Below are 144,179 nucleotides of genomic sequence, written 5' to 3'. Positions count from 1 at the left end.
ATGTACACAAAATACCTATTTCTCTCAAATATTGTCCACAAATCTGTCTTAATCTGTGTTAGTGAGCACTTCTCTTTCTATTTTCTGAGATAATCCATCCTCCTCACAGGTGTGGCATATCAAGATGCTGATTTGACAGCGTGATTAGCCTTTAGCCCATTTAACACTGTGATTCCGGCAAATACACAGGTAATGTGTCCCGGCAATTGTTTCCGGGTTGCTAGATTTTGCACTTTCACACTACCAGTGATTACCTGGAATATGTGCATGCGTTCACACACAACCCCTAATGGTCCCGTAAAGACATGTGACATCAGGGTGTGACGTGTAATGTACGAGTCGAAAACGCTAGGCAGGTTAACTTTCACTTAAGATGGCGAACGATCTCAGCTTCAGCGCACAAAGTGAGGAACTAACTGATCTCTGCTTCATTACAATTTGCAAATTTTTTTAGTAGCGAACATGGATCTGCCTTCAAAACACCCGGTAAAAGAGTTACGTGATATCATGCGTCATCACTACGACACACCCTTTACGGCATTAGTTCTGACTTTTGTTCAAACAGAGCTCGTTCCGGGACTGAACCCGTCAATGTTACTAGGTCCCTAACCCTGGATCAATCCCGGGACGTGTTTGCATTCACACAGAAGCATTCACACACTACACATCTCCATCTGATAACTTTCCGCGATCCCGTCATCTTTATTTCAGAAGGTGACCCAGCTGACTTCACCAGCAAAAAAAAACTCAACCCTAGCATCTAGTTGATTGCGAAGAAATTGATTTTATAATTCTACCAAATAGTATACTAAAAGATCTGTATTGCTGCGGAAAACATTGCGATACTATAACGTATGGTTATAACCCCTAGTTATAAGTATATATCTCTTTTAGGGTAAAGTCAAAACAATTTCTTGAACTTTTTTTTCTTTAAAAACTGCAGTCCATTGCAGTACAATGCTGTTTTATTAGATTTACATGGGTTTTATGTAAAAATATCTCTTTTCAGCAAAACAAGCTGTTTAGTTAGCTACAGAAGAAGCACATCATGCTATTATAAAACACATTGTTCCATAGTTATTTCTACTCCAATATGCAGTTTAACTTCTACAACTTCTGCTATAAAGGAGATGTACTCTTGCATAACCTCAATGGATAAATTATTAACCTCCAAATTCTCCACCTCAAGACACTCATCCAGATAATAGAGCAGCACGTTTAAATATATAACTCATTGCCATTAATGATATAAGCCTATTATTCATTTACATATTTTATTAAGTTTTATTTGAATCAATTTGAATCAATACAATTCTAATATATATGCAGTGTATTGGTATACATTTATTTTTTGTATTTAATGAATGTATTACATGTATCTAACTCTGTGATTTAAATTATTTCTCTTTAGGCTAAATGATTGTGGCTTAACAGACAAAAGCTGTCCAGCTCTGGCTTCAGTTCTTGGATCAGATACCAATCTGAAAGAGCTGAACATGAACAATAATAATCTGCAGGATTCAGGAGTGAAGCTACTCTGCACTGGCCTGGAGAATATAAACTGCAAACTAGAGATACTGAGGTAAATTTTGTAGTGTTTTGTTAATTTAAATTTAGAAAATTTGCAGGCTTTAATTCCAGCATAAACTCTACATTCCAGGGCCCTCATTTATCAACAGTGCATATTCACAGATGTGTGTGTAATGAGTGCGTAAGAATAGTTTCATGCAAAGTGTGGGATCTTCCAACTTGTACTTTAACATAGGAATTGGTGTAAATATAAGCTCAACTCTGAGCATGCTTCAGCAGAGAATCTAGTGCTAGAATGGCTATACTACAAAAAGAAAGTGCTGCTGCGTCTTTCCTGTGTCCTTTAATTGCAAATACTACATTTATAAATTAATAGTTCAAGTTAGATAAGATATTTAGTCTTGTTTATCCCCCCAGGAAACAAGATTAAATATATTTTTGCTTGTATAGTAAATGCATCTTGATTATTTAAACTAAAACAAGAGAAAAATAATAAGGTATGCCTTTTTTTGCGTGCATCTGGGAAGTCATTTGAAATGTAGCTTTAGTGTCATGACTGATCTTGCTTTGCTGCAGGATTCTGCAAACCATGCTCTGTGCAGAAAACATGTTTAAAAAGAGCGCACTGATATGTTTAGTGAGTGCACAGAATGTCTTCTCAGTTGGTACTGCTTTCTTTTTCCACTATTTCGGGTGAGGACATTATACATTCACATGATTTATAATGGGAGGTCTTGTCACTATATTGGAGGCATTTCTGAATGCAAATGTTTAAGTGTTTAAATGACTTTTTTTAAAAGTCTAGATCTAGGCAAGATGAGTAGACAGATTACTGGATCTCAATATTCTGCACGAGTGAATCAGATCGCTGCTCTACTGCAGCATAAACACTGTAAACTCAACAAATTGACATATTTTTTCAGTGTTACAAGGACATTTTTTAATTCTTGCCACTGGATGTTTTTTGTGTGTTTTGTATAAGAGATTGCTGATTGAAAACATTTCTTTTATTTTTGACTTTGGTAACATCATCACCATCACCAGTATTTGTCAACTGTCAGCTAAAACATCCTGGTCAATATTCAGATTGAAACTGAAGTGTTTTCTTTTTATGCAGTCTGAAGAACAACTGTATCACAGAAGGAGGTTGTCATGTTCTGGCTGCAGCTCTAAATTCAAACCCTTCAAATCTGACAGAGCTGGATCTGAGTGAGAATAAACTAGGAAACCCAGGAATGAAGATCATCTTGACTCTGTTTGAAAATGTACAGTGTAGACTGGAAAAGCTGAAGTAAGTATTTTAAGTTTATCCCATTATTTACCCAGACTCTAGTGACCCACCACAGTTTCATAGATTTGAAAATATTTTACACTTATCAGGACTGCACAATTAATCTAAATATGCTTGACATTGTGATACGAGTTATTGTGGTCACAAAAGGCTGCATTTTAATTAAAAACACATGCTTAAGAGCGAAGTGCATTTACATGTGAGCAGATCATGAGTTAGTTTTAATAAATCTGGTTCTTCAACCACTAACCTCCAACATTAAGCATCAGCACACTGAAGAAGCACCATGACTTTAAAATTCATATCTATTGTTTTCTGTGTGCGTTCAAACACTGGTGGCATCACTCAAAATCTGTCAGTGGCTATTAACTACAACACAACTCGCAAAGTTTCCCATTAAAAAATGTACTGGGGGTAGTCATGGCCTAACGGTTAGAGAGTTGGACTTGTAACCCAAAAGTTGCGGGTTCGAGTCTCAGATCTGGTAGGAATTGTCTGTAGGGTGAGTGAATAACCAGCGCTCTCTTTCACCCTCAATACCATGACTGAGATGAGACACTTGAACAAGATCTGAACCCCCAACTGCTCCTTGGGCACCGCTGCATATGCTGCCCAATCCCTGGTTGTCCCCTCTAAAAATATGATTAAACAGCATGATGTGTATTGTAAATAACAGTTTTCTGCTTTAACCTTGTAAGTAGTAAAACAATGCAAACTGGGCAAAAATGTGTTATAAGTTTATAAATGTTTTGAGTCCCCCCCCCCACCTTTGCCTCACAGTGCTTTGATCCAAATGCCTGCTTTCCTCTTTTAAATCCCCTCAGTGTTGCTCAGTTTGTGATTTTCATGAGGAACTGGGCTACCTATCACTGTTTCTCTGTGTTGAAGCGACCCCAATAACATGTTATGAATGTAAATTTTACCGGAGAAGCCCCACAGGAAAATGTGTATTTTACCCCCAGAATGACATTTTTACTGGGGAACCCCCCTTGAAACCTAATTGTGCTAGTATTGAGTAGCAATTGGGTGGGTTTTGTTGCAAAAACCCAGCAACCCAGCAATCCTGCATCACCTACACACACACACACACACACACACACACACCCACACCAGTGAGAGAGAATAAAGTCAACAGTTGTGGAAATCGACTGTCAAGGCTATTTTATTCACTTAAACAGCATATGAAGTAATTAATTTCTCTTTAATACAGATGATGCCAATGTATTTTTCGATTAGTTTGCTATAGGGTTGACCCCAAACAGGTAGGGTTCAAGTGATTTTCAAAACATTTCAGCCAGTGTATATATATCCTGGATATATTATTTACCTGATATAAGATGCATGTGGTTTTGATTCAAGCACTTCATTGTAGCCTAGTACTATGGTGATATCTCTTCAGCACACAGCGCGAGCAGGTCAAACTACAATGCAGATTATTAATAACTATGACTGGACTGTCACACCCATACCATTATAATGAGAACACCATTATACTAAAACGCTGTGAATTTTTAGAGTTTAGCTGCTGTGTTTCTGCACATTGTTGCATGAAGAACGCGTCCACAAAAAGAGTTCATTAAGAGCCGCGCAGACACGTTCATTTGCATCCGGGCTCTTTTTGCAGATAGCCTATAAGTCCTAATATTAACGTTATGTTGTATAAGTAACGAAGCGTATTCTACATGAAATTATGAGTTTAATCCCATTGATTAAAAACTTGCTATCAAATACTCACTCTACTGGTCATCTTCAGCACACAGCTCTAAACAGAAATGCAGAACATTAGGGTTTCACTGACGTTTAGTGTTAACTATCTTTTGATCAAAACATAAAAACATTATTTACCCCATTTGTATCTGTGAGGCATCTGTTACACATTTTCCCTGTGTGTTAACATCAGTAATTATGGCTGTCGGATGTCTGACATGACTCATTGTATTTTGCCCCGCCCCCAAACATATGATTAGACTATTAGTCGAATGTCAGCAAGATTCAAAAATTCAGATTCGACTATGAAAATCCTTAGTCGGGGACACCCCTAGTCTGCTATGTTAGCAATAATAATGTTAATTGCTTGATGGATGGTAATGTCTACAACGGACACTGGACAGCTTGAAGTTGTCTAATGTTGCACGGTCTCCCTGATAACACTAATAGTAGCAAGGCTGTGTATACTTGTTCTTAACGGGTAAACGGAATAAGATAAAAAATGTGTTGTTGTGTTTCTGGATGTCAGAATGGAAATAATATTTATAGAATAATGTATAATCTGGGCCGCATTAATGCACGGGCTTACCTGGGCTTAAGCCCAGGGCCCTGGGCTGGGGGAGGGCCCCGATGATGCCGGAAAATATTGTAATCAGATTTTCTAATTCGTTGGCTGTCCCTTTAAAATTACGCTTTATCGCTTTGCTTTGAATGCACGTGCGCGTTGCAAGTCCTGCTCGAGAAGAGTCAGTCAAACCCTCTCACTCAATGAACCCTGCAATCATCAGTCACAGTGGGCATTATTTAATTGTCTGAAATCCAATAAAATTCATCATTGTCTGAAAGCATTCAGTTATTGGCCTGTATCAAACTCACGTGACATACTTACGTTGAATTCTTTGTAAGATAATTGCCGCCTATTCTAATGATGACAATAACTAATAGCTAATCTAATGTGACGTGCCATAAATACGAAAGTGGTTCGCAAAAAAGAAAAACAGCACAAGATAAAGTAGAACGTCAGAACAGTTTGTTAAAAAAAATCCAGAAACTAACATCATATTTTAACGCCATTTACAGGTTGGTTGTGATTTACTATCAGGCTGGCAGCAGTAGCTAGATATGATAGTCTATCAAAATAATTAACTCCTTGATAGTGATACCCAAGTGAAAAAGTACACTTCCATAATGTACTTAAAGTTCTATTTTTTGTGCACCTTATACTCTTAACTTTCTTTACTTTATATACTAAAATTCTTCTTTAGTACTTCCTACGATAATCTTAAGAACATCTAAGTATACTCAACTGCTATTTTGAGACACCTTGAATATGAACTAAAATGTGCTTTTAATATACTGTCTCTGTATTTAAAAAAAAGTATATTAAAAGCACATTTTAGTTCCTATTCATGGTGTCTTTAAGTACATTATGGAAGTGTATACTATAGATTTGGATGTTTTTAATACCATTTATTCACGTAAAATAAAAGGGTTTGTGATTAAGAAGAGTGAGTTAAATTGAAAATGATTCCATGACAAATGCATTTTTAACAGTCACTTGTTGCCACCTGGTTGGGATAACGTGTAATAGATACAAACGGCCTAACAGTTAAAGGGGTGGAACCATAACCTTTAACGATTAATTATGCAGTTTCAGTGGATGAAGGCAGGGCTCAACCCCGGTCGGGCCAGTGATTCAAATTTTTACTTGCCCCAACAAAATTTTCACTGGCCCCACAACAAAAAATTAATAAAAGTAAAAGACAAGAAAATGGGCCTATAAAATAAGCATAGATATTGTTTTCATTGTCTTTGTTACATTTAACCTCAATAATATAATAGGTTAATGACAGCAAAAGCTACTAGATTAATTTATATTTTAAATATTATTAGACAAATAAACAGTAAGTAATAAAATAGTTACAAATAATCAAATTACGAGTAATAGCATAAATAAATACAACAGAAAAAACAAATGAAATAAATGGTGCTTTTCAAGTTTTTCATGTAGGTTTAAATGAGAGATTTTCAGGTACAGAAGTTGTAATCTAATGTATAACTACAGAATAGATTAAACTTTATTAAAAATTTATCAGTCAAGAGCAGTTACAGATGCATAAAAATGTTTTTAATGTTGAAAATACAAAACGTTAAATACTGTGAAATTATAAAAAAAAATGAAGACACTTTAAACCTGAAATTAAACCCGCTAGTAGGTGGCAGGGAATCACTGTTAATGAGCAAATCATTGAGATTCAACCGATTCATTCAAGCGGCTGATTCACTGAGGAAGTGTTGCTCAGAGACGCAAAACAATTCTGTGGACTTTGGAACCATTTTCGTTGGCGAAATACAGCGAAACAGACGATTTAGTGTCTAAAATGTAAGTCACTTGATATTAAGTTCTTGTTTATTAAACTGTACGCTGAATAAAACCATCACATTTGTAGTCATGCTAATATTTGGAGAAAACCAGCATTCTATGTGTAATATTGGTTAACATGAATATTAAATTATATAAATACGAAATATATACAGGGGCATATTTGAATTCTGAGGCATTAAGACTAAAGCACATGCACAAATCTAACCTAATAGACTACGTCATGTAGTGCATGCGTGCACAGAAGGGGTGTGTTTTTGCATACTCGATAATATCAGATCGTTAAATCAACTATTACGATATCATAGACTACATATAACGCACACCCTACAGCACTGGCCCGATCGGGCAAGTGACCGTTCCGTTTACTGTCCCGAGCGTCATTCACACTAGCCTCGGCCAATCGGGCAGTCCTTATTGTCGAGCCCTGGAAGGGCCCCTCAAGAGGTAAAGCCCAGGGGCCCCTTAGAGTCTTAATGCGGCCCTGTGTATAATAATAATGTAATAATCAAAGATGCCATTTGAAGCTAAATGCAGACGTTTAAATGGACTTACTATGGATGAAACCTGCTGTAATTACCCTACTTTTAAAGCATAAGTTGCATTTTTAACAATAGGTCTATATAATATTCACACAGGGGACATTGTATTAGACTTACAGTTAAAGAATGAAATACTATTTAAACCAATAACACTTTACATTACATTTAGCCTACCTATTTTATCTCACAGTTCTTCTTGTAAATCCAAGTTTATATCTCCTAAGTTCAGACTTTATAGCTTGGTTTACCTAAACAACTGTGAGTTTGGTAATTCTGAGAAAGAAAAAAAAAAAGCCAGGGGCCTCATGTATAAAACTTTCTTTAGATTTCATCCTAAAAATGTACTTACGCACAAAAGCTAGATTTGGCATACACACAAAAGTTTTCAGATTTATAAAACCATGCGTATGAACATGTTTAACACCGTCAAAGGTACAAGACTTTATAGGAAAATATGACATGCTTACTAAAGGTGCTATTTGTATAGTACTTTACATTGCTAAAAATCATTCACTGTCTTGGCCTTGTTTTCAAATAAATGTATCAAAATTAATGTAAAAACAAAATTGTATAAAATACTTCTCGGAAAATCTTTTTAGAATAGAGTGGATCTCTTTTCCACTGGCCAAAGCAGTCTATTGTTTTAAACAAATCAAACGTTTTAGGGTATTTAAATATTTTATAGTAGAATCAGAAATACGGTGTGTATAAATAAGTGTACCTAATTCTCTGACGTGGCATTACTGACAAAATAAAGAAGAAAAAAAACTTGCATATCTTATCATTGGCTTCAGATTCTGTCCTTCAGTCACAATGCTATTTTCATAATGTTCTGAAGATCACTGAAGAAGTCAGCCTTCATGTTCTGATGACACATCCGGTGTGTAACGTCTGTGAGATGTCTGAGTCACAGTGCTTGTCTCTGGAGCTCCCGGAGACAAGACCTTGATTTGGCTTTTTTTAAAGGATAACAGTGAGTTCAGTACACAGATGTTTGGGAGGAAACAGCTGATCACTTTATCAACTGACAGCCTCTCTGTTAATCTTTAACATGTTTACCACTAAACATTCATTTTGGACTGAGCTATATTTGGAAATAAAAACTAAATAAATGCTGTTTTATAAGAAAGTAATTAGGGCCCGAGCACCGAGGTGCGAGGACCCTCTTGTTAAGAATTGTTTTTATTCTGTTTATTTGTATCTCCAAACAAAAAGTCGTAAAACTGAAAGCATTCAATAATTCAGAATAATATTTAATATGAAATGTATTTTAATCTAAGATGTGTTTTTGGTAATTTTATGTCTTAAATCTCTTGATCTATTTCTGATATTTTTGTTGTGGCTAGTAGAAGTTCTGAATTGCAGTTCATTTAAAAGAAATGCTGGTGAGCAAGTTATTTTTCGGTCATAACGTGAATTAGGAAGGTTCACTAAATTGTACGCTCCTGTAATTTCCATATTTTTTGGCAGATGATGTTAACAGATTTCATCAGATTTGTACAACAAAGTGTTTATACACCTGTTGTGAACTAAACACAAACATAAGTTCACTGTTCAGTTTTCCACTAAAATAAAAGCCTTACATTTTAATGTAAAGAAATTAGGACAGCATTGTAAGTATGGTTTAGGCTTAAGTGCTGTACTTTAAAATGCAAAATATTGTAATAATCAAATTAAAATAATAATTTCACAGTGTGATTATCATGCAAATCTCATATTGGTGGATAAAAGTGACATGACATACACCCAAGTATGGTGACCCATACTCAGAATCCATGTTCTGCATTTAACCCATCCAAAGTGCGCACACACACACACACACACAAACACACACACTGTAAACACACACCCGGAGCAGTGAGCATCATTTATGCTGCGGTGCCCGAGGAGCAGTTTGGGGTTCAGTGCCTTGCTCAAGACTCCTCGGTCATGGCATTGCCGGCTTGAGACTCAAACCCACAACCCTAGGGTTAGGAAACAAACCCTCTAACCACTAGGCCACGACTTCCCCACAAAGTATGTGTCAGAAATGGGATTAGTAGCTAAAATTAGTAGCTAAAGCAGCTATTTGTGTAATTGTATGTATATATCTTAATTAGTTGTGTTCTGTCTTCTACAGGTTAAACTGCATCAGTATTACAGATGAAGGTTGTGCTGCTCTGGCATCAGCGTTTAAATCAAACCTCAGAGAGCTGGATCTGAGCAGGAATCAAATAGGAGACTCTGGAGTGACAGAAATCTCCAGTCTGCTGAGAAATTCACAGACACTACAGATACTCAGGTCTGAATTTGGTTAATCTAAACATGAATCAATGTAAAGCTCCAGCTGGTCTGTAAACTGATCCTGTGTCACAAGGAATGGGTCAGTAATGTGAAATTTTTGTGTTGGTGTAGATGCATTTATAAAATATTGACAAACAGATTGATTTTTGGAGATGATGGGAAATGTTAATATCCTAATGGTGTAATAAATGTTTTTAATGTGATTTATTTATTTAGTCTTTCTGAAGACTTTCAGATTGCAGTATCACTGAAGAAGGTTATAATAAAGTTACATAATTTTGTTATTATAAAATCTTATGACTCAAATGTTACATTATATTGACAATATCTCTTTTTTTAATATGCATCAGCATTTTTTTATTTTATCCTGGATCTTCAGAAAAGCTTGTATTTGTAAAGTACTGCAGTCTCTGAGGGACTGAGTAATTTTTATTGCAACTGTAGGTCATAATTGTAGGAAATTAAAATGCAAGAATTGCAGATTACATTCACCAATATATAACTTTACCCAGCTTTACTGTGAAAAGTCAATTCAGGCAAAAATTTCTGTAGTGCATATTTTTATTTTCTTCATTCTAGAACATGTACTTGTGTGACATTATGTGTGTTAATGAAGAATAACATCTTTTCTAATAGGCTTTCAGACTGCAGTATCAGTGAAGAAGGTTATAAAGCTCTGTCTTCAGCTCTGAGATCAAACCCTTCACACCTGATAGAGCTGGATCTCACAGGAAATGATCCTGGAGAATCAGGAGTGAAGCTGCTCAGTGATTTACTACAGGATCCAAACTGTCAACTCAACACACTGAGGTGAGACCTCATGAAATAATGCTGAATAAATTATACACATTTGAGTTATTTATATTATATTTTTCTAATAATTGAACGGCCTCGAGTCAATTATTTAGCTTATACTGCGGTTGCCACACCTAAAGACATCAATCAGATGATAGATTTAAAGGGATTCATCTGGTTTTTGTACTTAAATCACTGTTGTGAGTAGGATTATTTCTTCCGCATCTCATCCAATGCCTCTTTTGCTGGATCCAAAACATGATTTTAAAGCTGGTAATGGAGGCTTGAGCCTTTGATAGCATTCTAATGCAGTTATTAATGAAGTTATTAAAAAGAGAGGGAGAAAGACAGAGACACACAGAGAGAGAGAGAGATAGAGAGGGAGAGAGAGAGAGAGAGAGAGAGAGAGAGAGAGAGAGCTTGTGTGAATTAGGCTTCCTCTGTGCTTCCCTCAACAGTGTTCTTCAGCAGTGTCTCTAAACAGCTGTTATTACCTCGCTAATGAGAAATGTCATGTGTGTTTACTTTCAGAAAATCATCTGTCATGTTGTTGTTTTTGTTAGTCCTGTAACTTCTGTTATAACAGCTTTACTATATGTGAAGTGATATGAACTGTAATGAGGTTAAGAGAGCTGCCTGGAACTACGTTCACCGTGCGTTTCCCAGAAAATAATGTTTGTCAGCCAATCAGATTCAAGCATTCAGTGGCCCTGTAGTATAAACTATATTATATTATTACACTTATTCAGCCAGGTACACAATTTGTTGTTGAAAATTATCAAACATGAAAGATGAGATGCTGCAGCTGCTGTTGTTTTGATGATAAATGTCAGCACAGTTTAGTTGTGTTAAAAGTTACAGGTTAATCAGACATTTTGTGTCAGTAGATGTGCTGGTGTTTAGTAGTTTGGTGCCTCGATAGTTAAAATTTATGATTGTGTTATTGTGGACATTTCTCATGAAACATATTCAGTGTGATTTATTATCCTGATTGTTTAGATGTTACTGAATGCACAGTACATTAATTTCCATCAAGCTCAGATTCACAACACTGTAGAGCTACTACAGCAGATCTATCACAGACCACAAACATGTGATTTGTGTCAGCGCAGTTTGGCTGTCTAACATCGGAGAGAGAGAGAGAGAGAGAGAGAGAGAGATTGCTTTTTTTTTTGGCTCACACTTTTCTTTTCCTAATTTTACAAGTGGCAAGTTACAAAAAAACAAGCAGTGTCTGATCACAGCCGGGTGTTCCCCGAGTCTGATGATCGCATGGGCATTACACACAATGTTAAACAGACCCGGGACCCGAGGTAATAGATTCGGACCCGACCTGGACCCGGCTGATCATTTAAAATATAGACCCGAACCCGTTCGGGTCGACGGGTCTCGGGTACACTGTGAAGACCTCTAGTCTGAAATAGATGTTGCTCAATCAGGACATTAAAATTATACACACCATAATTTATTCAGAGAATAACTGAATACAGACAGTACATACATGAAATTAAGCTATAATATATATAAAATATAAATTAAGCTTTTCATTTTAGTAAAGAACAATAAAAAAAAAAAAAAAAAAAATAGTGATAGTGAATAGTGATAGTATAATATTTACAGAAGCTATTGTATTATTCATTGTATATTCAAATCAATTTCTGATACTAATAGGTTCATATTTAATAATTCCTGAATAATTACGTAAATAAAGAAATGGGCTATATTTTGTGTTGGATCAAGTTACCTGTGTCATCAGTGCTGAGCACTGATTTTAGGTCAGCGGTTTGCATGTGACTCAATGGTGCTCTCTGCTGGTAGGGAATAGTAAGACGGCTGATCGAACACTTCTGAGGCTTCACTGCCTTTTGGCAGTTTAGAATGTGATGAGTGATCCAGTCATATATAGATCAGTGCTTTAGATCTACTACAGTAGATATATTACAGGCCACAAACATGTGATGTGTGTCAGGAGAGGATCAGTGATACACACACACACACACACACACCTGTCTGACCCCTGCAGAATTACATCAGATAAATAAAACTATCCAGAGATGGTCTGAACCCATGGCACCTAATAACAAAAGAGATGTAACAAAAAAACTCTTGGCCACTAGGGGCAGCCATAATTAGTACACGCCATTACTTAAACCAAATAAAACTTCATGCACATTTAACACAGTGTTTGGTGAATTCTGCTTGATAATAATAGGAAGAGCCGGCATCAAAAGATCAACTTAATATATCTCTATGAATGCTTAGCTGTCACAAGCTAGTTCTCTCTTTGCTAACTTTCCTCATCTCCTGCTTAAAAGCCAGAACGATCTTCAGATTTTTGAGAATCATGATCTAGTGAGCTTCTGCCCCTGAGTTTATTTTAAATTTACTTTTATCTTGCACATTGAATTGATTCCAGCTTCATCTTCTCTTCTGCAGGTTCTTGGGTCCTGCTGCAGATGAAGGCTGTCAGTATGTGACTGGAATTGTGGGTAAAAACCCGTTACTCCTGAGAGAGCTGAATCTGAGTCGATGTAAACTAGGAGACACAGGAGTGAATCAGATCTCTGCTCTACTGCAGGATAAACACTGTACACTCAACACACTGAAGTGAGTATCTTACATCATTTCACATGTTACATGACTAGTAATGTTAGAGTCGTCTGTTTTAATTCTCATTTGAGTCTGACCTCACGTTATAAAGCTTGGAAGAGCCAGGACATTTTTAATATAACTCTGATTATATTTGTCTGAAAGAAGAAAGTCATATACATCTAGGATGTCTTGAGGGTGAGTAAATCATGGAGTAATTTTCATTTTTGTGTGAACTATCCCTTTAAGTGCACAGGGGTTGGAGAAAATAATGTGAAAACATTAGAAATATCCAGTATTTTATTAATGTGTTTACCATCGTTTGCCTTTAATACAGCTTAGAATAGATTCATACAACTTTTGAATAGACTTTCAATTAAATTCTGTCTCTAACTTCTGCTGTCCTTTACCACGTCACAAACTCATCAACACTGATTTTAGTAGATTTTAAACCTGGAAGACAAAAATATTGCACAAATCTCAAAATGAACTAGAATTGTTCAACAATTAAAATGAATGAATGCTAACATTGTCTTCTATGATGTGCAACACAAACACCTCTGATACAATCTCAGAAAAAGTAGTGTGGGGTTTCATGACCCTTTAAAAACTAACTTCTCATTACCATCACTGACTGTTACCTTGTTTATATATGTCAGAGGTCGCACGCCTCTGGAGCAACTAGGGGTTAAGTGTCTTGCTCAGGGACACATTGGTGTCTCACAGTGGATTCAAACCCGGGTCTCTCACACCAAAGGCATGTGTCTTATCCACTGCGCCTTCACCATATGTATTTGTAGATTTTTATATGTTCATATATTTTTGTATAGTTCATCTGTCTATATTCTTTACTAAACATGTTTGTGTAAGAAAGACTTGTAAAGTAAGTTGTTGTGTGATCGAACTTTTGAAAGTTCTGCTAATACAGCAGGTCAAAAACACAACCCAATATCCAATCATTTCAGTTAATAATAGCAAAAATACACAAACATTTCTCTTTTATCCAGTGGGACAGAACTCATTGTGTTTATTAATGGGACACAACAGAATAGTTCTGTGCTGCTGTATCAGAACATATTCATAGTGTTTATTGATGCTTCATATCATCTCTCTGTCATCAAACACCAGATTAATGAATGTGTAACACAACTGAACAGAACCGGTCCAGACTGGGCTTTATTCTGTGCAGGCATTGTGTAATTATTTATTTACACACACACACACACACACACACACACACACACACACACACACACACACACACACACACACACAGTGAACACACACACACACTCACACACTCACACTCACACTCACACACACACACACACTCACACACACACACACTCACACACACACACACTCACACTCACACACACACACACACACCCCTGCGGCGCTGAGGAACATTTGGGGTTCAGTTCTTGCTCGAGGGTCTCATCTCAGTCAATCACCGGAGATCACAGTAATCAGTTCATTAATGGACCAAATTATTCTTTTTTGTATTCACTCAGACATGTACAGTAAAGAATGACAATAGCAAAAAAAAGTTACAAATGTCTTTAGGTAAATTGTAATTCAGAAACAGAATTTTCTTGATTTCTCACATTTAAACTCAATTTTCACATTTAATGTTATTTTAAGTAGTTCTGTAGTTCATCCTGTGTCTACTTTGTTCATCTTTTTTCTTCTGTTTTTGTTTATGGTCATATAATAAGGTTTTTGGCAATGTTTTATTATTTATTGCAGTGTATGGTGTTAACACATGATGAATTACTCACACATGAACATAACGTGTCTGATTCATTGTGTTTTCTCTTTCTGTCTTCAGTCTGAGTTATTGCAGTATTACAGAGAAACAGTGTCTCATCCTGACTTCAGCTCTGAAATCAAACCCATCACACCTGAGAGAACTGAACCTGAGCTGGAATGAACTACTAGGAGACTCTGGAGTGAAACACCTCAGTGATCTACTGATGAACACACAATTCAAGCTGGAGAAACTAGAGTTAGTATCATTATACTCTACAGCAGTTACAGTCAGATTAAAGATTACTGTTTACTTTCAGGAAAAGAGAAAGATGTGACGTGTGGCCAAATATAGTGTCCTATACTCTAAACATGTGCTCTGCATTTAACACACACACACACGCACACACACACACACACAGACATGAGTGACCATCGCAAAAAAAGTTTAAAATGTCTTTAGGTAAATTGTAATTCAGAAACAGTTTTCTTGATTTCTCACATTTAAACTCAGTTTTCACGTTTAATATTATTTTTAAGTATTTCTGTAGTTGATCCGATATCTTAATCTACTTTAATCATTTTCCTTCTGTTTTTGTTTATGGTCATATAATAAGGTTTTTGGCCATGTTTTATTTATTGCAGTGTATGGTGTTAACACATGATGAATTACTCACACATGAACATAACGTGTCTGATTCATTGTGTTTTCTCTTTCTGTCTTCAGTCTGTGTGGATGCAGTATTACAGAGAAACAGTGTCTCATCCTGACTTCAGCTCTGAAATCAAACCCATCACACCTGAGAGAACTGAAGCTGAGCTGGAATCAAATAAAAAACACAGGAGTGAATCACTTATGTGACATACTGAAGGATTCACGCTGTAAACTGGAGAGATTGAGGTCAGTAACATTCACAGACAAGAATCAAAATGATGAAAATCACTTTGTTTAACTCTTTGTGCTGTTCAAGATCTTTTCAGACCCCAAATGATGTTTGCTGAAATAAAAACAAATGTTCCTTTATCTAAATGACATGAGACTTTGTACGGTTGTCAACACTTGGTAGATCTACAAACAGAAAATTAAACTGGATTGAGATCTGGTTGTGTGTTAGTGTGAAAAAAGTCACTCTCTGGAGACCCACATTGAAATGAATGAGGAAATGATCAAATCAATACTTTTTCTTCTTAATTTATCAAATAAAATCAATAAATCCACCACAATTCAGATCACAATATACACAAAAATGAAGTGGCAACCCTTCCACATGTTCACAGTACACACACACACACACACACTAAGAGAGACTAATATATAAAAAAAATAACATAAATACTTAACCTACACGAATGTGTAGTTAAAACATTAATAAATTGAGTAAAATTACATTTCAGACCTCAAACAGTTTCTTTTGTTTTTGTCACAAAATGTCCTTTGGTCCCTGTGTTCTCTGGAGAGCCCAAACAGCACGAGTGTCGTCCCCAAACGAACAGCACATAAGAGTTCAACAAAACACTTTATACTCAATATCTCATGATGAATGTGTTCACATTATATTTGTGAAAGATTCTTCATCTTAATGATTTGTTTGTAAGATGATCTCTCTTCCTCTGTTTGTCTCTTTCTAGACTTTATAACTGTGGCATTACAGATGTTTCTTCTTTAACTCAGTCTTTGACAAACACAAAAGCTCTGCAGTTTCTAAAAGAGCTTGATCTGAGAAATAATCAGATTGGATTCTCAAAGCAGAAGCTCATTGATGTGCTACGAGACTCAAACTGTAAACTGAGGTGAGTAAACTTCACTTTGTGATATTAAAGAGATTCATTTACCTCTGATATGTGAACAAATATATACTTTCAGATATTAGTGAAAAGAGTTGATCAAATGATCATCAAGCTTTATTTCAAAGGGTTTGTGTCTGAATCAAATCGTTTTGAAATCAAATCAAATCAAATCAAACACAAATCATTTTGTGATCAAAATGTTGAACACAAAGGAGGAAAGAGAAGAAAAGCAGACTGTCACAGCTTTCTACAGCAACAGCTGCTTTATTAATGAGATCAGTAATAGTGAATCATTAGAGTTTGAAATAGATTTGTTCAGATTGTAGGAAAACGCTGGTAAAATCAGAGCAGATTCAGCTTCAGCTCACAGTCGTCCAGCATCACATGATCAATGTCTCTGTCTCTTGTGTGTTTTTACTTTGACAAGCAACACGTCACATTACTTTACACTTACTTTCTGTAAGAGATAATGTACCTCCAGCCGCTTGTTATCACAGAATAAACCCGACAGGGTGATCAGGACTTGTGTCCTCCTGAAGAGACTTATTCTGTGATAACATCCGGCTGCATCTGCATTATCACACTTATTATATGCTTTCTTGACACACAAGTGAAGAATTAGACACAATTTAGATTCAGCTAAACACTTCTGCTCAGTTAGCAACAACTTTGATTACAGGATTTTAATGTAACTTTTTACTGTGATTGAAATATAGTAACTAATTAATGCTTTATTCTATTGAACTCTGATTATCTTCTCTTCTGTTCAATCTTAGAGTATAGAAGGAGTTAAATCACCAGAAGCTGATAAATGCTGTGTATCATAAAGTGAAGTGATCTTGAGAGGAGCAGTAAACATCAGCTGAAGATCCACAGAAGAGCTTCACTACTGTGTCTATGAGGAGAAATAAATGTGTGATAAATGTGTAAATGTGATCCATACAGGTGAAGAGACTCAGACTTTACAATCAAATAATGCAGCATGTGTGTTAGAAACATGATATTGAATGATTAATGTTGCTTTAGTATTCAAGCAGATGATCATTGTGTTTAATGTAAAGCTGGAGAATATTATATCATCATGAACTCTGTCTCTGTTAAAATACTTTCTTGGTGTAAAACTGTAAGGTCTCCAAATATCTGTTTCTAGATCAATTTGTTTTAATTAATGAAAAGAGCAGGAATCATTCAGTTTGATCTCTCTTTGTTAATATTTCTTCTGCTTCAGTGTTTTATGGTAAATATGTTTCTCATTTGTGGGGAAGATTGTTGTAAAGTTGTTAGTCATTACTGTATAACAATTCAAACTAGAGTCATTTAAAATATAATATCTTGTGAAAGACACATTAGTGTTTTCAGCTGGATATGGATTACAAATGCTCTTTGTGTAATTGTGAAAGAGTCTGTTTGTGCATTTATTTTCTGAAAATCCTTTTCATTTTTATTTGGGAATGAAATGTCATCATTTCTAAGTGTTTCATTAAACTGCAGTCTAATCATAAATATGTCATCAGTTACTTCATTCAGATGAACGACTTTTCCAAAAGAAGATATATATATATATATATATATATATATATATATATATATATATGATTTGTTGTTGTTGTTAGGAAAATATGATATCCATGAAACTAATTGGAGTAACTCATAACTGTGAAATGTCTATTAACTTTATCTTCAGTTGATAAATTGAATCAACAAATTATAGTGTCTGCTGACTGTATTTCCATTAGGAGATATATATATATATATATATTTGACCCCACAGCTGACTGGGACTGAACACCTGTCTACATCAGTAACTCGTTCACCCGTATTAAGTGTTACGTTAAACTGCAGTCCAGTCTTAAATATGTCATCACTTTTACTTCATTCAAATGAATATGATATTTTTTTATGATCATGCATGTATTGATTTAGGTATTTTGGATATTGAAGTCACTTAAGGAAGCCAGAGTATTGGAAATTAAATACCTCTCTATTACAAAATACTAATTATTGTTTGGGTATAAAATCATTTTCTTTTAAAACATATTCTATTATTCCTTATACTTTAAATTGAGAGTTGTTTAAATACAAGTCATAAATTCTCTATAAAATTCAGTAAAATATTTCTAATATTTAAAATATATTTAAAAGGATTACAGTATGAAACATTAAAAGATATGTATCACACGTCTGATCTCTCCAAATGAAGCAGATAAAGATAAAGTCTATATTTGTTCAGAGAAAAATGTCATTCTTTGACATGTTGTTACTCGGTGTGTCTTTTGTCTTACACCTTTAACCCTGTAATTATTCAGGGAGGGTAAGGATAGTATTATAAAGTATACTATTTTATCATATTTTTGGGCAATGCAGGCAGCATCTGAAGAGTGCTTTACTCCTCAGACCTTTTCTTCTTCTTTTTGGGTAAATCCAGTTCCACATCAATGTCTGTGACCCATGACGGATGTCCTTCCTCTGTCTCTGTTCTGTCTGTGTCTAGTAGTCTTCCTCTTCTTCATCGTCATCTTCATCTGGTTCACCTGCGCTTGATGTATCAACATGTTCTCTTCATCATTGTCAAAATCAGATTCATAACTTAATCTCTCAACAAACAAGTGCTGCAAGTGCAAGCAATAAAACAAACAAATAATATAACAGTGAAAAAGATAAATAGCAATATCATTATCCATATCCAAGATCCATATCCATAGGGTCTCTTGACCCTGTACATTTATAATGTAATATGATCAGCTGTGATTCAGTGTTTTCAGTTCTGCTTCCACTGTTTGATGGATGATGTTCTTTGGTCTTTCTCTCTTGTGTTTTCCTCTGATGTGCAGAAGAAATTGAGTTCTGGTTGAAGTTATCTTGGATGATGTGCCCAGTCCATCTCCAGCAGCTTCTTATGATGATGCTCTCCATACTTTCTTAATTGCGCCGCATGAGTAGTTGTTGGTCAGAGATGTTTTGGAGCAGAAGATCTGCAGGATTCTGGAGGTTCATCATGTGGAAAGTTGATCGTTAGGTAAAGAGCTTCTGTCGTTCTCTAACATTCAGATCTGTAGAGTAAGGTGGAAAGGACACAGCTCTGATACGGAGTCATTCTAGTGCTGGACCTCCACATATTGTTCAGTGTTATAAAGCTGTTTCTGCTCTTGCTGATGCGTCTCTTGATGTCATTGTCTGTCCTCCATCATCAGAATCAGAAGAATCAGAATGAGCTTTATTGCCAGGTATGTTCACACATACGAGGAATTTGTTTTCGTGACAGAGCTCCGCAGTGCAACATAACAGCGACAGAACAAAAAACACAATAAGGAATAAAAAATACAAAAAAATACAAATAGGTGGGTAAGGATTGACAATATACAAATTGACAATGTATGGCAGGTATAATAAAAAGAGCATTTATGTATGTACATGTATATTATGTGGAAAAATTGTAACTGTACGCTAAGTATGTGTGTTTGGATAAATAAGTGTATGTGTATATAAATATAAATATAAGTAGTATAGTGTGTTCCATGTATGTACATGTGTATTATGTGCAAAAGATTTACGTGTACGCTAAGTATGTGTGTTGGATAAAAAGTGTAGTGTATATAAATATAAATAGTGTAGTGTGTCCCACAGTTATTATCAGCTGTTCATAAGATGGATTGCCCGAGGGAAGAAACTGTTCCTGTGTCTGGTCGTTCTGGCGCTCAGTGCTCTGTAGCGTCGACCAGATGGCAACAGTTCAAAGAGGGAGTGTGCTGGATGTGAGGGGTCCAGAGTGATTTTAACAGCCCTTTTGCTCACTCTGGATAAGTACAGTTCTTGAATAGATGGGAGGGTTGTACCGATGATTCGCTCAGCAGTCCGGACTACCCTCTGTAGTCTTCTGAGGTCCGATTTAGAAGCTGAGCTGAACCAGACAGTTACTGAAGTGCAGAGGATGGATTCGATGATGGTGGAGTAGAACTGTTTCAGCAGATCCTGTGGCAGGTTAAACTTCCTCAGCTGGCGAAGGAAGTACAACCTCTGCTGGGCCTTTTTCACAATGGAGTCAATGTGAATGTCCCACTTCAGGTCCTGAGAGATAGTGGTGCCCAGGAACCTGAATGACTCCACTGCAGTCACAGTGCTGTTCATGATGGTGAGTGGGGGGAGTGCAGGGGGGTTTCTCCTGAAGTCCACGATCATCTCCACTGTTTTGAGCGTGTTAAGCTCCAGGTTGTTGAGAGTGCACCAGACAGCCAGCTCTTTAACCTCCTGCCTGTAAGCAGACTCGTCACCGTCCTGAATGAGGCCGATGAGTGTGGTGTCATCTGCAAACTTCAGGAGCTTGACAGAGGGGTCCTTAGATGTGCAGTCATTAGTGTACAGGGAGAAGAGCAGTGGGGAGAGAACACAGCCCTGGGGAGCTCCAGTGCTGATTGTACGGGTGCTGGATGTGTATTTTCCCAGCCTCACTAGCTGCTGCCTGTCTGTCAGGAAGCTGTTGATCCACTGACAGACGGAGGTGGGCACGGAGAGCTGAGTTAGTTTGGGCAGGAGGAGGTTTGGCATGATCGTGTTAAAAGCCGAGCTGAAGTCCACAAACAGGATCCTCACATAGGTCCCCGGTCTGTCTAGGTGTTGCAGAACATAATGCAGTCCGATGTTTACTGCATCGTCCACAGACCTGTTTGCTCTGTAGGCAAACTGAAGAGGATCCAGCAAGGGTCCAGTGATGTCCTTCAGGTGGGCCAGCACCAGTTTTTCAAATGACTTCATGACTACAGACGTTAGAGCCACAGGCCTGTAGTCATTTAGTCCTGTAATTTTGGATTTCTTTGGGATGGGAATGATGGTGGAGCGTTTGAAGCATGAAGGGACTTCGCACAGCTCCAGCGATCTGTTGAAGATCTTTGTGAAGATGGGGGCCAGCTGGTCAGCACAGGATTTCAGACAGGCTGGTGTAACACAATCTGGGCCTGGTGCTTTTTTCCTTTTCTGCTTCCTGAAGACCTGGCGCACCGCATCCTCGCTGATCTGTATTGCAGGTGTGGGGGAGAGGGGGGATGCAGGAGGTGTGAATGGTGAGAGCGCTTCATTGGAGAGGTGTTCAGGGTGGGTTGCAGGAGTTGTGAGTGGTGTGAACAGTTGTTTGGAGAGGCATTCAGGGTTGGTTGCAGGAGTTGTGAATGGTGAGAGCGGTTGATTGGAGAGGTGATCAGGATGGGTTGCAGGAGCTGTTAATGGTGTGAACGGTTGTGTGGAGAGGCATTCAGGGTTGGTTGCAGGAGCTGTGAATGGTGTGAACGTTTGTGTGGAGAGGCATTCAGGGTTGGTTGCAGGAGTTGTTATTGGTGTGAACGGTTGTGTGGAGAGGTGTTCAGGGCAGGTGATGGGTGTTCTATCAAACCTGCAGTAAAACTCGTTCAGATCGTCTGCCAGTCGTTGATTTTCCACAGTGCTGGGGGGTGGTGTCTTGTAATTGGTGATCTTCTTTAGGCTTTTCCACACTGATGCGGAGTCGTTCGAAGTGAACTGAGTCCTTATTTTTTCAGAATAATTCCTCTTTGCCACTTTGATCTCCTTTTCCAGTGTGTATTTAGCCTGTTTATACAAGACATTGTCCCCCTTCACGTAAGCATCTTCTTTGGCCTGACGGAGCTGTCTGAGTTTTGCAGTGAACCACGGTTTGTCATTGTTGTAATTTAGTTGAGTCTTGGTAGGAATACACATATCCTCACAGAAACTGATATATGATGTTACGGTCTCTGTGAGTTCATCCAGATCGGTGGAAGCAGCTTCAAAAACACTCCAATCAGTGAGGTCAAAACAAGATTGTAAATCCTGCTCTGCTTCATTAGTCCATCTTTTTACAGTCCTTAATACAGGTTTAGCTGATTTTAGTTTCTGCCTGTAGGTCGGTATAAGATGAACCAGAAGGTGATCAGAATGTCCCAAAGCTGCTCGTGGAACAGAGTGAAATGCATCCTTTATTGTTGTGTAACAGTGATCCAATATATTACTGTCTCTTGTGGGACAAGTAACATGCTGTCTGTATTTTGGCAGTTCACGGGAGAGATTGGCTTTATTAAAGTCCCCAAGAATGATTAAAACAGAGTCTGGGTGTTGTTGTTCTGTCTCTGTGATCTGCTCAGCGAGTTTCTGTAAAGCTGAGCTCACGTGCGCTTGAGGAGGGATGTAGACACTAACCAGAATGAACGAATGAATCTCCCGCGGCGAATAGAACGGCTTGCAGTTAATGAAGAGCGTTTCGAGATTTGAGCAGCACGTCTTCTTTAACACAGTTACATCTGTACACCACCGTTCATTGATGTAAAAGCATGTCCCGCCGCCGCGCGATTTCCCCGTTGATTCTGCGTCGCGATCCGCTCTAAACAGCTGAAAGTCCGGCAGATGGAGCGCGCTGTCCGGTATGGTGTCATTCAGCCAAGTTTCCGTGAAACACAGAGCAGCAGAGTGAGAGAAATCTTTATTTGTCCGAGAGAGCAGAAGCAGTTCGTCCGTTTTGTTGGGTAGAGAGCGGAGATTTGCCAGATGGATGCTAGGCAACGGCGTTCGAAATCCGCGTTTTCTGAGTCTCACGAGCGCTCCCGCTCGCTTTCCCCGCCTGCGCGTCCTCTTGAAGCGTGTGATCAGGGCAGCCGCTCCGCCGACAAGAATGTCCAGCAAAACATCAGAATAGTCGAAAACCAGTGAAATATCGGGAGATGTGTGTTGCCGAATATCCAGCAATTCGTCCCTGGTGAAACTGATTGCAGGAATATAACTAAAGACAGGACAAACTAACAAAAACACAAAAACAACTGCAGAGCACGTCACTGAGGCAGCCATCCTGTATCGGCGCCACTATATATCTTTACCGGCCAAGACTAGCCATGTCTAATGATGAAGCCCAGGTCTACAAACTCCTCATTTCTACAGAGGTCTGCTCCTGTACTTTAATTGCTGAGGGGTTTGAGGTGTTCAGTGTTATCATCTCTGTTTTCTGCTTGTTGATCTTCGAGTCTAGTTGTCTGAGTCCAGATGTTTTCTCTGGTGAGGGTGTAAGAACAACAGCTAATCATCAGTGAAGTCAAGATCTTCTCTGGATAATGCTCGACTTAAACAGACAAACACTTCATGAGTCAGCTGTCAGCTTTCCTCACAACAGAGCTCAGACTCAGATGATAATAAAATAACTTTATATTATTCATACACCAGACAGGTGAGTATCTAGAGTACAGTCTGCACAGTGTGTAGTGTGTCGTTTAGTATTTCATTTGGATATAAATTAAATTAAATTAAATTTAAGCAATGGCCATTTAGTTTTATTAATAAATCTAAATGAAACCATCAAATTGTCAACAAATGAACTTAATGTTCAGTTTTACAGTGCATAACATTATAATAAGGACACATTATAATAAAACGCTGTGAATGTTTAGAGTTGAGTTGTCGTGTTTCTGCTCGTTGTTGTGTGAAGATCGCTTCCACAAAAGGATTCATTCAGAGACACACAGACACGTTCACTTCTGCGTTCAGGGGATTCTGTGCAGATAGATATAAGTCCAGTTCGAATTGAGGGGGGGCTCAAGGGACCCCCCATAAGACCCAAAAAAATGACTGGGGGGGGGGGGTCACCTGGTTTTTCATTAAAACTAAAATAGAAAACAATATTTGACATAGCCCTATCTTTTTTTATCAAAGTATTGCGCTGCCGCTCCCATAAAAAGCTCCTTCAAATTAGATGTGCGTCTGAAAATACGCTCAATTGCGCCACACGCTGTTTTCTGAAGGAATTTACAGACTGCAGGAGCGACGTCGCTGTGTGATTGGCTGACAGAGTGATCCTTCCTCATTATTTTACCTCACGATGACGGTAAGATAATATTTCTTTGTTTTATGATTGTTTAGTACACCTAATTTACTGCTACTGAATAAGTGTTTATCCTAGAATCGGACAGTCACTTTTATTATAATCTTGGTCTGTCAATAGTTGTTGTTTTTTTATCTAATGATGCTAGCTCACTATCGGATTGTTAGTTGTAATTAGCCATCTAACGTAATTCTGAGAAAAAAGCTAGCGTTGCATCCATTCTAAATTAAACAAATAATTTTAAATCTATAGCCATAACTGCTCATAAACAGTGTTAATTAAATTAAGGACATTATTACTGATGAAAATGTTAATCAGGTGAAGGCTTTTTTTGTATCAAAGATGACAAAGCAGGGTTGCTAATTCTCACAAATTGTGCGTGAGACACACATGCATTGATTATTACACCGAAGACAAACATGCAGATCAACCGTTTTTGTTATGGATTGTATCCTATTTTCCGTTATTATGTATAGCCTAATAAAATTAGTGTAGTATTTAAGGTTAAATGGAGAAAAGGTTTTTAAATTCAATGCAAAGAGGTAAATTAAAGTCATTTTGTGGCATTTGTTTACCCACTCTAATAAATATACATCTATGTACCGTATTTTTCGGACTATGAGTCCAAAAATACATCATGATGAGGAAAAAACATATATGGTTAATCGCACTGGACTATAAATCGCATTTATTTAGAACCAAGAACCAAGAGAAAACATTACCTTCTCCAGCCGCGAGAGGGCGCTCTATGTCTTCAGTGTAGACTACAGGAGCAATGAGCAGCGTAGAGAAGGTAATGCTTTCTCTTAGTTCATTTCTCTTGGTTCATGTCAAATTAATTTTGATAAATAAGTCGCACCTGACTATAAGTGGCAAGACCAGCCGAACTATGAAAAAAAGTGCGACTTATAGTCCGGAAAATACGGTAGTCTAGTTGCTCAAAAGAGTATTGCAGGTCATAACTGCTTACTTATTTTTAGGTTTTGCATTTGAATAAATATGTAGTTTCAAATTATACATTTTAAAAAGATACTAGTATAAGCACACAAGTGAATATTAATGCAATAAAAATACTGAATTTAACCCAAGAAAAGTACAGTAGGCCTATTCATGTGAATTGATAGTGAATCAAGAGATGATTAATGGTCATCAGCATCGTAATCGTATCAAATTCTTTCTATTTTTTCCCTCTTGTAGAAACACTATTGTGACAAAACATATATTTAATGTAGTCTCTCATTCACCACTATAGAAGTTTTCCGAACTATGACAACTTCCGCTTGAGAATATGAAAGGGTTGTGTAACTACATTCAAGATAAATTAGTTAAATGAAATAAAATGCCTACATGTGCACTGTTCAAAGTTTATCACCATAAATAATAACCTTAATAAGTAACATGATTATCATATAGTGCTTTCTTAAATATATTCGCAGTAACGACAACAAATATAATATTACAACTTACATCTTACATTATTTTCAGATATGGACAAGGGTAAGCCTGTTTATTATTATTATTATTATTTTAATTTCAAGATTCTTCTGGATTTTTATTTTAATTTCTGCTCTTTAAAAGTGACTTGGTGTGTCCCAGGCTTAAGACACTTAACCAGAAAAAACTATGTAAGGAAAACACTTTGAAACATCAGATTGGTATGTAATATTTATTTCTTGTAGCATACAGCCTAAGAGGAGCCTCATCGGTAAAACATTCAAACAGCACAGCACTTACATTTATCACCCAGGCTACAAGAAAAACTAACAGACCTGCCCCAATCCAGGACAAACCCTAATACAGACAGACCAGCCCCAATCAGAGCAGACCAGACAGACCAGCTCCAATCCAGGACAACATTAGTCAACACATCCACAACAAACTGTTCACATCCAGCCCAGTCCATGAGCACAGCTTTGTCCCTGCTTACTAGTACAGACAGGGTAATACACTTCAGCAAGCAACAGCTTGAGGCATGGACACAGCAGTACTCCCCTTGGCTATACTTGAATGGAAATAACGTAGGATGCACATTCTGCAAATATGCCAAGCGCCTTTTTGGAGTCCAAAAGGGAGGACAGGTGGCAGAGAAGTGGGCTTCTGGAGAGGTCACAGCAAAAGATGTCAGGGCCATGAGAAAGAAAATCTACAAACACAGAGACAGCTTAACTCACAAGGCATCAACAGATATTCAACAGCAGAAAGAGAAAGAGGTGTTGCCCACCTTGACAGAAACCTTGAATGCTAAAGTTCTGTTGGAGACAGTGCACTCATTTAGAAAAGCACATTTTGTTGCAAAGGAGAAGTTAGCCTTCTCAAAAATGTATGGATTGGTTGAGTTACAAGAAATGAATGGAGTAAAAACCGTCTCTTGTCACAAATCTGATCACTCTTGCATTAATATAATAACACACATTGCCAATAAAATGAGGAAGAAAATTGTCTCAACAATTAAAAGTGCTGGTTCTTGGATCTGTCTTACAGTAGATGAAAGCACTACATTTGGGAGAAGCTACCTCATCCTATACCTCAGAGGAGATGTGACAGGAGAAGGTGAGACAGAAAACATTTTTTTGGATTTGATTGAGCTGGAGGAAGGAACAACTGCTGATGCCATATACAAAGCTCTCAAAAAGAGTCTCCTGGAAGCTGACCTGGATGATGCATACCTCAAGTCTCATGTGATTTGCATTACAACCGATGGGGCATCTGTGATGACTGGAAGACAGAGTGGTCTTATCACAAGGCTGAAAAAAGACTATCCTTTGCTGGAGAGTATCCACTGTCTTGCTCACAGGCTTGAGTTATTAGTAAGTGATGCACTAAAGTCAGTCACAGGTTGCAATCACTTTGAGATATTTATTTCAAAGCTGTATACACTGCACCATCAATCCCCAAAGAATGCCAGATAACTTTCAGAAGCAGCTTCTCAAGTTAACATCTGCCTACTTAAGATTGGTCACATTTTTACCATCCGCTGGGTAGCAAGTAGTTTTGTGACTTTACAAGCTGTTTGGACAGACTTCCCTGCTCTGGTTGCACAAATGAAAAAAGGAGCTGAAGATGGATCTCGCTCTGATATAGAAAGAAAAAAATTCAGTGGCCTTCTGAATGGCCTCACATGCACTGGCTTTGTTAATGACCTGGCAACCATTAAAGATGTGCTACGTGAACTTCACAGTCTGTCCCTAAAACTTCAGGTAGGTACAGTGTTCTTCTTCAGATTAAGTGTGAACAGATGTGGAAATACTCTGATGTTATGAATGCGCTAAATAACATTATAAATGTGTTCAGATTGATAAGGACACATCACAATGTTTGATAAAGATGTGTTTCTATCAGCAAACAGTCAGAATAAAGTGATGATCTGCTGCTGATCCTGAATGTCTTGTTTAATGAGTGTTTCTAGTCTGAGACTCATCAATATTATCAGCTGATCAAAATCCTCTTTATTTCATGATAATAGATCCTGTTTTCACCTCATTCATTACACTGATGACTTCAGATCTGTTCATTGACACATTAAGATCATTTTATTGCTGTGAAGATCAGAAAACAACACGGTTATCAGTTATTGTGACATTACAAGATGAAACTATCACAACAGCATTTATTCATTAGTCTGTGATAAACCATGTTTCATATAAAACACAAAACTAAAACACATTCAGTTCAACTCAATTCATTGGTGATTTATTTGTACTTTGCAAATTTGTAAAATTATATTTCTATATATATATATATATATGTGTGTGTGTGGATGTCATCAGTGGTGGATCACATGTTCACTCCTACTATGATGATTCTGATTTTATTACATTCAGTGTAAACGGTGATTTATAACGGATCAGTAAGAACAAGATCACAGTTGAAGTTCACACAGTCTGTCTGAGAGAGAATCTCCTGGAGAAATAAAACACATGAACACAACTGCACACAGAAGAAACATAAAACTGTAACTTAGTTCTTATATTTATAACATACAGCCCAGTTAAGCAACATGACACGACCAAGAGAGTGAAATTTTCTCTGGAAACCACGATTGAAAATTTGACATTTTAAAGCGTTAAAACGAGTAGTTCATATACATTTTAGTTCAATATTTGATATTACTAATACTAATTTAGACCAACATATGTTTATATTCTAACTGACCCTCTGATGTCACATGGACTACTTTGATGATGTTTTTCTTCCCTTTCTGGACATGGACAGTAGACCGTACACACAGCTTCAATGGACGGACTGAAATCTAAAATATCTTAAACTGTGTTCAGAAGATGAACGGAGATCTCACGGGTTTGGAACGACATGAGGGTGAGTTATTAATTACATAATTTAGATTTTTGGGTGAACTAACCCTTTGAGGAAATGTTGTACAAAGATTAGATTAGATTCAACTTTATTGTCATTATGCAGAGTACAGTACAGAGCTAATGAAATGCAGTTAGCATCTAACCAGAAGTGCTGGAATATAGTGTTGTATATACAGTACGTATAAGTGCAGAGTAAGTGAAGCTGTGATATACAGAATGTACAGTAGAGTTGCTATAAACAGTATTGAGCAGAGTATATACAGAATATTAATATGAATGCAATGTAGGGATTATATATACGTTATGAACAGAGCAATGTAGGATTATATACACATTATGAACAGCAGCAACGTGAGAGCTGTGGTAATAAATACAGTTGGATTGAGTGTGCAAACGTATTGTTAAACAATGTATTCTATGCAAAATAACAGTAATGCAATGATATTTTTATAGAAATAGTTTACTGTGCTTTGTACAGAAGTACTGTGAGCAGTGCAGTAAAAGAGCAGGTGCAGGTTAGATTGGTGTTGTGGAGTTCAGAAGTGTCACAGCCTCGGGGAAGAAGCTCTTCCTGACTCTACTAGTGCGAGAGCGTAGCTCCTGTAACTCCTGCCGGATGGAAGGAGGGTGAAGAGTACATAGTGAAGATGAGACGCATCCTTCATGATGTTTCTTGCCCTGCCCAGACAGCGCTTGTGATAAATGTTCTCAATGGAAGTTAACTGGGTGTCAGTGATCCATCGAGCAGTTTAAGGCTCCGTAAGAAGTAAAGGTGCTGCTGTGCCTTTGTGACCAGGGTGGAGGTGTTTTAGTTTTCTCCACCCGCTGGAGTGCTTTGTGGTCAGATGCAGAGCAACTGCTGTGCCATACTGAGATGCAGTTTGTGAGTCTGCTCTCAATGATACAGCGCTAGATTTCCACAAGTTCTTCAGTAATTCTGTTTGTTATCAGCAGCTGTTCATCACTAATGCTCAATTATCACTCAATTAATCACTTCATTATTTAATTGCAACGTATATCTTCTTTCAGTGAACTCAACTGAATTAAGTTCAGAGTACTCACAACTATTAGTTTTAAAACTTAAATGGTTTAAGGCAATCTGTTGACTCAAATGGTTGCTCGCTCAAAAGGTCTTGAATTAATTAGTTTTAATAATTGTCTTTCTGTGACGAGTGGGGCGGGGCCGAGGGACATGGGAGCGATGCCTGGGGAGTGATTGGAGATGAGCGACACCTGTTCGACCCACCGGTCTCGAGGCCCATGGAGGAGATGGAAGGATATAAAACTGGAGCGACGACAGTGAAGGACGAGAGAGGACCAGGCCTGGGCTTTTAGTTGTGTTTTGGGTTTTATTTGCGCGCACCAGTCGTCCGTGAGGGGCTGGTGTGCTGGTTTTGTGTTTATTTTGCTTTATTAAAATGTTGTTGATTGTCCGCCGGTTCCCGCCTCCTTCTTCCGGATGAATACAAAGGGTAATTCATTACACTTTCCTTTTACCGTTTTTTTTCTTCACATATTGCATTATCTATGTTCTTGATACTTGAAGGTTACACTGTTGTTACAAGTTACTCCTGTTGTATTAGCACTACAAGTGCACTATGTATAAATTAAATAATTGTTTTTCTATTTAATTTTTTACTTATTGTCTTACCTGTGGTCTTGATAGTTGTTTATCTAATTACCTTTTATGTGTTACACTGCCCCTTTACTGGTTTTATATACCTTACTGTAAACTGTACACATTTACCTCAATGTGATGCACAAATAATGAGATACAGAATTGATCAATTTTGCCATTTATTGTTGTAACAGGTGGTATGCAATATGCATTACAATGATAATGCTGTTCATGCATAGGCAACATTTAATGTAAGGCTGTGAAAACCATTAATAGCATCCAAAATAAAAGTAGTTTATTTAACGTACATTTCTGTATATGTATATAAATGCACATACATACACGTGTATATCAGCCTCTTCACATGAACCCTGAGGTGAGCTATCTGCCGTGTTTCCTCCACATCTTTTGCTTCCAGCTGGCTGCGTCCTCTGGTGAATGCAGGTATTTTCTCTTCTGCACACACGAGTCCAACACTGTCTCTGTCACATCCACGATCTGCCAACACCAAGTCTCCAGGTAATAGTTTATTAAGAAGGCCATTATTCTCAGCCACATGTTTGTCACTGACAAGAGAGAGATCCTTGTGGTGTAATGCCAATGAGCAGGCAGACGAGAAGCTGTGTCAGCACACATCAGAAGAGAAGACAAGGAAGCCCAGTGTAGTACTTCACCTTTGCATCATCATCTTTAAAAGACTCCTCATCCGTTCTCTTTTGGCCTTGCTCTTCCTTCAGTCTCCTGTTCTCCTCCAACAAACGGTTAATTTCACCACGCCTGCAGCTACAAAGATGATATTCCTGCTGTTCTGCAAAGTTGTTATCTGAGTCTGCGTCATCCATTTGTGAAGCATCCTCTGTCCAGCTACATGTAGTGGTGCAGGTGCAGCATGATCTCTGTGACAGCTTGCAGTCTCCTCGTACTCCGGTTAAACCACACAGAGTGTGTTGATTTCATTTTTGTGCTCCCAAAATGAAATGATGGCACCCAGTCAGGATCGCATTCCAGCATTTCATAGGCTGGTTTGCCTAAAAATAAAAGATAAAATGATTTCATGGGTAAAGATGAGGCAAGGACTTAAACAGAAAGCAAAGGGCTTTATTGAATAATAATAAAGCAAAGAAAAAAAACATAGGGCAGACATGAGAACACATCCGCTGAAAACACAAGACAAGACAAGAGTGTCTGATGAGAAAATGAAAGTTGAACACACAGACGAGAGCACACACACGTTCACACAATAACAATATACACCAGTGTCAGGAATACTGACATAACCAGGAATAAACCAGACCAAAATGACAGTCCTGACATTAATAAAGTGTGCGGTGTAACAATGACTCCATTGCTAGTGCTAAAAACAACAACAAAAGTTAAACGTGTTTAGTTTATAACTTACCACGTATAACTTAATATTTCACTGGGAATCTGACTCGGGGGGGGGTTTGTCAGTCTCTCAACAGTGGAAAAAAGAGTACGAGTGTTATTTAAGTTACTGTTTATAAGGTTTGAGAATAAATTCTGTCTAGCTGTGACTAGTTTCACATTAAAAGCATGAAGACTGTCTTTATAGATGCTATAGTGAATTTCAAGTTTCGTCTTTTCTGCTTTGTCTTTTCATCGTCTGAACTGCTGTTGATCTTCTCCAAACTGATTTCTGTCTGTTTGTTTTCTTACTGACTATTATTGGAGCAATATCATCAATAACATTCTTAACTTTTGAGTTGAAGGAATCAAGGAGAAGATCAACAGAGTCTGCAGAAATGCTTGGTGTTAAAGATATAGCCTCCATAAATAGTACACTTGTGTTCTCGTTAATGCATCTCCTTCTGACAGAGACAGATCTAGATTCAGTGCTAGCAGAGATCAATATATCAAAGAAGATACAGAAGTGATCAGATAGTGCTACGTCCTTAATAACAATGGATGAAATGTTTAGAGCTCTACTGATGATTAAGTCTAGAGTGTGTCCAGCTTTGTGTGTGTGTCCATGCACATGCTGAATCAGGTCGTATAACACTGATAAATGCATGTAATTCACTAAATCTATCATGATCCAAGAACCTTTTGTGTTGGGATATATTTATATCTAATGTGGTTTGATCTGTTGTCTTGACAAACAGCTTCGACATCAGCATGTATATTATTAGTTGAATGTGGTCCGTGTATCTTTTAGTAGTTTAAAGTCTTATTTTTTTTCTTCTGCTTATATGAACTAAACATTTTTACTTCCACTCCATACAAAATGCCACATGAAAATATGAGAGAGCACACAGTTACAACAAGTGATCTGTTCTGGATCCATAAAGCAGTTAGAGAGTCTCTGAAATCAGTCTGAGAGGAGAAACTATTTGATCAGACACGAAGACTCTCAGGATCTCAGGCTTAAACACTGCTTTAAGACATTTTTAACATGTATATTTGGGTCAGCTTATTTCTGTTGAAAATGCCAGCATTGATCTCCAGGAAGCTCAGAAGAGCTGATGATCTTGTGCATCAATGCTGAATAAATCGAGGGTTATTTAGCTGACAGGAGAGTTTGACTTCACTTTACTACAGAGCAGCCTCACATCAGCTCATCTGTCTCTCATTACTGATCCAGTTTGTCTCTTCATATCTGTGGACTCAAACCGCTGAAGATGTTTGACAGAGTTTGGTTCTGGTTGTGTTTGTGGCATATGCTTGGTGAGTTTGAAATGTGTATTTCTTTTCTCTCAAATATGTGTGTTTGTTTTTCTAAATATCCTTTCTATAAAAACAGTGAAGCTCAAACAGCAGCAGCTTTAGTTTCAGTCGTGACGTGATTCTCATCTGAAGAGTTTTCTGTGGATGAATTCAGCTCAAATCAACTTCAGTTCCTGTGTCGGCAGATGGGTTTTATTCAAAATCACCATGAAGACTTCTTTCGTTTTGTTGGTTGGATATTATTGGTGCAAGATTTACATTTGACACTGTTTACTTCAGTAAACCTTGACCTTAATCTGTGACAAACTCTGTTTGTGTTTGTTCTTCAGGTGTGTTTGCTGATTCAGATGAAGTGAAGTCAGTGTCTGTGATGGAGGGAGATTCAGTCTCTCTACAGACTAACACTGAACTACAGACAAATGATGAGGTTTTCTGGACATGTGGACACTCAGAGACTCGTATAGCTGAAATTGATAAAGACACTGGAAGATTCTCCACATATGATGTTCTTGATGGGAGATTCAGAGACAGACTGGAGCTGGATCATCAGACTGGATCTCTGATCATCACAAACACCAGAAACACAGACTCTGGACTTTATCAAGTGACCATCAGAGGAGAAGATTGACCACATACAGATTCAATCTTACTGTCTCTGGTGAGTCACAATTACATTTGGGTCATTTGTGCTGACAGTTTTCATAAAAATATTTTCATGAACCAAATCAAAAAGCAATAAAAATATATATTTAAAAACATTTATTCAGAGACCATAAAATGTCAATAGTGCTCAGTGCAGTATAACTTGTCAGTTGAAGTATTTTTACACACCGAACACATTTAAAAGACGGTCCATGGTTTAATGTGAGTTAATGATGAATATTGAAGTTGATGTAAACTCTTCTCTCCACTGCGTCTATCTGTCATCCTCCATTCAGCTTCAAACTGCATGTAACATACACCACAGTCAAGACAATGACATTCTCTCCCAGATGATTCACTGTTCCTATTATACCTGAACTGTGAATAAAGTGCAATGTTTTTATTTTATTTTATATAAAATAACTTTATCTTGCCAGAGTTTGGAGCTGTTTCTAAATCGTGTTACTTTCTGCCGGGTGTCTGTTATGTTAATGAGGATACTTGCAAAGATGGGAATTCTGACGCGTGTGTGTGTGTTTATGAAATCGTTCAAAGCCAATAAATTAGCAAACAAACAATGCACACTCCTCTCACACAGAAAAAGAGACGGCACATACAGCTCTGGTGTTTGTGTTTCAATGACTTAAAATCAGTTTTAAAACAAAAACACGTCTTAAAAATGTGTGTCCATGCTACAAATGTAGTCCCTCATTTAGGAACGAGCTCCTCGTTTTGTCCCGGCTGGTCATTGTCTCCTCTTCACGCGCCGTGGTGGTGTGTAAAGATCACACTCATCCAAATGATGAAAAACTATTACCGTAAACAATGTATTTTGTGGCACCACAAAATAAAAGATGGAGCATAATATGAAACTATAGACTTTTTATTTCGTCTATCCGATATATACAGTCATATCACACAGCCCTACCCTGAAGTGATCTGACTGTGGTCTTGAGGTCTTGCCGTAATGAAGTCTGTCAAGAGTCCGGACCCGGTGTTCCTCCCTCTCACCACCAGAGGGCGCCATTTCCCATTATCCCGGACACATTCACCTTTACTCCACACACCTGGTCACAAACTCTTCACACCTGTTAGCCCACTCTCTCTCTCTCTCTCTCTCTCTCTCTCTCTCTCTCTCTCTCTCTCTCTCTCTCACACACACACAAACACATACACACACACACACACACACAAACATACAAACACACACCTGTTTACTGTACAAACACAATTTACTAGATCATTCCCTCAATTTACATATTGTGCACACGATTTAGAAATTGAGATGATGAATTAGCAAATCGAGGGAACAAAATAGTAACTGTCTCCACATTTTAGTACATTGAGGGAATGAATAAGTAAATCATGCACACAATTTATTTTATTTTTTTTATTTATTTAATTTTTTTTGCATGTCATGTGCAAGGCTCCATAAAATTTAAAGGGGACTTAGGCAAACACAAATTCCACTGGATTGTTCCTTTGAGAAGCTTCTCCGCTTTGAATGTTTTTTTCTACTTAATGAGGAAGTCGTGGCCTAATGGTTAGAGAGTCGGACTCCCAATCGAAAGGTTGTGAGTTCAAGTCCCGGGCTGGCAGGAATTGTGGGTGGGGGGAGTGCATGTACAGTTCTCTCTCCACCTTCAATACCACGACTTAGGTGCCCTTGAGCAAGGCATCGAACCCCCAACTGCTTCCCGGGCGCCGCAGCATAAATGGCTGCCCACTGCTCCGGGTGTGTGCTCACAGTGTGTGTGTGTGTGTGTGTGTGTGTTCACTGCTCCGGGTGTGTGTTCACAGTGTGTGTGTGTGTGTTCACTGCTGTGTGTGCATTTCGGATGGGTTAAATGCAGAGAACAAATTCTGAGTATGGGTCACCATACTTGGCTGAATGTCACTTCACTTTCACTTTTACTTTTGAACCTATCTTAGTTTGTCTACCTTGGCTATTCATACTAATATTTTAATTGGTTGAAGACCATTATTTTGTGTTACTCATACTAATACAGCCACAACTGATAGCTGTTTTTTGGTAAAAGGATCCTGGAGAACCTACAGATGAAGTGCCATCTACTTCGACAGAAATGAATCGGAGTAGAGGCAATCTAAGAAGTAATTTAAATAATGGATGATTACGTATGGAAACTATGAAAAGATTTCTCAAATTTGATCATGTTTTATATTCATTTTTTTATCCACAGTTAGGGAAAGAGTTGGATTCACCTTCAGCAGTTATGGATGCCAAGGTAAGACCAATGCAGGACTACTTAGTATCATTTTATAGAAAGAAATGTTATCTTTATTTTTTTTTTTTACAAATCTTTTATCCGTACAGATTCATTTTCAGATTAATCACTTATTAAATATAATTCATTTTACTTGTTAATGGTATATTATACGATTAAGCCAAATCATAACTGCTGATTGTTCCTTTTGAATTTGTAATTAAGATTATTTGATTTTTTTAAATTTACATTGAATGATATTTTGAATAGCTTTTTATCATTGTTTAAAGCAACTGCATGTCATATTCTTATATGAAAATAAGTTTAGCTTCAAATGTCAACTATACATTGGTTTGTTTTTTTATTTATATATACAGAAGCTGGTCATATAATTAGAATATCATCAAAAAGCTGATTTCACTAAATCTATTCAGAAAGTGAAACTTGTATATTATATTCATTCATTACACACAGACTGATATATTTCACATGCTTATTTCTTTTAATTTTGATGATTATAACTGACAACTAAGGAAAATCCCATACATTAATCTATTAACTGACATGAACTAACAATGAACAATACATTTGTTTTAATGCACAAGTAAATGCTGAAATTAACATGAACTAAAATTAATAAATGCTGTACTAGTATTGTTCAATTGTGAATGCTTAGTTCATATTAACTAATACAGTTAACTAATGTTAGCTAATGAACCTTATTTTAAAGTATTACTATATATATATATATATATATATATATATATATATATATATATACCATATATTATTACTATAATTGCGTTTGTTTATGTAACTGCGTAATTGTGTCATCTGTAATTGTAATCACCCAAGTATCATTTTGTTTGAGGTTTTTCTGTGTTTGAAGTGTTTTCCTTCATTTGTTTGTGAGGTTTCTTGTCCTGTGTGTTCTGTCATGTATTCAGAAGACTTTATTGAAGCACATGAAAGTACCTGTGGGGAAAGGTTATTATTTTTATTGTATGCTTTGTGTTTTCATGACATTTTTGGTTTAACCTACAGTCCTTACTATCAGTTGTTTGTGTGTGTGGTATTAAATATTATTTAGCTTCCTGACCGCTGTGTGTTTGTTCTCAGATGAAGCAGCACCATTGCATTAATTATGCAGTTTTATAGTCATCTTCTAAACTAACTTCAGTGCATTTGTTTATTAGTACTGACAATCTGCTTTCTTTAAAGAAATGATGGCCAGAATTGATGAACAATTATTTGAGGGAGGGAGCACTGGGAAAAATCTGAAGTATTCAATTACAGACTTTCAGAATGACAATTTCAGGAAGGTTTATTATCATCACAGCTGGGTAAAAAACATTGATGTCTCAATTTTAATCGAACCAATCTCATTTTTTAAACTGATTTCACAATAGGCTTTGTGCTTTGTTACTTCTGATAAGAAACAAAGTCTCAGATTTGGACTTCTGTCCATCTTCTCTTGAAATGTCACCAGTAAATCTGCCTGTGGTGCTCTCTATCTAATGCAGTGACGATCACGCAGTGTGCCTCAGGTCAAGTGAAGCGGCAGCATGCAGCACTCTTGAAAGATCACGTCTTCCTCTGTTTTTAACACCAGTTACAGGCTACATTTTTCTAGTATTTAAACACCTATGATGTCTGTAAAATAATTTACGAATGCTTTTTCAATCTGACAGAGATTAATGTTTCATACTTAGCCTTTTGTTTCAAACAAGCACTTTACTATACCTTCCATGAAAAGGATGTAAACATCTCAGTATTTCAACAAATACTTTTAATTATATAATAATTTCTACTTCTCATTTTTTAGTTTTCTGTTTCTTCATTACAACTGTACTGTCATTGCTTAAAACATTATTTATATACATTTCCTGTAATTAAAATCACACATCTTTCTTTTTTTTAATGTAACTCAATCTGTATATTTTCTGAAAGGTGCTGAGGTCAGATCTGCTGATGTTGGTCGTGTTATCATTGTATCGTTGCTTGTCATTGTTTGTTCTTCAGTCTCACTACTACGATCTTCATTTATAGCATTGGCTGGAAAATAATAATACAAATGATTATTCATATTTGTTGTGGATTCTTCTGAAAAGGATTATTTATAGCACTTATCTTATCCACTTCTCTTGTGTTTTTCTGATTCTGATGCAGGATTTTGAGGACAGTGATAAAGACAGGAATATGAAGATAAGCTCAAAATATTAGAGAATAAATTACATTGAGAGTAAATAAGACAGCTGTGATATTTGTCAATTAAACTTAAATTACATGAAAAAACAGTGTTATAAATGTTAAATATGAGTACAGAAAGACTATAATGAAGAATACTAAATTCATTAGTCAGTCTAATATTCCCTTAAATGTAGGGTTTTAAATACATAAATTATAACTAAATATTTGATTGTAAAATGATAAAAATGTTAATTTCAGCTGTAAATAAGAGGTAAAGTGCTGTTTTGTCTTTTTCAAACCCATAAGATTATGAGTTACAGTCTCAGTTTTTCTCTTTTAATAGACATAAGAGTCGAAACTATTGAAATCTTAAATGACAGATTGTGAAAAGCACATATATCTACATCACAGCGACCTGTAAAACTGAACAGAGATGATAAATGCAGAAAATAAGATGAAAATAACTAGGCATTTTATATTTGTATGTAGAGACTGAAAGTTCATTATAATTAATTGAGTTCTAAACTAATTCAATGAATCATACATTTCATATATCTTAATTATTCATCATAACCTACAGAATAACTGAATAAATCATTCAATCTGAATTCATAGACTATTGCTGTAATGAAAGAAATGTAAATAAAAACAGGACTGTATATAATTCTGTTATATAATAATCATTACCTTTCAGATTGATATGTTTGGTTTGGATTATTTGACATGGTTTGTCTGTCATTATTCATTAACCCTTCAGAGTAGTCAAATGTATCAGAAGGAGGTGAATGGAGCAGATTGAGAGGGAGAATGTGAAGAAACAGCAGGTGGCGCTAGTGCACTGTTTTAGTTTGGGATCTGCTGTTAGAAGGAAGAAGAAGGAGAAAGCAGGTGTGTTTGTGCTTCACATTCCTGTCCAGTTGGTGGCGCTGATGCACGAGATCTGTTGTTAACTGGACTTTGATTTTCTCCAAGATGAAGTCGTGTCAGGTGACAAACATCAATCGTGAAGATCGCACAGGTGTTTAACAGCGATCACAAACCGGAAGTGTTTGAAAGACTTCTGGATTCTGTTCCTGCAGCACAAGATCGTCTGAACTACTGCAAGTAAGTCTGAATACTTTCACCATTACACTTATTTAGGAGAATGATGAACGCATTTCAGAGCTGGATGAAGCGGGATTTGTTCAGTTATAACTTATACCTGTCTGTCACCGAAGAAACAAACCACAGAGAAACAGAGAGATATTAATAAAACAACCCGTTTAAAGAAGATGAATGTTAAAACATTTTTACAAGTTTTTACAAATGTAGCATTCAGATTAATTCTAAACGTGTTATTTTATTTCTCCGAAAGTATTCTGTGATCAAATCAAACCTGTTCTTCCGGATAGAGAAACGATAAAAATGAGCAAAACTAATCTTCTTTTAAACTTCTTAATGATCTGATAGTAATGTGTATGTAAATAAAGACTTGTGTTGTGAGTGATCTGAAGAGATTATTACATGGCAGTATATTTGCATCATATTTTATTTGTATATTGATTGCTTGATAACTCAGAGATTCAGCACTAGTTATTTTCTTCATCATTTGTTCCTCTGAACTCTCATGATCTTGATCTGATTGTCATGTCCAGGTCATGATGAGCATCTGATCGTCTTCAGAGACACAAAGATCTCAGTGTTGAGCTGTTCATCTGCAGTATGTCAGAGAAGAGAGGAAAGATGAGTCTCTCACACAAACAGAGGTAACACTGAGTCTGCTTTCACAGAAAACAACAACACTTCTCTACAAGCAGTGTTTTCTCTCACTGTTGTCATGTCTAATGATTTGAAAAACAGAGCAGAACTTCCTCTAAACGTGTTTAGATTGTCTCGGGTTAAAAACAGCTTGAACTTGTTAAATGTCTAATATACAGGAATATTTAAATCCTGTACAACCCCAGAATTAAAATGTTTTTCACTTTAGTTTCAGGTTGCACATTTAGTGGATAGAAAATGTAAATAATATGGTAACTTAAGCGAGTCAAAATAATCATTGCAAACTGAAGTATCATTTGCTGTAAAGTGTTAAATGAACTAAAATGAGTAATAATTTCACTTGTGGCTCAAGTGGTAGAGCATTGTGTTAGCAGCGCAAGGTTGTGGGCTCGATTCCCAGGGAACACATGTTAGGAGAAAATGTTAGTCTCAATCCAATCTTTTTTTTAATGTCTATACAGGAGCGCTCTTTGATCCATAGCATTGAATGACTCAAATATTATGGATAGGCCTATAAATATAATATTAAGGTTAGATAATCCACAAACTAATTTCAGAAGGAATCTCAGTGATTTGACTCTGGAGACAGATCTGTAATTATTTAACACAACTTTAATTTTTCCTCATATAACAAGTCTGTCTGTGATGGGCATCATTGCATTAATAAAACATGGTAATAATACTACAGCAATAAATATTATGTATAGCAGTCAGAACATTGTTTATTTTTTTAGCTCCAGAAAGATACTGTTTGAATTCAGTTTCTTTACTTTAATCTCTTTCATTCTTTCATTTCAAATTAATAAAAAATAGCATCAATGTGTAATGTGTCTTTATGATGTTATGAGAGGCAATATTCAGTGAATTTCCAAATCTGAACCAACAGAATCTGAACTGTCACTAAGGTTTTCAGATAAACCTTTTTCTTTATTTGACAAATATTATAAAGAACACCAAGTTCATTGTGTCTGTTTGTAAGGATCCACAATTTGACCAAAAATGGTTACACTTGAGTGATGAAATGAATTTGTAGTAAAAAACCTCATTAAATGTTCACTTTGCTGGATAACAGGTTTGTAAACCGGCTCAAACCCATGCATGCATTGCTACTGTGGTATATTTATTCATTGCACAGACTGGTGTTTTTTTTCATAGCATGTTCAATATATGTAACACTGCACAGCCCTAGGGTCTCATTTATAAAACTCTCCGTAGATTTCATCCTAAATTTTTATGTAGGCACAAAAGCTAGATTTTGCATACGCCCAAAAGTTTTCAGATTTATAAAACCATGCGCACACCAGAACCTGCACAAACATCTCTTTATAAATCCCAGTCAGGGGAAGATTGTGCGTACATGTAATCCAGCAGTGTCCACCATAATATAGAAGTAAGTGCACATCATCCATCATTGTTCTCGCTAAAATACTTCTCATAACATGTGATCTGACTCTGTAGTTTAGTTTAACGATTAATTATTGAGCACCTATAGCACTCCTCGCTTTAATAAAAATAACATGTCACAGGAAAATGGTTCATTGTAAATGAAATTATGCAATTGTTTGTAAAATTATGTAGGCCTAATTTCAGTGTTAATCTCTTTTAATGCGAGTGGGATATTTCATGCAAATGTGTATATCGACATGAAAACAGAGTTTAAAGTCATTGTTTACTTCATTAATTTTCTCACTCCATGAAAAAGAGTTTGTACGCCTGGTTTATAATGTTTGTACGGTGTGTACATTTATGCCAATTTTATTTTCTATAAATCCCGATATGTGCGTTAAAAAAATCTGTACACAATTTCTGTGCCTATTTTGTGTGCACGCAACATTTATAAATGAGACCCCTGGTGTGTAATCTGTAGATATGATGAAGTCAGAAGAGATGTGTTCCAGCTTTCAGTAACGATCAACTCTTGCTTGTAGAGATTAAGACATGATACAGTAGTGTCCCAAATCAGAAAGATCCCGCTTGACTGTAAATCACTGTCATTTGTTTTAGATGACAGGTTTACATGGTCTTGAAGTATGATGTAGATGAATCTGATTTTGATTAGTTGGTGGATATAATGGAAGGGCCACATCAGAAGTGTCTGTGCTGAGAAAGTGAACGATGCTGAAGCTGTAAATAATGAAAGGATGTGAGAGTGTTGAAGGTATAGAGAAGAGAAGATATAATTGAGGAAGGGGAGAGAAGTGAGACGACTGAGACTGAGGAGAATGAAGCTGAATGTGGCACAATAGTAGAAATGAAGCTTGTGTGTTAGATGAGGATGATACTGATGTGACAGAAGAGAGCTTGGACTCTACTGTGATGGAAGGGGACTTTTTTTTTTTTTTTACATTGCAGTTTCTTTTTTGAATTTATGAAATTGATTGTATTAATGTTTTAAAACGGTTCCCACTCTGTTCTTTGTGTCATCAGTGTAAGATCAGGATCACATGTGTCCAGTTCTGTGTCTGTGAAGAGTGACTGGTCAAAACATGAACCACCGGAGTTCAGTGAGGAAACACCATCAGCTACTGAAAGGTATTTCATTTGGTTTGTTAAACATAGCATTAGCTAATGTCTTCACTAGGGTATCTGTGATAGAAAATAGGTAAATAATACAATAAATCACAAGAGTTTCTGCTTCTTTCTTCACTGAACTGTGTCTAGAGCTTCTCTCCAGTAATACAGTTACACAGACAGACACTAGAGAGCATAAATTCAATAATGAATGTGACAATCAAACATGAATGTGTCCATCGATCTACAAAAATGAGCATTTACAACATTAAACCTTTTCAAATGAGACTGAAGAATCTCTCTGTTCTTTGTGTCATCAGTGTAAGATCAGGATCACATGTGTCCAGCTCTGTGTCTGTGAAGAGTGACTGCTCAAAAGATGAACCACTGAAGTTCAGTGAGGAAACACCATCAGCTACTGAAAGGTATTTCATGTGTTTTGTGTTATGGCAATAGCTAATTTCTCCTCTGGGATATCTGTGATAGAAATGAAATAAAACCATAAATCAAAGAACAATATCTGCTTTGCTTTTTAATGAACTCAGTCTGGAGCTTCTTTCCTGTAATACAGTTACACAAGCAACAACAAGGAGGCATAAATACACCATAGAAACATGAATGTATTTCCATCTTTCTGTTATTAGTGTCAATAGTTTTTTCCTTATAGGACAGAAAATCTTACATTTGTACTTGAGTAGAACCTTCTCTTTAACAGAATTAACTTCTAACTGCAGCATTAACAGCTGAAGTTTGCTCTTTGTGTTTGATAAAAAAACAGTAGCAAGATATTTGTTTAATATATTGCCTTAACCACATTTAATTTTATTCACCATTTTAACAGTCTGCATTATGAGACATTAGATACAGACGTCCAGATTAACAGGAACCACAAGAATTTCACAGACCAACTCCTAGGAATCTTCCAGGTGAAAATAATATTTAATGATTATACTTATAACAAATAAATTGGTTATTGGACAATGTTTCTTTTACAAATATTTTTAATTATGGATCATATATTTTGGACCAAATGAATGTGGATTTGGTTGAATTTTGTTCTTTTGCCTCTGTTTTTTGTTTATAGGATCTTGAGGAGAAAATAATCACATTTCTAAGAAATGAACTGGACATGTTTAAGAAAATATTACAAAAAGAGGACAAGCAGTACTTTGTGAAGGACTTTAATGAGAACAGATGCAGTATGAAAGAAGCAGCTCTTGATCTCACGCTCTACTTCCTGAGAGAGATGAAGCAAGATGAAGCTGCTGATACTCTAGAAGGTAAGAGACTCCAGTGCTGTCAATTAATAATTTTATTTATAATTATTATAATAATTATTTTAGACTTCCACATTCTGTTCTGAACATAAACCCAGAGACTAAACAATCTTTTATTTCTGTGTTTAGATGAACTGATCTTCATTCATCAGCTAAAGTGTAGCCTAAAGAAGAAGTATCAATGTGTGTCTGAAGGAATTGCAAAGCAAGGAGACTCTACACTTCTGAAGAACATCTACACAGATCTCTATATCACTCAGGGTTGTAGTGAACAGGTCAATACTGAACATGAGGTGAGACAGATTGAAGTTGCTTCCAGACGTCATGAATCACAGGAGATACAGGTTGAGTGCAAACATTTGTTTGAAGCACCTGAACAAGACAAGCAGATCAGAACTGTACTGACAAAAGGAGTTGCTGGCATCGGAAAATCAGTCTCTGTGCAGAAGTTTGTTCTGGATTGGGCCGAAGGAAAAGAAAATCAAGACATCAGCTTCATATTTCCTCTTCCATTCAGAGAGATGAACTTAAAGGAGCAAGAAAAACTAAGTTTGATGGACCTTATAACTCAGTTTTTCCCAGAGACAAAAGGACTGAAGCTTACGAGAAGAAATCAGTTCAAAGTCTTGTTCATTCTTGATGGATTGGATGAATGTCGTCTTCCTGTAAACTTTAAGGATAATGAGACGTGTTCTGATGTTTCATCACCAGTCTCTCTGGATGTTCTCCTGACGAACCTCATCAAGGGAAATCTGCTTCCTTCTGCTCTCATCTGGATCACCAGCAGACCAGCAGCTGCCAGTAAGATTCCTCCTGACTGTATCGACCGGCTGACAGAGATACGAGGATTCAATGATGCACAAAAGGAGGAGTACTTCAGAAAAAGATTCACGGATGAGAATCAGGCCAAAGAAATCATTGATCATGTTAAACAATCAAAGAGTCTCTTTATCATGTGCCACATCCCAGTCTTCTGCTGGATTTCAGCCACTGTTCTCCAGAACATTTTAGAGAAGAAAAGAAATAATGTTGTGAAAAACAATCAGACTAATGATGTCTCCAAAACACTGCAGGAGTCAAATACTGAAGACACTCCTAAGACTCTGACACAAATGTACACACACTTCCTCAGATTTCAGATCCAGCAGAGCAGACGAAAGTATGATGGAGAACATACACCAGATGTTTCCTGGGATAAAGATGCCATCTTTTCACTGGGGAAACTGGCATTTGATCAGCTGGAAAGAAACCATGTGATCTTCTATGACACAGATCTGGAAGCCTGTGGTATTGACGTCTATAAGGCATCAGTGTACTCAGGCATGTGTACCCAGATCTTTAAGGAGGAAACAGGGATCACTCTTGGTACCATGTACTGCTTCGTTCACTTGAGCATTCAAGAGTTTATTGCAGCCCTTTATGCACATCTGTTTCTAGACATCAACAAGAAATATGTGTTTGATCAAGACTCTACAGGACAGGGGAAAAAAAGTGGCAGTGTTATTCTGGACCATTTCCTTCAGGTCCTTCTTGGACAATCCAAAAAAAACATAATTGATTTGCTCAAGACTGCAGTGGACAAGGCACTAGAGAGTGATAATGGACACCTGGATCTTTTTCTTCGCTTCCTCCTTGGTTTGTCTCTCCAGTCCAATCAGAGACTCTTTCAGGGTCTGTTGACACATGTAGCAGACAATGACCAGAGCAAAGAGGAAATAGTTTGGTACATCAAGCAGAAATTGGAGTCTAATCTGTCTCCAGAGAGATCCATCAATCTGTTCTACTGTCTGAATGAACTGAACGACCAAACTCTGGTGAAAGACATTCAGACCCACCTTAGCAAAGGAAGTCTCTCATCTGCTGATCTTTCACCTGCCCAGTGGTCTGCTTTGGTCTTTGTGTTGTTGACATCAGAGGAGGAGCTGGAGGAGTTTGAGCTTCAGAAATTCAAGAAATCAGACGAGTGTCTCATTAGATTATCAGCAGTCATCAAAACCTGCAAAAGAGCTCTGTAAGTTAATATATTTTGTCATGTTTTGTTCTCATCTTAAAATTACATTAATCTACACTGATACATAGCAGGCTTGGACACTGCTGATTTAGTGAGTGAGTGACATGACATACAGCCAATTATGGTAACCCATACTCAGAGTTTGTGCTCTGCATTTAACCCATCCAAAGTGCACACACACAGCAGTGAACACACACACACACACACACACACTTTTATTATTTAATAATATTACTATTATTATATGTAGCTTTTTTGCTCCCATTTTTGGTCAGTTTTCTCTTTGATAATTTGCGGATGCCGAAAATTCAGTGCATACCTACCTACATCCCCTCCTTGTTTACAAATCCAAAGCAAGTCCATACATCCGCATTTAAATGCAGAAGGGGCTTTCCTGATAACTTTCTGCGATGGCGTCATCTTTATTTTACTAACTTGCTGCATGCTGAAGGCGACCCAGCTGAGCTCACCAGAAAACTCAACACAACCGTCTAGTGGATTGTCTAGAAATTGATTTTATTATTCTACCAAATAGTATACTAAAAGATTGATACTTGGCATCTGTGTATCAATACAGTATTGCCGTGGAAAATATTGCGATACTATACTTAATTGTAGTACACTATCGTTTATTGACGTTAACCTAATGCTGCGTTCCAGACAGACAACTTGGATATACTAATTATAACACAATACAATAGTGTATTATATTATAGTCTTTAATAATATACTTTACATAATAATATATAACATACTTTATATATTTATATGTAATGTTAGGTAAAAAAAAAGTTAGCCTAAATACACTGTAAGTCGCTTTGAAAGCTGTAATGTGGAGTCAGACACGCTAGGATCCAATTGCAGTAGAGCTGAAACAACTAATCGATTTAATCGATTAAAATCGATTATTAAAATAGTTGTCAACTAATTTAATCATCGTTTAGTTGCTAAATAACTTTTATTTGCCATAAGTGGCTCATTTCGTGCATATTTTAAATCTGTGGTGACCTCAGTGTGGCAGTAATGAGCCACCGCAGGTTTTACTCAGCCAGTACAGCAGGAGAAGTAGTGAATAGCCAATAGCTGGCCTCGTTTTATGTCACGTGCTTCCCGAACAGTTCTCTGCAGCATTCAGCGGGATGGTGGAGACAGACGGCAGTGGAGTAAGCTCGAGAAAGAAAAAGAAAAAAGCGGAAGATAAAACTAATCGAACGAAGTCATCCAAAGTGTGGGAGTACTTTACTTTGAGCCTTCAAAAAAAAAAAAAAAAGAGTAACCTGTAAACTTTGCACTACTGAATTGACTTTTATATTTTCAGATTCTCCAGTACAATGTTGTTTGCAAATGTTTAGTCGTAAAAGCTGATAACATTGCTTTTTAACAGTTAACATTTAAAGCTTTACAAACATGTTCTGTGATCAGTTTGTCGTTTACCAGTTCATAATTCAGTCTTGCAGCCTAATTATGACTGAATGAGAGAGGTAAATGTTTAAATGTATTTGAAATGCACTGATCTTTTTCACACAGCAAGTTTTTTGTCTGTCCAATTTTTTTCATTTTTTTAATACTTTTTTTTTTTTTCTGATGGATTTTACTTTAAAATGTGAGTTCCATTCAGGTTTCATGCCATTGGCACTTTATTCGAATGATTGTTTACAATTTCACAGTATAAGCTATGAAGCTGTTTCCCAGGTATAAAATGCAATGTACTACAATTTTATTCAGTTTTATTCTTATTCGTAGTGAAAATATGTTCTGAAAGATTCCTTAATAAGCTTTGTTTCGGGATGTTAAACTAATTTAGGAGCCCTAAGGACGGCCATGGTGAAAACTTTATTTGAAATCTCCTTGTGAAATTTGCTAGAGTACGTATGGGTCAGTGTTTTGATTGCAGAAGAGTTCGACAAAGGATTACTAGCACATAATAAAACACAACTCCAGGTATTTTTTGATGAGGATATGACAATGCAAAATTGTTAAAATCTCTGAAAAGTCTGTTGAATGATAAAGACCCTTTATTAATAAGTTACTTGGGGAAAAAATGGGCAAAACTAAAATAGAGGTACATAAACCGATTAATCGTAAAAAGAATCGACAGATTAATTATCAAAATAATCGTTAGTTGCAGCCCTAAATTGCAGTATTAATTTATAGAGTGGTCAGACAGGCAAAAATCAGAAACAGCATCAAGAGTGTCCAGGGATATCCAGAAATCAGTAACAATACCAGACAAAGGTCGGGGCAGGTGGCAGAGAATCAGTTGGTATACATAATCCGAAGTCAAACAAGGAAGGAACAAAAACTAGGAAAACGCTCAGAAATGCCTGACAGAACTAAACAAGACTTCGCAATGTGAGTGATGTTTCACTGATAGGAAACAGGTGTGGTTCAATAATGAGTTCCTAGGCAGGGGTTTATGGGAAATGTAGTCCAGGGTGTACTGTGTCGTGTGAAAGTCTGTGGTGAATAAACAGATGTGCAGTGACCGGATCATGACAAAAGCGTCTGCTAAATGCATACATTTATTTAAATGTATTTATTCATATACAGTAGAGAGAGAGAGAGAGACGTTATTTCCGGGTCCAATACACAGCTAGTTTTCGTGCACTTCAGCAAGTCATTGACATATTTTTCCCCAGTCTTTGAAGCATTTCCTACATCTTTTATTTTTTTTCAGTCATTTACTTTAAATGTGTATTTCTATTTTTTCAGCCCTTTTTAATTATTTCATTTATTATAAATTTAATAAAAAAAATAAAGACGAGTCATAAGGTGTACAATAAAATCCTTATTATAATCACATTGCACTTGAATCAAGTTAAAGGTGTAATCTGCCTATTGTCCTGCAGGTGACTGATTAAATCTGTCTTCTTACGATGCACTTAGGGCTTAACGATTACTCCAGAGCACTCGTAGATCTACGATTATTTTCAAGTGCTACTTTAGTTACGATGCTTTTGGGAAACAGACAGTGATATTAAGATCAATCGTACGATCATTTTTACAAACTTCTTAGGCTTACAAAGCTTTTGAGAACCCTGACCCTGTTTAGTTAGCTACAGAAGAAGCACATCATGTTATTATAAAACACATTGTTCCATAGTTATTTCTACTCCAATATGCAGTTCAACATCTACAACTTCTGCTATAAAAAAGATGTACTCTTGCATATCCTCAATGCATAAATGATTAACCTCCAGATTCTCCACCTCAAGACACTCATCCAGAAAATAGAGCAGCACTTTGAAATGTATAACTCATTGCCATTAATGATATAAACCTGTTATTAATTTACATATTTTAAGTAGGAAATTTGAATCAATGCAATCTTAATATATATGCAGTGTATTTACTGTTCATCTATAAATAATTGGTATATATATATATATATATATATATATATATATATTTACAATTGTATTACATGTATCTAACTCTGTGATTTGATTTATTTCTCTTGTAGGTTAAATGATTGTGGCTTAACAGACAAAAGCTGTCGAGCTCTGGCTTCAGTTCTTGGATCAGATACCAGTCTGAAAGAGCTGAACATGAACAATAATAATCTGCAGGATTATGGAGTTAAAATGCTCTGCACTGGATTGAAAAATATTAATTGCAAATTAGAGATACTCAGGTAAGTTTTGTGACAATCTGTAGTGTTTGGTTAGAAGATCCATCTGTTAACATCAACCTAGATCAGTTGCCACATAATTGAGGACAGAACTGCTTCAACTCAGTAAAATTTGCAGCATGAACTCTACATTCCACATTCTCTACATTCTCTACAACTCTACATTATCTCTCTCTACTATATATAAATAATTACATTTAAATAAATTCATGCATTTAGCAGATGCTTTTATCCAAAGCGACTTACAGTGCATTCAGGCTAACATTTTATTTTACCTAACATTATATATAATGGCCAAATTCATTCAGGCCAAAAATTCAGGCCAAAAATCCTGTAGTGCTTCTTTTTATTTTCTTCATTCTAGAACATGTACTTGTGTGACAATCTTTGTTATAATGAAGAATAACATCTTTTCTAATAGACTTTCAGACTGCAGTATCACTGAAGAAGGTTATAAAGCTCTGTCTTCAGCTCTGAGATCAAACCCTTCACACCTGATAGAGCTGGATCTCACAGGAAATGATCCTGGAGAATCAGGAGTGAAGCTGCTCAGTGATTTACTACAGGATCCAAACTGTCAACTCAACACACTGAGGTGAGACCTGATGAAATAATGCTATATAAGTTATACACATGTAAATTACTTATATTATGTATAAATTTTATTATATTTCACTAATTAAGTAAAGTATACAATTTGTTGCATGAAAAATGTTCAAAATGGTCAAACATGAAAGATGAGATGCTGCAGCTGCTGTAGTTTTGATGATAAATGTCAGCACAGTTTAGTTGTGTTAAAAGTTACAGGTTAATCAGACATTTTGGGTCACTAGATGTGCTGGATGAGCTTCGATAGTTAACATTTATGATTGTGTTATTGTGGACATTTCTCATGAAAAACGTATTCAGTGTGATTTATTAACCTGATTGTTTAAAAGTTACTGAATGCACAGTACATTAATGTCCATCAAGCTCAGATTCACAACAATGTCGATCACTGATCTAGAATAGAGAACTGGATTGCTCATGACGTCATGAAAGTGAAGCCACTGCGCCGCCATATTAGTAATCCCTAGTGTGTGTGTAAACGTTCTATCGAATTAATAGGAAATTGTATGATTTTAACGAGAAAACATCAGATAAGTCAGCCTTTTTAAATTACATTAGCGAACATCATGAACATGATAAATACCAGACAGACACGACCTCAACGTATAACAAATGACAAAGTGCTCATTCTGAAATCTGAAGAAAGAGTTATGCTTTGTATACACACATACCTTTTTTCGCCTTGAACAGTTATTCATTGTTTATATAATTGTTATACTGTTTTTATTCATACAGTAGCTGCTAACTGCAAATGTTTCAACAAGGCTTTCGTTAACAGCATTAATTTTGAAGCAGGTAATGATTTAAATGGTGGTTAAATTATTAATTTAGCATTCAACATTTTACATGGAAACAGTAGATAATGCTAGTAAACATATGCGTGATCTTGCAGAGTCTGAAATAGATGTTGCTCAGTCAGGACATTAAAAATATACACATCATAATTTATTCAGAGAAATAACTGATTACAGACATGAAGCTTTATTTCAAGATGATTAATTAAGTTTTTCATTTCAGTATAGAGCAATTTTAACAGAAGCTATTGTATTATTCATTGTATATTCAAATCAATTTCTGATACTAATAGGTTCATATTTAATAATTCCTGCATAATTACGTACATAAAGAAATAGGCTATATTTTGTGTTGGATCAGTTACCTGTGTTGTCAGTGCGCAGCACACACACACCTAAACAGTTTAAATATATACTTATCCTGCCCAAAAAGACCATAAACACCGCAGATAACATGAAGTAAAAATAAATTTACATACACACAACATAAAAAATAATCCCGTTTGACTGATTTGCTTCAAATCGGGTGATTTTAGGTCAGCGGTTTGCATGTGACTCAATGGTGCTCTCTGCTGGTAGGGAATAGTAAGACGGCTGATCAAACACTTCTGTGGCTTCACTGCCTTTTGGCAGTATAGAATGTGATGAGTGATCCAGTCATATATAGATCAGTGTTGTAGATCTACTACAGTAGATATATCACAGGCCACAAAGATATGATGTGTGTCAGGAGAGGATCGGTGATAATTGTACATACGCACACATGCACAAATGTCTGAACCTGCAGTTCCTCTCATAATGAGCAGAATTACTGTAGCATCAACACAGACATCAGTTAACTAAAACTATCCAGAGATGGTCTGAACCCAGATCATGTTCCTGTTAGTGGATCAGCAATCCAGTTTTTGGTGAATTCTGCTACATAATAATAGGAAAAGCCGGAATCAAAAGATCAACTAAATATATCACTATGAGTGCTTAGCTCTCACAATCTAGTTATCTCTTTGCTAACTTTCCTCATCTCCTGCTTAAAAGCCAGAAAGATCTTCAGATGCTTGAGAATTATGATCTAGTGAGCTTTTGCCCCTGAGTTTCTTTTAAATTTACTTTTTTCTTGCACATTGAATTGAATCCAGCTTCATCTTCTCTTCTGCAGGTTTTTGGGTCCTGCTGCAGATGAAGGCTGTCAGTATGTGACTGGAATTGTGGGTAAAAACCCGTTACTCCTGAGAGAGCTGAATCTGAGTGGACCTAAACTAGGAGACACAGGAGTGAATCAGATCTCTGCTCTACTGCAGGATAAACACTGTACACTCAACACACTGAAGTATGTTTTTTTCATTGTTACAAGGACACTTTCAACCCTCAAAGACAGATATAGCCGCCCGCGGCTAAAAATAACTGTTGTTTTTTAATGTTTAATAACTTTTGAACCACTAATCCAATCTGAATGCTTTTAAAGTGATGTAAAGAACTGTTTCTCCACGTTTTGGAGATGTCCTATTTATCTCATTTGGATATTCAGAGGCGCCATAGTGCACGTGATCACGTCATCACATTTTGACAACATTGATTTGTCAGAAGAAACCAATGCTTTCGTTCCTCTGAGCCAAACAGAAATGATTGTTGACGCGTAGTCCCACCCCAAGCCAAGATTGGTTCAAACTGTACCATATTCAACCAATAAGTAGTCATTTGAACAACTACTAAACATATTGCTTTTGAAATATGAACGAACACAAAGTGAAAGTGAAGTCTGTCACGAGTGCATGGATACAAACGCCAACTAACACATTTGCATGAAAAAACTCTCTGAAAAAGCAGAAAAACACACGACAGACAACTTTGACATAAAACAAATCAAAACTAAGGATGAAACAGTGGTACATATCTGATAAACCACTGGAATTTATGTCTTAGGTCGCTAGGCGATGTTCCAGTAAAATCTAATTTCACTCACTCATTTTGTGTAGTTTGTGAATCATTTGCACTGTATTGTTGAAGACAATTTGTGTAATTGTTTTACTAAAGCCTATGCTATGCTTCTTGCTGCTGGGTGCTTTTTATGTGTCGTCGTCATCATCACCAGTATATGTCATCTGTCAGCTGAGACATACTGGTAAATATTCAGATTAAAACTGAAGTGTTTTCTCTTTATGCAGTCTGAAGAACAACTGTATCACAGAAGGAGGTTGTCATGTTCTGGCTGCAGCTCTAAATTCAAACCCTTCAAATCTGACAGAGCTGGATCTGAGTGAGAATAAACTAGGAAACCCAGGAATGAAGATCATCTTGACTCTGTTTGAAAATGTACAGTGTAGACTGGAAAAGCTGAAGTAAGTATTTGAAGTGTATCACAGTAATTACACACTCAAGTGACCCACCTGTTTCATAGATTTAAAAATACTCATTATGGATTGAGATATATTTGGAAATAAAAACTAAATAAATGCTGTTTTACAAGTTATGGAGAATTGTTCTATGTGGTAACACTTATAACTGAACGTTATTATACGTTATTATAAATCATTTATAAATTATTAGTTAATGATGAACTAATCTTTTACAAAACATGACTACACATTCATAATTTATTAATAAGTGATAAGTTAACATTATAGTAATGTTTTATTAATTCTAAGTCACTTATAAGTAACTAGTTAATGATGAATGAATCATTCACAAAACATGACTATACGTTCATAAATTAATAAGTGGTATGCTAATGATTTACAAATGTGTTGTAAGTTATCTTAAAAAATGATAAAATCATCAAATTCATGTTTTGATCAATTCAGCAAAGGCATGAGTAAAGTATTAGATAAAGTTTAATACACTTTTGAGTGATTCTGAGAATCATGATGAAATTCTTATTGTGGATCTAAACATTTGTTAAAATTTTGTGCAGAATCTTTTATTCTTTAAAATCAGCAATAAATGCTGTCTGTAAGTGTTTAGAAGCTTCTGTCACGTCTCTACTACGGTCTTGGCCCATTCCTCGCCTGATAAAGCTTCCAGATCAACGATAATCTTTGGTCTTCACATTGCCACAGCTTTTTTCAAATTCAACCAGATATTTTCAATGAGAATTAAATCTGGAGACTGAACAGGCCACTTAAAAACATTAGCAGCAGACATAACGCTGAACCATGGGTCCATGAAGTTCCAGTTTGGTCACATTACTCGATAAAACATTCTTCCAGAGCTCCACAGGTCTACACAAGTGAATTTTAGCAAGTTCAAGTTGGCCTTTTGTTCTTCTTGATCTGCATATAGCCTTAGACTTTCTAAAGTAATATTATTATTTATTCTCTGTAGCTTTTCTATAGCTTTTGTGAGATCTCTGTTGACTTTGCCATTTTTGCTAAAATCTCTGAGGGTTGAGTAATTTTGATCGACTGTAGGTTATAATTGTGGAAAATTAAAACTGCAAAAATTTTAAATTGCATTTGTTGTAGTTTCAGTTCACTAATATATAACTTTACCCAGCTTTACTGTGAAAAGAGTCCATTCAGGCCCAAATTCCTGTAGTGCATCTTTATTATTTTCTTCATTCTAGAACATGTACTTGTGTGACAATCTGTGTTATAATGAAGAATAACATCTTTTCTAATAGACTTTCAGACTGCAGTATCACTGAAGAAGGTTATAAAGCTCTGTCTTCAGCTCTGAGATCAAACCCTTCACACCTGATAGAGCTGGATCTCACAGGAAATGATCCTGGAGAATCAGGAGTGAAGCTGCTCAGTGATTTACTACAGGATCCAAACTGTCAACTCAACACACTGAGGTGAGACCTGATGAAATAATGCTATATAAGTTATACACGTGAATTATTTATATTATATATAAATATTAGTGTATTATTTCTCTAAATTATTAAGGTATACAATTTATTGCATCAAAAATGTTCAAAATGATCAAACATGAAAGATGAGATTCTGCAGCTGCTGTTGTTTTGATGATAAATGTCAGCACAGTTTAGTTGTGTTAAAAGTTACAGCTTAATCAGACATTTTGGTTTACTAGATGTGCTGGTGTTCAGTATTTCAGTGCCTCGATAGTTAACTTATGATTGTGAAAAATATTCAGTGTGAGGAGTTATCCTGACTGTTTAAAAGTTACTGAATGCACTGTACATTAATTTCCATCAAGCTCAGATTCACAACACTGTAGTTCAACTGATCTAGAATAGAGAACTGGATTACTAATGTTTCAACAATGATTTTGTTAACAGCATTCATTTTGAAGCAGGTAAGGATTTAAATGGTGGTTAAATTATTATTCATTTAGCATACAACATTTTACATGGAAACAATAGCTAATGCTAGTAAACCTATTTGCGCGATTTTGGAGAGTCTGAAATAGAGGTCTTCACGGGTCCAAAAGTTTGTGCCAGAATCTGAAAGAGATCCGTAATGTACTACACTGAACCGACCCGGACCAGTCTATTATTTCAAAAGCTGGACCTGAACCCACCTGGAAGACAAAGCCCCGACTGGACCCGATTGTAACATATTCCACCTTAAATTGCTATTGCAAGCCAATAAACCTGTTGCGAAAAATAAAACTTTTTGTCTTACCTAATTTAAGGAGCCATAATCTCTCTTCTTTGTACCTGACTGCCTGTGATGCATTACAATCCTCCGACAAGAAAGTTATCCATGTTATTCCGCTCGTTATTCCAAGTCCAAGCTCAATCCACTCATTATTTCAGCTTCAAAAGTCCACTTGATGTCACTGTGACGGATGACAAATGCAACTGTGCACATGTACATTCTGACTCGAGTTAACTTGCATAATAACTTAGACTGTTTGCCCTTTTGAACTATAATAACGATCGCTCGTTCAGTGCTATGGCCGCTCTGTCTATCATCTCTGTGCTCTCTGCTCTGCTTCGAGTCTGAATCTGACCACTAAAACTTTGATTAAACAGTTCATTTATATTATTATAAAAAAGGGAGAAAATGTAAAGCGCAGTTTGGCTGTCTAACATCAGAGAGAGAGAGAGAGAGAGAGAGAGAGAGATTGCTTTCTTTTTTTTGGCTCACACTTTTCTTTTCCTAATTTTACAAGTGGCAAGTTACAAAAAAACAAGCAGTGTCTGATCACAGCCGGGTGTTCCCCGAGTCTGATGATCGCACGGGCATTACACACAATGTTAAACAGACCCGGGACCCGAGGTAATAGATTCGGACCCGACCTGGACCCGGCTGATCATTTAAAATATAGACCCGAACCCGTTTGGGTCGACGGGTCTCGGAGACACTGTGAAGACCTCTAGTCTGAAATAGATGTTGCTCAATCAGGACATTAAAATTATACACACCATAATTTATTCAGAGAATAACTGAATACAGACAGTACATACATGAAATTAAGCTATAATATATATAAAATATAAATTAAGCTTTTCATTTTAGTAAAGAACAATATTTTCAGAATCTATTGTATTATTCATTGTATATTCAAATCAATTTCTGATACTAATAGGTTCATATTTAATAATTCCTGAATAATTACGTAAATAAAGAAATGGGCTATATTTTGTGTTGGATCAAGTTACCGGTGTCATCAGTGCTGAGCACTGATTTTAGGTCAGCGGTTTGCATGTGACTCAATGGTGCTCTCTGCTGGTAGGGAATAGTAAGACGGCTGATTAAACACTTCTGAGGCTTCACTGCCTTTTGGCAGTTTAGAATGTGATGAGTGATCCAGTCATATATAGATCAGTGTTGTAGATCTACTACAGTAGATATATTACAGGCCACAAACATGTGATGTGTGTCAGGAGAGGATCGGTGACACACACACACACACACACACACACACACACACACACACACACCTGTCTGACCCCTGCAGAATTACATCAGATAAATAAAACTATCCAGAGATGGTCTGAACCCATGGCACCTAATAACAAAAGAGATGTAACAAAAAAACTCTTGGCCACTAGGGGCAGCCATAATTAGTACATGCCATTACTTAAACCAAATAAAACTTCATGCACATTTAACACAGTGTTTGGTGAATTCTGCTTGATAATAATAGGAAGAGCCGGCATCAAAAGATCAACTAAATATATCACTATGAATGCTTAGCTGTCACAATCTAGTTCTCTCTTTGCTAACTTTCCTCATCTCCTGCTTAAAAACCAGAAAGATCTTCAGATGCTTGAGAATCATGATCTAGTGAGCTTGTGCCCCTGAGTTTATTTTAAATTTACTTTTATCTTGCACATTGAATTGATTCCAGCTTCATCTTCTCTTCTGCAGGTTTTTGGGTCCTGCTGCAGATGAAGGCTGTCAGTATGTGACTGGAATTGTGGGTAAAAACCCGTTACTCCTGAGAGAGCTGGATCTGAGTGAACGTAAACTAGGAGACACAGGAGTGAATCAGATCTCTGCTCTACTGCAGGATAAACACTGTACACTCAACACACTGAAGTGAGTATCTTACATCATTTCACATGTAACATGACTAGTAATGTTACAGTCCTCTATTTTAATTCTCATTTGAGTCTGACTCCACGTTATAAAGCTTGGAAGAGCCAGGACATTTTTAATATAACTCTGATTATATTTGTCTGAAAGAAGAAAGTCATATACATCTAGGATGTCTTGAGGGTGAGTAAATCATGGAGTAATTTTCATTTTTGGGTGAACTATCCCTTTAAGTGCACAGGGGTTGGAGAAAATAATGTGAACACATTAGAAATATCCAGTATTTTATTAATGTGTTTACCATCGTTTGCCTTTAATACAGCTTAGAATAGATTCATACAACTTTTGAATAGACTTTCAATTAAATTCTGTCTCTAACTTCTGCTGTGACTGCTGAATGTGTTTGTTTACCGACTACAAACTGAGGATTGAAGACTAATTAAAAAAAATTATATGCGTGTATGTGTATGCATGTTTCTATATTTAAATGTAATTTCATAAAGGCAGTCTGGTTTCCACTGTCACTTCTGGGTCTTCCTCTGGGACAACGGCCAGGGTTTTTTGGCCGACTGGGTCTCTGAGTTTAGGTTAGAGGAGGTTATGAATGAAGCTGGAGTTTCTCTGCGTCTGGAGAGCATCAGTGCCGAGGATCATTTCATAAAGTTAAAGACATTAATAATAACAGCTCAGAACTCACTTTCAGACAGCAGCGAGTGTTTGAAATAACTTCTGTTTGAGATCTGATGTGGATTATGATCACCGTACAAGGCAGAAATATTTATAAGAGATAAAGACTATACACACTAGTCATTAACATTACCATAGTAAACATGGTAAGACCGCTTGAAGAAATCAGAGTCAGCTTCTCATTCAGACGATCACAATAGTGTATTATTTAGTATAGTGTATAGTAACATGTTTTATCGGTCCTAACTCATCTACGCTCCATGTAAATCTTTAACAAAGCATGCAAACAAACGTCTGCTTTTATCATGTTTGTTTTGTGATCGCGCTGGTTCCAGTGACTTATCTATTATTAGTTTTCTGATAACTTCTTTGTTGGTGAAATGATGGAGTTGTGTGACGTTGTTCCAGAGAGGCGAGTAAAGGGTGTTTTAATGAAGCGCTGAGGAGTTTCTGACCCGACGGTGGAAACACAGAGTGATTCTGGGCTCGGTGCTACAGGTCTGAATTATTATGAGACACTGACACGTCATCAAAGTATTATAGTCCTTTACCACGTCACAAACTCATCAACACTGATTTTAGTAGATTTTAAACCTGGAAGACAAAAATATTGCACAAATCTCAAAATGAACTAGAATTGTTCAACAATTAAAATGAATGAATGCTAACATTGTCTTCTATGATGTGCAACACAAACACCTCTGATACAATCTCAGAAAAAGTAGTGTGGGGTTTCATGACCCTTTAAAAACTAACTTCTCATTACCATCACTGACTGTTACCTTGTTTATATATGTCAGAGGTCGTACGCCTCTGGAGCAACTAGGGGTTAAGTGTCTTGCTCAGGGACACATTGGTGTCTCACAGTGGATTCAAACCCGGGTCTCTCACACCAAAGGCATGTGTCTTATCCACTGCGCCTTCACCATATGTATTTGTAGATTTTTATATGTTCATATATTTTTGTATAGTTCATCTGTCTATATTCTTTACTAAACATGTTTGTGTAAGAAAGACTTGTAAAGTAAGTTGTTGTGTGATCGAACTTTTGAAAGTTCTGCTAATACAGAAGGTCAAAAACACAACCCAATATCCAATCATTTCAATTAATAATAGCAAAAATACACAAACATTTCTCTTTTATCCAGTGGGACAGAACTGTTTTCATTGTGTTTATTAATGGGACACAACAGAATAGTTCTGTGCTGCTGTATCAGAACATATTCATAGTGTTTATTGATGCTTCATATCATCTCTCTGTCATCAAACACCAGATTAATGAATGTGTAACACAACTGAACAGAACCGGTCCAGACTGGGCTTTATTCTGTGCAGGCATTGCTTCTTCAGTCTGACCTGTTTCAGAGAAATATTACTGTACTTCACATCTACACACACAGACAAACCTACAGTTTTATTTAGATGTGCAAAGTTGAATCTGTGGAGCAAAGCTGATCAAGTCACTGGACAGAGCAGAGCGAATGCATTTACGTTGTAGTGATGTGCAGACCAGAATCAGTTTAAACACAAATACACAGCAGTCAGGACTTTTATTTTAGACAATATGCTCCGTTTTAGACAAAAGATGAAATAAGAATTATATGACAGAAATAAAAAGATATGAAAGATTTTAACACCTTTCACACAAGGTTGTTAGGAATTAACACTTCATTGTATTTCTATCAAGAATCAGCACAAATTGTACATAAATCACGAGAAGTGTCAATTATTTGTTATTTGTTTTTCTGTTTTGAAGACCAAATTGTGGAAAATTATCCAGAGATATTCAGACACGTTTCCTCTGTTTTTTCTTTTATCAAGACATTGTGACTTTATTAAATAGTTTTCTTCTATCTTCTCTCTTTCTCTCAATGTAGATTAAGATGCTGTTATTTGACAGATGAAGGTTGTTCTGCTGTGACTTCATGAACATAACGTGTCTGATTCATTGTGTTTTCTCTTTCTGTCTTCAGTCTGTGGGGATGCAGTATTACAGAGAAACAGTGTCTCATCCTGACTTCAGCTCTGAAATCAAACCCATCACACCTGAGAGAACTGGACCTGAGCAGGAATAAACTACTAGGAGACTCTGGAGTGAAACACCTCAGTGATCTACTGATGAACACACAATTCAAGCTGGAGAGACTAGAGTTAGTATCATTATACTCTACAGCACTTACAGTCAGATTGATTTATCAGGATACATAATTATTTCCAAAAATGAATGTACCCTTGTGATCTTTAATTAAAATAACTATCACTTTCTCTCATAAACACATCTCTTCTCTCGTCTGATGATGTGAAGAAGGGAAAACCTGTCAGTCTCATGAGATCACAGCAATACATTTACATTACATTTATTCATTTAGCAGACGCTTTTATCCAAAGCGACAATCAAATCAACAAAAAGAGCAATGATATATAAGTGCTATAACAAGTCTCAGTTAACACAGTACACCTAGCATGGGCTTTTAAATAATATAAAGAAAAAATATAGAATAAAAAAAGTAAAGAATAGAGCAAGCTAGTGTTAGAGGTCTTTATACACACACACACACACACACACACACACAATTGCATAATAAATGAAAAGAAAATGGAATATAAAAAGATTAGAAAGGTAGTTAGATTTTTTAAGAATAGAATTAGAATAGTGAGTGTTAAAGTTCGAGGGTCAAATAAAGATGGAAGAGATGTGTTTTAAGCCGATTCTTGAAGATGGCTAAGGACTCAGCTGCTCGGATTGAGTTGGGGAGGTCATTCCACCAGGAGGAACATTTAATTTAAAAGTCCGTAAAAGTGACTTTGTGCTTCTTTGGGATGAACAATCAAGCGACGTTCACTTGCAGAACGCAAGCTTCCAGAGGCACATAAGTCTGAAGTAATGAATTTAGGTAAATGGGTGCAGAGCCAGTGGTAGTTTTGTAAATATATATTTATATATATAAAATTATATTCTTTTTATATAAAAACCTATTTAAAATATATATTTTTAATTAATACATTTTATACATTTACAAAATATCATAAATCCTTCAAAAAGACTACATAAATGTGGAGTAAAAACATTAATGAACTGAGTAAAATTACATAAAAAAAATATAGAGCCCAAACAGCACGAGAGTCGTCCCCAAACGAACAGCACATAAGAGTTCAACAAAACACTTTATACTCAATATCTCATGATGAATGTCTTCACATTATATTTGTGAAAGATTCTTCATCTTAATGATGTGTTTGTAAGATGATCTCTCTTCCTCTGTTTGTCTCTTTCTAGTCTTCGTTACTGTGACATTACAGATGTTTCTTCTTTAACTCAGTCTTTGACAAACACAAAAGCTCTGCAGTTTCTAAAAGAGCTTGATCTGAGAGGTAATAAGATTGGAGACTCAAAGCAGAAGCTCATTGATGTGCTACGAGACTCAAACTGTAAACTGAGGTGAGTAAACTTCACTTTGTGATATTAAAGAGATTCATTTACCTCTGATATGTGAACAAATATATACTTTCAGATATTAGTGAAAAGAGTTGATCAAATGATCATCAAGCTTTATTTCAAAGGGTTTGTGTCAGAATGAAATGTAAAGTTGATCAAAATGTTGAACACAAAGGAGGAAAGAGAAGAAAAGCAGACTGTCACAGCTTTCTACAGCAACAGCTGCTTTATTAATGAGATCAGTAATAGTGAATCATTAGAGTTTGAAATAGATTTGTTCAGATTGTAGGAAAACGCTGGTAAAATCAGAGCAGATTCAGCTTCAGCTCACAGTCGTCCAGCATCAAATGATCAATGTCTCTGTCTCTTGTGTGTTTTTACTTTGACAAGCAACACGTCACATTACTTTACACTTACTTTCTGTAAGAGATAATGTACCTCCAGCCGCTTGTTATCACAGAATAAACCCGACAGGGTGATCAGGACTTGTGTCCTCCTGAAGAGACTTATTCTGTGATAACATCCGGCTGCATCTGCATTATCACACTTATTATATGCTTTCTTGACACACAAGTGAAGAATTAGACACAATTTAGATTCAGCTAAACACTTCTGCTCAGTTAGCAACAACTTTGATTACAGGATTTTAATGTAATTTTTTACTGTGATTGAAATATAGTAACTAATTAGTACTTTATTCTATTGAACTCTGATTATCTTCTCTTCTGTTCAATCTTAGAGTATAGAAGGAGTTAAATCACCAGAAGCTGATAAATGCTGTGTATCATAAAGTGAAGTGATCTTGAGAGGAGCAGTAAACATCAGCTGAAGATCCACAGAAGAGCTTCACTACTGTGTCTATGAGGAGAAATAAATGTGTGATAAATGTGTAAATGTGATCCATACAGGTGAAGAGACTCAGACTTTACAATCAAATAATGCAGCATGTGTGTTAGAAACATGATATTGAATGATTAATGTTGCTTTAGTATTCAAGCAGATGATCATTGTGTTTAATGTAAAGCTGGAACAGAGGAGGAAGAAGCTCAGATGAGTCTGTCTGGCTCTTCAGTTTAATAATATTTCTATTAAACTCATTCATAATGATTCAGATGTTTAAATGTGATTGTCAAGTGCAGCACTTAAATGTGTCAAAAGATATAAAGCTTTATTTGACTTTATATTTAGTTGTGTGTGTGTTGTTAATGTACAGATATCCAGTATATAGTCTTTGTTCTGTGGATGGAGTCTCTCCTTCATCAAATCAACTAAACATTTTCACAAGTTAACAGCATTTGTGTCTTTCACTCTCCTCTAAATACTCAAACACATTCAGTCTTTTTAACACTTTTATATTTTCATGTAATAAAATGCTACATACAGTTAAAAGCAACTACTTTGTTTGAAAAGTTTAATTGTCTGTTTTAAGTATTATCGAAGCTACAGAAGCAGTTTCTCGATCTTAAATATAGTCTAACTTGTAGACATGAAACATAAAGCATAAATAGCTAATGTATAATAACAGAAATGGTCCCATTATACGTACAGCAGGTAAAATAAGTCAGCATTTTTCTCAGTTAATATATTTCTGAAGGTGCTGTTTACATCATGTCGGTAACAATCCAAGAAATACATTCATACAAAGAAATCATGGGTGGTGAGTTGGATCCGATGGCGGGGGAGGAAGCTGGACAGACTCGGCAGACCCAAACGTACTGTGAGGGTCTGCTGGGAACGTTTGGCCGAGTCTCCTGTCAGAGAGATCTTCAACTCCCACCTCCGGCAGAGCTTCGACCGGATCCCGAGGGAGGCTGGAGATATTGAGTCCGAGTGGACCATGTTCTCCACCTCCATTGTCGAAGCGGCCGCTCGGAGCTGTGGCCGTAAGGTTTCCGGTGCCTGTCGAGGTGGCAATCCCCGAACCCGGTGGTGGACACCGGAAGTAAGGGATGCCGTCAAGCTGAAGAAGGAGTCCTATCGGGCCTGGTTGGCTTGTGGGACTCCTGAGGCAGCTGACAGGTACCGGCAGGCCAAGCGGACTACAGCCCGGGTCGTTGTGGAGGCAAAAACTCGGGCCTGGGAGGAGTTCGGTGAGGCCATGGAGAAGGACTATCGGTCAGCCTCGAAGAGATTCTGGCAAACCGTCCGGCGCCTCAGGAGAGGGAAGCAGTGCCCTACCAACGCTGTTTACAGTAAAGGTGGGGAGCTGTTGACCTCAACTGGGGATGTCGTTGGACGGTGGAAGGAATACTTCGAGGATCTCCTCAATCCCGCTGTCACGTCTTCCATTGAGGAAGCAGAGGCTGAGGGCTCAGATGTGGACTCGTCCATCACCCAAGCTGAAGTCACCGAGGTAGTCAAGAAACTCCTCGGTGGCAAGGCACCGGGGGTGGATGAGATCCGCCCTGAGTACCTCAAGTCTCTGGATGTTGTGGGGCTGTCTTGGCTGACACGCCTCTGCAGCATCGCGTGGCAGTCAGGGACGGTGCCTCTGGGATGGCAGACCGGGGTGGTGGTCCCTCTTTTTAAGAAGGGGGACCGGAGGGTGTGTTCCAACTACAGGGGGATCACACTTCTCAGCCTCCCTGGGAAAGTCTATGCCAGGGTACTGGAGAGGAGAATCCGGCCGATAGTAGAACCTCGGATTCAGGAGGAACAGTGTGGTTTTCGTCCAGGCCGTGGAACACTGGACCAGCTCTATACCCTCTACAGGGTGCTGGAGGGTTCATGGGAGTTTGCCCAACCAGTCCACATGTGCTTTGTGGATTTGGAGAAGGCATTCGACTGTGTCCCTCGCGGCGGCCTGTGGAGGGTTCGTATTGCCAGCAGTAAGTCAGACTTGTTCCCGGTGCGTGTTGGACTCCGGCAGGGCTGCCCTTTGTCACCGGTTCTGTTCATGATTTTTATGGACAGAATTTCTAGGCGCAGCCAGGGGCCGGAGGGGGTCAGGTTTGGTGACGACACGATTTCGTCTCTGCTCTTTGCGGATGATGTTGTCGTGTTGGCCTCATCAAGCCAGGACATTCAGCATGCACTGGGACGGTTTGCAGCCGAGTGTGAAGCGGCTGGGATGAGAATCAGCACCTCCAAATCCGAGGCCATGGTCCTCAGTCGGAAAAGGGTGGCTTGCCCACTTCAGGTTGATGGAGAGTTCCTGCCTCAAGTGGAGGAGTTTAAGTATCTTGGGGTCTTGTTCACGAGTGAGGGAAGGATGGAACGGGAGATTGACAGACGGATCGGTGCAGCTTCTGCAGTAATGCGGTCGATGTACCGGTCTGTCGTGGTGAAGAAAGAGCTGAGCCGCAAGGCGAAGCTCTCGATTTACCGGTCAATCTACGTTCCTACTCTCACCTATGGTCATGAGCTTTGGGTCATGACCGAAAGGACAAGATCCCGGATACAGGCGGCCGAAATGAGCTTTCTCCGCAGGGTGGCTGGGCGATCCCTTAGAGATAGGGTGAGAAGCTCAGTCACCCGGGAGGAGCTCAGAGTAGAGCCGCTGCTCCTCCACATCGAGAGGGGTCAGCTGAGGTGGCTCGGGCATCTGTTCCGGATGCCTCCTGGACGCCTTCCTGGGAAGGTGTTCCGGGCGCGTCCCACTGGGAGGAGACCCCGGGGAAGACCTAGGACACGCTGGAGAGACTATGTCTCCCGGCTGGCCTGGGAACGCCTCGGTGTCCCCCCAGAAGAGCTGGAGGAAGTGTCTAGGGAGAGGGAAGTCTGGGGTTCTCTGCTTAGACTGCTGCCCCCGCGACCCGGCCCCGGATAAGCGGAAGAAGATGGATGGATCGACAAAGAAATCAAATCAGATGAGTTCAGAAATTAAGATATGTGTAATAATGTAGAATGCCAATCACCAAATGTACAGCAGAAAGACAAAAACTTTCAGAAATGATTTAGAAAATATCAGAAATAATCCTGTAAATCAGATAAATCTGCTGCAGATTTGTGAGTGAATTCACTTCTTGTGAAAATACTACACTGATTTTAAATAGAATAAGATTTACTGCTGTATGATTAGCTCTAGTTATATTTTTAACAGTAATTCATAAATGAAAACACTTCAAAACCAACAGCTTTTATGAATTCAGTGTGTTTATACATATGCAATAGTAAATCTAAGCAACTTATAATTGCAATGTTTTAAATGTAAAGCGTATTATATTGAGTTATGATTTCTAATACATACAGGTGAAACAAATGAAATAATGCAGCATTAATATAAACACGTACACATGGGAGATATTGAAGAACATTTCAGTCATAGTACAGAGTCAGCTCTTTTGAGGACACAGCTCTGCTACAGAACCTGAAAATATTAAATAAATCTAAAACATAATAATAAATGTTTTTTGAGAAGCAAATCAGCATATTATTCTGATTTCTGAAGATCATGTGACACTGAAGACTGGAGGAATGATACTGAAAATACAGCTATGATCACAGAAATAAATGTCATTTTAATAAAAATATTTCACAATATTACTGTTTTTGCTGTATTTTGGATCAAATAAATGAAGACTTGGTGAGCAGAAGAGATTTCTTTAAAAACATTAAAAATCTTACTAATCAAGACATTTTGACTGGTAGTGTATTAAAACACAATTTCTAAAGTGTCTAAATGTCAAAATTGTTAATGATGACTTTGGAACATTGAGAAGGCATACATATAAAATATTAATAATAATAAAAAACCCGCTTCCAGGCCACCGTGATTTAATAAAACCATTTCAGCTGGTTTATTAATATCGTGTATATGTGATTTATCTCGTATAACTCGGTTGAGTTGCGCTGCAGTTAAGCGCTTGATTGTTCGATGATGATCTCTTCAGATAGAGAGCAGACAAACAACTATGACTGGGACTGTCATACACATAACATTATAATGAGGACACTATTATAATAAAACGCTGTGAATGTTTAGAGTTGAGTTGTCGTGTTTCTGCTCGTTGTTGTGCGAAGATCGCTTCCACAAAAGGATTCATTCAGAGACACACGGACACTTTCACTTCTGCGTTCAGGAGATTCTGTGCAGATAGATATCAGTCCTAATATTAACGTTATGCTGTATAAATAACGAAGCGTATATAAGAGATAAATGATGAGTTAAATCCCGTTTATTATAAACCTGCTATCAGATGCTTCATTAGTGGCCGGGTTTCTCGACAGCGATTGATCTGAGAGTTTAAGAGCGTTTTCTGAGTCATTTTACTTTCGTTATTGATCCACGTGTGTTTCCCAGAAATGCACTTAACACAATCGCAGTATCTGTGCTTTAAGAGCTGCTTAGAGTCGCTGTCCGTTTGTCAAGTGCTGAAATCTCATCTCAAAACTCGGGTTTATCTTTACAACAATACCCTTCACAAGGCATTTGGATGAAGAAGAAAAAAGGGGATAAAGATCGACCAAACTTGTAAATTCATCAGCAGTCAAGTGATCTCGGTCGAGCTTACACTCGGGGCTTTTCCATCACTTCTGATGGGAATCATTGACTAGCTGAAGTGATTTTCTCTCAATCCAGGCCGATGAGACACTGATATTGCCACACAGTGTCCACTTGTGCTTCGGCTGTGCTACATTGATGCCAAAAGTAATGTGCAGGAGAGTTTTTTTGTTTGTTTGTTTATTCCCCTGGGTTCAACTACACTAAAAGAGCGTCTTGCTGTCATCCTTCCAGAGGATCAGAAGGTAAACTCATCTCCCAAGCGTATGATGGATCCAGTGATGAGGAGTGACACTGCAGGTGTTCAGAGGAAGATGAAGATGTGGACCCAAATGCCCATTACATCCACTGCTATACACATCAGCTCAATCTGATCATGCAACAGGCCACTTTTCACAAACCTAAAGTCAGATTTCAAGTTTTTTCTGCAACTTTTCCACAACATCATGCCACATTGTAACACTAATGAGCGGATGGTATTCAACCATCTGTTCCATATTAATGAATCCTGACTCTCTAACACATTCTGCACTCAAAGACCAGAACTTGAGTAAAAACAAGGACTTTCGTTTTACAACATCTTCCAACATAACTCACCACATCCTGAGGTGGGTGACAGTTATTACACCTTCGAGACAGTCCATAGATACTCTTGTGAGCCTCAAAGGAAAGACAAAACACCCGCCTTTTTACAGCCGGAACACACGAGCATTTCTGGCTCGCACATGGACCTTTTGATAAAACTACCTCTAAATGTATTTAAATGTATCTCTTTATGTGCTTAGATGTTTTCACGTGGCATAGTGGAACAGATATAATGTTTACTTTGTGTTTAATCAAACTTTATATGCATGTAGAATTCATGAACCGTGACAGTACCCCTCCTCCTAAGGACGCCTCCTGGCGTCCCCAGAATCCCTTACCTGTCGATTGTAATCATTGATAAGGGAGTGATCCAGGGTTTTTGTTTTCAATATGTTTTATTTCATTAAGTACTAAGTTAAAGCTTTCTATAGATATATTTATGTCTGTGAGGCATGTTTTCGCTGAGTTTCGGTTCATTTTTGTGAAGCACTCCTTTTCAAGACCAGACGGCAGAAAGCGCTTCATGTTTGTTTTCTTTATTTTATAAAAGCACAACATTTTGTTGATAATGTAACGCTTTTATTTTCATTTCAGATTTGATGGAGGAGAGTGAAGAGCAGAAAAATCATCACGGCACAACCAGCGAAAACACTCGCTCACGGACCGAAAGAGTTTCTTTACTGAGAAGAAGAAACAAGAAAAGTTTGACCTGCACTCAGTGTGGAAAGATTTTGTCAAACAAATTTACTCTCAGTGTTCACATGAGGATCCACACTGGAGAGAAACCGTTCACATGTGATCAGTGCGAGAAGAGCTTCACAGATTTAGGAAGTCTGAGGAATCACGAGAACATCCACACCAGAGAGAAACTGCATGAATGTGATCAATGTGGAAAAACATTTGTAAGAGCTTCACACCTGAAGAATCACCTGAAAGTTCATTCAGAAGAGAAACCACATTCATGTTCTTTGTGTGGAAAGAGCTTTTCAGAACTGGGCAATTTAAAACTTCATCAGAAGATACACACTGGTGTGAGAGATCATGTGTGCTTTGAGTGTGAGAAGACTTTTACTACAACTCAACATTTAAAACTGCACTAGAGGATCCACACTGGAGAGAAACCTTACAAGTGTTCACACTGTGACGAGATTCATTCGGTCAGGAGACCTGAAATCACACGAGAGGATCCACACTGTAGAGAAACCTTACAAGTGTTCACACTGTGGCAAGAGATTCAGTCGGTCAGGAGACCTGAAATCACACGAGAGGATTCACACTGGAGAGAAACCTTACAAGTGTTCACACTGTGACAAGAGATTCAGTCAGTCAGGAGACCTGAAATCACACAAGAGGATCCACACTGGAGAGAAACCTTACAAGTGTTCACACTGTGACGAGATTCAGTCAGTCAGGAGACCTGAAATCACACGAGAGGATCCACACTGGAGAGAAACCTTACAAGTGTTCACACTGTGACAAGAGATTCAGTCAGTCAGGAGACCTGAAATCACACGAGAGGATTCACACTGGAGAGAAACCTTACAAGTGTTCACACTGTGACAAGAGATTCAGTCGGTCAGGAGACCTGAAATCACACGAGAGGATCCACACTGGAGAGAAACCTTACAAGTGTTCACACTGTGGCAAGAGATTCAGTCAGTCAGGAGACCTGAAATCACACGAGAGGATTCACACTGGAGAGAAACCTTACAAGTGTTCACACTGTGACAAGAGATTCAGTCAGTCAGGAGACCTGAAATCACACAAGAGGATCCACACTGGAGAGAAACCTTACAAGTGTTCACACTGTGACAAGAGATTCAGTCAGTCAGGAGACCTGAAATCACACGAGAGGATCCACACTGGAGAGAAACCTTACAAGTGTTCACACTGTGACAAGAGATTCAGTCGGTCAGGAGACCTGAAATCACACGAGAGGACTCACACTGGAGAGAAACCGTACAAGTGTTCACACTGTGACAAGAGATTCAGTCAGTCAGGAGACCTGAAATCACACGAGAGGATTCACACTGGAGAGAAACCGTACAAGTGTGATCAGTGCGGGAAGAGTTTCACACACAACAGAAATTTTAAGAAACACGTGAACATCCACACTCGAGAGAAGCTGCACCCATGTGATCTGTGTGGAAAAACATTTTTAAGAGCTTCACACCTGAAGAGTCACCTGAAAGTTCATTCAAAGTAGGAACCACATTCATGTTCTTTGTGTGGAGAGAGTTTTACACATCTTCAGAGTTTAAAAGTTCATCAGAAGATACACACTGGTGTGAGAGATCATATGTGCTTCGAGTGTGAGAAGACTTTTATTACAGCTACACATTTGAAACAGCAGAGGATCCACACTGTTTCACTCAAACATCTACTACACAAACACACTAAACACATTCAGAGTAGATCATCTTCAGATCCAGCACAAGTTAACAACTTTATTAATCCCACAAGTGACAGTTAGCATAGTAGCATCATGACAAACACAAGATATCACATAGAAATACAGAAAACACAAGTAAAAACACAACCCAACATGCTTCATAAATAAATTTGTAAAAAAAATGTATTCTGTAATCACCAACATTTGCTCTTATCAATGTAAGTCTAGATTAATAGTTAGATTCATTATGTAGTGTATGTCTGTAAGTAATGATCACAGTTAAATATATGTCAAAGTTTTGACGGTGTACATACTATTTGATAGCGCCAAGACATGTTTAAGTAACGTTAACTTTAAAAGTACTAACAGTTCAACTTTAAAAGTTAACTTTAACTTTAAAACAGTTAACTAGATAACAGCTAAAGCACATGTAAAGCTACTGGTGGACTGTTGTTGGCAAGGTATTTTACACGCTAGCCAGGCTATGCTAACTTGGCAAGAAATAGCATTTGAAATACATTTACCATTGACCATAGATGCGCAGAACAGTGTTGTGACGTGAGAAGATTGCCCTTCAGAAATGCCATGCTGTTACTCTAATTATCATTGCCTGTGTTCAAACCCACCATGGAGCTTCATGTGGTGGCCTTGTCTGCAACCACTTATCCTTGGCAGTACAGCATGAAGGTAGGTTGGCATTTTTGTCTTTTTTCTTTTTTTTTTTGGCATTCTTAATATTATTTTACTGACGTTAACAGTTGCTCATTAGCCTAATTTGTTTAATGTAAGTCTCATAGTATTGTAAGTCTTGAACAATACAATAACGTACTGTTGACCTCTTTTAACATGCATCTTTCATTAGTCTTTGTCATAAGTCCTACACAGAATTTTCTTATCAATAATTGTCATAATTCAAAATAATGCATTAATTTGTTAATTTATTTAACCAGTTCTATCATGCCTGCAGTACCACAACTTATGCCAATTATATATATATATATATATATATATATATATATATATATATATATATATATATATATATATATATATATTTCATTTTCAGAATTCCTAATAGTCAAGTGCAACTTGCAGTGTAGAGAACATGCACATTTTCACTGTTATTGCCAAACACAGTTACTGTATAAGGAAAGTCCATTCGTGAGTGCTAGCTGAACTTAATTTTAAAGTGCATTAGCCATAAAAGGTGAGAACCAGATTTGCAAAACCATGCTGTCTTTCCAAAGTTTTAACTTTCTTTGTTTATTTCTGACACCATTTACTGTGTTATAGGGAAGCCTCAAGACTCAAGAAGGACCAAGTGAACTACATGAACGGTTGTCTCAAGGAGCATGGGATTCTTGTGGTATAATGTCTGAGTCACTAGCAATTGTACATTTTAGACATTTTAACTCTGAGCCAAGGTTATGTAAGTTACTCTAAAAAAAAAAGTAATTCAGTACTAGTTTCTAATTGCATCAGTGTAGACTGTGCAAATGACTCTGTCCAAAAAGTACTCAATTTCTTATTATTAATTACTTTGTAAATCCTATATCAACCTTGACAAGTTAATGATACAAAGATAGACATAAAATGTTTCTTTTAATTCTTTCAAGAAACTATATAAATTATTCTGTTCACACTTTAGATTAGAGTCCAATTCTCACTGTTGACTATTTTTCCACAATGTACTCCTAATTATTGCTTAGTAATACGTAGCAAAGTAGTTGTTTAGTTTAAGAATCGGTTAGTATTAAGTATTTAGAATAAGGTTTTGAAGAATAAGACATTAATATGTGATTTTTAAGTAATAATAAACAGGCAATATCTTAGCATTATTCATGCTAATACACAACTAGTTTATTGTGAGATTTAGACAAAGTATTTAAAGAGAGAAGGCTACATAAAAAGCATGCATTTTAATCACCCTGTTATTTACTTCACAATGAAAACAGATGGGCCATTATCCTTTTTTTATTATATATGCCCAGAACAAAGACAAAATCTTCATATTTCTCCTTTTTGTTTGCTTACAGTTGCCAGCATCTGTAAAAACATTTTTATCAATGTTGTTCTCCAGGAGGGTGACGAGGCTATTCTGACACTGGCCCTTGTGTGCACTCGCTCCAGAGACCTTGTGACGGGGGAAGCCTTAAGAAGACGAGTGTTCCCTAGTAGTTTTTCCATAACTTTTTACGTATTTAAAAAAAAAAAAAAATTCTTATATTATTTGCTTGAACAGCTGGTTAATGAATTCCACCCTTGTGGATTTTTGAATGTGTGTACTTTTACATGTCTACAGGTGTCACAAATTGGAGTGCTTTCTTTTCTTCCTACAAGGCAGAGGTCTACAAATGTACAGACTGGAAACTTCTATGCAGTGTGGAGACATATTCAAAGATTGTAGTCCAGGTATGCAGTGTTAGTTGTTGCCATGTGGTGTTTTGCTTTCAATGATGAATTAAAACATATAGATATATATATATATATATATGTATGTATATATGTTATTCTTATTTTTTACAGACTCTTGAAGTGATGGATTCGACCCCTATACCAAAGCAACCACACAAGAGAGACTTAACGAGAGCTGTAATTATTATTATTCTTATTAAACTTAATTTCACAAACTGAATGCATGAGACTTATATCACAAGATTATGTCACAATGATAAAGATTAAATGTTTTTTATTTTGATTGTAGTGACAAAAGTTTTACTTTGCAGTGGTACATTGTGTTGAAATCTTGACCTTGACACTGTCCTGTGCTGAGATCCTGACAAAACAGGCAGCCACACACATGGTTGATGCCCTGAAGGAGGAACTGAGAAAACGAAAAGTACCTGATCCTAACACAGCCCCACCACTTTATCACTCTGACTCAGACTCTGACGCAACAGCCATTTTTGAAGAATCCTCTCCCATGAAGGAACCACTAAGAATTGTAAGTGTTACAAGAAATAATATCAAAATAATACTTTTATATTAAACAAAATGCTGAAATATTTTTTTTCTCACAGCTTGAATCAGAAAGTGAGGATGATAGCGCATCACAGTGCCCAAAAAAGAAACCAAAGCTTGACGATGAAATTGTCAGTGCATTGAAAGGTATTTTAAGATGAAGAGTAGTTAGTTTTATAGTTGACGGAGCACGTGAGTTTAAAACCAATATAATGTTCACCATGTTTGTATCACTAGATTTGCCAAAGGTAGTAAAAACACTAATGTTAACATATTAAACATTCACATGTGCAGTATGCTGCCGTAAATAAGCAAACTCATCAAATTTAATTCAAAAAACAAAAACTTTATTTTTTCTAATATAATAAATTAATAAAGGCCTTCTGAAGTTAAGCAATGTGTTTGTGTAAGAAAAATATTCATATTTAATCATTTAATCACTTTCTCACAACGGAAGCTAGTTATTCTAGTCTATAAAGTTTTAAATATGAATATTTTTTCTTATACAAACTCCTTGCTTTGCTTCAGAAGGCCTTTATTAACCCCCAGAGCAGTTTCGAAAAGACTATTAAGACTATTCATAGTACTTAACTATACATTTCATTTTTAGTTTTCAGGGAAATGCCTTTCCATCACATTTTATGTGAAGGACAAGTACAAATTGTTCTTAACGTTAACAGATTTGATTTTGTTCCTTGGTCTTTTCATCCAGCATTTAATAATGCTATATCAACAATCTGCATACAAATTGTGTGGATGGTAACCCATCTATTGCTGTTGTGCTACACACAGAATATTACAGGTTTATTTGGACAGTTTAAGTGTTATGATTTAAAATTAAAAATGTTTAGATTGCATATATTGTTTTCATGTATCTTTACTTTACAAATGTATATCCGACCTAGATAAACCATTGCAGCTAAATCTGATAACAGTGATTATCATCAAATTAAATGTTTTTATTTTTGTGTTCACAGATGCTGTGATTGCTCGTTTTGAAGGGACCATTCCTTCCCAAATCAGGGCTTTACTTCGACAGAAGTGTAACAATGAGGGTTATGCTAAAGAAATTCAGGAAAGTGGTGTGTTCAGAGGCGATAATAATTATTTGAGCATTATGTAATAGGCTGAAGTGACATAAAGGGGTAGTCAATTAAAAGTTAATGCAGTTCTTTATTTGTTCTCTGTAGTGTTAGTGTCTCTGTCTGTTGTTAAAATGTGAAAAATTCATACTATAAGTAACTCTTTTGATTTTTTTATTTAATTATGCATTATTGATACTTGTTTGATTCGAATTTTACAATATTAAACTAAGATTCTGCTCATGTTTTTTTTCTAATGTATTTGTTTGTTTGAAAATACAAAACTAGTTCACATTAATTGCTAGTCACATTGTGCAGTGCAATTTAATTATAGTTTGAAGATATTAGAAGCAATTAAGAAAGTACATATAAAGTTGTATTAAAGTTCCACTTAAGTTATTGAAATAAATCACTCTTAACTTTCACTAATGGCATTTAATATGAACTTAATCTATTATACATTTGAAATAAAATACAATTAATATGCATTGTGTCAAAATCACTACATATAATTCACACTTAAGTGTATTTTTATTTGACATTAAAGTATATTTTAGTTCACATTAATTGCTTGTCAGTTCATTGAACAGTGAACCCATTTTAAAGACACTAGAAGCAATTATGAAAGTAAATATAAAGTTGTATTAAATTGCCACTAAAGTTGTACCAAAAAATCACTCTTAATGACAACTTATTGCATTTTATTTCAACTTAATATGTGATATATTTCAAATCAATTATACTTAATGTGCATTCAGACTGGTGAAAACATTGCATTTGAGTTACACTTAAGTGTATACATTTAAAGTATATTATTTGTATAATAAGTACACTTTATAAAAGTTCACTAAAGTGCTTTTTTTTCACAAAGGAGGCCTATATATTTATTAAACACATAGGCTATATTTGTTTCAGGCATTGTCTGAACACACTGCAGTAATAGTCACCAGTAGCCTAACTTAGCTAATCACACTATTCAAACAGCAATTAATGCCCCACAAATTAAATGTATAAAAAGTTAACACATCAAAAATATGATTAAGAAACGTTATATCACCCAAGGCTAGCATAGGTTATTCGCTTATTGTTTTTCTGTGTGCCTGCAATCAATCAAGCAAATCAGCTTACAGACGATTTATATTACACAAACTGCATTGTTTTGACACTGTAACAATGCTTCAGTAATTAATATAGACACTTGTTAGCTGTTCAAAATATTCCATTAAAACGAGTAGCTATTGTATTGTTCCAGAGACAACAAATAAAGATGTAAAGAATAGATGGTACTGGCGTCTCTATTCCAGGTGACACACAAAGCATGTCTCCATTACCAACCCTTCCTCTAGGGAATGCACTTCATCTTATACAACACATTACTGCCACCTGCAGGCATAAATCAGTACTCATCACAATAGATATCATTACAGCTATTTGAGGAGCATGCACTTATATTTTCAGTTTCATTCGTTCGCGCGTTGTTTCAAGGGCACGCTCGCTCACAATAAGACGACTAATGAATATTCATGTAACTCCACCCACGGGAACAGTTTTTCACGGAGACCGAATATTACACAACACCGGCTCCTCCCCTGATCTGAGTCTGTAATGTATTCAGCGCGTTTTTCAGTCCGCACTCCGCAGGGTCAAAGAGCAGAGCAAACGTCAGAGAGTACAAGGTGTGTGTGTGTGTGTGTGTGTGTGTGTGTGCACCAGTATGTCTTCGCTGCGTTCACCTTCAGCCCTTATCACAGTGTGACAGTTGTTTTATCTTCCAGACAGACAGCCTCTCACACACAGTACCACTGTGTTCCCAAGATTCATAGCAGTCATTCGTTTTTCACAGGAACCGAATATTACACAACAAGTGCGAAGGTCAGCTCTCTATCAGTGATTTTCTTTCGATTTGTTCAGGTGTAAAAATGGCGTCAGGTAAGAAACTATTTGGATACGAATAAATGCAGCCACGTTTCATTGATTTATTACGTATATGTGAAATATTAGCAAACATATAGTTGTTTACCTCATTTAGTTTATTGAATGATATTTCACTTCGGTCTTATATTTATGTTTAATCCATTGGACACCAGGAAGTAACTAAACTTCTGCGTGGGGTTTCTTTTATTATTATTGCCCATTTATTAATATTTTTGTGTAGGCTATAGATCATGAGTTGAAGTGTAATTTGTATATGTTCTGAAGTTAAGGAAAATAATAATGTCACCAATCAAATGAGTGTTGATCTCAATGATCTGTGATCAGCAGCACACTGTTCTGAACTCAGTTAGTTGGTAAATGCAAACATTGTGAAGTCACAGCTTTTCAGTGCATGCAGGCTTTTATAAATCATTTATAATGGATAAACCATCTGTTCTCTTTCTCTGTATGTCTGTGATTTTTCTTCTCTAGCATCAGCAGACAGACACAGTCCACAATTGGATCGTCCTTCCAGTAAGTAAATGAAATCGCTGGCATGATATGAAGATGTGTTCAGTATTTATGTGTTGTAATCTTCCCCCGGATTCACAGACAAGGCTTAAGTCTAGTCCCTGACTAAAATGTAAGTTTAGTCTAGGAGCTATAATAACTGAAATACACTTGTCTGTGAAACCGGGTCTGTGAAATATGTTGAGATTTACTAAAAAAAAAAAACATGATTGTGAATTACTCGCATATGTACAGTTTTACCAAAACAGTTAAATTGATCAAGTTAATGTCTCGTTGTATTTGAGAGAGACAGCATGTGATGTTGGTCAGTGGTTAACTGTTTGATGAGAAAGAACCCATATTTTTACATGTATAGTTAGACCAACTTCTGCTGTGTAAGAAAATATTAGGCATCATAAGTTTAAATATAAATTCTGTTATTTTTTTATTTCTCTCATTTTCCAAACATGAATAAAGCCTCCATAAAATCACCATAAAACAGCTTTTTTACATTTATTTTATTTTTTTACATTTATTCCTGTCTTGTGTTAAAATGATTTTAATGTTCACTGATGATTGTGCAGTGTTTTTTATTCTTTTTTTGTGTCTCTGCTCTTTTCAGTGAGTGATCTGAGTGATGTTCAGCTGGGAGAGAATCAGGACTCTGATCTTAGTGAGAACACAAACACAGGAAGTGATGGAGGAGGTTTGTTACTCATTTTTTTATAGTAAAATGATAAGAGTATGATCATGAACAATTTTGTCCTTCAATAGTTACAGTGTAGTGCAAGAGACAGGAAATGACAGGGAGAAAATGAGGGTCACTTTGTGACTCCATGACGTTTTTACAAACTACCAAACTACCAAGTCTGTTTTTATTTGTCAGGGAGAGACTTCCAAACCAAGCAGCTATACAAAGAGATAAAACCGATTCAATAAAAGCACAATAAAACAGAGTCATCATTTCTGAAGAAACATTAAAAGTTTTCATTTTCCAAAGAAAGTACAGTCTTTGTTGGATTTTCTTTGAGACAGCGTCAACCAGAGGTTCAAAACACAGTTTGTTGTCTAAAATGACTCCAAGATATTTGTATGTCTCCACGAGCTCAATGTCCGTGCCCTTAATAACCGTGACTGTAGGGGGAGGTGGTGTCCTGCGAAAGTCAATGACCATGTCCTTAGTTTTCGATACATTCAGCTGTAAAAAGGAACTATCGCACCACTCTACAAAGTCACTGAGGACTGGCCCATGGTCCCGCTCATCCCCTGATAGCAGGCTGACAATGACAGAATCATCAGCGAACTTAAGTATGTATCTATCCTGGTACAAACTGTGACACTGGTTTGTGTACAGGATGTACAGGAGAGGAGACAGACAGCAACCTTGGGGGGAACCAGTGGATGTAAAAGTGACTTCAGACTTCAGACACTCTGGGATCTGTCTATTAAAAAATCCAATAACCAGCCCACCAAATTCAAATCAAGGTTAAAATCCGCAATCAGTCACTCAGCAAGCAGAAAGGGCTGAATGGTGTTAAAAACAGAAGTAAAATCAACAAATAAAAGTCTGACATGAGTCTTTGCTCTATCCAAATGGCTAAGAATAAAGTGCAGTAGTGAGATCACAGCATCCTCCACGCCCCTGCCAGAACTGTATGCGAACTGCAGTGGATCTAACTGATCTCCAACCTGCAGTAGGACAGCCTCTTTGATCATTTTCTCAAAGCTTTTCATAACCAATGAGGTCAAGGCTACAGGTCTAAAATCATTCAAAGGATTTCGGGGAGCTGCACTTGGCTATAGTCACAATAATAGAATGCTTCCAACTTCTAGGGACTCTTTGTTGTGATAAGGACAAATTAAAAATGAACTGAAAGATATGACAGAGTTGATCAGCACATGTTCTTAATAATTGCCCACAATACCCAGCTGTTCTCCAGGGGTTGCCGAGAATGGTATGGTTTGAGCATGTCATGGTGAATGACTTTTACTTTGGTCTCCGGGTTTCTCGGGATCCGGTACATTAAGTCGCCCAGCGACTTGAGGCCTCTTTAATGGTCGAGCATTTGCAGCACAACTGGTGCATGTGCTACACCTAAGTGAAACATCGACTAACATTTTGTACCAATAATACCTGGTCTGCAGCCAAGACAGCGTTCGCTCCACACCGAAATGTCCACCCACTGGCCCCTCATGCATCTGGTGCATGACATCTTTCCGGAAAACTCGCAGCAGGATAATCTGGTTGTAAAACCTCATTTAGGTAGTAACATCGTAACAGAATGCCATCCTTCAGGTACAGTCTTTGCCACTGACTCCAACAGGCTTTCATTGCCGGCCTGTAGAGTGACACATCTTCTCAAGAGGGTCGTTCCATGCTTTCCTTCATCCACCTTTTGATGGGATTGATATCAGAATCCACTGCTTGGGCAGTACTCAGTTCTTCAGTAGTCCACCCAGAGAATGAAGAAGTACAGGCAGTGATGGCAGGTTGTACTAGCCCTACTTGACAAGACTCTGTGGTAACAGCTGCAAGTTCATTATTTACAGGTTTTTCATCACACTGGACTGCCTGGTGACAGAGCTGAGAGCTAATCAAGATGGGATTCTTAAGGTTGCATGGGCAAGTTGATCGGCATGGCCTTCGGGAAAGCACATCAGCATTTTTTTATGACAGTGACCAGGGTGATGAACAACTTTGTCATACTCCCCAAGCTTCTCGAGCCACATCCCTCCGGTTCTCTCATTCTTATTAACCACTGTAGGCTACTATGGTCTGTGTGTACAGTGAAGGATCTGCCCAGCAGATACTGATGGAAATGTGTTGTGAACTCCACTACCGCTAAAAGTTCTCTCAGTGTGGTGCAGTTATCCTGTTCAGTTGGCGTCAGTGTTAACGAAGATGACATTTTTTTTGTTATGAAGATGAGATGCTGATGGAGCTAAAACTAATATCTGATGATGAAAACTATGACAAAATATATGCTGTGTTTTCGTTAACAAAATGAGAATGTAATGTTATTCGAGGTCTACCGGACATTCAAAATACATCCTATAGGCTACGGTCTTGTCCTTGAAAATGTGTGTCCATCATTGGATTGGAATCGGATTAGTGGCGTTCGCATATCTAGTCTCAGTATGGCAGCCGCAGTGGATGGATAGACTACCAAAAAGCAAACTAGCGATCTGAAACAATGGCCTTAGCACCCGAAAGGGTAGTGATGAGGTGACCAGATGTCCTGTTTTTCCCGGGAGTTACCATTTGTTGTTGCTTAACTTAAAGTTAGTGAAGGTGGGATAGGCGGAATTGCGCTTATAGAAGGGCTTTCTCTTGTGCACGCTTCACTTCTTCAGTTCTCATATAGAGCATGCGATCAGTTCTCAGTGCTCAAATACACACACAGAAGTCAAATGTCTATCATGTAGCGTATCTCATGTAAATAACAGTTATGGATTAAGACATTAAGTGAATGTGAACAGGTGGGTGAAAACTGAATGTGTGTCAGTATTACATGCATGCCTTCCATCTTAAAGGGACAGCATTCCTAATTAAGTACCTATCTGTGTCATTATAAATGGTAGCCAACAAAAATAAAACATATTTTAAGTATACCTACTGTATCTGAAAGTTTTGTTTAATTTGTATCTCTTTCGTATTTGTCTTCTTATTCTGCTTCTTTTTCAAAAATGATAAATTATATATTAAATATATTATAGCCTATATGAACATCTATAGTTTTTATAAGTTGCTCCCTTTTCACTACTGTTAAAGGGATAGTTCACCCAAAAATGAAAATTGTCATAATTTATTCAAGTTATTCCAAATTCAATCCTTGATTCAAATTTATCATAAGCTTAATTGATTTGGTCTAATGAGAGAAGAATTAATTACTATTTTTGTTTGAAGACAACATAAAAAAATGGCCACCAAAATATATGTTGGTAACTGCAGCTTGACTAAAAGTATCGACTAAAACTATATAAAACTAAAATGACTAAAATGTGACTAAGACTATTAAGCATTTTCGTGTCAAGCTAAAGAGTAAGACTAAATAAAAAATTACTGTCAAAATGAACACTGGTTGGCGTCAGGCTCCGACTTCCATTTGCTAGTACCCACTCCTCTCCTTGTTGCGGTTGATACAGCACATCCATGATTCCGAAGTTACTGGCATCTGTATCCAGAAAAAGATCGCCGCTGTCCATAGGGTAGTCAAGGATGGGGGTGGTAGTGAACAGCCCCTTTAACTTATCAAAGGCCTGTTGGCTCTCAGGGGTCCAGTGAAATCGGGTATGTATTCTTAGCTGGTTGTGAAGGGGCTTTGCAACTGCGGCAAGGTCTTTGACAAACAGTCTATAGTAGGTTGCAAGACCCACAAACTGCCAGACTGTGTTGACGCCGAATTTTCTACATTTTCTCAGGATCAGTAGCTATAGTCAGTAAACACAGGTAGACTACCTGGCGGTAAAATAGGCACACTCGGCAGGTTTCAATTTCAGGTTGGTTCTTCTAGCAGCTGCATCCTTCTTGTTGGCCGCGGCGCTTGCAGGGGATGGATGGCCCGGCATCCTGGCTCGACGGCCGTGTAAACGGGTGCAGTTCTTGTCCGGACCGCGGGTCCAGCAGCTCACATCTCTGGTGGCACGGGAGTCCCTCAACGCACCCTTCCTGGACCCACGAGGACAACAGTGTGCATGCACGGGGAAGAGACCGGTCTCCTGAGGAGAGGCACGTTGGGCTTTTAAACAGCGGCAGTGGTGAGGCTCCATTTCCTTCAGGTGTGCCCCATCACACGCCGCCAGCCCTGACTCGTCCAGCGCCCCTCCTCTCACACACCCACTCCAGTGGGGGCCTGGTGAAGGGCGGCGATTTAGGACGGGTGCCGGTGACAATCAGGGAGGAGGCAGCGGACTCGTCACATCACATATATATAGAAATCTAAAATATGTTTCTTTGAAATGTATAGCACAGTACTAAAGGCAGCAACATGTCATAAATAGGACAGAACAAGAAATACTGTTAATAATCTTTGATTGCACAGAATGTGCATCCTGTGTGCAGAATGATGAGCTTGGAACAACATGGAGTCACAGTTTCTTAAAAAGAAAATAACTTATAGTAATTTTTGGATTAATGCTTACTGGAGACGCAAACCGGTTCAAACGATTCAGTACGATCTGGTGAACTGGTTCAACTGGTTCACTAAGAAGAACCGGTTATATCAAACGATTCGTTTGACAGACAGCCGTAGCGAAAAGAAGAGTTTATGTAACTGAGCTTTTACGGGTTTGAAACAACATGGGGGTAAGTGATTAATGACAAAAATGTACTTTTTGGGGTGGAGTATCCCTTTAAAGCAGCAACTCCTTTTTCCTCTCTCCCGCAACACAAGGGATGCACCAATGTATCAGCCAACGATATTTATCAGACGATTTTTCCTCAATTAACAACCATCGGCATATCAGGTATATAAGGAAAAAGGCCGATATAACAAACCAATGGTTTATTAATTAACTGCGTGAAGGCACAAAGCTGTATAAAGTCTGTTGTATAATCCTAGCGCTGTTGTCTGCACTTCAATGCTAATCAAATAACAAAGGATTGCACACTATTCTTAGCTAAATAATTTTCTAGCTTTTATTAATGTAGCAGACCTTGTCTGAATGATGACCAAAACTTTACTGATGTCTTATTGTTTATTGCATCATTTTTCAATAAAAAAAAAAAAAAATCACCATAAGAGCTAAACAAAACACAGCACAAAAAGTGCACATTAAACCCTCTCTCAGTTGCATTCTAATCAACATACAGCGACTTACACAAAACACTTATTACAAGTAACAGTAAACAAATATATACAGAGCTCATGCCTTTGCAAGGGGTGCTTATTAAACTGACAAACTGAAAGAACTGTGTGATGTCATTCCCCATATAATGTTAGCTCCATAGACTAGAAAACTCATCAAAATAAGAGTCCCACCTTAGTAAAGATCTCAACCATATTCAAACTTACAAAAAATATTCAAATGTATACAAAAACAAATTAGAATATTAAACATAATAAAGTCTGTTACAATAAAGGATTGATATGCATTTAATTTATAGATTGAATTATTTTACATTTGTTTTCTTTATTTCTGTACCTGAAAACTGTTAAATCTACCACCTTATTTAATATGTATCTTTGTTCTGTGGTATTTACAGTATGTAGGCCTGCTGAATGTTAAATAGATCCAATCCATGTTCAAAAGAAATGATTAAATGATGCAGCAATAAAACTGCTGCTATAATTTAATGCAGGTGTTATTGAACTTTGCTGAATTAAAAGATGATCAAAATAATTTTTGATGCCAAAATATCAAATAAAAGAGGAAGTGACAAATATCAGAATCAGCCCCAAAAAATCCTATTGGTGCATCCCCCATGATAATTTTTTTTTTTTTTGCAGCTTGTCAGTGAACAACGGCTCTGTGTTGTAAATGCTGCTCCACGTGAAAGCACACACGTGTAGAGTAGACAACCCCCCACACACCACCCCGGCCCCTTTTTTAATGCACGATCACTTTCGAGATTCGCGATCGCATGTACTCTGTTTATACTATGGAGCAACAGTACTTACCACACATTTTACAAGATTATGTTTGTCAGTGGTACTGAGGATCTGCAAATCATTCCCCGTCACTCTAAGTCATCTCTCATTACACAGTGTCTACACCGGACGCGAAAGTTGTCATGTGGCGCCGAGTCTCATCAGCTAAAGTCGGTCTAATTTTGTGTCAGCACGTCATAAACAGAATGCGGCAGCAGTTTACTGTCAGGGATTTGTGGTGCATTGCCACGCTGCGTCCAGTGTAGACAGCATCACTGATTTTACTGAGTTCTATTGACTGATCTATATATAATGAATCTCTATTATAGATCACTGGTTCTACAGTATTTTGTCACACCACACCACTTGCATCCAGTGTAGACACGGTGTTAGGAATTGTTAGTTGTTTTCCCTTATAAGGATTCACGATTCGGGAACAACTCCCCCAATTCACCGCCGATGTCATCATCCATCGCGATGTTTCACTGTAGACATCGTCCGATGCCAAATTTGAAGACATCGCCCAACCCTAGTGTAGAGATTAACCGCATATCGTGCCAATATTTATCATGCATCCCTAGTTTTCACATCTCTTACTGTGGTAAATGTGGGGGGAAATGAAAGATTTCTTGGCCATGAATTAAAACGAATAAAATTTTCAATTATAGCCTATATATAGCCTAGACCTGTCCTGCTCATGTCCCACAGCCGTGTCAATGCGCAGAGCCCAGTATTAAACAATTATATCTGCGGAAATTATAATTAAACATGACTTAGTTACTACATTTCAGTACAAAATAAATGTATATTGTTTCTGTTTTAATGTACTCTTAAAGTTTGGATAACATTAATAGCGTAATTTGTACGTTAGTAAATTATTCTTGGCAAAGATCCAGTCACATGCACATGAGCCATACACAGCCCAAAATTAAACTGCTTAATCAACCATTGATAGCATTAATCCATTGCATCTATTATTGACAATTAATCGATCTACAATTAATAATTTAAATCCCTATTTGACGTAAGGACAAGGTTATGCAGCTGAATACAGTCGTCAGACACCGTTTGAGTAATACTGTCACTGTTGTTAGACTGTCAATGTTCAACTAAAAATTATAATTCTGCTTTTATTGCCACATCATGTCATTCCAAACCTGGGTATAATTTCTTTCCTCTGTGGAAAATAAACAGAGATATATCTCAGATACCAAATATATACCAAATCTTTAATTGTGCCTTTTTTAAATCATGGTATATGAGTTAACTTCTTTGTTTGGATATAGCTGGAAGCCTAGCACACTCAACAACATAGAAAGAGCAGAAGAGCAATGAGAAACTGGCCATGAACTAATTGGATCTTGCATGTTATCATGACTGGTCAGGTTTGAATATACGAAGAAAAAAACTAATGAGATTTGAGAGCTTGAGCATGAGGCAAGATTTTTGTTTTCTTAGTCTCTTTACTAATGAAGACAAAGTAGAATTCGAGAAGATCCAGATAATATTTAGCTCATTAATAATGTGCTACACTATGATCCGCATGATTGGACCAAACACACAAGTGTCTGTGTTGCTGGAGAAAATGGAGCAAGTTATTTAGTCAAACAGTGCTTTTTTGTTTCTCCACAGAGACATCGATGGAGACACAGATGGAAAAACTGTTAGAGATGTTGTTTCAGTCACAAGGTAATGACCATAAAATCTGCATTAATTAAACACACTTTTCATGATTGCTGAAGTCTACACACATTTGTGAGACAAAACAGTAGAATGATATGCAGAGAAACAACATGATTAACACATGATGTTTCAGTATAAATTATGTATCTATCTTTAGAATCGAGAGCAAGAGAAGATGAAGTGAGGATTGTGCTGCTGGGAAAAACTGGAGCTGGGAAGAGTTCAACTGGAAACACCATCTTAGGAAGAGAAGTGTTTATATCTGAAGAATCTGTTACTAAAGTGTGTCAGAGAGAAACATCTGAAATCAACAGCAGACACATTACTGTGATTGACACTCCAGGACTGTTTGATACTGAACTCAGTAATGAAGAAATGAGTAACTGCACCTCTATGATCCTGCCTGGACCACACGTGTTTCTCTTACTGATTCAATTGGGACGATTCACTCAAGAAGAAGCAAAAGCAGTGAAGATCATTCAAGAGACTTTTGGTGAAAACTCTTTAAAGTACACCATGGTACTCTTCACCAGAGGAGATGATCTGCAGAACAAAACCATTGAAGAGTTTCTGGGAGAACCTGGATCTGGCCTTAAAAACCTGATTGATGAGTGTGGAAACAGATTCCATGTGTTCAATAATAAAGAGACTGGAGACCAAACACAAGTGACTGATCTACTGCAGAAGATAGACAACATGGTGAAGACAAACGGAGGGAGTTACTACTCATGTAAGAAGTTCAGAGAGATGGAGAGAGAAATACAGAAGAACAAGCTGATGGAGAGAGTCAGAGAAAGAGAAGAAGAGATGAAGACGATCATGGAGAAAGACAGAGAGAAACTAGACAGAAAGATACAAGAGATGGAGAGAGAACGAGAGGAATGGGAGAAACAGAGACAACAGGAAAGACAAAGAAGAGAAGAAGAGGAAGAGAAATGGAGAAATATAATCAAGAAAACACATGAGGAATATGATCAGAAACTTAAACAAGAGAGAGAGAGAAGTGAGAGAGAGAAAGAAGAACTTCAGTTCAGACATGAAGAAGAGAAGGAGAGAATGAAGATGGAGATGGAGAAAGAAAGACATAATTATGAGAGAGAGAAAAAGAGAATAGAAGAAGAGTTTAGAGAGAAAGAAGAACAACATAAAAGAGAGATTAAAGACATGGAGGAACGAGACCGAAAGATACAAGAGGAGCTGAAGAGAGAACGAGAGGAATGGGAGAAACAGAAACAACAGGAACGACAAAAAGAAGAAGAGGCATTTAGAGAGAGAGAAGAACAATATAAAAGAGAGATTAAAGAAAGAAAGGAACAAGAGAGAAAGATACGTGAGGAGATGAAGAGACAACAAGAGGAATGGGAGAAACAGAAACAACAGGAACGAAAAAGAAATGAAGAGGAGAAAGAAAGAGGTAGATTCTTTGAACTTTATACAGAACTTTATACAGAGGCTCAGCACACTAACTGTAAATCAAAACAATAACCAACTCATTTTGAAATTATTTAGCAAAATAATAACTATTTGGGTGTAAACAATGCTTTTATTGCACTATAGGTTTTTTCAGGAGTTTATGTGGTTGAAAGAATAATTAAGGAGTTATAATTAATAATAATTTGAATGTATCTGATTCAGAGTTGAGTTTCTAATCATTTGGTAAAGCATAAAGACTCACCATTTGTCCTTTCTGAGCTTTGTATCTGAAAACAGAAGATGAAAATAGTGAAAAAAAAACGAATTATCGGCAGAAAAATATTTACATTTAGTCATTTAGCAGATGCTTTTATTCAAAGCGACTTAAAAAAGATGACAATGGAAGCAATCAAAAACAACAAAAAGAGCAATGATATATAAGTGCTCTAACAAGTCTCAGTTAGGTTAACACAGTACACGTAGCATGGGCTTTTAAATATTTTGCTTTTTATTTTTGCTTTTGTTAATTATATAATAAATGAAAAGAAACTATGTGTTTTAAGCCGATTCTTGAAGATGGCTAAAGAGTCAGCTGCTGGGATTGAGTTGGGGAGGTCATTCCACCAGGGGGAAAAAGTTCATGAAAAAGTCCATAAAAGTGCTTCTTTAATGTTATAATAAAATTATTGCTTTATCTCTGAAAGAAAGAATTGAAAAAAATGTAAAGTGCTTTATTGTGGTTTTTTTTAATCAGATACCCAATTAGTCAAGAAGTACATAAACAATACCAGCAATCATGTGAGCTGTTATCAAAGGAAAGGAGGCCATTTTTCTTATTATGTGAATAAATACTATTTAGTTGTTTTGGTTTGTTATTTGTCCAAAAAATACAATTACATTTTTAGATTTATTTCTAAAATATTTGTGTTTTGTCTTATGACAGGTGGTCTAATAAATTAAGCACTGTATGTTTTCATAGCATTCAGTTGGCACATTTGTTTTAAGGACATTGGGCAGAATGTGGAATAGTGTGTTTTTGTCAATAAAATTAAAATAAAGAAAATAGGGGTTTTAACCCAATTAATCAAGAAAAAAAATATAATAATAATTCGGCCAACTAATCCATTATCAAAATAATCATTAGTTGCAGCCCTACAGACAACACATCATATTTACCTGCTTTAAAAACTTACCCATATACAGTGCCAGTAGGCATTAGAAGGAAATAGAAAGAGAGATCTACTTTATATTTTAAAGCATTTGTTTGAGAAAAAAAAGAAAAAAAAGATGCTAGGATTTGGGAAGGAAACCAAGAGATTCTTCTTGCATTTCAGTGAATTATTCATGAGATCTAGTATTTAACTATTGTAAAGTAAATCGGCTGAACAGACCATAAGTGTGCAGTATATGCTGTCTTTCTCACATCTCGTTACAGTTGAATACAAAGGAAAAGGAGTGAATAATTCAGGAGCCAAACAAAAAACATTAGGGTAGATAGAAAAGTGGTCATGCTATATTGTTGTCAAATTAAATGTCACATTAAAGGTGACTTAATTATACCCCTGTTTGCAAGATATAAAATAAATTATTTGATGTCCTCAGAGTTTGTATGTGAGGTTTTAGCTCAAAATACCCCACAGATAATTTTTATATCTTGTTGAATGTTATACAGTATTACAGTTTGTCAATCTAAAATGGTAATTGTGCATTAACTTGTGCATAAAGTCTGTCGTCAAAGTATTTCTGTATTATTGTCTTACTCGACTGCGTCCCCAAGCAGCTGGCATCCATCTCCGAAAATTGTGTTCTCTGCTTAGCTCTGAGGCCAAGTTACTTGTCATATATGAAAACTATTATATTAAGTGGTTTCTCCTACTTTTCTTGGTGATATTTAGTGCCAGTTTACCAGGAAGTTACTGTTTTTTTTCTCTTTGACTCGTTGGATGGAAATGGTGCTTTATTCACATATGTTTTATCCCTGCTGCAGATGAAGCCTGTCAGTATGTGACTGGAATTGTGGGTAAAAACCCGTTACTCCTGAGAGAGCTGGATCTCACTGGACGTAAACTAGGAGACACAGGAGTGAAACAGATCGCTGCTCTACTGCAGGATAAACACTGTACACTCAACACACTGATGTGAGTATTGTTTTCAGTTATTATAATGTATTCACAGTATATTAAGGAAATTAGTTGAATCATACAGCTACAAAAGTAAAAGCAGATAAGTATATATTTAAAGTTAAAAAGCAGACACTCTAAAATATTTTTTAATGTTTCAAATAAAGGATCTCAGATGTGTGTATCTTCTGATGATACTACATTACTGCTCTAATATAACATTTATAATTTCAGCTGCAACTAACTAGAACTCTTTCTATTTCCCCTGATTTGTGAGTGAGTGTATATATATAAAAATAAATACAAATTTTAATCAAATGATTTACATGATGTGGTGATTAATTAATGTAATTAACCACACATCAAATTTTAAGAAATTAATCTGAAAAGATAATTTAAAGTCATTGCTGTGCAAAGCGTCAAACAGAGATAAAAAAGTAGGTTCAGTAAGAAATATTTTATTTGAAAAATGTATTACATATACTCTCTTGGACCTATAAATTATCTATAACTTTATTAATTTATTTTCTTCATTTTATTATTATTATTATGAAAATAATTACTATTTAAAATTATTTTCTTCAAATCCAATGGGACTATGGCCAATGGTTCAATGCGGCAAATGGTTCACCAAACTCGTCGATGAACAGTTCTGCTTTGTCTTTCTCTCCTGGTTGGCAAAACTGAGCAAAACAGACAACATTGTGTCTAAAATAACACAATATTAACTTCTTAATGAACTGTTGTATACGATGAGTATCACATTTGCACTCGTGTAATATTGCACTTAGCCTACAGCTCGTGTGATATTTCGTAAATATGAGACACAATCTCAAACAGGCATTTTGCCCCATATCTTGAATTTTAGGGATATTCTCTAGGCTCCATCATGCAGTAAGTTGTTGTCTGATCATGCGACTGTATGTGTTAAATGCGTTAATAATTTTAACACATTTTTTTTCTCCATAATTAATCTAATTAGCACATTAAATTAGCCCTAATATATATACAGAGGGGACAGCTGTGGCTGTGGAGTTGGACTTGTAACCCGAAGGTCGCATGTTCAAGTCTCGGTGCTGTCAGGAGTTGTAGGAGGGGGGAGTGAATAAACAGTGCTCTCTTCCTCCCTCAATACTCATGACTGAAGTGCCCTTGAGCAAGGCATGAACCCCCAGTTGCTCCCCGGGTGCTGGATCTATAGCTGCCTACTGCTCTGAGTGTGTGTTCACGGTGTGTTCACTTCTTCACTGCTGTGTGTGTGCACTTGGATGGGTTAAATGCAGAGCACCAATTCCGAGTATGGGCTACCATACTTGGCAAATGTCACGACTTTCACTTTATATATATATACATATTAGTGCTGGGCACCGATTCAAATGTTTAATCGCAATTAATTGCATGATTTTCTGTGATTAATCGCATTGTGCAGAGAATTCACTAATGCATTCAAGAGTAGTGTAATGTGCACTTTTTTCATTTAAAAGTCCTGCTATATGAACAAAAGTGCAATAACATTTGGTTTGCAAACACTTAAAAAAAAATAAGGTGCTTTTTTTACAATATTATTCATTTTACTTAGTATCAGTTAAAATATTTCTTGTAAATCTCAACTTATAACATTAATGTCACCAAATTAAATATAAAACAAGGTATTTGCCACTGTTAGAGCATTAACATTTTTATAGAAAATATTTAATAGTGTGTTATAGAAAAAACAAGATATGCTCAGAGTCCAGAGCCTTGATCATAACATTATAACACACACTTTAGAGACCTGCACCATCATGGGACCCACGGGAGTGCAGCACGGGACAACACTTGATGGGCGAGTGTGGGCATGGGTGGGTAGAGGCCGGAGACAGTTTATAAGAGACATGTCACTTCCTCAATCCTCAGTACAACTATATAAGGAAACCCCATAACGGCAAAGATGGCGGTTGTGTGCACATGTCCCGCCCCTCCCGCTGGAAAGCCAATCATCTGCTTTTAACACTCAAGCCGGGAAACATTTAAGCCTATCGTCTTGAGGAACCGTTGCGCATGCGTAGTAAAGGTATAACCTGTGGGGAAAAAGGCGTTTTAAACCTTATTTTGGGGCAAAGTCATCAAAATAGTTCAGCGATTTTTATCATATTTCACTGCTGTTTCTATACATGCTGTTTCTATGTCCCGGTGACCAGTGAAAGTGCAGTTCTGACTCTCTGCCCATTCATTTAGATAGGAGCCTGGACTTGTTAGTCTAAAATAGCTGTCCGGAGGCGTTGCCAAGATGGTCGCCAAGTGGCACGACTTGCCTGAAAGGACTTTGGTAGAGACTCATGTGTGCCGGATGTGGGAGAATAAGGGTGTATTTTTTAAACTAGGCAATCTTAACCATGACCGAGCATGTTTGACCCCCAAGGCCCAGTTCGTTTGACTAGTTTGATCACTTCGTGTCACCCTGGGGCACGTTCATTTAGCCGTCCATGGCTCGGTTGGAAGAGGTGGGACAGAGCACGGTTCAGATATAGATCAGTTAGTGTGAGTACTAATCACGCCAGAGCATAGAACTTATAAAACATGCTGAATGATTGCGTGAACATTTCTGAGCAGGAAAAGCAATAGGTCTGTAAAGCAATATATTGTTAGAGGGCCGTGTGTTAACATGTCCGAAAAATATTAAAATATAAACCACAAAGTTAACAGAACGGTGCTCTCCACTGTGCTTTGCCCCCCCCCCCACCGACACCGACATCCCAATGGCCAATCAGATGTGTTTAGGTTGGAATCACACACTCAAGTCTTTTTATCCAGTGCTGAGTTCTATCATGCTCGTAACTTCATTAAAAAAAAAGTTTCATTGTGTGGTCACATTCATTGGTTAAAACGAAACTTTGTGAGATTGTGATAAATTTAAAGGGAGCACTCTTTCCATGCTGTATATTATATAAAAAAGTGTGTTTTTCATGCTTGATAAGCGGCCACGTATGACTCTGTCACGGAGCGAACCAGACGGGAGACGTGCGGATCCATATGCAAAGCTTTTATTGACAAGACATGGTCAGAAACAGGCATAGATCAGGTGATGGCAAACAGGCGTGTAGAAGGAAAGGCTAGAGCAGTCCGAGAAGCAAGCAAGGGTTAGTCCACGGCAAACATAATCCAGCAGGGTGAGACAAGAGGGATAATCCAGGTACAAGCAAGGTCCAGGCAGGGGCAAACAGTATCCAAACAGGGCTAAACAAGAGAGGTAATCCGAGGCAATCATGCAAAGAAGAGAACACAGGGAAACAGGCAAGGCAGGACTGAGACTAAACTTCACCTCAAAAAAGGCAGGCTCCGTAGGGTAGCTATCAGCTAACTAGTGATAAGCGCATACAATACTCGGCAGCCTGAAGGTGTCTGAGTGAGTGTTTATATAGTGAGTGTAATCAGCATATTCAGCAGTGTGTGTGAGATCAGTGCCTTCAGCTGTGTTTGCAATTAGTGCAAAGGGTGATGGGAACTGTAGTCCCGGGTGAAGTGCAACAGTGGGTGTAGTGCCGGAGTCCATGTAGTGAGCGGGTGACCTCTGGTGGTGAATGGATGAAAGTTCATATACCAGATTCATGACATAGCCCCGCCCCAAGAAGCGGCTTCCAGATGCTCCTACTTCACTATAATCCAGGAGGGTGGTGGAGCCGAGGCGGAACAGGGGGAGGGACAGAGGTGCAGGTCCACATTGAAGTGGAGAGCACAGGGACTGAGGCAAGACTGGTAGAGCAGGGATTTCAGGGTGGAGCAGGTGGAATTGGGACCCACCGGGGCGGAGCCGGCAGAACTGAAGGCCACCGGTGCAGTGCAGAGAACCGCCACAGACGAGACCGAAGCCCACCAAGGCAGAGCAGAGGACCACCACAGCCGAGACAGAACAGACAGAAGCCCACCAGGGCGGAGCAGAGGACCACCACAGCCGAGAAGACAGGACAGAAACCCACCAGGGAGGAGCAGAGGACCACCACAGCAGAGAAGACGGGACAGAAGCCCACCAGGGCGGAGCAGAGGACCACCACAGTGAAGTCAATGGCACTGGAGAGCAAGTCTGGTCAGGTGGGACTGAAATAGAGAACATAAACAGGTTAATTGCGGCCTCCGTGGCCGTGGTGAGATGGTAGCTGGCCTCCGTGGCCATGACAGGATAGGACAGGAGTTCTGGGAGTTCGGCTGAGACGTGACGAGGCTCGGGGAGTTCGGCTGAGATGTGACGAAGCTCTGGTGGATCTGTGGTGATTTGACTTAGTTCATGAAGATCAACTGGGACTTGATTTAACTCACAGAGGTCAATGGTGACTTGAATTTGCTCATGAAAATCATTGATGACCTGACTCCGCTCATAAAGATCATTGGTGACTTTACTTTGCTCAGTAAGATCATTGGTGACTTGACCTTGCTCATGAAGATCATTGGTGACTTGACCTTGCTCATGAAGATCATTGGTGACTTGACCTTGCTCATGAAGATCATTGGTGACTTGACCTTGCTCATGAAGATCATTGGTGACTTGACCTTGCTCATGAAGATCATTGGTGACTTGACTTTGCTCATGAAGATCATTGGTGACTTGACTTTGCTCATGAAGATCATTGGTGACTTGACTTTGCTCATGAAGATCATCGGTGACTTGACTTTGCTCTGGGAAATCAACAGGAATCTGATCAACGGGGACCTGACTTGACTCTGGGAAGTCAATGGGGACCTGATTAACGGGGACCTGACTTGACTCATGAAGTTTAACTGTTGAGTTACTTGACTCTTGGGTGTTAGAGGTGACTTGACCTGACTCTGGACGGACAGCAGTGACTTGACCTAACTCTGGACGGTCAGCGGTGACCTGACTAGACTCTGGGAAATCAACAGGGACCTGATCAACGGGGACCTGACTTAACTCTGGGAAGTCAACAGGGAACAGACTTGACTCATGAAGTTTAACTGTTGTTTTACTTGACTCTTGGGTGATAGTGGTGACTTGACCTTTCTCTGGACAGTCAGCAGTGACTTGACCTAACTCTGGACGGTCAGCGGTGACCTGACTAGACTCTGGGAGATCAACAGGGACCTGACTAACGGTGACCTGACTAGGCTCTGGGAAAACAACAGGGACTTGATCAACGGTGACCTGACTAGGCTCTGGGAAAACAACAGGGACTTGATCAACGAGGACCTGACTTAACTCTGGGAAGTCAACAGGGAACAGACTTGACTCATGAAGTTTAACTGTTGTTTTAATTGACTTTTGGGTGATAGTGGTGACTTGACCTTTCTCTGGACGGTCAGCAGTGACTTGACCTAACTCTGGACGGTCAGCGGTGACCTGACTAGACTCTGGGAGATCAACAGGGACCTGACTAACGGTGACCTGACTAGGCTCTGGGAAAACAACAGGGACTTGATCAACGAGGACCTGACTTAACTCTGAGAAGTCAACAGGGAACAGACTTGACTCATGAAGTTTAACTGTTGTTTTACTTGACTCTTGGGTGTTATCGGTGACTAGCCCCGACTCTGGAGGGTCATCGGTGACTAGCCCCGACTCTGGAGGGTCATCGGTGACTAGCCCCGACTCTGGAGGGTCATCGGTGACTAGCCCCGACTCTGGAGGGTCATCGGTGACTAGCCCCGACTCTGGAGGGTCATCGGTGACTAGCCCCGACTCTGGAGGGTCATCGGTGACTAGCCCCGACTCTGGAGGGTCATCGGTGACTAGCCCCGACTCTGGAGGGTCATCGGTGACTAGCCCCGACTCTGGAGGGTACACGAAACCCTGAATTGACTCTGGAAAGTCCACGGGCACCTGCCTCGACTCTGGAGGGTCAACCGGAACCTGCCTCGACTCTGGAGGGTCAACCGGAACCTGACTCGACTCTGGAGGGTCAACCGGAACCTGACTCGACTCTGGAGGGTCAACCGGAACCTGACTCGACTCTGGAGGGTCAACCGGAACCTGACTCGACTCTGGAGGGTCAACCGGAACCTGACTCGACTCTGGAGGGTCAACCGGAACCTGACTCGACTCTGGAGGGTCAACCGGAACCTGACTCGACTCTGGAGGGTCAACCGGAACCTGACTCGACTCTGGAGGGTCAACCGGAACCTGACTCGACTCTGGAGGGTCAACCGGAACCTGACCCGACTCTGGAGGGTTCACTGGAACCTGACCCGACTCTGGAGGGTTCACTGGAACCTGACCCGACTCTGGGGGGTCAACAGGAACCTGACTCGACTCTGGGGGGTCAACAGGAACCTGACTCGACTCTGGAGAGTTCACTGGAACCTGACTCGACTCTGGAGAGTTCACTGGAACCTGACTCGACTCTGGAGAGTTCACTGGAACCTGACTCGACTCTGGAGAGTTCACTGGAACCTGACCGGACTCTGGGGGGTCCACAAACACCTGACTCGACTCTAGGGGGTCAGCTGTGGCTGTCATCCTGTGCAGTGGCTTTGGGCAAGCAGCCATCTTGGACCATGACTCTGGACAGGCGGCCATCTTGTGCTGTGATGCTGTGTGGCAGTCATTACGTTAATAAATCCGGGGTCGCGTGCCTCTGTGACACCCACAGTGAATGCGGAGCCGACAATCAGCAAAGCCCAGTCCATAAACTGTGCGAGAGATGAGCGGGGACCCTCACTGATTGATTGGGATTTCAGAGGTTGGTTTAATCCATCACAAAAAAAGTCTATCAATACACAGTCCGGCAGATCCGAATAATGAGCAATGGCCAGAAACTCTTGAATATAGCCTTCCAGTGATCATGTACCCTGTTTGAGGGCTAACAATATCTTTGCTGTGTCCAGGCCTGGCCAAAGTTCATCAGTGAAGCCGCTGGATCCTTGTTGGGCCGAGTATTCTGTCACGGAGCGAACCAGACGGGAGACGTGCAGATCCATATGCAAAGCTTTTATTGACAAGACATGGTCAGAAACAGGCATAGATCAGGTGATGGCAAACAAGCGTGTAGAAGGAAAGGCTAGAGCAGTCCGAGAAGCAAGCAAGGGTCAGTCCACGGCAAACATAATCCAGCAGGGTGAGACAAGAGGGATAATCCAGGTACAAGCAAGGTCCAGGCAGGGGCAAACAGTATCCAAACAGGGCTAAACAAGAGAGGTAATCCGAGGCAATCATGCAAAGGAGAGAACACAGGGAAACAGGCAAGGCAGGACTGAGACTAAACTTCACCTCAAAAAAGGCAGGCTCCGTAGGGTAGCTATCAGCTAACTAGTGATAAGCGCATACAATACTCGGCAGCCTGAAGGTGTCTGAGTGAGTGTTTATATAGTGAGTGTAATCAGCATATTCAGCATTGTGTGTGAGATCAGTGCCTTCAGCTGTGTTTGCAATTAGTGCAATGGATGATGGGAACTGTAGTCCGGGGTGAAGTGCAACAGTGGGTGTAGTGCCGGAGTCCATGTAGTGAGCGGGTGACCTCTGGTGGTGAATGGATGAAAGTTCATATACCAGATTCGTGACAGACACCGAGATGGTGAACTACTACACTATATAGAAAAATATAATAGCCTAAATTTAGAAGCACAAAGTGATGTGATTCTGTGAACCTGGTCCAAACACAGGATTTAGGTAAAGAAACGGTTATTAATTATTTGTATTGGCTGCCATGCCAAATCAGGCACCTGCTTGCTTTTCTGTTTAATTTAAGTGTTTTTGTGAATTTTATATGCTTTAATAACAAAGAATTGTTAAATATTTACAATAAGATTACATTAGTTAATGTTAGTTAATGTATTAAAGTGTTAGTTAATTATTGTAAAGTGTTACCCAAATATTGTATTTTGAGCATTGACTTGAAACTAAGTGCAACCTCCCCCAAGAAATATAAAATCGAAGTGTGAGTGAGTGACGTGACATTCAGCCAAGTATGGTGACCCATTATGGAAGCATATGGGTAGCGATATTCAATTTGCAATGTAATATGCAAAATGACAATGTGATATGTAAAATGGCAATGCATTTCTGTATTTACATTTACATTTTCCAATACATTTGTGCAACGTTTGGTGCAAAATGAAAATGAAAATTAAATTACATAATTTTCATTTGGCATTTCACACACTTGTTTTAATATGTAAAATGAATAATAATTTTAACGCTTTATAAGTTGCGAAATTAAAATGAAAATGTATTACAGAAATGATTAGATATGTATAACATGTTCAAGCAAAAACTGTGGCAAAATGATCATTTAAATGCTATTTTTCTTAAATGCATTAACACTCACAGTCAAGACACTTACGATTGCATTTTCATTCAGTGTCCCGCAATGAATGTAGCAAAATTCAATGTGCACATTGAAAATGCATTCCGAGCCGATCACGTCTCCGCCCCCTCACGCCACGTCACTCACTGTGTGAACAAGGCGGGGCTTGCAGAAGGTCAAGAGACTCAAATCTCAAGAAGAGGATTCAAGTTAGAGAACATGGACAAGACCGTTGGTCCGTGTACGTTTTGATCATTTCGGTTTATTGCTTCAATATTTCATTCGCACTTGTGGGCGGAGCTGAAACGCTGCTTTCATCTGATTGGTCGAATCGCTCAACCTTCAACTCGGTCTTTTCATTCTTTCAGGCAGAATAAGAGTCAGTGCGAGTGAAGCACTGTAATGTCTGAAACTACACTCACTGTTAATTAGCATAATATTTGAATCAGATGTAGCTGGGCACATAATTCGTGCTGCTGAGACCTGCAAATTATTTCTAGGTTGTAGTATTGTATGAATATTGTCCCACTGATAAATACAGTGCAAGTAGTTCTGTCTCTTTGGAAAAAAGTGAAGTGGAAATAAAAATCAATAAAAGACTGAACAGTTCCATGTCTGTAACATTTACCACTCTCATCTTTTAAGTCATAAGGCACTAGGTATGTGTGTGTGACATTAATAAATAATTGTAAAAATTGATATTGTTACATTTCTGAAATAAAAATAGTAAAACCATTAGGCCACGACTCCCCCCAGAAGACCTGGCGCACTTCATCTTCACTGATCTGAATTGAGGGTGTGGGGGAGATGGGGGTTGCAGGAGGTGTGAATGGTTGTGTGGAGAGGTGTTCAGGGAAGGTGATGGGAGTTCTTTCAAACCTGCAGTAAAACTCGTTCAGATCATCTGCCAGTCGTTGATTCTCCACAGTGCTGGGGGATGGTGTCTTGTAGTTGGTAATCTCTTTCAGACTTTTCCACACTGATGCTGAGTCATTGGAAGTGAACTGAGTCCTTCGTTTTTCAGAATAATTCCTCTTTGCCACTCTGATCTCCTTTTCCAGTGTGTATTTAGCCTGTTTATACAAGACATTGTCCCCCTTCCTGTAAGTATCTTCTTTGACCTGACAGAGCTGTCTGAGTTTTGCAGTGAACCACGGTTTGTCATTGTTGTAATTTAGTTGATTCCTGGTAGGAATGCATATATCCTCACAGAAACTGATATATGATGTTACGGTCTCTGTGAGTTCATCCAGATCGGTGGCAGCAGCTTCAAAAACATTCCAGTCAGTGAGGTCAAAACAAGATTGTAAATCCTGCTCTGCTTCATTAGTCCATCTTTTTACAGTCCTTAATACAGGTTGAGCTGGTTTCAGTTTCTGCCTGTAGGTCGTATGAGATGAAGCAAACAGTGATCAGAGAGCCCCAAAGCTGCTTGTGGAACAGAGTGATATTCATTCTTTATTGTGGTGTAACAGTGATCCAATATATTACTGTCTCTGGTGGGACATGTGATGTGCTGTCTGTATTTTGGCAGTTCATGGGAGAGATTTGCTTTATTAAAGTCCTCAAGAATGATTAAGACAGAGTCTGGGTGTTGTTGTTCCGTCTCTGTGATCTGATCAGCGAATTTCTGTAAAGCCAGACTCAGTTGCGCTTGTTGAGGTTATTTTTTCCCAAAATAACCACTATATGGAATCAAGATATATTTATCTTATTGATATGGACTATGCAGACGAGAGTGATGTTTACCGTGAAGCTTACACTGCGATGTGCTTGAGAGAAAACAGAGTTGACCATATGATTTTCACCAGTAAGAAAAAAAGTGTTTTAAAGTTTGTTGTTTTGCAGAACATCACAGTTATATATGACATGAGAATAAGGCCTGAAGTTAGGAAGAACATTTTAAGGAAAATATAATTATATTTTCATAATAATGTTTTTCCTTCTCAAACCTTGTCTGTGGTCTAAACAGCCCTGGCCAAACGGGGTGCATCTCTTCCCACTTTGATATTTACTGCAGTTACCATGTTCTGGACTTCACATCTTTTCTTTTTTCCCCAGATGTAATCGATATAGGTGGTTGAAAATTATCTCAATGTCAAAAAAACAAAAAAAACAACAACAGCAAAACCTCTCTCTACCTGCTCAATCAACTACAATCCCTAGATTATAAAACACTGCACTCTGTCGGCAGTAACATATAGAGACCACGGCTTGTAACTATACTCCAATTACTATTTTGAAAATTATAACGCGTTAAATTATTCCATTATTAAAAAAGTAGTCAAATTACAGTAATGCGTTACTAAGTAACACGTTATTGCCCAACATTTTCCAATAATAATTATATATTAATAGTTTTTTACAGATGCAAATATGTTAGAAACGATGCATTGTGATATAAATGCCAACTTGTAACCATAATATGTGTGTGTGTTTCATATTTAAGGTAACAATGCAACACATAATATCATATTATTGATATTAATAATATATAAATATAATATTAATAAATATAAACGGCTTAAAACACCCCTCTTCCATCTTTATTAGACCCCTCTAACTTTGGCACACACTATTCTGATTCTATTCTTTAAAAAGAATATAAAAAATCGAACTACCTTTCTAATCTTTTTGTATTCTATCTATTTTCTTTTTATTTATTATACAATTATAAAAAAGACCTCTAACACTAGCTTGCTCTATTCTTTTTCTATCTGTTTTCTTTTTATTTATTATATTATTTAAAAGCCCATGCTATCTTTTTGTTGTTTTTGATTGCTTCCACTGTCCTTATTTGTACGTTGCTTTGGATTAAAAGTGTCTGCTAAATGAATAAATGTAAATGTAATGATATGAATATATCTGTAGTCACTATTGATTAAATTGGAGGAAATTCTGCCCAATCCACAGCTAGGAAAAAAATGATAAAAGCACTTATGTTCAACTACTGAAGTGGTATTCTGGAACTGTGAATAAATTGAATAAAAGAGCAAACTAACAACAACAATAACATCTTCATCAAACAAAAAACAATTTACCTTAGATAAAGTTTATTAAGTTAATTAATATGTACATACAGTACAGTCAAATGTCTGGACCCATTACTATTTTTAATGTTTTTGAATAAAGTATTTTATGCTTATCAAACCTGCATTTATTTGAACAAAAAAATACCTGTAATATTCAGCAAGTTTGTGTCAAGTGGATAAAAAAAGTGTTGGTAAAGAGATATTGTTATAACATATATAAACAACTTCTTTATAATCAACAAATCCTGAAAAAAGCATAAAAGATATAAAATAAACATTAAGCACTGTTTCTAACATTGATATTAAATCAGCATATTATAATGATTTCTGTAGGATCATGGGACACTGAAGACTGGAGTAATGGCTGATAAAATTCAGCTTTGATCACAGAAAAATATTTTAAAGTAAAATAGAAAACTATTATTTTAAATTGTATTTTTTTTAACAATGTTATTGTGTTAATACTTGTTTTTCAAGTGTTTTCTCTTTATGCAGTCTGAAGAATAACTGTATCACAGAAGGAGGTTGTCATGTTCTGGCTGCAGCTCTAAATTCAAACCCTTCAAATCTGACAGAGCTGGATCTGAGTGAGAATAAACTAGGAAACCCAGGAATGAAAATCGTCTTGACTCTGTTTGAAAATGAACAGTGTAGACTGGAAAAGCTGAAGTAAGTATTTTAAAATTGTATCCAATTAATTACCCAGACTCTAGTGACCCACCACAGTTTCATAACTTTGAAAATATTTGATACTTCTCATCTGGACTGCACAATTAATTAAAATGAACCTGACACTGTGATATGTGTTAGTGCAGTTATCAAATCAAAAAATGCTGCATTTGCATTAAATATACAGTCTGCAGTAGGGATGCTTTGATTGGCTTTTTTCACTTCCGATACCTAGGGTTCAGTATTGGCTGATACCGATACCGATCCAATACCAGTTACCGGATATTCTTACAAAACATTCAATTCAATATAGATGAGTAAATAAATCCACACAAACTATCAGATTAAATCTGTCATTTGAGAACAGCGTGAGTGATTCAGCTGTACTGTGTCTTCTCTCTTTGACTCTCTCAAAGCGGCTTCTCATCGGCACATCTCATCCGCACTAAAAGAGCTGCTCCATGCTGCGATGCTAGACTTTCACTCACATTCTGGGACAGTTGACAGAACTGTCACTTACCTAATCGGGTCATTGTTGCATCATCACAAAAATGAATCACTTGCACATGTTTTTAAGTCTTTTTAAGCCATTCGATACTCCAGAAGTGGGTTTTCTGTGGGCTCACAGCCAAAGTGTGCAAAAGTATCTAAGCATGGCCTGTGCGTATAAAGTCACCTCGCGAGTGTCATATTGAGATTTTCATTTAAAAAACATTTTGTACTTTGTTGAGCTTAACCATCCAAATAAATGCAAAATAACATCAAATACACTGTCTGTTTTGTCTTAAGTGAATGTAAACAGTTGAGAAAGAACACGCATGTGTATCAGTATTGGATCTGTGCATTTGGTCTCACGACTGCAGCCTGGGGTGTTCACATCTCGCTGCTTTTGCACGCTGAAGTTCGTTATTTCAAATTTAGAAGTGCGGCAAGCATGCTCATAATAGAAGATTTACATTATATCACATGCACACTATACGTCATTTGCGCGTGAGGAGGGGGATCTGGCAAAATGAGGTGATGGATCGGATTTCAGAGGTTCTGGATCCGGCTTGTTCCAGAACAAATTATGCCCTGGGCATCACTCAAAATCTTTCAGTGTCTATTAACTACAACACAACCAACTCACACTGAACAAAATTCTAAATGCAACACTTTTGTTTTTGCCCCCATTTGTCATTAGCTGAACTCAAAGATCTAAAACTTTTTCTATGTACGCAAAAGGCATATTTCTTTCAAATATTGTTTTAGGATAATTCATCCACCTCACTGGTGTGGCATATCAAGATGCTGATTATACAGCGTGATTATTGCACAGGTGTGCCTTAGACTGGCCACAATAAAAGGACACTCTAAAATGTACAGTTTTACTGCATTGGGGGGTATGGGGGTGTCCGAAAACCAGTCAGTATCTGGTGTAACCACCATTTGGCTCACGCAGCAATACATCTCCTTCACATAGAGTTGATCAGGTTGTTGATTGTGACCTGTGGGATGTTGGTCCACTCCTCTTCAATGGCTGTGTGAAGTTGCTGGATATTGGCAGTCATCAGCTGTTCTTGTATGTTTTCAGCTTCCAGGAATTGTGTTCAGATCCTTGCAACATGGGGCCGTGCATTATCATGCTGCAACATGAGGTGATGGTCACAACACTGGGCCTCAGGATCTCGTCACAGTATCTGTGTGCATTCAACATTCCATCAATAAAATGCACCTATGTTCGTTGTCCATAACATATGCCTGTCCATACCATAACCCCACCGCCACCATGGGCCACTCGATCCACAACACTGACATCAGCAAACCGCTCACCCACACGACCCCATACATGCTGTCTGCTGTCTGCTATCTGTCCTGTACAGTAAAAACTGGGATTCATCCGTGAAGAGAACACCTCTCCAAAGTATCAGACGCCATCGAATGTGAGCATTTGCCCACTCAAGTCTCTTATGACTACGAAGTGCAGTAAGGTCGAGACCCCGATGAGGATGACAAGCATGCAGATGAGCTTCCCTGAGACGGTTTCTGACAATTTGTGCAGAAATTCTTTGGTTATGCAAACGATTGTTGCAGCAGCTCTCTGCGTGGCTGGTCTCAGACGAGGAGGTGAAAATGCTGGATGTGGAGGTCCTTGGCTGGTGTGGTCACACGTGGTCTGTGGTTGTGAGGCCGGTTGGATGTACGCCAAAAAATCTCTGAAACACCTTTGGAGACAGCTTATGGTAGAGAAATGAACATTCAATTCACTGGCAACAGCTCTGGTGGACATCCCTGCAGTCAGCATACCAGTTGCACGCTCCCTCAAAACTTGCTACGTACATCTGTGGCATTGTGCTGTGTGATAAAAAGTGTTGCGTTTATAATTTTGTTCAGTGTAGTTTTCCATTAAAATTGCTTAACAATAATTTGGGACAAATGTAAGTGTGACCTGACTTCACACTAAGCTGGAAGATTGGCAGCTTAGTTTTTTTAAATGAACTTCATTCAAAGATAAATTGATACAACTGTTCATTGTTTAAGTGAACTTTTGACTGTGCACTAGTGATTAGATTCACTGTTGAAGCTTGAACATCAGAAAAGAGTACAGCTGACACATCCGGTGTGTAACACCTGTGAGATGTCTGAGTCGCAGCGCTTGTCTCTGGAGCTGCTGGAGACAAGGCCTCTATTTGGCTTTGATGGGATTTGTTGTCTACTACCCAACCGCTGACGGCCATCAATCAGACGATATGAAAACGATTACCACTTGTTCAACAAATATATACACTCGTGTACATTCAAACACAATAATTGGGCATACATGGCAAATGCTAGTTCAACAATTTACGTGAGCAGATTACATACAAAGTCAATGCAAAGACGCCATCAGACTATGGATCAGACGAGTCCTCGCGCGGTGGCCGTGTCACTGTTTAGATTGGAAATTTCCTAATGATTTACAAGTAGTTGAAAACATTAGATATATTGGTAGTAATCAGCTGGACAAAATATATAACACTAGCCTAGTGGTTTTTGGATATTTTACTGCAAATATCTTACAATTTGTACCTTTAATATTGTGAGAAAATAATTCATTCTTTCATTAATACATTGAGTGAGTTGGACCCATGACTCTGGATTCTTTAATCCTCTCCTAGTTACTGGACATTAGTTGTGTAAATAGTCCTCTAAAGTTATTTAGAACTGTAACAGTAATCAGTGCATACTACAGCCTTCAATACACCTCATTTTCTGCTTTCACACTTGGTTCGATGGCTTGGTCCGAGCCCGAGTTCGATTGCTTCCGCTGCCCCCGCTGGACTGCGTTCACATTATTTTATTTGGGTCTGAACCACAGTTCGTTTGCGTCATCAAGCCAGCAGCTGTTTACCTGATTGCTTACCGTATTTTTCTGACTATAAGTCGCACCTGAGTATAAGTCGCATAAGTCCAAAAATACGTCATGACGAGGAAAAAAACATATATAAGTTGCACTGGACTATAAGTCGCATTTATTTAGAACCAAGAACCAAGAGAAAACATTACCGTCTACAGCTGTGAGAGGGCGCTCTATGCTGCTCAGTGTAGACTACAGGAGCACTGAGCAGCATCTCTGGCAGCATAGAGCGCCCTCTGGTGGCTGTAGACGGTAATGTTTTCTCTTGGTTCATGTCAAATTAAATTTGATAAATAAGTCGCACCTGATTATAAGTCGCAGAACCAGCCAAACTATGAAAAAAGTGCGACTTATAGTCCGGAAAATACGGTAGTAACAACGTCACAGGAGAAGGCGGCATATGCATAAAATAGTTCTCTGCACTTTCATGTATTAATTTTTTTAACAGTTAGATTTGTTTAGTTCAAGTTCAAGTTCAAGTCTGCTTTATTGTCAATTCTTCCACATGTACAGTACATACATACAGAGAATCGAAATTGCGTTACTCTCAGAACCCCGGTGCACACAGATAACATTAACATTAAAGCCTAAAAATCTAGATCAAAATATAAAATGTAGATACAACTATACAATATGGGAATGTTAAAAAAAGACATAATATGGTGTATTTTTGGAAACACACTCTTTAAGTCAGCATGGTTGAAATCCCCAGCTATGATGAGAAAAGCATCGGGGTGTGCTGTCTGCTGCTCACTGATGTGCTGGTACAGTTCATTTAGTGCGTCATTCCTGTTGCTGATAATGTTGAACGTGGGAATGTACACTGAAATGAGCAGTATAACAGTATATTCCCTCGGCAGATAGAACGGCCGGCACTTAATAATCATAAACTCCACCAGGGGTGAGCAGTGTTTGCAGATCACAACAGTATCGCGGCACCACGCATCATTGATGTAAACACAAAGCCCGCCGCCGCGGTTTTTACCTCCCGCGACGAGAGCTCTGTCCGCTCGATAGCACGTCAGCTGGTCGAGCTGAATAGCGCCGTCTGGAACGCTGTTGCTGAGCAAAAGCTTGGGTACAAAACGGCAGTTATGTCTGTCTAACAAATGTACTGCAAATGATCTAAAGAGTGCTGAAGGCAAACAGAAATGAGATATACAGCTCTTTGTTAGCAAAGTGTCGGTCACACTAATCAGGAAAGTGAGTGAAACACATACACAAACACACATTTTTATTAAGTAATACGTCATTAATAGCGGTTCACTTCATAAATTTAGTACGATTGCATTCGCATCAGCAGTGAACCGTACCATAGTTCACTTAAACCATACCCCAGACCACTCTTTTTAAGGGTTAAAGGTACACGGACTGGATACTATGCAAACAAGATTCTTTTTTTCAGTCAAAGTCAAAAGTCAAAGTCACCTTTATTTATATAGCGCTTTAAACAAAATACATTGCGTCAAACCAACTGAACAACATTCATTAGGAAAACAGTGTCAATAATGCAAAATGATAGTTAAAAGGCAGTTCATCATTGGATTCAGTCCAGTCAGCTTCATTGATTGGAAAGGTTTTTGCAAGAGGACATAACTCACACTAGTCACTAATGAAAAAAAAAAAAAGTTTTTTTTGTTCATGCTACTAAAATAACTAATTGATTAATTGATCTTGATTTTATAATATGATTGAGTAGTGGATGAAGGGATGGTTTTGAACCAAATTGTTGCTTTCAATTCAAGTTTATGTCTTTGTAGACTTTCAGACTGCAGTATCACTGAAGAAGGTTATAAAGCTCTGTCTTCAGCTCTGAGATCAAACCCTTCACACCTGATAGAGCTGGATCTCACAGGAAATGATCCTGGAGAATCAGGAGTGAAGCAGCTCAGTGATTTACTACAGGATCCAAACTGTCAACTCAAGACACTGAGGTGAGACATGATGAAATAATGCTAAATAAATGATACGCATGTGAATTATTTGTATTATATAGAAAATGTATTATTATATTGTTTTAAAGTGTATTATTGTATATTACATTATTTCACTAATTCAGTAATGTACACAATTTGTTGTTGAAAATGATCAAACTTTGAAGATGTGATGCTGCAGCTGCTGCTATTTTGATTATAAATGTCAGCACAGTTTAGTTGTATTAAAAATTACAGACATTTTGGGTCACTAGATGTGCTGGTGTTCAGTAGTTTGGTGTAGAGATCGACCGATATGGGTTTTTCTATAGCCGATGCCGATGTTTAGAGGTCTGGGTCAGCCGATGGCCGATATGTGCCGATAAGTCAATCATTTACATAAGTTTTAGAGCATTTATCAAGTAGAATTTGTCAAGTTTGTTGGAACATAAATGTAAACTTAAATATACTGTAGGAGCCATAAAGCTATTAATAATGTTACTTAATGTCACGGCTGTATGTAGCTAGGGTCTGTACTTCCCCCTGTGGTAAAGGGAAAGAATTGCACCCCTTTTGGGGACTTCCTGAAGGTAGCCATCTTAAACAGGAAGTGATGTGGCAAGGGGGAAGGGGGAAGGGAGACAGTTTTTTGACCTACATTACACCACACTGTTTGTTTTTGAATTAAGAGTTTTGTTTCCAAGTTTTCACCTTTTTGTTACAATAAATTTCAAGTCTGGTTAAAACAGGTGTAGCGTCAAACATACTTTCCCTCATGGAAGTGGCTTAAGAAGGAAAGGAAGCCACTACATTAAGTCAAAAAACTCCCAAGAAGGACATACAGGCATGCGGTAGGCCCAGTGAAGGCTACATTCAGAATGATCAAGCCATGTGTGGCAGGCATCGACAGCTTTCGAAGGATTCTGAAACTCATCCAAAGCGTGAGTAAACAGGGGGGAACTTATTTCTAAGAGCTGTGGTTATGTACACTGTACAACGTGTACATTGTGGCCTGTTGATTCTATGGAAAGCTGGATACTTGATTGTGCTTGTTTGTGTCAAACATGGCTGATGAAATGTCCAAAAATGAAAAGGATAAAATTGGACAAAGCATTGGATCCCTCAGTTCTATGCGTAGGGGAAAGCTTGGTGTCTGCACACGTAGGATGAATGAAGTAAAGGCTTTGCTTGCTGATGGTTGTGATGTAGAATCAATAAAAAGAAGTGCAAGAGAATTTAAGTCTGCCCATAGTCTTGTGCAAGAACAACTATCTGATGATATCAGAGAAAATGAGCGTATTGACTGGTTTGAGCCTAAAATGGCTACATTTGAGAACTTTATGAGTGAATATATGTGGAAAAATGTTCAAAAGTGTTCCACAAACACTTATCGAGCCAAGTGATAGCATTTCGAATGTGTCCAAGAGGTCACATAAATCTCGTAGTTCTCACAGCTCAAGTATATCCTCATCGGTATCATCAATGAGGATAAAAGTAACTGCTGATAAAGCTAGCTTCTTGCTCGCAAAGCTGTATTAAAACAAAAACATGCCCTTGAAATGGAAAAAGCTGCTTTGAATATGAGACTGGAAACAGTAAATTTGGAATGTGACATAGCTGCAAACGATGCTAAACTGAAGGTCTTTGAAGACTCTGCAACAACAGCAAGTCCAAGTTTACAAGTTCGATCTGTTAATTCCCAGCAATCTTTTGAACCTAAGGGTGAAATGAATGAGTATCTTGAAAAGTACAGCGCCGTACAACGTACAAAAAGTACAACGAAACAGGATCATACATCATCAGGACCCTCGTCATCTTTTGAATTTGTTCAACTTGGAGCTATCCCGAAAACTCAGTTGCAAAGAATGTTTCAACATCCAAAACTCAACCAAGTAGCACATCGAAAGTCCAATGTTGAGGAGGCGACAGCAGCAACATCTGATAGTCCTGCTACAACTTTTCAAAAACCATCTGTTAGTTTTCACAGACGTGGGGCTTACAAATATGAATCTTTCGAATGTGGTGTGGGGGCAAAATGACATTGCTGAACTTCTGGTCTTGAAGCAAAAGCACACTTTACTCCCATCTAGTGAAATTCCAGTGTTCGATGGAGATCCACTAAATTTTCGCCCTTTCATGCAAGCCTTTGAACATGGCATAGAAGATAATACAGACAATAATAGGGATAGACTTTACTATCTGGAACCATTTACTTCTGGCCAGTCAAAGGAACTTGAAGGGAGAAGATACAAAGGATACTAGAAGGGGTTGTGGTGAAGCTAAGAAGCTCCTCAAATGTCATTTTGGTGATGAAGTGAAAATCACCAGTGCTTATATGGAAAAGGCCCTGGGCTGGAGTAATATCAGGACCGATGATGGAAAGGCCCTTAGTGCTTATGCACTTTATTTGAGAGGCTGTTGCAATGCTGCGGAAGACCTTCCTAACATGCTTGATCTTGATTTGCCTTCCAATCTTAAACAGATTATATCCAAACTCCCATATAAACTACGTGAAAGGTGGAGAAACATAGCATGTGACATTCTTGAAAGAACACACAGTAGAGCCAAATTCCAGGACGTGGTTGCCTTTATTGAAAAACAGGCAAAGATACTTCAAGACCCTCTCTTCGGCAATATTCTAGACACTACTTCTGCTAAAAAGGGCATTAGGGCCGAGACAGAGTCTCGTCCTTTCAAGTCCGGGAGTAAGAAAAGCTTTGCTACTTCCATATCACCACTGATAACCAGTATGAAAGAAATAAAGATCCATGAGGCTATAGGTGTTGCATTACAGGCTCCCTGCTTGTTCTGTTCTGGCAATCATGCATTGGAAGCATGTCGTCAGATAGCGTTAAAGCCTCTTGGAGAGAAGATTGATTTTCTAAAGGGAAAACAATTACCTTTAGAATGCTCCAAAGCTTATAGAGCCATGGAGGGTCATTAATAGTCAAGAAGACGGACCCTATGCAGTCCTAACTCGATTGGGATGGCTTATTAATGGACCATTGGGCAGAAGCCCATCTATAAGCAGAAATGAACGACTAAAGGTGTCCTGTAATAGGATTTCAATTTCCAGCATGGAACAGCTCATCCTGAGTCAGCTGAATCATGATTTTCCTGAAAAGGTATGTGATGAGAAGTCTGAGTATTCAGCCGAGGACAGGATGTTCCTCAAAATTGCAGCAGACTCTGTTGTTAAACAAGATGGTAACTATCAACTTCGACTACCATTCCATCAAGAGGAGGTTCACCTACCTAATAATAGAATGATAGCTGAACAGAGAGCTAATACCCTCATGAAGAGATTCCATAGAGATGACATGTTATTTGCTGATTATAAGGTATTCATGGGTAACCTCTTGGATAAAGGGTATGCCGAAAAGGTGACACTAGATCAGCTGTAAGGAAAATTCGGAAGAGTATGGTACATACCCCATCACGGCGTGTACCACAAGAGGAAAAAGAAAATTAGGGTTGTATTTGATTGCAGATCTTCATTTCAAGGCATATCCTTAAATAAAGAGCTTCTACAGGGACCTGATCTCTCTAACAGTCTCCTCGGAGTTATCCTTCGATTCCGTCAAGAACCCGTGGCAGTTATGGCGGATATTGAAGGAATGTTTCATCAGGTTAAAGTCACACCTGAGGACGTTGACTTTCTGCCGTTCTTATGGTGGCCTAACATTGACATTAGCCAACCATTGGCAGAATATCGGATGTTAGTTCACCTCTTTGGTGCCATCTCTTCACCTAGTTGTGCAAACTATGCACTCAAGAAAACGGCAGAGGACAACGAGAGCAGTGTTGGTAAAGAACTTCTTAGTACCATTCAAATTAACTTCTGTGTTGACGACTGCCTAACTTCCTTACCAAATGAGGATGCAGCTATTGCCCTGATTCAAGACTTGACAGCGGTCTGCGCCACTGGCGGATTTAGACTGACAAAGTGGACAAGTAATAGTCGCTCTGTCCTAGCCTCAATTCCAGTAGAGGAGAAGGCCAAAGACGTGAAGCCATTAGATCTTGATATTGATAAACTCCCTGTGGAAAAAGCTCTTGGAATTAAGTGGAGCACTGAAACAGACTCCTTTTTCTTTAAGGTTAACTTAAAGGAGCAACAGTCCACCAAGAGGACTATTCTTTCTACTGGGAATTCCATCTACGATCCAATTGGGTTTCTTGCCCCATTGATTCTTCCTGCAAAAAGAATCCAACAGGAACTTACTTAACTAAGGACAAACTTAACTAAGTATTCGCAGATGTATCAAACAAGTTACGGTAAAATAAAATCTGGCCAGCTACATCACTTTAGTGATGCGAGGGAATCAGTGTATGGTACTGCTAGTTACCTGCGTCTTACCAACATCAGTGGTGATGTTCATGTGGCCTTTGTATTGGGCAAGGCCAGAGTTGCTCCATTAAAACCTGTAACTATCCCCAGGCTTGAGTTTGCAGCTGCTGTCCTTGCTACATGTGTTGACAGGATGCTAAAGAGAGAAATTGAAATTCCACTCACAAAGTCTGGACAGATAGCACATCTGTCTTAAAATACATCTTTAATGACACAACACGATTTAAAACATACGTTGCAAATAGAGTTTGCAAAATACGTGATTTGTCTGAGAAAGCCCAGTGGCATTATGTGAATGGCTCACTGAACCCTGCAGATGCGGCATCACGCGACCTGTCAGTCGATTCTTTTCTTGGTTCAGAAAGATGGTGGAATGGTCCAGAATTCCTTTCATTACCTGAATCAAATTGGCCTTGCTTTCCGGAGGAGCAAATGACCATATCTTGTGACGACTCCGAGATAGTGAAAAGGGCTATGGCTTTTACTATAGTTTTAACAGGAGGCTCTGATACTGTTAACAAATTCATCGAGCACTTCTCTTCTTGGAATAGCCTCAAAAGGGCTACTGCATGGATTCTGAAGTTTAAAAGGATGCTCCGGATGATGAGCCAAAAACAATAAGATGCTCACTCAATTCTTCATCTACAAAGCATTGATCCTCATTATTCATGTCCGGGAGTAAGAAAAGCTTTGCTACTTCCATATCACCACTGATAACCAGTATGAAAGAAATAAAGATCCATGAGGCTATAGGTGTTGCCTTACAGGCTCCCTGCTTGTTCTGTTCTGGCAATCATGCATTGGAAGCATGTCGTCAGATAGCGTTAAAGCCTCTTGGAGAGAAGATTGATTTTCTAAAGGGAAAACAATTACCTTTAGAATGCTCCAAAGCTTATAGAGCCATGGAGGGTCATTAATAGTCAAGAAGACGGACCCTATGCAGTCCTAACTCGATTGGGATGGCTTATTAATGGACCATTGGGCAGAAGCCCATCTATAAGCAGAAATGAACGACTAAAGGTGTCCTGTAATAGGATTTCAATTTCCAGCATGGAACAGCTCATCCTGAGTCAGCTGAATCATGATTTTCCTGAAAAGGTATGTGATGAGAATTCTGAGTATTCAGCACAGGATGTTCCTCAAAATTGCAGCAGACTCTGTTGTTAAACAAGATGGTAACTATCAACTTCGACTTCCATTCCATCAAGAGGAGGTTCACCTACCTAATAATAGAATGATAGCTGAACAGAGAGCTAATACCCTCATGAAGAGATTCCATAGAGATGACATGTTATTTGCTGATTATAAGGTATTCATGGGTAACCTCTTGGATAAAGGGTATGCCGAAAAGGTGACACTAGATCAGCTGTAAGGAAAATTCGGAAGAGTATGGTACATACCCCATCACGGCGTGTACCACAAGAGGAAAAAGAAAATTAGGGTTGTATTTGATTGCAGATCTTCATTTCAAGGCATATCCTTAAATAAAGAGCTTCTACAGGGACCTGATCTCTCTAACAGTCTCCTCGGAGTTATCCTTCGATTCCGTCAAGAACCCGTGGCAGTTATGGCGGATATTGAAGGAATGTTTCATCAGGTTAAAGTCACACCTGAGGACGTTGACTTTCTGCCGTTCTTATGGTGGCCTAACATTGACATTAGCCAACCATTGGCAGAATATTGGATGTTAGTTCACCTCTTTGGTGCCATCTCTTCACCTAGTTGTGCAAACTATGCACTCAAGAAAACGGCAGAGGACAACGAGAGCAGTGTTGGTAAAGAACTTCTTAGTACCATTCGAATTAACTTCTGTGTTGACGACTGCCTAACTTCCTTACCAAATGAGGATGCAGCTATTGCCCTGATTCAAGACTTGACAGCGGTCTGCGCCACTGGCGGATTTAGACTGACAAAGTGGACAAGTAATAGTCGCTCTGTCCTAGCCTCAATTCCAGTAGAGGAGAAGGCCAAAGACGTGAAGCCATTAGATCTTGATATTGATAAACTCCCTGTGGAAAAAGCTCTTGGAATTAAGTGGAGCACTGAAACAGACTCCTTTTTCTTTAAGGTTAACTTAAAGGAGCAACAGTCCACCAAGAGGACTATTCTTTCTACTGTGAATTCCATCTACGATCCAATTGGGTTTCTTGCCCCATTGATTCTTCCTGCAAAAAGAATCCAACAGGAACTTACTTAACTAAGGACAAACTTAACTAAGTATTCGCAGATGTATCAAACAAGTTACGGTAAAATAAAATCTGGCCAGCTACATCACTTTAGTGATGCGAGGGAATCAGTGTATGGTACTGCTAGTTACCTGCGTCTTACCAACATCAGTGGTGATGTTCATGTGGCCTTTGTATTGGTCAAGGCCAGAGTTGCTCCATTAAAACCTGTAACTATCCCCAGGCTTGAGTTTGCAGCTGCTGTCCTTGCTACATGTGTTGACAGGATGCTAAAGAGAGAAATTGAAATTCCACTCACAAAGTCTGGACAGATAGCACATCTGTCTTAAAATACATCTTTAATGACACAACACGATTTAAAACATACGTTGCAAATAGAGTTTGCAAAATACGTGATTTGTCTGAGAAAGCCCAGTGGCATTATGTGAATGGCTCACTGAACCCTGCAGATGCGGCATCACGCGACCTGTCAGTCGATTCCTTTCTTGGTTCAGAAAGATGGTGGAATGGTCCAGAATTCCTTTCATTACCTGAATCAAATTGGCCTTGCTTTCCGGAGGAGCAAATGACCATATCTTGTGACGACTCCGAGATAGTGAAAAGGGCTATGGCTTTTACTATAGTTTTAACAGGAGGCTCTGATACTGTTAACAAATTCATCGAGCACTTCTCTTCTTGGAATAGCCTCAAAAGGGCTACTGCATGGATTCTGAAGTTTAAAAGGATGCTCCGGATGATGAGCCAAAAACAATAAGATGCTCACTCAATTCTTCATCTACAAAGCATTGATCCTCATTATTCGGCCAGGTCCAATGACAGGAAAGCTGAGAGCAAAACTCAATTTGGAGATATAGAGCTTTCAGTGGATGATCTTAAGCAAGCAGAGAAGGCGTTAGTATGCTTTATCCAGCAACAGACATTTTAATCGGAAATGACGTCTCTGAGAAAAGGACATACTGTTAAGAAAACTAGCAGTATCTACAAACTCGATCCTTTTCTGATGGATGGTATCCTGGAGTTGGAGGGAGGCTGCATAAGATGTCAATGCCTGAAGATTTGAAACCGCAAGTAATTTTGCTAAAGAATAGTTATGTCCACATTACTTTTAGACCACATTCATCAATCAGCAGGTCATTGTGGAAAAAATCTGATACTCTCAAAGCTTCGCCAGAAATACTGGATAGTTCATGCCAATTCCGCTGCCCGGAAGCTAGTCAGGAACTGCCTGCCATGCAGACGTTGGAACGCACCAGTAATGGAGCAAAAAATGGCCAATCTACCTCTAAGTCGTCTAGCTTGTGAATCCCCTCCATTTACATGTGTAGGTACAGATTATTTTGGTCCAGTTGAGGTTGAACAACAAGCCTTTTATGAAGAGGTACTACAGATAGCACTCTGTGAAGTAGAGGCTATAGTGTGACGACTGGGTGAAGGAGGAGCTGGAAACAAGTGCGAGTTAAATGATTTAATGAAAACAAAACAAACAAACAAGAGTACAACACAATGCTGGGAAGACGACAATCCAAGATGGTGGGGAGACGGTGAGTAATCCGGATGGTGATGGTGAGTTGGCAGCAGGAGATGATGGCACAGGAACTGCGGGGAATCGAGCCGAAGATAAGTGGTGATGCTTGTGGAGGTGCGAAGAGTGGATGAGGTTCCGGGGGAAGACACGAACATCCAACACAGAACAACACAGAAGCATAAGACAGTTACCATACACGAATCAAACTTCTCACAAACACAAGACGTGAGACAAGCCAATATATAGGGAGAGAGTAATGAGTGACAGCTGCTGCTGATGACAATTAACGGAGACGCCCACAAACTAATCAGTGTTGACATGAAACACACAGACTTCACCACAAAGTGCCAAACACAGAGATCACGGTTTACCAACCGTGACATATAGTCAATGATCACCCTATTACCACCATTTCTGATGATATCACCGATCCCGAGCCTCTTACACCTAATCATCTCCTACTACAGAAAGGAAAACCGATTCTGCCACCTGGATTATTCATAAAAAATGACTTGTATTCAAGACGGAGATGGAGACAAGTCCAGTATATCAGTGATCTTTTTTGGAAGAGATGGACAAGAGAGTACCTGCCACTGATCCAAGAGAGGCAGAAATGGCATGAACTGCGAAAAAATCTTAAGACGGGAGACATAGTTCTTATAGTGGACGATACATCACCTAGAAACTCTTGGCCTATGGGATGGATCACAAAGACCTTGCCTGACAAAAGAGGACATGTTTGTCGTGTCTTGGTTAAAACAAAGTCCAACATACTGGAAAGACCTATTAATAAGCTATGTCTTCTTCAAGAGTAACCCTAAGAGTAACTTTTGTTGATTGCAGAGTTGACATGCTCTCTTGATGAAGGTAACGATCACCACTTTTGACAATTTTTTGGGATATATTTTGAACCTTTTTTCTTTGATTGATTTTTCCATTGGACTATTTTTGAATCTCTTTCTTTGATTGATTTTTCTATTGGACTATTTTTGAATCTTTTTCTTTGATTGATTTTTCCATTGGACTATTTTTGAATCTTTTTCTTTGATTGATTTTTCCATTGGACTATTTTTGAATCTTTTTCTTTGATTGATTTTTCCATTGGACTATTTCAGAAACTTTTGTGTGTGTGAACATATTTAAAAAAAAATCTTGAAGTACATTGTAATATGTATTTATATGGCTCCTCAATATATGTATAATTTATATAATTACCTTTTCATCGTCAATTAAGGGGCCGGAATGTAGGAGCCATAAGGCTATTAAAAATGTTACTTAATGTCACGGCTGTATGTAGCTAGGGTCTGTACTTCCCCCTGTGGTAAAGGGAAAGAATTGCACCCCTTTTGGGATTTACTGAAGGTAGCCATCTTAAACAGGAAGTGATGTGGCAAAGGGGAAGGGAGACACCACACACCACACTGTTTGTTTTTGAATTAAGAGTTTTGTTTCCAAGTTTTCACCTTTTTGTTACAATAAATTTCAAGTCTGGTTAAAACAAGTGTAGCGTCAAACATACTTTCCCTCACGGAAGTGGCTTAAGAAGGAAAGGAAGCCACTACATATACATTTAAATAAATACAATTTTAGAAACAAAAATCTATTAAACTGAAAAATATAAAAAATTAAATATATAAAAAATTAAATAACAGTAGTGCTGCAAACACACTAGCAACCAGCAACATTTGTGTTTGGCATAAATGACACAGAAAATCTAAAGTGCATTCTAATTTCAAACTTACATAGCAGTCTGTTCATTATTAAAATAAAGTACAGTCAACCAAACATTTAAAAGGTTACACTGGTCAGTTTAAATAGACCGTAGTATACTGGTCCACTCTGCTGTTATGCCAAGGATGTTTTTGCTCATGTGAAGAGGATGATCTTTTCCGTCTAGTTTACATTAAAGAAATACAAAATATTATAGTTTAATATTCAGATACATTGCAAATATGGAAAAATTTGGATATGTGCAGAACGAGACGTGAGCAATAACCTCCAAATACATCTAGTCAAACCCGCGCTTGCTCGTCCTCATATGGATCGGATCATTTTTCGGATCAGCAAAAAAAAAAAAGGCCAAGACAAATAAACATACATTTTGTCTTTTTTATTAACATTAAATTATTAAATTAAAATATATGAAATCAACTTTAAGTGTACATGGCATAATATCTTCATGTTAACATAATAGCCGGACTTCTCATCTCCCAGTCTGCTGTGATGAAGTGAGCAGTTATCATCACAGAGCTCTCCGTCCCCCTGGACGTCCCCCTGGACGTCCACCCGTCTGTCGTGAGCGCAACAGAGGATCCTCGGCATAGTTCATCCACAACTTTTTTCTTCTCCTGTTCATAAAGATCTGGCACAATCTTTTCGCTGAAGTGGGTGCGCGACTGGATGTCGTAACGTGGCTCTACACACCGTCATGGTTTTACACTCTAACCTCTTTCCTTCATCATTATATCTGACAGGGAAGCCAAAATGGGCGGGGCGTTCAAGCTTCTCTGTTCCTCCACTCGCCATGACCACTGAGTGTGGACTGAACATGCGCAACTTTTTTTTTTTCATAAACCAATCCGCGGGTCACTTGTGTGCCGAACCGAAGATATTGATCCGAACATATCACGGATCAATGTTGATCCGTTGCACCACTATTTGAAAACATTGCAGTTGCGTTTTAAAAAAACATTTAAAGAGGCGCATTCAGCGGTCTCCTTGACGGAAACAGTCAACAAAGTAAAATGATCTCCAACGTATGGCGCGCTCTCTTCATTTTATCAAATTATCATAATTACATCTATTCATTTTACAGTCCGGCTACTAGCATTTTTTTCAGACTAAACCACCTTTAATTCGGGTGAGAAAGCTTTTTTTCCAAGTGGCTTTTGCACATAATAATAATACCACTGCAGACGTATTTTGCAGCATTAAGGTTATTAATTGATCGTTAATTTAAACGACGATCGATCATGGAAATTATTGAATATTAACATCCCTAAATACAAATGAGTTGGATGGAAAACTGGTTATTGTCTGCATCAAACCATGCTTCCGAACAAATGTGATTCACGGTTCTGGGCAGCTCCAGGACAGCTGTCTCTCCGAGCGCGGTGCTGTCTGTGAGCGGGGCGGAGTAACGGAGCCCTCAATCACGCTGCAGTGTTTGTAAGAGCTGTCAACTTCTCCACCCCATTTACAGAATTAAATTCTCTGACTACCTTTATCTCCCAGGACTGTTGTTGAATCTTCCAAAAGTTTTGGCTTGGGGTGTTTCACATGCAGCAGCAGCACTTTCCACCGCACCGATAACACGGGGCTGCCCGCCAACGTGCCTGACTTTAAATCGGCGCTACTAAACACTGATATCGGCCGATGCCGATATATAAAAAAATTACAAATATCGGTGCCTCAATTTGGCATTTGGTGCCTCAATTAAAACCCCTTACCAGTCACCCCAATTTTTTGGCGTGGAAACAGAAATGACATACCCAAAATAAAAAGGTTTCTGCTCATGATTCTTTCTGACTATATGCATAATCAACATTTGTTCACAAAGCTGACACTTCAAAGTTTACTGTTCAGGAATCAGAATCACTCAGACTGTTATGATAATAGAGATATATAAGCTCAAACATAAAAATAAAAATATTAAAAACATATTTTTGAAATGTATAAAAAAATTGTTGATGTAGGATATGAGTTTAAAAACACAGTAGCTAAAGCCACAAGTCTACCAAAGCTTCATGTGAAAATTTCATAATCGAATCTGTAAAACTATTGAAAAACTATCTGTAAAAATATATTCTAATATTTTATTAAGGTCATGTGTGTTTTTAGAGAAGGCTAATCAGATTGATTTATGGCACTTGTCATCTCTGTAAGATCTCACATGTAAACACTCCTGTGTGATTTGTCGGTGTTTTTGGCTATGGATACTCCCCCATTCATGGTTCTATTGTTCTCACCAAACGAGTCTTTCACACCTCCGCCAGGTATGACACATTATCTGCATTATTCTTTTATCATTATTCTTTTGCTTTTATTCCACCTTTATTAGCCTTTGTTGTGGTATTTTAGGCTTTACAAAGACTGAAGTGAGATAGCAGCTTGGTGGCTCAGTATGCATTTAGCCCTTATTTATCAATAGACTTACTATAAAAATACAACAAAACATTTTCTTACGACCTTACGTGAATTATTGTGAAAGAAATGCATTATGAAGAAGAAATGCACCTGCTATTAGTAGCATTAGAGCTAACGTTAGCATCAAGCTACATCAGACAATTTATGAAATTATTAGTACACTTTTACTCAAAACTCCCTTTGAACCCCGATCAGGGGCGCAGATTACGCAGGGGACTTGGGGGACGCGTCCCCCCCACTTTTATCATCACGGAAATTCGTCCCCCGCACTTTTTCGGGCAAATGTGTTTGTATAGAGGTTTTCAAGAGCTGGTGTGAATAAATATAGATTTAAACTCAAAGAGACAGGATAGTTTGCGCATGACCTGATATGTTTTCGGACCGAGAAGGCGAGATGAACATCACAGAGCGCTAATCTCTCCTGCAGTGTGTGTGTGTGTGTGTGTGTGTGTTTCATTCATACTCGAAACTGGAGGGGCTCTCCTGCAGAAAGTCATATCAGGAAACTCCTAATATGGGCAACAACAGCGTCCAGCTATCGCTGTATGAAAACAGTTATTTTCTGTTTTGTTTTTTTTTCAAGTCCAAAAAAATCTCCAGCAGGTGATTAATAAAGTATATGAACAATGCAGTGCTAATTGACATAGCATTTATTACAGTATATAAACTATTCTGCCTTATTATGTGATAAAAATTTTTTTGTAGTATATAAACAAATCATTATTCTTTGTTATTGTCCAGCATTTATAGATTTCTAAGCCAATTAAAAGCTAGAAATTAGAGAAAATTTCAGAAATAATTCTGATATTCTGATTTGTTTCTAAAAAAACAAAAACAAAAACTTGTATTATGATAATGTTGAAAACAGCGGAGTATAATTCTTTCAGGTTTCTTTGATGCTCCAAAGAGCAGCATTTATCTGAAATAGAAATCTCTTGTAAAATGATGTCTTTATCATCAGTTTTGATAAATTTAAAGAATCCTTGCTAAATACAAGTATTAATTTATATCATTTATTTAACAAAACAAAACAAAAAATTATACCGACTAAGTTTTTGACTGATATAGTGTATAATGTTGCAAAAGCTTTTTATTTCACATAAATGCTGATCTGTGGATCCTTCTATTCATCAAAGAATGCTGAAATAAAATTTACTTGTCTGTTTAAATATTGATAATCAGCATATTAGAATGATTTCTGATTAATGTGACACTGAAAATTCACCTTTGATCACAGGGATACATTGCATTTAAAATATATTCAAATAGAAAACAGTTATTTTAAATAGTATAAATATTTCACAATATTACTGCTTTTGCTGTACTTTGGATCAAATAAAGGCAGGCTTCGTGAGCAGAAGAGACTTCTTTCAAAACATTAAAAATCTTACTGTTAAAAAACTGTTGACTAGTAGGCAACATAGATTACAGAAATGTTATATCGTAATGTTATATATATATATATATATATATATATATATATATATATATATATATATATATATATATATATATATACAAAAATGTGTGTGTGTGTGTGTGTGATTTCTGTCCCCCTCACTTCTGAAAAGATGGCTACGCCCCTGACCCCGATCGAGTGTTTCTAATAACATCCTTTTGCGATCACGGGTGGAATTGGGTCGTTTACTGTTGTAAAATATGCTATTTATAGCCTTTTACATCGCTGCGCAAGTTAGCATTTCAGATGTACATTTTCAAATTTTTTTTTTTATAAAAACGTCCCAGATCTCAATAAAATCTCATACCAAGCTTTACTATCGTAATCGCGGGTTTATTATTCGGATATTTCGTGTGTACAGAGGTGTTTCAGTGTTGTTTTGGTCAGATATCATATGTCATTATATGTCAGGACTCATTAAGTTGTTTTACTCCATCTGACCCTCTGGAGAAAAGGGTTTCTATGTTAAATTCAGCTCTCCTATCTGGCCTGGATTTATTTGCTCCTCAGAAGTCACGCTGTTTCATTCGTACGTCCCGCTCCTTGGTATAATGAGGACTTGCGTATGATGAAAACATCTTGTCGCAGAGTGGAGCGTAGGTGGCGTATCTCAGGTCTGGCCGTACATTATCAAATGTGGAAAGATTGCTTACAAGCATATAAGGCTGGAATTGTGTCTGAAAGATCTGACTATTTTTCTAAAATGATTGATGACAATCAGGGTAATTCTAGACAGCTTTTTAATTCAATTAACAAATTGTTGAATCATAAAACTGTATCTCATGTTACTGCTTCTGATCATCTCTGTAATAAGTTTCTGGATTTTTTTGTCACCAAAGTTGAAAATGTTCGTAGAGATTTTTGTACCTCTACTTTACTGTCTTCTACTGCTGTTCATATTCCTTCTTATTCTGGTACTAAGTTGTCTAAATTCTGTACAATAGACTCTGTTTCAAAAATGAAAGCAGCCACATCTTTAATAGATCCCATACCATTTGGTCTGTTTAAATCATGTTTTGCTTCTTTGTGTCCCTTTGTACTGAGCATTATAAATGACTCTGTGTACTGGGGTTGTACCAACAGTTTTTAAAACCGCTGCAATTACCCCAGTGCCTAAAAAGTCAAATATTGACTATGAGAACTTCACTAATTTCTGTCCCATATCTAATCTCCCTTTTTTTGCTAAACTTTTGGAACGAGTGGTTGCTTCTCAGTTGATTTCTCATTTAACTCAGAACAATCTCTTTGAACCTCTGCAATCAGGCTTTCGTAAATTACATAGTACAGAAACAGCTCTGGTTAGGGTCACCAATGACCTGTTAATCGCCTCAGATTCTGGCTGTCTTTCAGTTTTAATCCTACTTGATCTCAGTGCCGCTTTTGACACTGTTGATCACTCAATTTTAATCACTCGTCTTGAAACTGTTTTTGGGGTTTCAAATACTACTCTTAATTGGTTTAAGTCCTACCTTTTTGATCGGAAGCAGTTCGTTGCCATGGGTGGATTTTGATCTGAGGTTAATATTGTGCAGTCTGGTGTCCCACAGCGGTCAATTTTGGGCCCTCTTCTTTTTAATATTTATGTCTATCCTCTTGGCCAGCTTTAGAGATCTCTTGGTCTAAAATTCCACTTCTATGCAGATGATCTATATTCAGATCTATATTCATTTTAGACCTAATGAAATTGTGCCTGTTAATTTTCTTTCTGAGTGTATTTCTAGGATGAAGGAATGGATGACGGATAATTTTCATTGTCTTAACAGTGAAAAGACTGAGATTATGCTTGTTGGTTCACCCTACCAGCTACGCAAATCAGAGCCGGTTGTTCTAATTCTTGATGGCTCAAATGTGGAGTTTCAAACAAAATTGAGGAATCTAGGAGTAATTTTTGATGCCAATCTAACGTTTGAGCCACATGTTCTGAATACTGTTAAAATTTCATTCTTCCATCTTAGAAATATTTCCAGATTGCGTCCAATGCTATCGTTTACTGTTGCTGAGAGATTGATAAACACTTTTGTGTTTTCCCGTATTAATTACTGTAATGCCTTGTTAGCTGGCGTGTCAAAAGCTACCTTAAACAGAATGCAGGTTTTACAAAATTCAGCTGCCAGAATCCTTACTAGAACTAATATACATGATCATATTACTCCCGTTTTGGAGTCTTTGCACTGGCTTCCCATTAGGTTTAGGGTGGACTTCAAAATTCTGATGCTCACTTACAAGGCACTGCATGGTTTAGCACCTCAATACTTGACATAGCTTTTAACTCCATATACTCCAAAATATGATCTTCGTTCTTCGGAATCTGGTCTTTTAACTGTTCCTTCAACTCGTTTAAAATCAATGGGAGACAGGGCTTTTTCTTCATTAGCTCCAAAACTTTGGAATTCTCTACCGATTGAGATTAGGCAAGCTAAATATTTTGGTATTTTCAAATCACGGCTTAAAACTCATTTTTTTTAGGTTTGCTTTTAATTGATCTATTGTCTTTTATGTTTATTTTACAGTATATTATGTCTTTTTGTGTGCTCTATTTTCTTTCTTCTTTGTTGTTTTAATTGATTCTGTACAGCGCTTTGAGATGTACATTTAAAGGCGCTATAGAAAATAAAGGATATTATTATTATTATTATTATTATTATTATTATTATTATTATATGATTAGCCTCAGTGCATCCCCTTGCACTGAGGATAATCAACGACTTGCTAACGACCTGAATGAGTTTTATTGTAGATTTGAAACCCCCAACACCCACTCTGACCATCTCCCTACACAACCATTAACACCTCCTGCAATCCCCCTCTCCATACCTACTGCTCTTAAATTCTGTGAAGATGATGTGCGCCAGGTCTTCAAGAAAAATAAAAGAAGAAAAGCACCAGGCTCAGATGGCGTTACACCTGCCTGTCTGAAAATCTGTGCTGACCAGCTGGCCCCCATCTTTTCACAGATCTTCAACAGATCCCTGGAGTTGTGTGAAGTGCCTTCCTGCTTCAAACGCTCCACCATAATCCCCATTCCAAAGAAACCCAAGATAACAGGAATTAACGACTACAGACCTGTGGCTCTAACGTATGTCGTCATGAAGTCGTTTGAAAAACTGGTTCTGGCTTATCTGAAGGACATCACTGGACCCCCTGCAGTTCACTTACCGAGCAAACAGGTCAGTGGATGATGCAATCAACATGGGGTTGCACTTCATCCTGCAACATCTGGACAAAACAGGGACTCATGTGAGGATCCTGTTTGTGGACTTTAGTTCTGCTTTCAACATCATCATCCCAACAACCCTCCAGACCAAACTGACCCAGCTCTCTGTTCCTAGCTCTATCTGTCAGTGGATCACCAGCTTTCTGACGGATAGGCAACAATTAGTGACACTGGGGAAATTCATGTCAAACAGCTGCTCCACCAACACTGGTGCCCCTCAGGGATGTGTTCTCTCCCCTCTGCTCTTCTCCCTGTACACCAATGACTGCACCTCTAAAGACCCATCTGTCAAGCTCCTGAAGTTTGCAGAAGACACTACAGTCATCGGCATCATCCAGGACGGTGACGAGTCTGCTTACAGACAGGAGGTTGAGCAGCTGGCTGTCTGGTGCAGTCTTAACAACCTGGAGCTTAACACGCTCAAAACAGTGGAGATGATTGTGGACTTTAGGAGAAACCCCCCTGCAGTTTCCCCACTCACCATCATGAACAGCACTGTGACTGCAGTGGAGTCATTCAGATTCCTGGGAACCACCATCTCTCAGGACCTGAAGTGGGACAATCACATTGACTCCATTGTGAAAAAAGCCCAACAAAGGTTGTACTTCCTTCGCCAGCTGAGGAAGTTTAACCTGCCACAGGAGGTGCTGAAACAGTTCTACTCAGCCGTCATTGAGTCAGTCCTGTGTACTTCAATTACTGTCTGGTTTGGTTCAGCTACAAAATCAGACATCAGAAGACTACAGAGAACTGTTCGGACTGCCGAAAGGATTATTGGTGCTCCTCTGCCCACCCTTCAAGAACTGTATACATCCAGAGTGAGGAAAAGGGCTCAGAAAATCACTCTGGATCCCTCACATCCAAGTCACCCCATCTTTGAACTTTTGCCATCTGGCCGGCGCCTCAGAGCCGCAAATACCCACTTAAACTTATGCAAAAATGTGCAATATCCTTATATTTATTTGTTACCCCTCCATCCTAGAACATTCCTGCATCTCACTCAATCCTATTCCATTATCATTTATAGCACAATTGTTTATACACTTATTTATTTGCCAATTTGTAAATCTCCTGTAAATTTTTTTTTTTTTTTTTTTTTTTGTCTGTGTGTTGTTGTCTCTGTTACTGGAAGCTTATGTCACTAAAACAAATTCCGTGTATGCGCAAGCATACTTGGCAATAAAGCTCTTTCTGATTCTGATACCAGAACAGCAAGGCACAAGAATAGTTTCTTCCCCCAGGCAATCTACCTCATGAACAGTTAAATTCTCCCCAATTATGCTTATAAATGTGCAATATCCTTATATTTATTTGTTAACCCTCCATCCTAGAACATTCCTGCATCTCACTCAATCCTATTCCATTATCATTTATAGCACAATTGTTTATACACTTATTTTCCAAAAACAAATTCCTTGTATGCGCAAGCATACTTGGCAATAAAGCTCTTTCTGATTCTGAGATAACTACCAGGAAGTGTTCACGAACCACGTGACACGATCTGACGCTGTCCGGTTTTGGGACTGTCAGATTGACAAGCCGAAGGACCAGAATCTGTCTGGGTCACAGCTCGAGTACACGGAAGCAAACACACAGAGACGGCACTGGGAGAGGCTATTTATCATCAGATCGCGCAAATCAATGGAAAATGAATATAAATTATGATTCTGTCTGAAGAAATATGGAGTAAACATCAGTAAATATATCTCCGCACATATGCATCTTTGGACTATAAATCCTTATTGAGCTGTTCAGTGAGTCTATGTGAACACAAATAAACCGCTGCAGACGTGACCGAATATCAATGAGTGGTGAATTTCTATTCAAAATGTGGCATAATACGGATTTATTATTTTGCACTCCTGACATAAATTACTAAATAACTGTCACTTCACAATGTTTTATCAAAATATTGGTCAAATATCGAAGCTAGAGTCTTTAAACTTTCAATTGATGCACAGTTTGTCCAGATAAAGTAAGAGTGATGTTTAACGTGCTGTGAAAGTGAAACAATAATAAACTGGGGCCGTCGGCGATGTTTGCATGTAAAGGAGTTTTAACATTTATGATTGTTATTGTGGACATTTCTCATGAAAAAACATTCGGTGTGATTTATTATCCTGATTGTTTAAATGTTACTGAATGCACTGTAAATTAATTTCCATCAAGCTCAGATTCACAACACTGTAGCTACTACAGCAGATCTACCACAGACCACAAACATGAGATGTGTGTCAGGAGAGGATCAGTGATAACAAACACACACACCTGTCTGAACCTGCAGTTCCTCTTATAATGAGCAGAATGAAAGTGACGTGACATTCAGCCAAGTATGGTGACCCATACTCAGAATTTGTGCTCTGCATTTAACCCATCCGAAATGCACACACACAGAGCAGTGAACACAAACACACACTGTGAGCACACACCCGGAGCAGTGGGCAGCCATTTATGCTGCAGCGCCCGCAGTTGCAGTTGGGGGTTCGATGCCTTGCTCAAGGGCACCTAAGTCATGGTATTGAAGGTGGAGAGAGAACTGTACATGCACTCCACCCACTCACAATTCCTGCCGGCCCGGGACTTGAACTCACAACCTTTCGATTGGGAGTCCGACTCTCTAACCATTAGGCCACGACTTCCCATCGACTGTAATCCCAGAATTACTGTTGCATCAACACAGACATCAGTTAAATAAAACTATCCAGAGATGGTCTGAACCCAGATCATGTTCTCTGTTAGTGGATCAGCAATCCAGTGTTTGGTGAATTCTGCTACATAATAATAGGAAGAGCCGGCATTAAAAGATCAACTAAATATATCACTATGAATGCTTAGCTGTCACAGGCTAGTTATCTCTTTGCTAAATTTCCTCATCTCCTGCTTAAAAACCAGAAAGATCTTCAGATTTTTGAGAATCGTAAGCTTTTGCCCCAGAGTTTTTTTTAATTAATTTACTTTTGGCTTTTGACTTTCTTAAAAATATTTGTATATTTAAATGTTCAACTGTTTTAACTTGAACTTGAGCTTTTCGTTACAAACAATGTTTGATGATCTTTAAGTGTTTTGTGATGCCATGTACATTGAATTGATTGCAGCTTCATCTTCTCTTCTGCAGGTTTTTGGGTCCTGCTGCAGATGAAGGCTGTCAGTATGTGACTGGAATTGTGGGTAAAAACCCGTTACTCCTGAGAGAGCTGGATCTGAGTAGACATGAACTAGGACACACAGGAGTGAATCAGATCTCTGCTCTACTGCAGGATAAACACTGTACACTCAACACACTGAAGTGAGTATCTTACATCATTTCACATGTTACATGACTAGTAATGTTATAGTCGTCTGTTTTAATTCTCATTTGAGTCTGAACCCACGTTATAAAGCTTGGAAGAGCCAGGACATTTTTTAATATAACTGATTATATTTGTCTGAAAGAAGAAATTCATATACATCTAGGATGTCTTGAGGGCGAGTAAATCATGGAGTAATTTTCATTTTTGAACTATCCCTTTAAGTGAACAGGGGTTGGAGAAAATAATGTGAACCCATTAGAAATAGCCAGTGTAATGAATTAACACTTCCTAGTCATCGGGAAGAAGGAGGCGGGAACCGGCGGACAATCAAAATGAACATTTGAATAATTTCAAAATAAACACAAAACAGCGCACCAGCCCCTCAAGGACGACTGGTGCTCGCAAATAAAACCAAAACACAACTAAAATCCCAGGCCTGGTCCTCTCTCGTCCTTCACTGTCGTCGCTCCAGTTTTATATCCTTCCATCTCCTCCATGTCCCTCGGCCCGCCCCACTCGTCACAGCCAGTATTTTATTAATGTGTTTACCATCTTTTGCCTTTAATACAGATTACGATTTTCTAAAAATAGATTCATACAACTTTTGAATAGACTTCAGTTAAATTCTGTCTCTAACATCTTCTGTGACTGCTGAATGTGATCATGTTTACCGACTACAAACCGAGCATTGAAGACTAATTAAAAATAAAAAGTATATGTGTATGCATGTTTCTATATTTAAATGCAATTTGATAAAGGCAGGGTCAGTCTGGTTTCCACTGTTACTGCTGGGGCTTGATCCGTCCAGGCTTCCTCTGGGGCACTGACACGTAATCGAAGTATTATAGTCCTTTACCACGACACAAACTCGTCAACACAATGTAGATTATAAACCTGGAAGATAAAATATTGCAAAAATCTCAGAATTAACCAGATTTGTCCAACAATTAAAATTAACAGATGCTAACATTGTCTTCTATGATGTGCAACACAAACACCTCTGATACAATCTCAGACAAACTAGTCTGGGGTTTCATGACCCTCACTGACTGTCAGCTTGTTTGAAGCACTATATATATTTGTATAGTTGTATAGTTCATATATTTTTGTATAGTTAATCTCTCTATATTCTATACTGTATATGTTTGTGTAAGAGAGACTTGTAAAGTAAGTTGCTGTGATCTAAATATTTGAAAGTTCTGCTAATACAGCAGGTCAAATACTCAACCCAATGTCCAATCATTTCAGTTAATAATACCAAAAATACACAAACATTTCTCTTTTATCCAGTGGGACAGAACTTTTTTCATTGTGTTTATTAATGGGACACAACAGAATACTTCTGTGCTGCTGTATCAGAACATATTCATAGTGTTTATTGATGCTTCATATCATCTCTCTGTCATCAAACACCAGATTAATGAATGTGTAACACAACTGAACAGAACCGGTCCAGACAAGGCTCTATTCTGTGCAGGCATTGAATCAGAATCAGAAAGAGCTTTATTGCCAAGTATGCTTGCGCATACAAGGAATTTGTTTTAGTGACATAAGCTTCCAGTACACAGAGACAACAACACACAGACAAAAAAAAAATTACAGGAGAATTACAAATTGCCAAATAAAAAAGTGTATAAACAATTGTGCTATAAATGATAATGGAATAGGATTGAGTGAGATGCAGGAATGTTCTAGGATGGAGGGGTAACAAATAAATATAAGGATATTGCACATTTTTGCATAAGTTTAAGTGGGAAACATTTAACTGTTCATGAGGTAGATTGCCTGGGGGAAGAAGCTATTCTTGCGCCTTGCTGTTCTTGTATTTGCGGCTCTGAGGCGCCGGCCAGATGGCAAAAGTTCAAAGATGGGGTGACTTGGATGTGAGGGATCCAGAGTGATTTTCTGAGTCCTTTTCCTCACTCTGGATGTGTACAGTTCTTGGAGGGTGGGCAGGGGAGCACCAATAATCCTTTCAGCAGTCCGAACAGTTCTCTGTAGTCTTCTGATATCTGATTTTGTAGCTGAACCAAACCAGACAGTAATTGAAGTACACAGGACTGACTCAATGACGGCTGAGTAGAACTGTTTCAGCAGCTCCTGTGGCAGGTTAAACTTCCTCAGCTGGCAAAGGAAGTACAACCTTTGTTGGGCTTTTTTCACAATGGAACCAATGTGATTGTCCCACTTCAGGTCCTGAGAGATAGTGGTTCCCAGGAATCTGAATGACTCCACTGCAGCCACAGTGCTGTTCATGATGGTGAGTGGGGAAAGTGCAGGGGGGTTTCTCCTAAAGTCCACAGTCATCTCCACTGTTTTGAGCGTGTTCAGCTCCAGGTTGTTAAGACTGCACCAGACAGCCAGCTGCTCAACCTCCTGTCTGTAAGCAGACTCGTCACCGTCCTGGATGAGGCCGATGACTGTAGTGTCGTCTGCAAACTTCAGGAGCTTGACAGAAGGGTCTTTAGAGGTGCAGTCGTTGGAGTACAGGGAGAAGAGCAGAGGGGAGAGAACACATCCCTGAGGGGCACCAGTGTTGGTGGAGCAGCTGTTTGACATGAATTTCCCCAGTCTCACTAACTGTTGCCTATCTGTCAGAAAGCTGGTGATCCACTGACAGATAGAGCTAGGAACAGAGAGCTGGGTCAGTTTGGTCTGGAGGGTTGTTGGGATGATGGTGTTGAAAGCCGAACTAAAGTCCACAAACAGGATCCTCACATAAGTCCCTGTTTTGTCCAGATGTTGCAGGATGAAGTGCAATGCCATCTTGATTGCATCATCCACGGACCTGTTTGCTCGGTACGCAAACTTCAGGGGGTCCAGTAAGGGTGCAGTGATGTCCTTCAGATAAGCCAGAACCAGTTTTTCAAACGACTTCATGACGACATACGTTAGAGCCACAGGTCTGTAGTCGTTAAGTCCTGTTATTTTGGGTTTCTTTGGAATGGGGATTATGGTGGAGCGTTTGAAGCAGGAAGGCACTTCACACAACTCCAGAGATCTGTTGAAGATCTGTGAAAAGATGGGGGCCAGCTGGTCAGCACAGATTTTCAGACAGGCTGGTGTAGCGCCATCTGGGCCTGGTGCTTTTCTTCTTTTGTTTTTCTTGAAGACCTGGCGCACATCATCTTCACAGATTTGAAGAGCAGGAGGTATGGAGAGGGGGATTGCAGGAGGTGTTAATGGTTGTGTAGGGAGATGGTCAGAGTGGGTGTTGGGGGTTTCAAATCTACAATAAAACTCATTCAGGTCGTTAGCAAGTCGTTGATTAGCCTCAGTGCAAGGGGATGGTGTCTTGTAGTTTGTGATGGCTCTCAGTCCTCTCCAAACTGAAGTAGAGTCGTTGGAAGTAAACTGGTCTTCCAACTTTTTAGCGTAGGTCTTTTTAGCCGCTCTAATCTCTTTGTTCAGTGTGTTCCTGGCCTGACTGTACAAGACCCTGTCCCCATTTCTGTAGGCATCCTCTTTGGCCTGACGAAGGTGTCTGAGTTTTACTGTAAACCATGGCTTATCATTGTTGAATGTTAAATAAGTCCTGGTAGGAATGCATATATCCTCACAGAAACTAATATAGGATGTTACAGTCTCTGTGAGTTCGTCCAGATCGGTGGTAGCAGCTTCAAAAACGCTCCAGTCTGTGATGTCAAAACAAGATTGTAAATCCTGCTCTGTTTCGCTGGTCCATCTCTTCACAGTCTTTACTACAGGTTTAGCAGATTTAAGTTTCTGCTTGTAGGTCGGTATAAGATGAACCAGACAGTGATCAGAACGTCCCAAAGCTGCTCGTGGAACAGAGTGATATGCATCCTTTATTGTGGTGTAACAGTGATCCAGTATATTACTGTCTCTGGTGGGACAGGTAACATGCTGTCTGTATTTTGGCAGTTCACAGGAGAGATTGGCTTTATTAAAGTCCCCAAGAATGATTAAAACAGAGTCCGGGTGTTGTTGTTCTGTGTCTGTGATCTGATCAGCCAGTTTCTGTAAAGCTGAGCTCACATGCGCTTGAGGTGGAATGTAAACACTAACCAGAATGAACGAGTGAAACTCCCGCGGCGAATAGAACGGCTTGCAGTTGATAAACTGCGTTTCTAGATCAGGACAGCACATCTTCTTTAACACAGTTACATCTGTACACCACCGTTCATTGATGTAAAAGCATGTCCCGCCACCGCGCGATTTCCCCGTTGATTCTGCTTCGCGGTCCGCTCTGAACAGCTGTAAGGCCCGGCAGATGGAGTGCGCTGTCCGGTATGGCGTGATTCAGCCAGGTTTCCGTGAAACACAGAGCAGCAGAGTGAGAGAAATCCTTATTTGTCCGAGAGAGCAGAAGGAGTTCGTCCGTTTTGTTGGGTAGAGAGCGGAGATTTGCGAGATGGATGCTAGGCAACGGCGTTCGAAATCCGCGCTTCCTGAGTCTGACGAGCGCTCCCGCTCGCTTTCCCCGTCTGCGCGTCCTGAAGCGCTTGATCAGCCCCGCTGCTCCTCCGATAACAATGTTCAGTAAAACGTCTGTATAATAGAAATCCGGAAACATATCATGTGGTGTGTTCTGCCGAATGTTCAGCAGTTCATCCCTGGTGAAACTGATCGTGTTTGTTAAACAAAAAACAGGAAAAACGAACAAAAACAGTACAAACACTGGAGAGCCAAGCACTGAAGCAGCCATGTGCGGCGCCATCTTGGATTGCTTCTTCAGTCTGACCTGTTTCAGAGAAATATTACTGGACTTCACATCTACACACACAGACAAACCTACAGTTTTATTTAGATGTGCAAAGTTGAATCTGTGTAGCAAAGCTGATCAAGTCACTGGACAGAGCAGAGCGAATGCATTTACGTTGTAGTGATGTTCAGACTAGAATCAGTTTAAACACAAATACACAGCAGTCAGGACTTTTATTTTAGGCAATATGCTCAGTTTTAGACAAAAGATGAAATAAGAATTATATGACAGAAATAAAAAGATATGAAAGATTTAAACACCTTTCACACAAGGTTGTTAGGAATTAAAACTTCATTGTATTTCTATCAAGAATCAGGACAGCTTGTACATAAATCATGAGACGTGGAAATTATTTGATTAAATGAACAACTTATTTGTTTTTCGGTTTTGATGATCAAATTGTGGAAAATTATCCAAAGATATTCAGACACTCTTCATCTGTTTTTTGGTTTATCAAGACATTGTGACTTTATTAAATAGTTTTCTTCTATCTTCTCTCTTTCTCTCAATGTAGATTAAGATGGTGTGGTTTGACAGATGAAGGTTGTTCTGCTGTGACTTCATGAACATAACGTGTCTGATTCATTGTGTTTTCTCTTTCTGTCTTCAGTCTGTGTGAATGCAGTATTACAGAGAAACAGTGTCTCATCCTGACTTCAGCTCTGAAATCAAACCCATCACACCTGAGAGAATTGGACCTGAGCTGGAATGAACTACTAGGAGACTCTGGAGTGAAACACCTCAGTGATCTACTGATGAACACACAATTCAAGCTGGAGAAACTACAGTTAGTATCATTATACTCTACAGCAGTTACAGTCAGATTGATTTATCAGGGTACATAATATATTTCCAAAAATGAATGTATCCTTGTGATCTTTAATGAAAATAACTATCACTTTCTCTCATAAACACATCTCTTCTCTCGTCTGATGATGTGAAGGAGGGAAAACCTGTCAGTCACATGAGATCACAGCAACATCAAACAATTACCAGCTTTTCATCTAAAATGAATTCCTGACCTGCAGTAAAAAACAAATAAGCTGTTTCACTCAGGCATGAATTACAATAAGAACGAAATATGATCACAAAATTTACCTGTTGACTGTAAACTACAATCTTAAAATTTCTTGAAGTAAAGTTTGATTTATGAATAGAGTTTTCTTGATTTATATTTAAACTCTATTTTTACATTTTTAATGTTATTGTGCTTCTATAGTTGATCCTGGATCTTAATTACATTAATAATCACCAAACCTTTTTTTTTTTTTTGGTCTGAGTAAAGATTCTCCAGATTTGAAATGTAACTAGTATCCTCAAATCCTGTTTTGTTTTTGTTTTAGTTTTTGTCTGTATGATCATTTACTTATATTGTTTTCAGGTTTTGGCAACATTTTATTTATTGCAGTGTATGGTGTTAACGCATGATGAATTACTCCCACATGAACATAACATGTCTGATTCATTGTGTTTTCTCTTTCTGTCTTCAGTCTGTGTAGATGCAGTATTACAGAGAAACAGTGTCTCATCCTGACTTCAGCTCTGAAATCAAACCCATCACACCTGAGAGAACTGAACCTGAGCAGGAATCAAATAAAAAACACAGGACTGAATCACTTATGTGACGTACTGAAGGATTCACGCTGTAAACTGGAGAGATTGAGGTCAGTAACATTCACAGACAAGAATCAAAATGATGAAAATCACTTTGTTTAACTCTTATGTGCTGTTCAAGATCTTTTCAGACCCCAAATGATGTTTGCTGAAATAAAAACATATGTTCCCTTTATCTAAATGCAGTGTTGGGGAGTAACTAGTTACATGTAACGGCATTACGTAATTTAATTACAAAATTAATGTAACTGTAATTAGTTACAGTTACTAAGAAAAAATGAGTAATTAAATTACAGTTACTTATGAAATTTTTAACGATTACAAAGGGGATTACATTTGAATATTTACACACATCCACATACAGATTTAACTGTTTTCTTTCCCAAATTGCACTGACTATTCTGAGACATACCACCCTAATAATTCCCGGGATGCGGAAACACAGTCTGGTTCGTAGAATCCAGTCATAAAAACGAAATGCCTAACTCGGACAGAATATGCCACATTTTGGATGACTAAATCAAAAGTAGGTCATTACACTTGAATCAAAACATGACATCGACTAGTGTCTGTGAATATTAAGCCCCAAAAATGCAATATATGACTCCTGCACATTCTGCGTGTCTGTGGAAATCAGACACGGACTGGACACCGGGAGAACCGGGACAATTCCCGGTGGCCTGGCAGCCGATTTTGCCCGCTATTTTAATATCATTATTGTATAATTGCCTCCCGAATGTACTAAAGCGTTTGATAATTAAATCTCTAATAAGTCATGAATTGTTAGTCATGACTCGCGCGCTCTCCGCGCCTCCGCCAATCGGTTTGGATCAGACTCCGAGTAATCAATGCGAGAGAGAGAGAGAGAGACTGGAGCAGTGGACTGCTGGAGCAGAGAAGCAGAACTCCTGTTCAGGGTTTCAGGTCAGTTTCATCTGTAAAGATGCTTTTTTGTCTTTTTTTTAATTATTTAATCAAGCAGCAGCACGTTGCTCATCAGTCATCTCTCAAAATAGGCCTACTATATAAAGGACATCGTTATTATCTGTAGTAATGTTACAGTAGTAATTTAGCTGAAAAACAATCAGATTTTTTTTTATAGGTTTAGGGGGAGCTACGGACAGACAACAACACAACCCTTACGAAAATTAACGTTTTAATATACTTCTATAATTCCAGAGAAAATAGTTACTAATGTTTAACTGTGGTAACCAAAAATGTAAAATTATTTTACAAATTGAGTTATCTAAAAATAAATACAAATCCATTTGCAAAAAACAAAACAAGGTTATTGTATATAGGCTAATAAAAGCATGGTCAATTTTTGTAAGGGAAAAACATGACTCGTGTACAGTATTAGGTTTTTCTATAAAGATATTGTAGTATTGTAGAGTATTGTTTGTAAAGTATAGTTTTGTTCAGTCTTGAGTATTAAAGTCATGAGAGAGATGGATAACGGCAAAATAAAGAGACGGAAGAGAAAAACGGAAGTGAAGGTGCAGTTCAGGAGAAAACTTTTAATTATTTAGCATGTCCCCAAATTAAAGATTTAAACCTTTTTTTATGCCAGGTCCAAACAAAAAATAGTTTTGTCCATGAATTTGTTTGTATGAGTTTGAATTTTCCAGTCTGAATTTTTTTCCCAGTCCGCCCCTCCTGTAAATTAATGGCAAAGACATGGTTTCATTTACTACACATAGGCCTACTGAAGCTTGCAGTGTTTTCAACCTCTGCCATCTCAATATAGGAGTACACGAGCACATAAACATAATTTCTAGAACTGTTCTGTGTCACTTCATGTGCATTTTACTTATTTTGAGAAAACTATAATCATGTCAATGTCAATGTCACCTTTATTTATATAGCGCTTTAAACAAAATACATTGCGTCAAAGCAACTGAACAACATTCATTAGGAAAACAGTGTCAATAATGCAAAAATGATAGTTAAAGGCAGTTCATCATTGGATTCAGTTATGTCATCTCTGTTCAGTTAAATAGTGTCTGTGCATTTATTTGCAATCAAGTCAACGATATCGCTGTAGATGAAGTGTCCCCAACTAAGCAAGCCAGAGGCGACAGCGGCAAGGAACCGAAACTCCATCGGTGACAGAACGGAGAAAAAAACCTTGGGAGAAACCAGGCTCAGTTGGGGGGCCAGTTCTCCTCTGACCAGACGAAACCAGTAGTTCAATTCCAGGCTGCAGCAAAGTCAGATTGTGCAGAAGAATCATCTGTTTCCTGTGGTCTTGTCCTGGTGCTTCTCTGCGACAAGGTCTTTACAGGGGATCTGTATCTGGGGCTCTAGTTGTCCTGGTCTCCGCTGTCTTTCAGGGATGTAGAGGTCCTTTCTAGGTGCTGATCCACCATCTGGTCTGGATACGTACTGGATCCGGGTGACTGCAGTGACCCTCTGATCTGGACACAGACTGGATCTGGTGGCCACGGTGACCTCGGAACAAGAGAGAAACAGACAAATGTTAGCGTAGATGCCATTTTCTAATGATGTAGCGAGTACAAAGGTTGTTATGGGAAGTGTTTCCGGTTCCGGTTTACCTAATTAATGCAGCCTAAAAATCCTTTAACGGATTTGGATAATAAAAGCATATTAGTATGTTATGTGTATGCCAGGTTAAAGAGATGGGTCTTTAATCTAGATTTAAACTGCAAGAGTGTGTCTGCCTCCCGAACAATGTTAGGTAGGTTATTCCAGAGTTTGGGCGCCAAATAGGAAAAGGATCTGCCACCTGCAGTTGATTTTGATATTCTAGGTATTATCAAATTGCCTGAGTTTTGAGAACGTAGCGGACGTAGAGGATTATAATGTAAAAGGAGCTCATTCAAATACTGAGGTGCTAAACCATTCAGGGCTTTATAAGTAATAAGCAATATTTTAAAATCGATGCGATGCTTGATAGGGAGCCAGTGTAGTGTTGACAGGACCGGCTAATATGGTCCTACTTCCTGGTTCTAGTAAGAACTCTTGCTGCTGCATTTTGGACTAGCTGTAGTTTGTTTACTAAGCGTGCAGAACAACCACCCAATAAAGCATTACAATAATCTAACCTTGAGGTCATAAATGCATGGATTAACATGTCTGCATTTGACATTGAGAGCATAGGCCGTAATTTAGATATATTTTTGAGATGGAAAAATGCAGTTTTACAAATGCTAGAAACGTGGCTTTCTAAGGAAAGATTGCAATCAAGTAGCACACCTAGGTTCCTAACTGATGACGAAGAATTGACAGAGCAACCATCAAGTCTTAGACAGTGTTCTAGGTTATTACAAGCAGAGTTTTTAGGTCCTATAATTAACACCTCTGTTTTTTCAGAATTTAGCAGTAAGAAATTACTTGTCATCCAGTTTTTTATATCGACTATGCATTCCATTAGTTTTTCAAATTGGTGTGTTTCACCGGGCTGCGAAGAAATATAGAGCTGAGTATCATCAGCATAACAGTGAAAGCTAACACCATGTTTCCTGATGATATCTCCCAAGGGTAACATATAAAGCGTGAAGAGTAGCGGCCCTAGTACTGAGCCTTGAGGTACTCCATACTGCACTTGTGATCGATAGGATACATCTTCATTCACTGCTACGAACTGATGGCGGTCATTTAAGTACGATTTAAACCATGCTAATGCACTTCCACTGATGCCAACAAAGTATTCAAGTCTATGCAAAAGAATGTTGTGGTCAATTGTGTCAAACGCAGCACTAAGATCCAATAAAACTAATAGAGAGATACACCCACGATCAGATGATAAGAGCAGATCATTTGTAACTCTAAGAAGAGCAGTCTCAGTACTATGATACGGTCTAAATCCTGACTGGAAATCCTCACATATACCATTTTTCTCTAAGAAGGAATATAATTGTGTGGATACCACCTTTTCTAGTATCTTGGACAGAAAAGGGAGATTTGAGATTGGTCTATAATTAACTAGTTCTTTGGGGTCAAGTTGTGGTTTTTTGATGAGAGGCTTAATAACAGCCAGTTTGAAGGTTTTGGGGACATGTCCTAATGACAATGAGGAATTAATAATAGTCAGAAGAGGATCTATGACTTCTGGAAGCACCTCTTTCAGGAGCTTAGATGGTATAGGGTCTAACATACATGTTGTTGTTTTAGATGATTTAACAAGTTTATACAATTCTTCCTCTCCTATGGTAGAGAATGAGTGGAACTGTTCCTCAGGGGGTCTATAGTGCACTGTCTGATGTGATACTGTAGCTGACGGCTGAATGGTTGCAATTTTATCTCTAATAGTATCGATTTTAGAAGTAAAGTAGTTCATAAACTCATTACTGCTGTGGTGTTGGGAAATGTCAACACTTGTTGAGGCTTTATTTTTCGTTAATTTAGCCACTGTATTGAATAAATACCTGGGGTTATGTTTGTTTTCTTCTAAAAGAGAAGAAAAGTAATTGGATCTAGCAGTTTTTAATGCTTTTCTGTAGGATATGTTACTTTCCCGCCAAGCAATACGAAATACCTCTAGTTTTGTTTTCCTCCAGCTGCGCTCCATTTTTCGGGCTGCTCTCTTTAGGGTGCGAGTATGCTCATTATACCATGGTGTCAAACTGTTTTCCTTAAGCGTAAAGGAGCAACTTTATTTAAAGTGCTAGAAAAGAGAGAGTCCATAGTTTCTGTTACATCATCAAGTTGTTCTGAGGTTTTGGATATGCTAAGGAATTTGGATACATCAGGAAGATAACTTAAAAAGCAGTCTTTTGTGTTAGAAGTGATGGTTCTTCCATACTTGTAACAAGAAGTAGAATTTACAATTTTGGCTATATGAATTTTGCAAAGAACTAAATAATGATCTGAGATATCATCACTTGGCTGAATAATTTCAACACCATCAACATCAATTCCATGTGACAGTATTAAATCTAGAGTATGATTTCGACAATGAGTAGGTCCTGAAACGTGTTGTCTAACACCAATAGAGTTCAGAATGTCTATAAATGCTGATCCAAATGCATCGTTTTCATTATCAACATGGATATTAAAATCACCAACTATTAAAACTTTATCTGCAGCCAGAACTAACTCAGATGTAAAATCACCAAACTCTTTAATAAAGTCTGTATGGTGCCCTGGTGGCCTGTATACAGTAGCCAGTACAAACATAACAGGGGATTTATCATTAACATTTGTTTCTTTGGATAATGTTATATGAAGTACCATTACTTCAAACGAGTTATACTTGTAGCCTGCCCTCTGAGAAATCCTGAAAACGTTGTTATAAATTGAAGCAACACCTCCACCTTTGCCTTTTAGACGTGGCTCATGTTTATAACAGTAATCTTGGGGGGTGGACTCATTTAAAATAATGTAATCATCAGGTTTCAGCCAGGTTTCTGTCAAACAGAGTACATCTATATTATGATCAGTGATCATATTATTTACAAAAAGTGTTTTCGTAGAAAGGGATCTGATATTCAATAAGCCAAGCTTTATCATTTGTTTATCCATATTGCTTCTGTTTTTTAATGTTGAACCTCAATTAAATTGTTAATCTTATCTTGGTTTGGACGTTTTTTGTTTTTTCTAGTTCGGGGAACAGACACAGTCTCTATAGTGTGATATCTAGGTGAAAAAGTCTATGTGCTGAGAATTAACTGACCTCAGTGACGGGAGGCAGCTAGCAGACGGTCGGTTTAGCCAGTCTGTCTGCTTCCTGACCTGGGCCCCAGTTAGTCAAGTATAAACACTAAGACTATTTGCCATATTTCTAGAGAGAAGAGTGGCGCCACCCCAGGAGGGATGAAGACCATCTCTTTTAAACAGGTCAGGTCTGCCCCAAAAGCTCGTCCAATTGTCTATGAAACCTATGTTATTCTGTGGGCACCACTTAGACATCCAGCCATTGAGTGATGACAATCTGCTATGCATCTCATCACCACGGTAAGCAGGGAGGGGACCAGAGCATATTACAGTGTCTGACATCGTGCTTGCAAGTTCACACACCTCTTTAATGTTATTTTTAGTGATTTCCGAAGTCGAACATCATTAGCGCTGGCATGAATAACAATCTTACTGTATTTACGTTTAGCATTAGCCAGCACTTTTAAATTTGCCAAGATGTCAGGCGCTCTGGCTCCCGGTAAACATTTGACTATGGTGGCTGGTGTCTCTATATTCACGTTCCGTACAATAGAATCACCAATAACTAGAGCACTTTCATCAGGTTTCTCAGTGGGTGCATCACTGAGTGGGGAGAACCTGTTTAATGTTTTGATCGGAACAGAAGAGCGGTGTTTTGACCCACGACTACGCTGCCTCACTGTCACCCAGTTGCCCTGCTGCTGGGGCTCTGTTTCCGGAACCGAACAATGTACAGGAATCCCTGAGCTAGACGCATCCAAAGCCGTATCTAGAGCCCTAACATTCTTACTGTCCTCAATTAAAGTTTGGATGCGTGTCTCTAATTCTGAAATCTTCTCTGTCAGCCTAACTATTTCCCTGCATTTATCACATGTGAATCCCTCATCAGCGACAGAGATAGATAAACTGTACATGTGGCAAGAGGTGCAAGAAACAATGATAGGAGAAGCCATTACTCACCGTGCTTGATGAAAATTCTTACTGCGTTTGTTTGATGAACTTGTGAAAAACTGGAGCGAGGGAGAGGAGAAAAGAAAACAGCGATAGGTTCGAATGAAGACGCTAATGACAAGCTAACGAGTGCTAACGCTTTGCAGGTGTACTGCACTCACGGAAATAAAATAAAAGTGAACGATCAAAGTTAATCTGATAAGATTGATCGATAATATCAGAAATATGGTGTGAATTAAGTTATATTTTACCACTTTAAAAAACAGAGTGATAGTAAGATAAAGATTCTAGAGAAAAAAATAAAATAACAGCTACACGGAGCTACAATTTGCTACAGAAGGCCAACAGGAAGTAGAGAAAACACTGTCCAACAGCGACACCCGCAGGCAGGAAAGCTCAGTGACATCAAAAGCAATACAGAACGTGCAGCTCTTCCACAGGTAATCATATACAAAGAGACAGCAGTTAAAAAAACACCAATGTTTCAGGAGTTTATTACACAGAATATGACACATGCTTATTAGATAACTGTATTTGAGTTGATGTATATGCTTTTATTTATTATTCTTTAATTTTCACAAATTTAGAAAAGTAATCAAAAAGTACTCAAAAGTAATTAGTTACATTACTTTAATAAAGTAATTGAAAAAGTTACACTACTATTACATTTTAAACAGGGTAACTTGTAATCTGTAACCTATTACATTTCCAAAGTAACCTTCCCAACACTGTCTAAATGACATGAGACTTTGTACGGTTGTCAACACTTGGTAGATCTACAAAAAGAAAATTAAATTTGATTGATATCTGGTTGTGTGTTAGTGTGAAAAAACATGAGAAAAACACCCAGCACATTTAATTTATTTATATAAATATAAAACATATCATAAATCCTTAAAGAATTACACAAATGTAGAGTACAAACATTAGTAAATGACACATTTTGTAACAAAATGTCGTTTTGTTGGCTGTGTTCTCTGGAGACCCCAAATAGCACGAGTGTCGTCCCCAAACGAACAGCACATAAGAGTTCAACAAAACACTTTATACTCAATATCTCATGATGAATGTGTTCACATTATATTTGTGAAAGATTCTTCATCTTAATGATGTGTTTGTAAGATGATCTCTCTTCCTCTGTTTGTCTCTTTCTAGTCTTTATTTCTGTGGCATTACAGATGTTTCTTCTTTAACTCAGTCTTTGACAAACACAAAAGCTCTGCAGTTTCTAAAAGAGCTTGATCTGAGTTATAATAAGATTGGAGACTCAAAGCAGAAGCTCATTGATGTGCTACGAGACTCAAACTGTAAACTGATGTGAGTAAACTTCACTTTGTGATATTAAAGAGATTCATTTACCTCTGATATGTGAACAAATATATACTTTCAGATATTAGTGAAAAGAGTTGATCAAATGATCATCAAGCTTTATTTCAAAGGGTTTGTGTCAGAATGAAATGTAAAGTTGATAAAAATGTTGAACACAAAGGAGGAAAGAGAAGAAAAGCAGACTGTCACAGCTTTCTACAGCAACAGCTGCTTTATTAATGAGATCAGTAATAGTGAATCATTAGAGTTTGAAATAGATTTGTTCAGATTGTAGGAAAACGCTGGTAAAATCAGAGCAGATTCAGCTTCAGCTCACAGTCGTCCAGCATCACATGATCAATGTCTCTGTCTCTTGTGTGTTTTTACTTTGACAAGCAACACGTCACATTACTTTACACTTACTTTCTGTAAGAGATAATGTCCCTCCAGCCGCTTGTTATCACAGAATAAACCCGACAGGGTGATCAGGACTTGTGTCCTCCTGAAGAGACTTATTCTGTGATAACATCCGGCTGCATCTGCATTATCACACTTATTATATGCTTTCTTGACACACAAGTGAAGAATTAGACACAATTTAGATTCAGCTAAACACTTCTGCTCAGTTAGCAACAACTTTGATTACAGGATTTTAATGTAACTTTTTACTGTGATTGAAATATAGTAACTAATTATTACTTTATTCCACTGAACTCTGATTGTCTTCTCTTCTGTTCAATCTTAGAGTATAGAAGGAGTTAAATCACCAGAAGCTGATAAATGCTGTGTATCATAAAGTGAAGTGATCTTGAGAGGAGCAGTAAACATCAGCTGAAGATCCACAGAAGAGCTTCACTACTGTGTCTATGAGGAGAAATAAATGTGTGATAAATGTGTGATAAATGTGATCCATACAGGTGAAGAGACTCAGACTTTACAATCAAATAATGCAGCATGTGTGTTAGAAACATGATATTGAATGATTAATGTTGCTTTAGTATTCAAGCAGATGATCATTGTGTTTAATGTAAAGCTGGAACAGAGGAGGAAGAAGCTCAGATGAGTCTGTCTGGCTCTTCAGTTTAATAATATTTCTATTAAACTCATTCAGAATGATTCAGATGTTTAAATCTGATTGTCAAGTGCAGCACTTAAATGTGTCAAAAGATATAAAGCAAATCTACAATGTGTGAAACTTATCTCATGTTTTCTACACATTGTTATTCTATTTGACTTTATATTTAGTTGTGTGTGTGTTGTTAATGTACAGATATCCAGTATATAGTCTTTGTTCTGTGGATGGAGTCTCTCCTTCATCAAATCAACTAAACATTTTCACAAGTTAACAGCATTTGTGTCTTTCACTCTCCTCTAAATACTCAAACACATTCAGTCTTTTTAACACTTTTATATTTTCATGTAAATAAAATGCTATGAAATGTTCCCATTATACGTACAGCAGGTAAAATAAGTCTGCATTTTTCTCAGTTAATATATTTCTGAAGGTGCTGTTTACATCATGTCGGTAACAATCCAAGAAATACATTCATACAAAGAAAAAAAAGATGAGTTCAGAAATTAAGATCTGTGTAATAAAGTAGAATCCCAATCACCAAATGTACAGCAGAAAGACAAAAACTTTCAGAAATGATTTAGAAAATATCAGAAATAATCCTGTAAATCAGATAAATCTGCTGCAGATTTGTCAGTGAATTCACTTCTTGTGAAAATACTACACTGATTTTAAATAGAATAAGATTTACTGCTGTATGATTAGCTCTAGTTATATTTTTAACAGTAATTCATAAATGAAAACACTTCAAAACCAACAGCTTTTATGAATTCAGTGTGTTTATACATATGCAATAGTAAATCTAAGCAACTTACAATTGCAATGTTTTAAATGTAAAGCGTATTATATTGAGTTATGATTTCTAATACATACAGGTGAAACAAATGAAATAATGCAGCATTAATATAAACATGTACACATGGGAGATATTGAAGAACATTTCAGTCATAGTACAGAGTCAGCTCTTTTGAGGGTTTCTAATCATATTTGACATGGTTTGAGCTCAGGTTTGATTGACAAATGAATGCTGTTGTAAAGTTGATCATCTCTTTTGAGGACATGGAGAAAGTTGTGCATGTTTTGTGTTATTGTGTTTGGATTATTGTAATGCGTTATATCTGGCTGTGAATCAGGCCTCTCTCTCTCTCTCTCTCTCTCTCTCTCTCTCTCTCTCTCTCTCTCTCCCTCTGTCTCTCTCTCTCTCTCTCTCTCCCTCTCTCTCTCTCTCTCCCCCTGTCTCACTCTCTCTCTCTCTCTCTCTCTGTGTGTGTGCGTGCGCAAGTGCGGAACTTCTGAGAGAGGCGCGTGGGTGTTTGAGCGAGTGGCGGCTTGTTTGAGTAACGATTCACTTGAGCGATTACTTAGCCGTTATGGTAAAATGATGATGCCGATAAAAATGATCCCTCTTGGTGTTAAAACCCCAGATTTAAAACACGTTATGTCTTTTAGACGTCAAACTGCTATGATTTTGAATGCAGATTTTCAGTGCTTGGACGTGTCGGCGAAATTGACTTTGGCAGGTAAAGATTATACGATTTTTATCAGCACGGAATCACTTAAATGCTTTTCCTGTGGGGCCTTTGGACATACAAAATTGAAATGTACTAATAATAAGGTGACTGAACAAAATGAGACTGAGCCTAAAACACCTCTGGAGCAAGTGGCTCCTGCCATGGAAAATGGTAATCAGGATGGCAAAGATAAAACTGATCAGCGGGCTGAATCGGATTCACTGTCAAAATATGATGAAAATCCGAAAGAGGCAGTGATCAGTCATGATGAGAATGGGGGAGAGTGTTCGCTGAACGCTAATGAATGCGCTGATGTTCGCTGTGCGGCGATCGGTGCGGAGACCGGCGCTGCGGGAAACAGCGACTCCGAGCGCTCCAGATGAGCCAGATGAGCTCGTGACAGTCGAAGAGTCTCGGGACTCACTATCATCTGTTGGCCTGTCACAGGTCGATGTGGATCAGCTGTCTGAGAGAGCTGAGGCTCAGTCCATAATCACAAACTCTGACAGTGAGGAATCTGATATTGTGGATTATTTCACTGATGTCAGCTCACAAGGAAGTGCTGCGGAGAAAAAACCCAGTTCGCAAATAAAACCACCTTATTACACAGTATAACAAATTAATAATTTTCTCAATGACACTTTTAATCAGCGAAGGCCACAACTAGAGAAGCATTTCTCTGATTTTCAACTGTTTGTTGATTCATGCGCTGTGGCTATGAGAAAAGCTTCATTGGAGGAGCTTGATCAGCCTAAAAGATATAGACTAAAGAAACATGTCAGTGCCGTTAAAAAACGACTAAACACGTGTCATAAAAAACATTGATACGGTTATGTATAGTAAGGTGATATATTATTTTTGCATTCTTTTACCTTTCGTTATGACAACCTTAAACATTGGGACCTTTAATGTTAATGGTTGTCTGTGTACAAGGAAGAGAGTTGCCTTGTTTGATTATATGCGGTTAAAACAGGCAGATGTTATTTTGTTGCAGGAAACGCATACAGATCGGCAAAATCAAGCACAGTGGTATGGTGATTGGAAAGGCAGTGTTGTATTGAGTCATGGTACAAACCTTAGTGCGGGTATTGCCATCCTTTTTGCTCCATCTGTTAGCATACAGCCAGATGTCCTTGAAATAATACCTGGTAGGATGTTGAGAGTTGATGTTGTTTTTGGTGATACTCCTTTTTCTTTAATTAATGTGTATGCGCCGAATGTTGGTCAAGAACGCATCTCATTTTTCAAAACACTTTCTGATGCTTTAGTTAAGTGTCCTCAGGGAAATATTGTTATACTTGGTGGAGATTTTAATTGTACTGTTAATTCACATTTGGACAGGAATCATGATGAACCTCACCAAGCTTCTGCTGAGATTTTAAAGAAAATAATTAATGAACATAATTTAGTTGATGTGTGGAGGGAGGCCTTTCCTATGGCCAGACAGTACACATGGTTAAAAGCTAATTCTAATATTATGTCAGGAGCTAGGCTTGACCGTTTTTATGTCGAAAAGGCCAATAGGGGTAGGTTTTTTAGTAGTTCGATTTCACCATCTTTTCTGTCAGATCATCACTATGTATCTTTTTTAGTATCTGTTTCTCTTTCTAAATCTCACAAATCGCATTGGCGATTTAATAATAGATTATTGCAGGACGGCACTTTTCTTCACTCTTTTAATCTTTTCTGGAAAGCTTGGAGAGAGGAGAGATGTAATTTTCAGTCACTAAGTCAATGGTGGGATGTTGGTAAGACACAAATCAAGTCTTTTTGCCAACAGTATACTGCACACAATGCTGGGATGCTCAAAGAAAGAATGAAGTCCCTTGAACAAGCTATCCTTGGGAAAAGCAGTGACTGTACCCATGATAATTCAACTTTCATTGACTCTGTTGCGAATGATAAACTCCTTTTGAAAAATTTATTGGAAGAGCAAGGAAGATCAGCCCTTCAGTTTTCA

General features: G+C 38.1%; 2 protein-coding genes, 2 long non-coding RNA genes and 2 pseudogenes across 4 annotated transcripts; all 6 read left to right on the top strand.

Moving 5' to 3' along the window:
- Positions 1 to 11,033, top strand: part of LOC132159281 (NLR family CARD domain-containing protein 3-like) — a 19,851-nt pseudogene extending 8,818 nt beyond the window's left edge.
- A 22,332-nt stretch (positions 11,034 to 33,365) lies between these two features.
- LOC132159433 (uncharacterized) lies at positions 33,366 to 33,874 on the top strand. The gene is made up of 2 exons (XR_009437845.1): positions 33,366 to 33,546; positions 33,645 to 33,874. It is a non-coding gene; the product is annotated as an uncharacterized LOC132159433 (long non-coding RNA).
- A 5,852-nt stretch (positions 33,875 to 39,726) lies between these two features.
- Positions 39,727 to 62,082, top strand: LOC132159280 (NACHT, LRR and PYD domains-containing protein 12-like). Its single transcript, XM_059568810.1, has 13 exons — positions 39,727 to 39,921; positions 42,766 to 42,870; positions 43,287 to 43,371; positions 43,530 to 43,725; positions 43,852 to 45,176; positions 45,246 to 45,733; positions 49,197 to 49,367; positions 49,786 to 49,959; positions 54,384 to 54,557; positions 59,778 to 59,817; positions 59,881 to 60,042; positions 61,221 to 61,339; positions 62,076 to 62,082. The coding sequence occupies exons 1-13, from the start codon at positions 39,878 to 39,880 to the stop codon at positions 62,080 to 62,082; spliced, it is 3,090 nt and encodes a 1,029-aa protein (XP_059424793.1). The 5' UTR covers positions 39,727 to 39,877.
- Positions 62,083 to 62,944: 862 nt separating this feature from the next.
- On the top strand, positions 62,945 to 69,836 carry LOC132159279 (zinc finger protein 271-like; annotated as a pseudogene).
- Positions 69,837 to 70,349: 513 nt separating this feature from the next.
- LOC132159426 (uncharacterized) lies at positions 70,350 to 71,926 on the top strand. The gene is made up of 4 exons (XR_009437839.1): positions 70,350 to 70,443; positions 70,894 to 70,963; positions 71,050 to 71,122; positions 71,837 to 71,926. It is a non-coding gene; the product is annotated as an uncharacterized LOC132159426 (long non-coding RNA).
- A 3,792-nt stretch (positions 71,927 to 75,718) lies between these two features.
- Positions 75,719 to 100,465, top strand: LOC132159278 (golgin subfamily A member 6-like protein 2). Its single transcript, XM_059568809.1, has 10 exons — positions 75,719 to 75,728; positions 76,206 to 76,247; positions 76,846 to 76,929; positions 84,446 to 84,502; positions 84,654 to 85,910; positions 87,345 to 87,399; positions 87,952 to 88,047; positions 94,843 to 95,072; positions 99,868 to 99,961; positions 100,378 to 100,465. The coding sequence occupies exons 1-10, from the start codon at positions 75,719 to 75,721 to the stop codon at positions 100,463 to 100,465; spliced, it is 2,013 nt and encodes a 670-aa protein (XP_059424792.1).
- Positions 100,466 to 144,179: the final 43,714 nt, after the last annotated feature.

This window comes from Carassius carassius, chromosome 16 (genome assembly GCF_963082965.1).
Source record: "Carassius carassius chromosome 16, fCarCar2.1, whole genome shotgun sequence".
In the NCBI taxonomy this organism is placed as follows: Eukaryota; Metazoa; Chordata; class Actinopteri; order Cypriniformes; family Cyprinidae; genus Carassius; species Carassius carassius.
Note: the sequence above shows the minus strand (reverse complement) of the source record. Positions and strands in the feature narration are given on the sequence as shown.

Coding starts and splice junctions, on each gene's coding strand:
- LOC132159280 (XM_059568810.1), top strand. CDS start 39,878: ATGTCAGAGAAGAGAGGAAAGATGAGTCTCTCACACAAACAGAG. Junction 39,922..42,765: donor AGTCTCTCACACAAACAGAG/GTAACACTGAGT, acceptor TTGTGTCATCAG/TGTAAGATCAGGATCACATG. Junction 54,558..59,777: donor TGTCAACTCAACACACTGAG/GTGAGACCTGAT, acceptor CTCTCAATGTAG/ATTAAGATGCTGTTATTTGA.
- LOC132159278 (XM_059568809.1), top strand. Junction 76,930..84,445: donor CACAGGAAGTGATGGAGGAG/GTTTGTTACTCA, acceptor GTTTCTCCACAG/AGACATCGATGGAGACACAG. Junction 84,503..84,653: donor GATGTTGTTTCAGTCACAAG/GTAATGACCATA, acceptor ATCTATCTTTAG/AATCGAGAGCAAGAGAAGAT.